General features: G+C 43.9%; 7 protein-coding genes and 3 non-coding genes across 31 annotated transcripts; 3 read left to right on the top strand and 7 right to left on the bottom strand.

The window, feature by feature from the left end:
- Positions 1-36,321: 36,321 nt before the first annotated feature.
- Positions 36,322-39,339, bottom strand: LOC110538230 (40S ribosomal protein S11). Its single transcript, XM_021624921.2, has 5 exons — positions 39,183-39,339; positions 38,189-38,329; positions 37,343-37,418; positions 36,933-37,062; positions 36,322-36,536 (listed from the first exon to the last, which is right to left on the bottom strand). Exons 1-5 carry the CDS (start codon positions 39,195-39,197, stop codon positions 36,413-36,415), a joined length of 486 nt encoding a protein of 161 aa, XP_021480596.1. The 5' UTR covers positions 39,198-39,339; the 3' UTR covers positions 36,322-36,412.
- On the bottom strand, positions 36,672-36,755 carry LOC118937918. Its single transcript, XR_005035327.1, has one exon. It is a non-coding gene; the product is annotated as a small nucleolar RNA SNORD35 (small nucleolar RNA).
- LOC118937915 lies at positions 37,972-38,053 on the bottom strand. Its single transcript, XR_005035324.1, has one exon. It is a non-coding gene; the product is annotated as a small nucleolar RNA SNORD35 (small nucleolar RNA).
- Positions 38,422-38,505, bottom strand: LOC118937916. The gene has a single exon (XR_005035325.1). It is a non-coding gene; the product is annotated as a small nucleolar RNA SNORD35 (small nucleolar RNA).
- Positions 39,340-39,349: 10 nt separating the features above from the next.
- On the top strand, positions 39,350-43,902 carry LOC110538228 (apoptosis regulator BAX). Of its 3 annotated transcripts, none has more exons than XM_021624919.2 (7): positions 39,433-39,560; positions 40,306-40,364; positions 41,190-41,238; positions 41,934-42,098; positions 42,219-42,354; positions 42,527-42,631; positions 42,760-43,902. In XM_021624919.2, exons 1-7 carry the CDS (start codon positions 39,481-39,483, stop codon positions 42,856-42,858), a joined length of 693 nt encoding a protein of 230 aa, XP_021480594.1. In that variant the 5' UTR covers positions 39,433-39,480; the 3' UTR covers positions 42,859-43,902. The 3 variants fall into 3 exon arrangements, with proteins under 3 accessions (XP_021480595.1, XP_021480594.1, XP_021480593.1); XM_021624918.2 differs by having other exon boundaries at positions 40,294-40,364; XM_021624920.2 differs by lacking the exon at positions 40,306-40,364 and having other exon boundaries at positions 39,350-39,560.
- A 437-nt stretch (positions 43,903-44,339) lies between these two features.
- On the bottom strand, positions 44,340-63,529 carry LOC110538227 (mitogen-activated protein kinase kinase kinase 14). 8 transcript variants are annotated; one of them, XM_021624915.2, is made up of 18 exons: positions 63,397-63,515; positions 58,565-58,608; positions 58,178-58,244; positions 52,197-52,464; positions 52,015-52,096; positions 51,605-51,839; positions 50,851-51,231; positions 50,607-50,741; positions 50,357-50,486; positions 48,324-48,452; positions 47,291-47,398; positions 47,032-47,192; positions 46,718-46,868; positions 46,215-46,547; positions 45,957-46,069; positions 45,649-45,790; positions 45,368-45,468; positions 44,340-45,219 (listed from the first exon to the last, which is right to left on the bottom strand). In XM_021624915.2, exons 4-18 carry the CDS (start codon positions 52,453-52,455, stop codon positions 45,055-45,057), a joined length of 2,625 nt encoding a protein of 874 aa, XP_021480590.2. In that variant the 5' UTR covers positions 52,456-52,464; positions 58,178-58,244; positions 58,565-58,608; positions 63,397-63,515; the 3' UTR covers positions 44,340-45,054. The 8 variants fall into 8 exon arrangements, with proteins under 8 accessions (XP_021480590.2, XP_021480589.2, XP_036794187.1 ...); XM_021624914.2 differs by lacking the exons at positions 58,178-58,244; positions 58,565-58,608 and having other exon boundaries at positions 63,397-63,529; XM_036938292.1 differs by lacking the exons at positions 58,178-58,244; positions 58,565-58,608 and having other exon boundaries at positions 52,197-52,461; positions 63,397-63,479.
- Positions 63,530-68,753: 5,224 nt separating this feature from the next.
- Positions 68,754-103,063, top strand: LOC110538223 (G patch domain-containing protein 8). Of its 9 annotated transcripts, XM_021624905.2 has the most exons (11): positions 68,839-68,900; positions 77,783-77,860; positions 78,975-79,010; positions 82,785-82,803; positions 85,232-85,304; positions 91,061-91,102; positions 94,387-94,454; positions 94,584-94,670; positions 96,650-96,793; positions 97,075-97,205; positions 97,775-103,063. In XM_021624905.2, the coding sequence occupies exons 7-11, from the start codon at positions 94,428-94,430 to the stop codon at positions 101,718-101,720; spliced, it is 4,335 nt and encodes a 1,444-aa protein (XP_021480580.2). In that variant the 5' UTR covers positions 68,839-68,900; positions 77,783-77,860; positions 78,975-79,010; positions 82,785-82,803; positions 85,232-85,304; positions 91,061-91,102; positions 94,387-94,427; the 3' UTR covers positions 101,721-103,063. The 9 variants fall into 9 exon arrangements, with proteins under 9 accessions (XP_021480570.2, XP_021480572.2, XP_021480573.2 ...); XM_021624897.2 differs by lacking the exon at positions 91,061-91,102 and having other exon boundaries at positions 68,837-68,900; XM_021624909.2 differs by lacking the exons at positions 68,839-68,900; positions 78,975-79,010 and adding an exon at positions 81,232-81,253 and having other exon boundaries at positions 77,802-77,860.
- An 855-nt stretch (positions 103,064-103,918) lies between these two features.
- LOC110538226 (Golgi SNAP receptor complex member 2) lies at positions 103,919-111,181 on the bottom strand. 3 transcript variants are annotated; one of them, XM_021624912.2, is made up of 7 exons: positions 110,958-111,181; positions 110,233-110,297; positions 107,838-107,946; positions 107,037-107,169; positions 106,708-106,848; positions 105,282-105,487; positions 103,919-105,183 (listed from the first exon to the last, which is right to left on the bottom strand). In XM_021624912.2, the coding sequence occupies exons 1-6, from the start codon at positions 110,984-110,986 to the stop codon at positions 105,326-105,328; spliced, it is 639 nt and encodes a 212-aa protein (XP_021480587.1). In that variant the 5' UTR covers positions 110,987-111,181; the 3' UTR covers positions 103,919-105,183; positions 105,282-105,325. The 3 variants fall into 3 exon arrangements, with proteins under 3 accessions (XP_021480587.1, XP_021480585.1, XP_036794183.1); XM_021624910.2 differs by having other exon boundaries at positions 103,919-105,487; XM_036938288.1 differs by lacking the exon at positions 110,958-111,181 and adding an exon at positions 110,460-110,531 and having other exon boundaries at positions 103,919-105,487.
- Positions 111,182-119,338: 8,157 nt separating this feature from the next.
- LOC110538222 (protein Wnt-9b) lies at positions 119,339-128,147 on the bottom strand. The gene is made up of 4 exons (XM_021624892.2): positions 127,952-128,147; positions 126,652-126,905; positions 125,544-125,809; positions 119,339-121,527 (listed from the first exon to the last, which is right to left on the bottom strand). The coding sequence occupies exons 1-4, from the start codon at positions 128,035-128,037 to the stop codon at positions 121,066-121,068; spliced, it is 1,068 nt and encodes a 355-aa protein (XP_021480567.1). The 5' UTR covers positions 128,038-128,147; the 3' UTR covers positions 119,339-121,065.
- Positions 128,148-130,261: 2,114 nt separating this feature from the next.
- Positions 130,262-139,663, top strand: LOC110538221 (ADP-ribosylation factor 2). 3 transcript variants are annotated; one of them, XM_021624891.2, is made up of 5 exons: positions 130,262-130,409; positions 134,585-134,742; positions 135,448-135,558; positions 135,690-135,814; positions 136,687-139,663. In XM_021624891.2, exons 2-5 carry the CDS (start codon positions 134,595-134,597, stop codon positions 136,846-136,848), a joined length of 546 nt encoding a protein of 181 aa, XP_021480566.1. In that variant the 5' UTR covers positions 130,262-130,409; positions 134,585-134,594; the 3' UTR covers positions 136,849-139,663. The 3 variants fall into 3 exon arrangements, with proteins under 3 accessions (XP_021480566.1, XP_036794179.1, XP_036794178.1); XM_036938284.1 differs by having other exon boundaries at positions 130,291-130,409; positions 134,590-134,742; XM_036938283.1 differs by lacking the exon at positions 130,262-130,409 and adding an exon at positions 130,426-130,676.
- Positions 139,664-142,494: the final 2,831 nt, after the last annotated feature.

The following is a 142,494-nucleotide window of genomic DNA, read 5'->3' as shown; positions in this document are numbered from 1 at the left end:
ATTTGGTACTCTGATCCACGCTATAAAGTATGAGTAAAAAGTTAGCATTTGAAACAGTGGCCAAGTAAACAAAACCAAAATATGGATTGCTGTCATACCTTGTCCATAGACAGCTCACAGGGTAAGGAAACCAATATGTCATTTTGCTGTCATACCTTGTCCATAGACAGCTCACAGGGTAAGGAAACCAATATATCATTTTGATATCATACCTTGTCCATAGACAGCTCACAGGGTAAGGAAACCAATATATAATTTTGCTATCATACCTTGTCCATAGACAGCTCACAGGGTAAGGAAACCAATGTGTAATTTTGTCATTTGGGTGAACTATCTCTTTAACCATAAAAGTGGCAACATAAAAACATCATCATTTTAAAAGCATTTTATTTGATCCTTCTAAAATGTTAGGACTTTGTCAAGGAAGTAGTTACCAACAAAACCCTCACAATTTGCTATGATTTCTGTGTAAATATGGAGGAATTAAATATAAGCTGAACAATTTGAGTCAATCGTGAACATTGTGTTAATAGCACCAAATTTGTCACAGAGATAGATTTATGGAGAGAGCGAAATCTAGCTATAGAGTAAATCTGACTCCGATAGCTAGATTTTTTTACATTGTCGTAGCCCACTGTCATTGCATTCAATAGCCCTCAGGCACCAACAGTACTCTGGCACCCCTTCTAAAGGAGATGTCTATGTAGTAGAGGTTCCACTAAACCCCTAGAGCCCTCAAATTCAAATATAGACCTTGAAGCCAGTTCCACTGCTTTTTTTCACTCTCTCCCTCTAATCAAGGACTGATTTATAACTGGGACACACTTATCAGGTAGAACAGAAAACCATCAGTAGTCTAGACCTCGTAGGGTAAGATTTTAATTCTCCTGCCCTAGAGGATAGACTGTATTTCTCAAGAGACACCTCGATTAAAATACTTCAACTTGTGCCCTATATTGGGCACTTTCTTTGTCAAATTATAGTACCCATAGTTTGCCACTATAACTGAAAAATACAAACGCATATTTACCCTTATAAATACAACATTTGTTCAATTTCTCTATACCATGTTGAGAATGTACCTAGGCAGGGTAGCCAAGTGGTTAGAGCGTTGGACTAGTAACTGAATGGTTGCAATTTCAAATCCCCGAGCTGACAAGGTACAAATCTGTCGTTCTGCCCCTGAACAGGCAGTTAACCCACAGTTCCTAGGCCGTCATTGTAAATAAGAATTTGTTCTTAACTGACTTGCCTGGTAAAATCAGATGAAGCAATTGAAACTGAGTTAAAAGTCAGATTATGGCACTGGTAGCCAAATCTCCAATAACAGCAGCCATCTTAGGTCATACCAGTAGGCCAGGCATGTGCACAGATAGGGCTCAACCAGTGCCTGAGAACCTGCCCTTGTGCACTCCTTTGAAAAAGCACCCTCTCAGCTCGGTGGATTTGAGTAATTTTATGAATTATTTAGTAATCCTATTTTGAGTCCCTTTGCGTTTTTTGTTTTATTTTTAATGTAACGAATTGCACATCAATCTAGCTAATTTCATGAGCTCTTCAATCTCAGAAAATACCCCCCACCCCGAGTGCACAGTCATCTGACCTGCATGCAGTGGTCATGCAGTGGTCATGCAGTGGTCATGCAAGTCCCTTTTTATTTTGGCACCTGTCGCTCCACACGTCTGTCCATGGCCCTGCAGTAGGCTATGTCAGATTAGCTCAATTGTCAATTACTCTTCCTCTGAGTATGACAGAAACACAACACTTTAAATTAATAACAGAAACATTTTCATTAGAAGTTGAAATGGATGAGATTGATCAAAATAACTGTTAAAAACATGAAAACCGGTCTATTTTTAAACATCAAATTGAACCATAAATGTGTGGGGTTTTTTTGAATACATTTTTGTTTTTGGGGAATTTCAACCATTAATTTGTCTTACAAAAGGTTACTGGATCGCAGACAGTGTCTGGAATGAGGGTGGCTGCGCTAGAGTGACAAGGGAGGATCTCGAGAGCAGTTGTTCTCACGGAAATGTCTATGAACTATTATGACCGGTCCAGCTCGACGAGGGGGCTAAAGGGGGCTTCTGCCCCTTCACTTCAAACTTTAGCAACCTCACTTTTAGTTTTATGTCCCTATATAATAGGCAGGGTGTGCTGCAGTGTGTGTGTATCACCTATCCTTAAAAAGCGTGGGGAAACGCTTCTCCTCTCTCATCTTTGTGGTAGGCTAAGTGAATAACGTGATACACCTCCGCCTGTAATATTTGATTTCGACTTTTAAGGGCGGGGTCAAGTTTATCATTGAAGCTGCTTCACATTTGGCTAGCTTGAACCAACTAATCTGCCACGATGGATATCAGAAGTTGGCTTCGTCAAAGTACCAAAACTAAGGAGAAGGAGAGCGATGAGCAACAGCATCAAACCGCCGAGGCCACCGCCAAGCCCAACAGCGATGATGCTGCCAAGCTCCAGCTATCTCTGTGTGCAGAGCTTACCCACCCTTCCACAAATGCCACAAATGCCACTCCATATGCTCTCCACTGTGTGTACAGACTCCTATGTGACACGGTACAGACCTGTGCCTCCTGAGAACACCACCTTCCCACCGGAGTCCAGACTCCTTGATTGGCCCAGTATGAGGCTGAGGCAAGTCTCTGAAACATGTTCACACCATCACTGTTCAGATCCCTCATCACTTCAAGAGGATGTACAGCCTGGGTCTCTACAATAACAGCTTTTACACTGATATTCAAAAGCTCAAACTTCAGGAGGACATTGAACTTAACATTGTCACTTCCATAAGGAATGCTCTTAGAGTGAATTATACTTGTATGCTATTCTCTTGAAGTGGGTAGTTTCTACTATTGCTTGTGTAAAAAACGTCAACAAGATAAAAAGCACTGGATCGATGCTTTGAAGTTAGTATCTACATCTTTTCAAGGGGTGTAATCAGGAGCTGTGTCCACCCAGGACCCCCAGCTGGTCCTGATATCAGAGCAGCCGCAGAGCAAGTCTGGCTTCCTCGACGGCAGGTAGCCTAGTGGATAGAGCGTTGGGCCAGTAACTGTAATGTTGCTAGATTGAATCCCTGAACTGACAAGGTAAAAATACATTTTCTGCCCCTGAACAAGGCAGTTGACCCACTGTTCCTAGGCCATCATCGTAAATTAGAATTTGTTCTTAACTGACTTGCCTAGTTAAATAAAAATACAATTCCTGTCCCCGGTATATTATATAGAGTGATCATAGTGTTCTCTTCCACAACTATAGAGCTGCACAGTCCATTTGCATAACTGTTCAGACTCCCACTGTTCTCCCCTCGTCCCTGCCCTACTTCCACTCTTTCAACTTAACTAACGCTTCCCATAACTTCCCCTTTGTCTATCCCCATGTTGTCCTGGGAACCACTGCTGATTGACAGGTTACACTGGGAGAGATCTAGTCTACCCTTCATAAGACTATAGGGTTATGGGGGAGGGGGAGGGACATAGGAAAATAGTGAGAACTTCAACTGTCTTTAGTTGCACAGTTCTAATTATGGATGCTAGGGGGGACACTGAGAGGCAAGTTTTGAATTTGTTTTGATTGTTTTCAATTGACATCCATGTTCCTGGGAGGGCTTTGTGTTTTGTATGATGTGCAATCTGAAGAGATGCAGGCTGGGGACCCAGTCTGCCTGCGTATTATGGTGGAAGAATGGAGCTCTGGGAACTGATACTGTATAAATGACCAGGCATGCCAATGTGTGAGAATCTCACGGGACTGACTGCTGAGCTGGCCTGGGAGAGATTCAGATGGGAAACTGCTGAGGTTAGACTCAGCTGAGGTTCGGTGTGGGTTATGTGGGTGAAATCTCTAAAAACACTAACACCCTTGCCTTTCTTGCCCTCACTGACTATGTTGATAGCTGCTTCATTGAGGAAACATTTGCTAACTGTGACTGTAATATGTGGTTGTTTCACCTATCTACCTTAAGATGAATGCACTAACTGTAAGTCCCTCTGGAAATTATTGTTTGCTGACTAATATGTAAATGTTAAATGAAATGGGAACAATTACAGATTCGATTAGTATCAACAACTTATCTGAGGTGGTTTCGGTTCAGACTAACCATGAAACTTGATGGGCTACTGAGGCCCCCCTCCCTGACTTCCCCCATCAACAGTTTCTCTTCGTTGAACCGTGTAACTTGTCTTCCTACCAGTCTCCTTCCGACCACAGGTTTTTTTTTTTTAAATCAGCCTTCGAGTCTCACACTTCAGAACGGACTGATACATGATCTGTTTGGAAATGACCAACTCTGTGTGAGCCCCTAACTTCCCTACCCTCAGGGGCCCAGGGGCTCCCAACAGGCAGAGGGGAGACACGGTCTACATCAACGGTGGCCCTGCCTGTAACGTGTGTGATGCCGAGGGCCTTCGCCCTGCCAGAGCTCTATCATTGTTTCCTTCATAATACAATTATCAACACAATCAGTGATATTATACTACATCTGTACTCTATTTAGAGCTTCACAGCTACTTTTAAAGCATCTCCACAGTGTCAGTTACACACTCGTCATTTTGGGAGTCTACTTAATTTTTCACTATACTCGGGCTTTAAAAAAATATTGTTAATTTCATACAAAAAACAGCAACACTCGCACTTGTCTTTTCCTACTAGCACTGCCTTTGCTGATAACTACTTTATCGAGGATAAATGTACTTGACTGTGATGAATGCACTAACTTGTAAATCACTATGGATAAGAGCATCTGCTAAATGACTAAATGTCAAGATTCATATTATTTCATTGTTTGTGTTTATCAAGCAGTTCCTGATTGATAACCTTCTGGCTTGTGCCTTGTAAGGTATTTTTATTTGATTTTACTAGGCAAGTCAGTTAAGAACAAATTCTTATTTACAATGACGCCTACCCCAGCCAAACCCTAACCCAGACAACGGCGGGCCAAATGTGCGCCGCCCTATGGGACTCCCAATCACGGCCGGATGTGATACAGCCTGGAATCAGGGTCTGTAGGGACGCCTCTAGCACTGAGATGCAGTGCCTTAGACTGCTGCGCCACTCGGGAGCCCAATCTGGAGAGTAGCATCCCTCTATCATGTCCTAGCTTTTAGCCAGGGTAAACAAAAGCAGAGACGCTGAGCAGAGAGCAGGGTTTAATGGATAGCACCATGGGAGGCCAGGGGAACTACCACCCGACAATGTAAAGCAGATGTGATTGTAAGGTTGTTAAACTACTTTACTGCCTTGTGAAAACCAGTGAGAGACGACACAAAGAGGACTAGCTAATTACTAAAGACTAACTGGTAATTGAACTGACATGGGATGCTAAGACTGCATTTCCTGTTGGAACCCACATAGAATTTATGTCAAGTTACTCCCATTTCTCCTTTTGTGATAAATGACACATACCACTTCTTGGCTCCTCCATTGGCAAATTGATATTTGTGATTGTTATACTAAACTGTGTTTATTCCACTGCCATCTTGAGATGCATAATTTACTGTAAGACATGCATATGGCTCAATACTGATTAGCCATTGTCCATTAATCATTCAAAAACCAAGGACCACATGTTAAAAAGGCTTACTGCAATCATGCTTGGCTGTCTGTATGACTGGGGTAGAGCCGGCCTGGCCACATGCTACATGTTGAGGATACAACCTGCTCGGCAGAAATGCCAGTCTGTCTCTCAGTCTGGAATATCAGCAGAGCAGAATGATAATGAGGTGTCCCCCACACACACACGTCTGCACTCAAGTGAACACACATACACCCACACACACACAAACACATACACCAAGCACATGTTTTACTATCCTTTTGGGGACCTACAATTTATTTCCATTCAAAATTCTATTTACCCTTTTCCATAACCCTAAACCTAATCCTAAATCTAACCCCTAATCCTAATCCCAATTCTAACGATAACCCTAATTGTAACCCAAAACCTAAACCTAACCCATAAGCCTAATATAACCTTTGTCCTCTTGGGGACCATGTTTTACTATCCCAGTGAGGATTTCTGATCCCCACAAGGATAGTAAGACCAAAAAAACACACAAACACAGAGAGACAGACACACACGCACAGCCTTCTGCTCCCCAGACTGTTCATCCTAGTCAGCTGAGGGAATCTTCTGCTCTATTTGCTGCTGAGGGAGGTTCATTCCTGGCACGGCTCCATTGAGGGAAAACAATAGCACCACCATGTCGCCATCACACAAGGCAGCAGTCTACCCCTTGTGGAGGGTCTAACAGAGCTGATCCTCTCATAATAAGTGGATTATCCTAGGCCTTGTTTAACTGTCAGCCTTTAATGAATACAACAGGGGCATATCTAAGTTTACTGACTTTGCTGATGACTACTTTATTGAAGACAAATCGACTTACTATGACTGTGATGTGTGATTGTCCCACCTAGCTATATTAAGATGAATGATCTAACTAAGTCTCTCTGGATAAGAGCTTCTTCTAAATGACTGAAATGTAAATGTACAATTTTGTTTAACTGTCAAATTGACTGAATGCAACAGGGGCTTATCTAAGTTTACCCTTTATAAATAACATAAAGACAAATATAAAAGTAACATATATGATTCAAATTATATGCAATATTCCTTTTATTAATTGAAAGTAGTAAATAGATTATGAATCGTTGTATTGTTTGTATTTTGTGCTTTTACATTTGGCTATGGTTCCGACTTATTACCTACGTGGTATTAGGAAAACATACTGCATATCTGACCCCTGTGGGGAATCAGACTTCTGCTAAGCCCTCATAGTAACCGTGGGAAACTGTAGGATTATTGCAAGTTACAAGCCTTTTGATTTCCCTCAGGGAGCATGAATGAGGACCAGGTTCGGTTAAGATCCTGGTGCAACTATATGGTCCATTATATGACTGGACAGAACGGATCAAATGACCTATAAGCAAAGATCCCATGGAGCAGGTCAGTCAAATGAGTAAAATAATAATTTCTCTAGAATAAACACTAATAACCACAGACTACCATCACAACAATGTTATAATATATACGTTTGTTATACCATGACATTGCACAATTGTCAACTAAGAATTCCTTGCAGGTAATTAGATGCAATGTATTGTGATGAAATAGTATGTGAGCCAGACTTGCAGCATTGCAAGGGGTGACAACAGTCCCAAAGCCAGATTAGATAGTGCTAGTTTATGGAGATGCCGGGTGTTTTTCTGAGAGCCCGTGTCTCTGGTAGGCTAGTCTGTAGAGTAGAAGAGCAGCAGGTGCTCCTCCCTGCCTATGCTCGTGTAGTAATCTCCTTCACAAGGCAGCGGCCCCCTCACCCCTCAGACTGCTCCATACGGGCGCCATGCTAATCACAGTCACAGCCCAGCCTGCCAGCCACACGGCCCAACACAGATGTGCCTGAGATCAGACTGAACAAAAACACCCCGGCCCAGGCCAGCCCAGAAGTCTGGGAATGGACTAGACTGTAAAGCCTGGGTTAGCCTGTGTTTAGCCTGTGTTTAGCTAACACCCCCTTAGCATGGATCATGGGGAGCAGGCTTTGCCTTCACTGGGATATAGGCCTACTGCATTCCTACCTCTGTATCTTCAAGTGTCAATCCCCCCACATTTTGGTTCTTCCTTTTTGACAGAACATTTAACTATATCGGCTTAAGTTTGTCAAAGTAAAATATCCCGTCAAACATTGTCATTTTCCCTTCAATGCATATTTCTTTCAAGGCACATCTGCCTGGGGACCAAGGAGAGAGCGAGAGATCATGGAGCATCTGTGCTCATATGACCTGATGATGTGGTGGGGAGGGTACGATCGCTAAAGCTCCCCACTAAGGCCTCATTAGTAAACACACACGCAACCACAGTAACCCACACACACCATCGCTTTTGTCCCCAAGACAAGTTGTGACCGAGACTGTAATCATGTAATCTCCCCACACTGAATCCATTGGTTCTGTTGGACACCCCCCAATATCGTTAACCTCCGCAGAGCCATTCACTGTGACCAGTGCCAGCCCCAATCGAGGCCACACTCGCTCACTGGGCCTTTCCCACAACCTCCAGGCACCTTGGAGGAAGTCATCCATGGCTAACTGTGCTCCTTAATCAAAGACTGAATGTAGAAGTTGTCCCGGAGGTTGGCTGCTGCAAGTGCGGCATTAAGCAAAGCACATGCTCTCCTTTCAGCAGGAAACAATGGCACCCATTGTCTTGGTGCAGAACTGTCCATTTTGATTTAGAGGGGCTCTTTCCAGCAGATAGACAATACAGAGGAGCTATATTTGTCCTCAATACACCAGTACACTATTGGACTTCACAACATGAGAAAATCAAAAGAGCTCTCTGTTTAAATGTTTTTATTTGTTATGTCAAATGACTCATATCCTTCTTTTTTAATGTTTGTATAGGGAACATTATGAATGACAATCTTTTTTTCTGGAAGAAATTGTCATTCAGAAGAACAAAAGTTATACTTGTCTAATATGCAGTAATGATGCTTTCTGAAGCTATCTGTAATAACCATATCAGCAGATTATTGACTGGTGTCTCACCTTATTGAAGGGGGTCCCTTTATTCAGTGTGTTGTTGTTGTGACAAGATGGATTCTACGAGAACTGATGTAACGGGCTCAAGTGAATGTCACAACAAGGGCTAACTGTGACAAATGGATGTGGGGGGAGACAGGACAGGATTCCGGCCTGGGTTTCCTCTCTGATAGCAGTAGGTCTACACTGTCTCTAGCAAGAGTGGAACGCTCAGGTTACCCTACAACAAAAGAAGAGAAGAAATGCTCACAGTTAAACACTCTTTTGAATTAGTCTTTAATCCAGACTAGCAAAGACATGCTTACAGAATGTGGGAGCCATGCCTTAAAATCAATTGAATATAAATGTTAACTTTCTACTGTTTTGCTAAAGCCTTATCTCATGTTGTTTGACCCATAACTTAAGTTGCTTTATTAATGGCACTAACCCATACACATAAATAAAGATGTTTTGTCCATTGTGTTCCCATCCTGGTACTGTCCTCGCCATTAATACATCTCTGCCATTCTCTGGTAAACATCCTGCAAAGCGATCTAACTGACCTATTACCACTGACATGTTCTTCTCTACAAAATGGCGCCGAAAGAAATGGCAGCAGTTTTACGGCTGCCCAACCAATTGTGCTATTATGTGGGTTTTTTTCATGTTATTTGTAACTTATTTTGTACATAATGATCCTGCAACCGTATCTTACGGCAAAAAAGACTGGAATATGTTCCGGAATTCTTCCGATGGCATTGAGGAGTACACCACATCAGTCACTGGCTTTATCAATAAGTGCATCGAGGACTTCGTCCCCACAGTGACTGTACGTACATACCCCAACCAGAAGCTATGGATTACAGGCAACATTCGCAGTGAGCTAAAGGGTAGAGCTACCGCTTTCAAGGTGCTTACAAGAAATCCTGCTATGCCCTGCGATGAACCATCAGGCAAAGCGTCAATACAGGGCTAAGATTGAATCATACTACACCGGCTCCGAAGCTCGTTTTATGTGGCAGGGCTTGCAAACTATTACAGACTACAAAGAGAAGCACAGCCGCGATCTGCCCAGTGACACGAGCCTTCCAGACAAGCTAAATCACTTCTATGCTCGCTTCGAGGCAAGCAACACTGAGGCATGCATGAGGGCATCAGCTGTTCCGGACGACTGTGTGATTACGCTCTCCGTAGCCGACGTGAGTAAGACCTTTAAACAGGTCAACATAAACAAGGCTGTGGGGCCAGACAGATTACCAGAATGTGTGCTCCGGGCATGTGCTGACAAACTGGCAGGTGTCTTCACTGACATTTTCAACATGTCCCTGATTGAGTCTGTAATACCAACATGTTTCAAGCAGACCACCATAGTCCCTGTGCCCAAGAACACAAAGGCAACCCGTAGCACTCAGCCATAAAGTGCTTTGAAAGGTTAGTAATGGCTCACATCAACACCATTATCCCAGAAACCCTAGAACCATTCAATTTGCATACCGCCCAAACAGATCCACAGATGATGCAATCTCTATTGTACTCCACATGGCCCTTTCCCACCTGGACAAAAGGAACACTTATGTGAGAATGCTATTCATTGACTACAGCTCAGCGTTCAACACCATAGTACCCTCAAAGCTCAACACTAAGCTAAGGATCCTGGGACTAAACACCTCCCTCTGCAACTGGATCCTGGACTTCCTGACGGGCCACCCCCAGGTGGTGAGTATAGGTAGCAACACATCTGCCACACTGATCCTCAACACGGGAGCTCCCCAGGGGTGCGTGCTCAGTCCCCTCCTGTACTCCCTGTTCACCCACGACTGCATGGCCAGGCACGACTCCAACACCATCATTAAGTTTGCAGACGACACAACAGTGGTAGGCCTGATCACCGACAACGACGAGACCGCCTATAGGGAGGAGGTCAGAGTCCTGGCCGGGTGGTGCCAGAAAAGCAACCTATCCCTCAACGTAACCAAGTCTAAGGAGATGATTTGTGGACTACAGGAAAAGGAGGACCAAGCACGCCCCCATTCTCATTGACGGGGCTGTAATGGAGCAGGTTGAGAGCAGAGGAAGGCCCTAAAAATTGTCAAGGACCCCAGCCACCCCAGTCATAGACTGTTCTCTCTACTACCGCATGGCAAGCGGTGCCGGAGTGCCAAGTCTAGGACAAAAAGGCTCCTCAACGGTTTTACCCCCAAGCCATAAGACTCATGAACAGGTAATCATATTGATACCCGGACTATTTGCATTGTTTGCCCCCCACCCAACCCCCCCAACCGCTCTTTTTACGCTGCTGCTACTCTCTGTTTATCATCTATGCATAGTCACTTTAACTATACATTCATGTACATCTTACCTCAGTTGGGCCAACCAACCAGTGCTCCCACACATTGGCTAACCGGGCTATCTGCATTGTGTCCCACCACCCGCCAACCCCTCTTTTACGCTACTTCTACTCTCTGTTCATCATATATACATAGTCACTTTAACCATATCTACATGTACTTCCTACCTCAATCAGCCTGACTAACCGGTGTCTGTATGTTGCCTCGCTACTTTTATAGCCTTGCTACTGTATATAGCCTGTCTTTTTACTGTTGTTTTATTTCTTTACCTACTTATTGTTCACCTAATACCTTTTTTTGCACTATTTGTTAGAGCCTGTAAGTTAGCATTTCACTGTAAGGTCTACTACACCTGTTGTATTCGGCACACGTGACAAATAAACTTTGATTTGATGGATGATGAGAGTCATTTTGTCTCAATGGGCATTTCATCATGAAGATATTTTGTCAAATGAACGGTCAAACTAGTGTCTTCTTTGTCGTATGAAAATAAATCTGAAAGTTGTAGCTGGGATTATGACCAGAGCTATTTCTATCTGATGTGTAGTGAAATATAAATAGCAATATTTGTTAACATGTTTGAGCGTAACCATGGACAATAGTAGTCCACATGATTGGATGTGTTTGGGAAAAACTTAAAGAAAAGTTTACAGTGCTGGACTGTTTCATGGTTTGGTTTTGTTTGGCCACTTTCCTGGTGGGACAGCTTGAAGCAACTGATTGCAACGGGCACTTATGAAAACAATGTCCCAGAACATTCGTTTCTTGACATCACTTTTCATCATGTTGTCAGTTAAATTAAATAAATATAGCATCAACCTGTCAAACCTTATCGCTTATTGTGTTTTTGTGTTTTTACAAATAAACCCCAGCCTCCAAACAACCAACTTTGGCTTTAAATGTATATATTTATGCTTTGTCAACACTTACAGTTGACATGTTTTTCTTGTTTAATGTTATCGCTGTCTATTGCGTAGTTTGGGTTTAGATACCCATGTCCTACGCCATAACGGTTGTCTTTGAAGTTGGGTTTAGATACCCATGTCCTACGCCATAACGGTTGTCTTTGAAGTTGGGTTTAGATACCCATGTCCTACGCCATAACGGTTGTCTTTGAAGTTGGGTTTAGATACCCATGTCCTACGCCAAAACGGTTGTCTTTGAAGTTGGGTTTAGATACCCATGTCCTACGCCATAACGGTTGTCTTTGAAGTTGGGTTTAGATACCCATGTCCTACGCCATAACGGTTGTCTTTGAAGTTGCTGACACGTTAACGCAAAATAAGGGGCAGCTTTTAGAGGGAGAACATAAAACTTGGTCAGACATGGTTTCTTTTCTCTACGTGATTATGCTCCGTATCAAACTGTTTAAGAGGAGCGTTTTAAAGGGAGCTTTGGGGCCTTAAGCTGTGGGGGGGGGGGGGGGGGGGGCTGAAGTGGTGGTTCTCCATTATTCTCTTTCACTGGGGGATGCCATTTTCATTGAAATGAAGGCAATCTATCAGGGGCCCGTATAGCTCTTTTCACAGCAGAATAAAGGGTGTGCTTTAGACAGACCTGTCCATGGGCTGCACAGACATGGGACACAACAGATGTGTTAAACACAGTGAACCCTCTGACAAGAGTTCAGAAGGGGGACTTCTGCGTCCTTTAAGAGGGGCAGCTTTATGCTAATTGCTGAATAGAGTTGCTCAAAGCTGGTTCATCTCTGATGCCTTTGGTGAGCACGTCTGAGGACTCCCATGACACAAAGCAAAGAGGAGCTGTCTCTTCCCTCCATTTTCAGGTTGTGAGGGTAAGTGAGGTTGTTGGAGCAAAGGCTTAGCATGAGCTTCTTCCTCAAAGTGAAATGCAATGATGCCGTATGATCCCAACATCACAACCCTAGTTTGAGGGGGGAAATAGATGTTTTGGTATACATTTCATTCAGTAAAAGTAGTGCACACCATACTGTCCTGTTTTTCCATCTATTAAATCTATAAACCTAGTATTGAATCTTAAAATCAATAGATTGGTAGCTGTTGTAGTCTGGTGACAGATACATTGTGTTGTCAGGATCACATGTTTTACTATGGTGCTACTTACAACCTGAAGCCATGTTAGTGCTGGGGCCTGGCCTGTCTCCTACTGTGTCAGAGACTCCCGTGGGAATAAAGGTTTAGCACTATCCATGTGGGACTGCAGCCTATTCCACAATGTCAATCAAACCACACAAAGCAACACTCCCTGCGTTGTGTCAATCGTTTCCTTCACTTGAAAAAGTATTTCTCATCTAAAAAAGTAAGTCATATCCCTAAACATGTTAGAGAAAACTATATTAGAGTTAGAGTTACTATATATATAACTCCTATATTTCATCTTCTACATTTAAATGTCCCTTCTTTGGCGCTGAAGTGGGAGGAGTGAAGGTCCCGGCAAGCAGCTTTAAACCCAGTAGTAAACAATGGGAGCTTGGCGTGGACAGCCCAAGGCAAGCCATCTGCCATGGAGAGAGTGGAGTCCCATTGTCAGTCATTGTGGAATGTGGGGCCAGATTGATGAGGTTGATTCCTTCAGGGTCCTCCGAGGCAGCAGACAGCACAGAGAGAACACCATGCACAGGGCACACCACAGAGCACCTCACAGGGAACACCACAGGGAACACCACAGGGCACACCACAAGGAGCACCCCCTGGCTTCCTCCCTCTCCCTCTCCCTGTCCATGTCCACACACACATCCACCAATCACAGGAGGATTCAGCAGCAGGGCTTTCTGTGTTCTGTAAATATAGAGGGAATGTGCTTTTTTAAGTCCATGTGAAGTTAGCCTACATAAAACCAAGGTTATCAGTGCTCTCAATGGTCATTTTTCACTTCAGTGGAACATTGTGGACATACCACAAGAGATTAATCAGATGCTTTGCGGTTTGTAAATGTAGTTTGTAATACCCATGGAAATGTAGCAATTTCTCAAAGTTGATAGATGAAAGTACTTTAAGAGAATTAATCCTCTTACATGTAGAATGGTTGAAACCATCACAAGTTTCAAAGTGAATTCCTTGCTATAAACCCTGTTAATGCCCGACAACAGATCTTTCCAGCAGTGCACAGTCATTCTCTGTGGAACATGGTTTTGATCTGTGTTTGTTTTTGTGAGTGACCTTTCTGGAACCTTAGTCGATAACAAAGAGTCTGGTTCCTCTCTAGGTTTCTTCCTAGGTTCCTGCCTTTCTAGGGAGTTTTTCCTAGCCACTGTGCTTCTACACCTGCATTGCTTGCTGTTTGGGGTTTTAGGCTGGGTTTCTGTATAGCACTTTGTGACATCTGCTGATGTAAAAAGGGCTTTAAAAATAAAATTGATTGATTGATTGAACAAATTGACATATGACTTTATTGGTTGATAATCCATAAGATTTTACATTGACTGTAAAAGGCACATTCAGGAACTAGAGAGAGGGTATGACTTTCTCCTGAACATTGGGAGAGAGGGAAACCCCAGGCCTTCCATTGGTTGACAAAAGGCTGGAGTCCTGCTGTGTTGTGGGTAATGTGTGCATGCCTTGGTCGGCAACCCCTGACCCTCTCAGCAGGTGTGTGTGGCCAGGCTTTATTGAGAGAGGTGCCCTCTCTGACCTTTCCTAGAGGGGGCGGATCTGTGGTGGGGGAGGAGGGGCCTGCACAGGACAGATGTTGTATGTGAAAACCTCCAGGGAAAGCGTGCCGTCATTAAAGGGGGGATGGCAGAACAATAAGACAGATCTCTGACACAAGCAGCCACACAACACACAAGCCCCCGGTTTCCATAGCAGCTTGTTGCTCTGGCAGCAGTACTATGACCCGTCTGTTCACTGTGACATAAATTATGCACTGGGATCCGGGAATCCAAAAAACTAAATATGCCTTTATTCCACTATTGCAATCATAAAACCATGTCTGTTCCAGTTAGAATCGCACAAAATGTATCTGCTTAGTGTCTCACTCAACGCCCTTGATACGGTCAAAACCCACAATGTTTTTGTAAATTGTGAAGTCAGTATGATGAACCAAATAACAACACTTCCCACAGAGCATTGTTGCAGCCATATGGTTTCATCATCTCTCTCACCATCTGTTTGCATGTGACTTCATGAATAGATCATGCCTGCACCACTCATTTCTATAAAACTAAAATGGAGGTTGCACGATATGGTTAACTGTGCCACAATTGTAGAGTAATTTCCATTATGTGGGATGATGAAAGAAGATTGGTTGCATTTGAACCGTCTCTGACAAACAAACAGATTTGTGTCCACTGGGCAGTCAGAGAGTCAGTGTTCTGCAGGGTCCTGGGCCCCTATTCATAAAGCGTCTAAGAGTAGGAGTGCTTATCTAGGATCAGTTAAGTCTTTTAGATCATCTGCTTATATGGACAAGGGGGGACCTGTTCCTAGGTCAGCTAAATTATGAGTACAGGCCCAGGTCCTATAGTTGTAACAGACTCCGTCTTGAATCCTGACCAACGCACGTGGACAGAGTGTCTGAGGAATGCACTGTGTCTGGGGACAATTCCAGCATGGAATTGCTAAAGCTTTAAAGCGGTGGGGTGTAGCAGACAGCACAGCTTGTTGTCCTGTCTGTTTACTGCGCTTGGGTCGTTTCCTTTGGGGAGGTGGCTGCTGCAGAGGAATGGGAGAGTCTGCCACTGTCTTTGATCAATCCACGGCCTAATCAGGTCATAGTACACAATAAATGAGCAGTAAACCAGTCACTTCAATAGCTTCAATCGCTGACAACTCTTTCCAATTGAGTAACAATGCACACAAGCACATTGCATCATTCCTGTAGTAAACCTTCATGGACAGGAGAGAGTCTCGGCAGCTAGTCAAGATCTAGTTTCTCCAGCCTGGCCACCATAAAATGATCTTGGAAGTCATAAATATTGGAAGTGACATGTTTTGTTTTTACCTTTATTTAACTAGGCAAGTCAGTTAACAAGAAATTCTTGTTTACAATGACGACCTACCCCGGCCAAATCCAGACAACGCTGGGCCAATTGTGCACCGCCCTATGGGACTCCCAATCACAGCCGGTTGTGATACAGCCTGGAATCAAACCAGGGTCTGTAGTGATGCCTCTAGCACTGAGATGCAGTGCCTTAGACCGCTGCGCCCCTCGGGAGCCCCAGATTGATGAGGGTGATTGGAATGGAAGGTGCGTGGAGGGTCATAAAACCAAAACAATACAATGATGAAAGATATGAAAGACATGGGGGATAATACATGGAGAAACTGTAGCTGTTCAGCACTCCCCAGTGAGTGACACAGGATGATTTTTCACTCAGACAAATCTGTGGGAAGACCTTGCATTGACTTTTCTCCGTGCTGACCTGTTTTTGTTGCGTTGAATTTACATTCAGAGAGCATTTTGAACTTAGTTCCTGGGAGGTTTTCACATGAAATGCTCAGGGGAAAACGGAGGGAGAACAGGCAACCTCTAAGAATAAATGGTAATCGGGCAGGAACCAAGGAGAGAAGTCTTAGGAAGCAGTTCTAAAAGGAAGCTGCTGTGAGTAGAAAACATTGCCTCACTGTGCTAGTGTGTTTTTTCTTTTTTGAACATGACCTTGTCTATAAAATATCTTTGTTCATTTTGCAAGGGGTCTCTGCTCTTCTCTGCCTCCAGGACAATGTTCGGAGGGTAAACGCTGGTGCCTTGTATGGGAGATGTCAGTCCAATGATGCATGACATTTGTATAACATTACTGGGTTCACAGCCTTGGGTCAAAAGTGAGGCCAGGCCTGAGGCCAGGCCTGAGGATAAATCGTGAACTTCAGCCATCAGAAAGAAAGCACAGGTCAAATAACCCTTAGATACACATCTTGGCTTTAGCTCGGCTATCAAGTCTGTGAACCGTTTTGCCCCAAAAGCCATGGTCATCATCTCCCATTGAGAGACACCAAAGAAAGCCCCTTCAGAACCTGTAGAGATGATGTACAGTTTGTACAATATGAGGTCTACCATTTGCTTCTTCTAATTGTAACCACTTCCTTTATTTACCTTATGGAATTTGTGTTGACAAAGTAATACTATTGCATGGAAGTGTTTTTTATGGGGGATGAAGATCTGTTATATTTTTGGGACAGATACATAATGTGGCCTGTTGAATGTATCAGATCTAGCCAAGTTTCAGGTGTAGTTATTTTGTGAGATTAGTAAATGATACAACACTGATTTACAATGTGATTTGTTGCATCTTTACTACATTTCCCAAAACACCACGCAGAGAACGTTCGCTAAAGTGCGTCGTTGAGGCATTTGGGTGTGGCAGGTAGCGTAGTGGTCAGAGCATTGGGACAGTAACCCGAAGGTTGCTGGAGCGAATCCCGAGCTGACAAGGTAAAAATCTGTCGTTCTGCCCCTGAACAAGGTAGTTAACCCGCTGTTCCGCGGTAGGCCGTCATTGTAAATAAGAATTTGTTCTTAGCTGACGTGCCTGGTTAAAAAATAAATAATTATGTGTCGATACTAATAGGATGGAAAGAAAGGCAGAGCTGCTCTCGGGTCAGCTTTCGCCATTAAAATCTTACCTTAACAATATAATTATTCCACAATACTGACGACGAATCAACTCCTAGAAAGATATTAGATCCTATGGCTGTAAATATGGAGACGACTTATTCTAATGCTTACCCTATAATATTGCACTAAATCAAGATTTGACACATCATTGTGCACATGTGAGGCTATACTTCAAGAAATATATTGAGGCCAAAAATGTGACAGTCGCCAAATAGATAAATAAAACCAAATTTAATGAACATGAAATTGATTTCAATGTAATTTAAATATACAGAAAGTATTCATACCCCTTGACTTATTCCACATTTTGTTGTGTTACAGCCTGAATTCAGAATGGAATAAATATAGTTTTTTTTCTCACACAATACCCCATAATGACAAAGTGAAAACATGTTACATTTCTTTGTGTGCAAATGTATTGAAAATGAAATACAGAATGATCTAATTTACATATGTTTGCACACCACTGAGTCAATACTTTGTAGACATCTTTGCCAGTGATTACAGCTGTCTTTCTTTCTGGGTAAGTCTTTAAGAGCTTTCATACCTGGATTATGAAACCTTTGCCAATTATTATTTTCGAAATTCTTCAAGCTCTGTCAATGTAGTTGTTGATCATTGCTAGATAACCATTTTCAGGTCTTGCCATAGATTTTCAAGTAGATTTAAGTCAAAACTGTAACTCGGCCACTCAGGAACATTCACTGTCTTCTTGGTAAGCAACTCTGTTGTAGACTTGTCCTTGTGTTTTAGGTTATTGTCCTGCTGGAAGGTGAATTCATCTCCAGGTTAATGGCAGCAGCAACTTACTCTGTAGCTCTGCTAGCTCTTTCCATATCATATATGTGCCACCACAAACACCTTATAGAAAATAGGCTAAAATATAAGGCACATTGCCACAAAGTTAAAAACAAACAGACTACATTGATGGCTTTTGCAAATAGAGCTGGGTTTCTTCACATTTAAATGAAGACTTTTAAAACAGGCGTCGTATCTGTTTTTTGTCAGACTTTCACATGTTTTCTACCACAACCACAATCCCTACAGCAGTTTCTGGTTCTCACCTCTGAGATATGATCTTCCTCACAGACAAACTGACAACAGTCTTTCCCAGGGTTTGTTTCCTACTGTGTCATTACAATACAGACTTAAGTATTACAATAGAGAGGAGCAACGTAGAGGTTATTCTTCATCGCTGTATTGCTAGGACAAACGGGTTCTAAAGCAACGGTTATTTTTGGAATCCAGCCCAGCAGCTCATTTTAAGACATCTTGCTCAATCATACTGGCGTAGTCCAGAACATGACTAGAGGTAGGAAAATATACTGAACAAAAATATAAACGCAACATATAAAGTGTTGGTCCCATGTCTTATGAGCTGAAATAAAAGATCCAAGACATTTTCCATATGCACAATAAGCGTATTTCTCTCAAATGTTGTGCACAAATTTGTTTACATCCCTGTTAGTGAGCATTTCTCCTTTGGCTAAGATACACCTGACAAGTGTAGCATTTCAATAAGCTGATTAAACAGCATGATCATTACACAGGTGCACCTTGTGCTGGGGACAATAAAAAGCCATTCTAAAATGGGCAGTTTTGTCACACAACACAATTCCACAGATGTCTCAAGTTGAGGGAGCTTGCAATTGGCATGCCAACTGCAGGAATGTCCACCATAGCTGTTGCCAGAGATCTGAATGTTGATCTCTCTACCATAAGCCGCCTCCAAATTCATTTTAGATAATTTGGCAGTACGTCCAACAGGCCTCACACCCGCAGACCACATGTAACCATGCCATGATAATGCACAGCCCTATGTTGCAAGGATCTGTACACAATTCCTGGAAGCTGAGAATGTTCCAGTTCCTCCATGGCCTGCATACTCACCATACATGTCACACATTGAGCACGTTTGGGATGCTCTGGATAGACTTGTAAGACAGTGTGTTCCAGTTCCCGCCAATATCCAGCAACTTCGCACAGCCATTTAAGAGGAGTGGGACAACATCCCACAGGCTACAATCAACAGCCTGATCAACTCTATGTAAAGGAGATGAGTCATGCTGCATGAGGCAAATGGTGGTCACACCAGATACTGACTGGTTTTCTGATCCACGCCCTAGCTTTTGTTTAAGATATCTGTGACCATCAGACACATATCTGTATTCCTAGTCATGTAAAATCCATAGATTAGGGCCTAAGGAATTTATTTCAATTCACAGATTTCCTTATATGAACTGTAACTCAGTAAAATCTTTTAAATGACTTTATGTTGCGTTTACATTTTTGTTCAGTGTAATTTCCAGTAGTTCAGAGTGACCAGCACCCTGGCTATGTTGAGGGACTTAAAACAAATTGAATGAGATTACATTGAAATAATTCATTGAGTGAGCACATGAGCTAGGGTGCTCAGTCAGTAGCAAGCCAGGAGCATTACGATCAATCCTAGTTTTGTGTTTTTCAGTTTGAGCCAAGTCAAACATGGAAACCTCATCATAGTGTGGGCAGAAGTTAGACCCGGGGAGGAGCCCTTCCTCTCAGCCAATCTCCTCCTGATTAGTGGGAATAAAGGGTCATCCTCCCCTGACATCCCTTTGTGTCTGTACCGAAAATCCTATCCACTGTTTCCCCTCGGGGATATGATGATCACTACTGTTGGCGGAACCATCGCTGGTCCAAGCCAAGGAATGTCTGATGTAGACCTGGCTCATCTTGGCAGGTCTGAGACCTGCTGTGAGACCATATGGACACGGTCACATCTGCAGGAAGACTCCTGATTATGATTAGACCTTTGTGGTCAGCATGGGTTCCTCTCTGTTCTTCTCCCATTTCCTCCTTACCGTGGGCACAGGCTTGCTTCATGTGTATCTCTGATATGTTTCCAATATGTTTGCAGCGTGTGCATTTTACAAAGAGTGACTGAGGCTAGGGCGTTCAAGTTGAGGCGGTGTCGACTTTGAGAGTCCTTGTCCTTTTATGTGTTCAGTAGTGTTTACTGTTTTCAATCTGTTATTTCCCACCATTGTCTGCTGTGAAGGCGTTTTCTGGAAAGCATCAAGATATTTGTTTATCATCTACTTTCACGCTTGCCTTGTCCAAAGAAGCTGCTGCTAAAGATGTTTGTTTAGGGGATCAGGGAATCTGTTTAGAAATATAGATTTGTTTAGAAGTGTTTAATGCTGGAGATGTATTTAGCAGCTGGGGGTGACCCTTTGTTATTGTAGACAGGATGAAAATAACTTCCCAGAGTGTCATTATTATCTGTTCAAATTCAGGAACATGGTTGTGTACATAGCATGCATCTTGAAGATACTGATGTACTGTATGCATGCAAACTGAGAAACACAACGCTGTCTGTATAACAGAAACAGTACAAACACTAACGCATGACAATCATATGAGGATAAGGGATAGTACACAGAATAGTCCAGAAGACGTTTGTTTACAACTTCAGTAAATCAGAAGTGAGCAAACATGAAATTTGGCTGATCTGGGATTTAATCCATTTAGCCTGTTGGTTTAAAATCTTCAAAGTGTTAAAGTGTTTGCTACTGGCACCGCCATGTTGTCTTCTGGATCTATGGTCTATTGTACACTGTTAATACCATCTTAGCAGGAGAGCCTTGGCTAATTATCCTGGTTTACCAGCTCTATGTGACATTATAAACTCAGCAAAAAATAAACGTCCTCTCACTGTCAACTGTGTTAATTTTCAGCAAACTTAACATGTGTAGATATGTGCATGAACATGAGATTCAACAACTGAGACATATACTGAACAAGTTCCACAGACATGTGACTAACAGAAATGGAATAATGTGTCCCTGAACAAAGGGGGGGGGGGGGGGGGGTCATCAGCTGCATTTGAGTACTGCAGTACATCTCCTCCTCATGAACTACACCAGATTTGCCAGTTCTTGCTGTGAGATGTTACCCCACTCTTCCAACAAGGCACCTGCAAGCTCCCAGACATTTCTGGGGGGAATGCCCTAGCTCTCACTCTCCAATCCAACAGGTCTCAGGCGTGCGCAATGGGATTGAGATCCGGGCTCTTCGCTGGCCATGGCAGAACACTGACATTCCTGTCTTGCAGGAATTCACACACAGGACAAGCAGTATGGCTGGGAGGAGGATGTCTTCCCTGTAACGGACAGCGTTGAGATTGCCTGCAATACCAACAAGCTCAGTCCGATGATGCTGTGACACACCGCCCCAGACCATGACGGACCCTCCACCTCCAAATCGATCCCGCTCCAGAGTACAGGCCTCGGTGTAACGCTCATTCCTTCGGGGATAAACGCAAATCTGACCATCACCCCTGGTGAGACAAAACCGCGACTCGTCAGTGAAGAGCACTTTTTGCCAGTCCTGTCTGGTCCAGCGACGGTGGGTTTGTACCCATAGGCGACGTTGTTGCCGATGATGTCTGGTGAGGACCTGCCTTACAACAGGCCTACAAGCCCTCAGTCCAGCCTCTCTCAGCCTATTGCGGACAGTCTGAGCACTGATGGAGGGATTGTGCGTTCCTGGTGTAACTCGGGCAGTTGTTGTTGCCATCCTGTATCTGCCCCGCAGGTGTGATGTTCGGATGTACCGATCCTGTGCAGGTGTTGTTACACGTGGTCTACCACTGCGAGGATGATCAGCTGTTCGTAATGTCTCCCTGTGGCGCTGTCTTAGGCATCTTACAGTACGGACATTGTCAATTTATTGCCCTGGCCGCATCTGCAGTCCTCATGCCTCCTTGCAGCATGCCTAAGGCACGTTCACGCAGATGAGCAGGGACCCTGGGCATCTTTCTTTTGGTATTTTTCAGAGTCAGTAGAAAGGCCTCTTTAGTGTCCTAAGTTTTCATAACTGTGACCTTAATTGCCTACTGTCTGTAAGCTGTTAGTGTCTTAACGACCGTTCCACAGGTGCATGTTCATTCATTGTTCATGGTTCATTGAACAAGCATGGGAAACAGTGTTTAAACCCTCTACAATGAAGATCTGTGAAGTTATTTGGATTTTCACAAATGATCTTTGAAAGACAGGGTCCTGAAAAAGGGACATTTATTTTTTTGCTGATTTTATGATAATACCTCTGATGACCAGAAGAATCTGTACAGTTACAGTATGTGACCAAAAACGATCATGAGTGGACCCAAACCAGGACCCATTACAACCAAACCTTACTCTTATATATGCATCCTCATAGAGAGAAAACAAGTCTTATTGAGAACAAAACTTTGTTTTAGATGAGTCTCTCACCATTAGGACAGTCCTGTCTATGTGTGTATCTGTGTGAGCGGGGACGAGGGAGTGGAATAACAGGCTAAATTGTGAGTAGGATGTGAGCACCCAACTTTGACCTCCCTCCCCACTGCTTCCTCTCCCAACTCCCTGGGTGGGACTTCCCCCCAGGCTGCTAGAAATCACACATATCTACTGTTCTCATGACCATTGTCTTCAATTATGCTTGCAATGCGTTCTCTCGCTCTCTGCCTGGCTAGTGTTTCTCTAGTTAGTAGTCTTAGGGACTGGGACTGAGAGATAACATTTATTGCCTTGTTGGCTGGAGTAGCAGGGAGAGAAATCTGTCAGTTTGTTTCAGTTGGGTTTCTGCCATGGGAGATATTAATCTGCTGTTTTTAAGCAGGAAATGAAAAAGAGTCCCTAAGACACATAAAAAGAGTGAAACAGTTCATGAATCCTCTGTCATAACAATAACACTGTGGCATGTCCCTGTTTTCTTTTATAACCTTCTCTTATTATGATCAGAGTGACAGAGGATTCGAGAGAGATCCGGCCTGGGTAAGAATGAAATGGTGCATTCGGGAAAAAAACGAATCATGAATAGATGTATAATAAATTGTGAAAAATACGTCAGCGTAGTCCAAGAACGTTGTGACATTTTCATACGTGTCACTGAATTTGACTTAGCTCATGTTGTCATAGCACATCATAAAGCATTCTGCATCGCACACAATATGTTGACAATACGTTTGGACGAGTGCAATTTTCCGTGCACCAGCGCGGCATTGAAAAGGACACATGGCTTGAATTTGTATCAGTGAATTGTTTGCCAGTGGAGAGGCCTAAAGCAGCTTTAAGCTTCACGAAGAAGAGGAGGCTTCTATCTGACGGAGCTCTATCTCTGTAGTATCAACCCCCCAGGAAGCGTGTGCACCAGTTCAACCATGGAGAGTTTACACTGCTGCTGAACAGATCAGTGTTTACGTTGGGGCCACCTCAGTAGGAAGCAGTGTAGCAGCAGTAGAAGCAGCGGTGGTGGGATCCGACTCCCTGTGTCATCAAATGAGTCACTTTTTCCATTTGATAAGTACAAAGCAAACAGTTTGATTCCGCTGTTTTTGGCGGTGCACAGGATGTGACTCTGCTCTAGAAGACATCAGAGAGTTGTTGAAATTCCAAAGGAATGTTATAATGGTTAATTGACTGGCTATGATGTGGGTTAGTAGTGTATGTATGTATGGAACAGATATGCTGGTTCCGTCATTTCCATGGAAAATGTGTGTTGGACCTCGGCTGCTGGTTGAGGATACATGGGGCCAAAGTGCTGATAACAGGATTGAGGTTTGGTTTCAAGCAGGTTTCCTCCCATAAAACACACACTCATCACTTTTACTGCTGGGACTGAGAGTCAGCGTAAAAAATTGCCCTCTTGCTTTACAATGAGCATAACTGAGTGCTGGATCAGGTCCAATACAGATGTTTTTATCTCAATATCAAAATCATTTTGGGGTAACAATTAAGCACCTTACTGTGATTGTTTTCAATTAAAATGGTCAAAAGGAAACAAAATCGCAATTTTTCAAGCAAAACATGTTGCTAGGACTGTCTGGGACTGGTCTGAGTGTAGAGGGGAAAACTGAAAACTAGCTGTTATTGGCAGAGAGGGTTGGAACTCTCTTTCTTTCTTATTGGTCTATTAACTAATTTACCGCCTGGGATGTCACAGGCAGGTCAAAAATCCATCCCACCAAAACAGGCTGAAATTTCAGGCAGTCTTTTCAAACAGCTCTTACACTAAAAGGGCATTTTCACAATTTCATAGTATTATTTCAACCTCATAGTGTGGAAATATATATAAAACACAGGAAAATCCCATTTTTGACAGCACTGGGACTTTAAAGCTATTTGGGAAACATTTCTGCATAGTGTGTAATGTATCTCCGTAACTATCATGATTGCCTCAAATCAGTTTATTTGGTGCCATACTCTAATATACTCTTCTTTGTATACAAGAAAGAGATGGAAATGTGTTAGCTCCCTGTCCCCTAGGGCATTAAAATACCCAGAAACCCCTCATTATACGTACTTTGAATTGCTGAGGGTCCAGAGATGCTATCTGTCTCCAGATAACAGGAGATACTGTGTGTTTTAACATAGCACAGAATGGGTGACTTGTTTGCTCTTTTGAGATTTTCAGTCATCTATTTCAAGCCTGTCACACCATATAGACTGATGAGAGATATGTTCTTCTGGCAACAAATACAGTAATATTGCACAGAGGCACAGAGGCTATCTGTTGCTGTCACTTTTCTGCCTCACCTGAGAATGACTTAACAGACAAACGTTTATGAAACCCCCCGTCTCTCTCAATTAGTGCCTGATCACAGCTCTCATTCCCGGCATGCAGGGATGTCACGGACTGGTGCCTCACCGCCACTGCAAATATCAGACCAGACATGGTGGTCAGCTGCAAACTCTTATACTTTTTTTTTTACCACATTACCATGGGAACTGCAAATCAATCTATTTTTTACCCAGCTACACCACAGTCCCCACTTATTGTGCTAGTATACATATCTGTAGAGTCATGTAGAACCTGGGAAGTGTTATTAAATGCTGAGCTGCAGCAGATTCCTGACCCTACCCCAGTGGAGCCATGATACAGTGTTCTCATTGAGCCTGGTCTGAAACAAGGTTAAGTAGAAAGCCCTTTTTCCCATTTCATGGTCACATGGTTCTTTTGTCACTATGATGGGATCACAACCTGAGGGTTCTCAGGGAGCACTTGGGTGTGCTGTCAGCATTTGATCTCTATTGTTCACTCTTTCCCTCTACAATTTGCTGAAGGAACAAGATACAGTTTCTTTCTCCTCTCCATAGAAAGTACCTCGTTTATGGACCTCCATTGAAACGTGACTTTTTGCCTCTTTGTACAATTCAGTTTCATCAATTGAGTTTGTTGAAAGACTCTCATAGATAGATTCCACTGGGAACACACTGGTTGAATCAACGTTGCTTCAATGTCATTTTAAAGAAATTACATTGAACCAATGTGGAATAGACGCTGAATCGTGGGATTGCTCATAAAAAAAACGAATCTAATCATATTTTCTATTCATGTTTATAAAGGTGGATGGTTAAAACATTAACTTCAGTGATTGTATTTGTTGGGGGTCTTGTTTGAAGGATTATAGTTTTTGTTGTAAACGAGAACAGTGTAATTGATGGACTAATGATCATAGGAGAGCGGTGGGAATGGGGACATTGGGACAGTCACTATCTGATCGAGATATGCTGGGGTCAGCATGGCGTCTTCTTATTAACATATTTTACTGATTGTATCTGGCCGACATATGACCATTTGTTTTGGCATCTTGGGAAAATGTCCTGGGTACTGGCATATCTTACTGTCATGGTAATGACACTGTATGCATTGTGTGCATTTTATTAAAAGGCATCAGTCAGCTGTTTCCTTCTAATTTATAGTTTGGTAAGAATACACAGATATCCTCTTGGGGCTATAGCCTTTTTGTTCTTGGGGAAACACTATTGTTATGTGGTTACTCTCTGCTATTCTTTCTTTCTCTCCTTTGTTAGGTTGCACTGTATTTACACTATATTTGTATTGTGTAACACATTAGGAACAAAAGACAGAACAAACTGCAATATCCACCCACTATATCTAGGATCACAGCCTGGTCTCATAGACTAGTCGTAAAATAGTAAATGTAAACCTGGGACACTCAAATTAGTATGATAGGTTACGTTTGGTATGGTTACATAAGACAGATGGTTACTTAAAGCAAAAACAAAAGTATGGTGGTTGGGGGTATAACAGGAATGTCAAGCAACCCAAAGTTTGCGAGTTCAAATCCCATCACAGACAATGTCCAGCAAACCAAAGGTTGCGAGTTTGAATCTCATCATGGACAACTTTAGCATTTTAGATAATTACCAACTTTTCAACGACTTACTACTTTTTAGCTACTTTGCAACTACTTAGCATGTTAACTAACCCTTCCCTAACCCTTTAACCATAATCCTAAACTTAACCCTAATCTTAACCATAACCCCTAACCTTAACTCCTAGCCTAGCTAGAATTCATAACATATCATACCTTTAGAAAATTCGTAACATATTGTACGTTTTGCAGATTCGTAACATATTGTACATTTTGCAAATGTTTACATATATTACGAATTGTGACTCGTAACATATTATGGGTGATGGACATCCACAAATTATTACATACCATACGAAATGTAACATATCATAGAGCGTTGGGCCAGTAACCGAAAGGCATTCAGTTGTACAACTGACAAAGTAGCCTCCTTTCCCCTAAATGGAGTGTCTCTAATTTACGTAAAGAATAATACCAAATGCTCTGAGACCAGGTTGAGCATCAGCAAAAACCTTACAAACAATCTCAAGTATCTACACTGACACCCAAAATTGGAATTCAACAGATTCCACTTAAAGCATAGTCTTTGGTAGCTGACCTCAAATAACAGCAGCAGCAGGAACAGCAGTATCTAGACTAGCTGTGTGCTGTGATAGGAAACGAGATATGCCACTGAGGTAAGATGGAGAGATTGGGCCTGTGTGCTGATTACTACCAGGTTCCCAGGGTCTTGTCTCTCTCTGGGGAGAGACTTGATCACAGCTTGGGTCTCCCCACTGTCATTACCGCCAGTGAGTGCCACAATAGGTCAGGGCGATGAGATAACATTGTGGGTGAGAAGCTCAACAGGGCATTATTAGGTATCCGGGTCCCAGAGTGTAGCATTGCTGCTGGCCTCAGGGGTTATGACTCACCATCTGCCACAGAGAATTCCTCCTGCTCAGAGCTCAAGCCAAGGGCCAATTCAACAGGGAAACAAAATGTTTGTGTTTTTTTTGGCTTTGGTTTGTCTAGTTTCTTTGTCTTTTTTTGTAAAAAGGAGAATGATAATGAATATGCATTCAAAAAGTTATATCTATAGTAGTGTCTGTTTATCATAGCCTTAGTGGCAGACTACATCCTAAGGAAAAACAGATTTGTAGCATTTCAGATGTATTCTGTCTATGTAGTCATTGGAGCTGACCTGTAGAACACAATGCATGAACAATGAAAATGGAACCTGTCCTTCTGCCAGTCAGATATGTGGCCCACATTATATGGGTTTTCAGATTCTCAAATTCCAGTAGGTTTACATGACCATCAGTCACTGAGAGCACACCCCAGGGATGCTCTGATGAAAGCCATGTTGGATGATTCACACACATGACCCCAGTCTGCTGACGCTGGGTACACCCTGTACCTTGATCTCTGACCCCGGTGCCTGTTTGATCTGAGACCCTGGTGTAAAATCAGAGGTGCCCATCACACCCACACATGCCAGCCATCCGTCCGGTCTGACAGGCAGACACGGCAGATCCTGGGAATATTGAATTAGGACCTGCTGCTTTGACTGGAAAGTAGGAGCCAGTTGTTAAGAGGATGAGGCTGGCCCCATGCCCCGTCTCTGATCAGCCAGCTTCAAGAGCAGCTGGTAACAGCTATCAGCTTTCACTGACAGACCAGGTGAAGTATAATCATTGTGCATTTCTATTAAATATCTCACTGCTCAAAACAAACTTGTAACTTTGTTTTGAGAGTAAATTTACCTAATTTGAAGTCCCTGCATTTTCATTTGCATTGATTTATAAATAAACCTTTACCATTGAATACAGAAATGAAAACTTTGATAAGTTTATGCTCACTTAATGGATGTAACTCAAGCCATTTCATAACCAAAACTCAGAGATTGATTTATGGTATGGATATTATATTTTGATGAAATGAGAGAAGGGTAAGCCCCATCTGCAAAACCCATTCAAATCAGTTAAGGAGCCGACCTCACACTTGTAAATGCACTGCTGTTGTTGGTACCAGACACCTCAAGACATGACCAGCACCTCTGACCTTTGCCTCAAGTATTCTGACATGCTAATGATCAGCACATCAACTACTTTCACTGGCACCAAACAACTTATATCAGCTCATGCTATATCATCTGCTTTTAAGGGGCGGCAGGTAACCTAGTGGTTAGAGCGTTGGGCCAGTAACCAAAAGGTTGCTAGATCGAATCACCAAGCTTGGAAAATCTGTTGTTTTGCCCCTGAATAAGGCAGTTAAGGCACTGTTCCTAGGCTGTCATTGTAAATATGAATTTGTTCTTAACTGACTTGCCTAGTTAAAATAAAGAAGTGTGTAAGATATGCATATGATCGTCTGTTATTCTATTGACACCCTTGTCTTTCAACAGGAAGTTGTTGGACACAAATGTAGTTGATTTGATCCAGGGACAGTGGATATCCTTGTGCACATCTGAAGGGCTGATGCGTTGTCCAGATGTGGTGTGTGACCCGGCGCTGACCCACAGTGCCCCAGAAGACCGCCCAAGCCTGGAAAATGTACTTGCCTTTGGAAACAGAAAAGCGTGCAGCTAGACATCAGCAAAGCAAATACTTGCTAATGATTTGAAACTTCTCAAGAGAATGACAAACATCAACAAAGATAAGAATGAAAACTGCATTAACATACATATCAGAAGTACAAATGTTCCAGTATGATTACATACACATGTTGAGAGTCCTCTACATCAACTCTTAACATTCACATAATCATACATAAGCCACCAGGGCATCATAGTAAGACAATATCCTCCTCCTACGTGCAACCTCAGAGTGCAGTACCTTGCCAGCTCTGTGTTGGTAACCCCAGTAGAGTAGAGGACTCAGCCCCTTCCCCACCCCCGCCTCTATGCTGGCTGCTGACAGAGGGCAGGGCGCCATCTGAGGGGCTGCTGATGCCAGGGTCCATGTTCCACTGTGTTACGGTATACAACCCCGCTCTGCTCCCATCTGCTCAAGTCATCGGGCCTCCTCCACCGCTGCTGGAAAAGAGTTTGTGTGCTGCTTGCTGACATGTCAAAACAAACCAAGATGAGGGCCCAGTGCAGAACCGTGACCCCTCCTGTCCTGCCCCCTGCCCAGACCCCTGCTGGGACACCATAAGGCCTGTGTTTAACTTTCAGACATGACCCTTACGGAGATGACCCTCTAGACTAACATCCCTGCTGCTGAATGGACAAGTAAGAAAACCTGTGTGTATGCTCAGTGACACTAGGTAAACATGTTAACCTGCAAGGCACTGGACTGTTAAGTGGTGGACAGTAAATGTTGTGGAGAGGAACGGAAGCCTGGCAATGCAGGGTAGTGATCTGCTGTAGTGCCATCCCGCTGGGAACAAACTGGTTGAATCAACAATGTTTCCACGTTATTTCAACAACAAAAATAAATGTGATGACGTTGAATCAATGGGGAAAACTGATTGGTTTTGCAAAAAGTCATCAATGTAAAGGAATTTCAGGGATTCCTGTACCTCCCCCCTAAATCCAATGGCACGGATAAAATGATTGTTGATTTCACATTGAATTTGCGCTCGCTGACAACTCAATAAAATCTATATCAAAACTAGATGTTCAAATGATGTCTGTGCCCAGTGCCATGCCACCATTTAGAGTAGCTCTCTCTCACCCCCCTGGCAGTCTAATCTGAACCTGCTACATGCCTGTAATTGATGGTCCATTCACTTCTAACCCTCTCAGTAGTGCTTAGCTGCACCTTTTGGGACCTTTTCCAGCTGGAAAGTGTTGAGCTCTTTAGCAGAGAAATTAGATGGACAGGGACAGGTTTGCCCTGGGCCCTCTTTCAACAATATACTCACCTGGAGAAATAGCTAGATTTTCCATCCGTGTGTTACATATAAATGATATCCACTCCATCAGGATGTTACATGGAAATGATCTCCACTCCATCAGGATGTTACATGGAAATGATCCCCACTTCTTCAGGATGTTACGTGGAAATGATCTCCACTCCTTCAAGATGTTACATAGAAATGACATCCACTCCATCAGGATGTTACATAGAAATGACATCCACTCCATCAGGATGTTACATAGAAATAACATCCACTCCATCAGGGTGTTAAATGGAAATGATCCCCACTGGAATGGGCTGTACTGTACAGTACCAGCAGGCAGACCATGCAGATGTTTGTTTAGTGGAGACTTACAGCCACATTACTCACAGCTCAAAAAGTGGCACATCTCATGAGTCAGGTTACCTAACTAATGATACAGTGAAGATTGAGACATGAAAGAAAATACAAATGAGATGATATTGTAGCGAGAGCAAATCATCTAGAGAGTTTGGCATCTTAATTGAACCTATACAAAATATTGAAAACTTACAAGAAGAATCATTCAGTCCCATTCTACCCACCGAAAACAGTTTCTGACTGAGAAGGAACCAAAAGACGAGAACAGTATAGAATATCTGCATCTTCTTCCTGTCTTTTTGCATTGTTAACATTTACTTTAGAGTTACATTTAAGTATATGGATCCCCCAGTGAGTCATTGATATTGAACTAACAGCTGCGGCAGGTGTGAGCGCAAGATGCACGTATCAACATGGACTAACAATGAGGCGTGCTCCATAACAGCTTTAACTGCCATGTAATAAATGAAACTGATATGCTTTGAACTGCTGCAAGTGGTTGCTTCTCAAGTTGTTACATAAGTTAATATTTCCTTGCCTGATTGCATTGTTGTGTGCGCCTAGGATAATGAAATCAGTCACTGGAGTTCCCCCTGTTTGCCAACGTTTTGGGCAGAAAACCTGCAATACAAAGTTAATGTACACAAAATCAGAAATGGGTAACTTCCCACGTCATTTCAATGAAATGACGTTGAACTAACGTGGGATAGACGTTGAATTGACATCTGTGCACCGTGGGCTACTGTACCCTGGTTCTATGTATTTTTATCCACTACAGAAACTAAATCAAGCTGTATTTATGAAAGAGATTTTAATTTAAAGCCTTATAAAGATGATATCATCAAATATTCAAGTATTCTTTCGCAAAACGCATTGCAAAGGTCAACAGCTATATCTATTTTATGAGGATAGAACAGTGGTGACACTGTTCCACACCTTAAAAACCTCCACATACCTTTGATCTCCTGTAATTTATGGACCTATCCTCATCAGACTGAGACCTGTGTTTATGATTCATAATAAAACCATCTCTATAAAGTCTATTTAGTTACAGAATCCTCCATCCTCCACAGAAAACTACAGGGGCTGATTTCCTTACTTGCAATTGATTGCCTTAGCAAATCACCAACTAACACCAAAACAATGGTGCGTAGTGACCATTTTAAAAATGAGGCTAACAACTATTTGTCAGTGATGTAGTGAGCTCCAATTTGAGGGTATTGTCATCCATATCGGGTGAACCGTTTAAAAATTACAGCACTTTTTTGGAGTCCCTTCTAATTAAAATATTAGAGAATATGTTTCTAAACACTTCTACATTCATGCGGATGTCACCACGACTATGGATAACCCTGAATGAATCGTGAATAATGAGAGGAATAAATATCATACCCCCCCCAAAAATGCTAACCTACTCTGTTAATGGTAATGTTGAGAGGTTCGCATGTCTTGGGGGTTTGATCTTTGAGCTTCTGTAACTTTCTCACTCATCGTTATTCACGATTCATTCAGGATTATCCGTAATCATGGTGACATCCAGAAACATATTCTATTCTTATTTACAATAAACTTTCTCAAAAATGATAAAATACATTATTTACCATCAATTTCTATTGGGCATAAAATAATCTGAAACACAACCAAAACCAACTGCAAATGCATCCAACAAGTTTGTATTGTCACAAGCTTGATGTAGTCATTTCGTGCTAGGAATATGGGACCAAACACTAAAGTTTTTAACTACTTTAATACACATATACAGTTGAAGTCAGACGTTTACATACACTTAGGTTGGAGTCTTTAAAACTTGTTTTTCAACCACTCTCCAAATTTCTTGTTCACAAACTATAGTGTTGGCAAGTCGGTTAGGACATCTACTTTGTGCATGACACAAGTCATTTTTCCAACAATTGTTTACAGACAGATTATTTCACTTATATTTCACTGTATCGCAATTCTAGTGAGTCAGAAGTTTACATGCACTAAGTTGACTGTTCCTTTAAACAGCTTGGAAAATTCCAGAAAATTATTTCATGACTTTTAGAATCTTCTGATAGGCTAATTGACATTATCTGAGTCAATTAGAGGTGTACCTGTGAATGTATTTCAAGGCCATACCTTCAAACCCAATGCCTCTTTGCTTGACATCATGGGAAATCAAAAGAAATCAGCCAAGACCTCAGGAAAAAAAAACTGTAGACCTCTACAAGTCTGGTTCATCCTTGGGAGCAATTTCCAAACGCCTGAAGGTACCACATTCATCTGTACAAACAATAGTACGCAAGTATAAACACCATGGGATCACGCAGCCATCATACCACTCAGGAAGGAGATGCGTTCTGTCTCCTAGAGATGAATGTGCTTCATTGTGAAAAGTGCAAATCAATCCCAGAACAACAACAAAGGACCTTCTGAAGATGCTGGAGAAAACAGGTACAAAAGTATCTATATCCACAGTAAAACGAGTCCTATATCAACATAACCTGAAAGGCCGCTCAGCAAGGAAGAAGCCACTGCGTCAAAACTGCCATAAAAAAGCCAGACTACGGTTTGCAACTGCACATGGGGACAAAGATCATACTTTTTGGAGAAATGTCCTCTGGTCTGATGAAACAAAAATAGAACTGTTTGGCCATAATGACCATTGATATGTTTGGAGGAAAAAGGGGAGGCTTGCAATCCAAAGAACACCATCCCAACCGTGAAGCACAGGTGTGACAGCATCATGTTGTGGGGGTGCTTTGCTGCGGGAGGGACTGGTCGACTTCACAAAATAGATGGCATCGTGAGGGAGGAAAATGTGGATATATTGAAGCAACATCTCAAGACATCAGTCAGGAAATTAAAGCTTGGTCACAAACGGGTCTTCCAAATGGACAATGACCCCAAGCATACTTCCAAAGTTGTGGCAAAATGGCTTAAGGACAACAAAGTCAAGGCATTGGAATGGCCATCACAAAGCCCTGACCTCAATCCTATAAAAAAAATTGTGGGCAGAACTGAAAAAGCTTGTGCGAGCAAGGAGGCCTACAAACCTGACTCCGTTACACCAGCTCTGCCAGGAGGAATGGGACTAAATTCACCCAACTTATTGTGGGAAGCTTGTGGAAGACTCCCCAAAACATTTGACCCAAGTTAAACAATTTAAAGGCAATGCTACCAAATATTAATTGAGTGTATGTAAACTTCTGACCCACTGGGAATGTGATCATTCTCTCTACTATTATTCTGACATTTCACATTCTTAAAATAAAGTGGTGATCCTAACTGACCTAAAACAGGGAATTTTTACAAGGATTAAATGTCAGGAATTGTGAAAAACGGAGTTTAAATGTATTTTGCTAAGGTGTATGTAAACTTCCGACTTCAACTGTAAGTTAATTTTTCAGAGTACTTTTGGTTCCCAAAAGGGTTGCAATTTCTACATGGTTCACCCAATATGGATTAAAGTAACCTTAAATTAAATCTGACAGTATGCATTTTAACCTCGTAGTCATTGTATCATTTCAAATCCACTTTTGGACCTCACTGTAAGTGACGCGGCAAGTTCCAGAGTAGCATTAAAAAGAACAAAACCAGATGCTCACTAAACAAACTCACTATATGATGATTCATCTCTCTTGCCTCCCCTCAGTATGGATTCATGAGCAGCTTGATCATTGAGGGGTCATGGTCAGGTCTCTCCTTCCTCTCCCTGGGGTGTCTGTGCGTGAGAGGAGCTATGGTCCACAGATCCCCTGGGGCCTATCCTAACCCCATTACACAGTCCCCTGTCTATGGAGGCCTACGGCGTGACGACCCCAGCGTTGGAGACCAGCCTTGCTGATGAAGTAATGCAGTTGACCCTGTAGTTATTTTTTTAGCCCAGTATTTAGAATGATTTCCATTGAACAGATGTGCCATAATCTTGGGAGTTGACAGAAACTCTACCTTGTTAGACATGTTTCATTTATTTATTTATGTTACTACCTTTCTTGAGAAGCTGTATTGTGTGCCAGGATTCTGCAGTCAGACAACAGTCTGGTAGAAGGTTTAGGGCTGGATTCAATTTGTATCGTGGAAGATCCGCGTTTACCATGAATGCAGTCTCTGCGAACGCGGGAACATTGCCTTTAAATTTACGTAGATCTTCCTCGATACGAATTGAATCCAGACCTTAATCCGTGACTAGGTCAAATAAGAGGTGGGCATAAGCAGTGGCCAAGGATCAGGGATTCTTTGGGATTGCAAGCTTCTTATGAATGCTGTCTAGCAAGGTCACTTATGGGTCTGGCTTCATCAGTGTGTCTACAATGTGAGAACATGCCCCACTCAACCCCCTGCCATAGCTGGACTCACGTCACCACCATACGGTCCACATTCGCATAGGCACTGGGAAAGCAGCAACCTCAACATCATTATGTAAATGCAGACACCAAGACCGTGGTAGACCCAGGCAGCAAAGTAGACAGAAGCTCAGCCTGAGGGAGGGGCTGAGGGGCTCTCTCTCTCTCATTCCCATGCAAAGACACTGAGGGGTTGGATATCAGAATCAAAGCCCCATATGCCTCAGCTGATGCACGCAGGCAATTTAGCATGTATTGCATATGTTCGGGTATGTTTTCTCCTGGATCTCAGAAGCCATTGGGCGTACAGACCTATAGCAAAACACCTAGGAAACAATGGAACAAACTGAAAAACAAGACAACCCTAGAATGAGTCCAACCAAGGACTTGTGTACATAATTTGTTTGGGTTCAAATGTATACGGTCTCGTGGGAGAAGTACTTCCATACCATCATTCAGACCAAATATAAAAACCTTACATTGCCAGTTTGAAAGGGAACATCCCCACTGGTATTTGTCAGTTGAAACATTTGATTTCTGAAAGCATTTATTTTTTATTCCATATTGTTTCTTTGTATTCACATTGGGAGTTTCAGTAGCATGCCACTGCAGATCTCTCCCATGACTTGGAAAATATGCTGTGTGGACCATGGGTGACAATCAACTTGCCTCAAACAGCCTCCACTGAATGTGGCACACTAAATGTGAATGAATTAAAGGATAAATATTAATATTACTTTGTCTATCGGATTTAAATAAGACGAGAATCATTTGTTTACTGTTATGGTACTAACAATACTTTATATCCTCTTTCTACACCCAGTCCCAGGATGGAAGCCAGTGTGCTATTACTTCAAATCTCATCAGTACATTTTGTTTTGATTTAAAAATTAGGTGTTTGTCACCCTCTGTTGGTTAAGCATAGGACAGGGCCACACACTTGAGTCTTGACAGATTTAGTTATCCACAAGGGGTCCCTATTGTGTATCCATCTTTGACCTTTGAGACCAAGGTATATAAATAATTATAAACTGGATGGGTCCAGTCTTGAATGCTGATTGCCTGAAAGCCGTGGTATAGGAGTCAGTTGATGGATGGACAACGGAGAGAATTGTCCGGCAGAACACACAATAAGTCAGACTCAGTTATTACGCAAAACAAAGCACTCCTTTTCAGTTAATTGGCAAAGGCTTCCCATTGAACTGTACAAACGTAATGATTTAACAAAAGACAAGCCAGAAGACCAAGATACAGAACATTTTCTTTATTTCAGATACTTCAGAGCAGGTCAGCCTAGAAAGCCTTCCTGCCAATTGGTCTCATCTCCTGCACATCCTAGATTAGAACTTCTGGAACTGCTTCTTGGCTCCAGCAGCCTTTGTGACCTTGAGGACGTTGAACCTGACTGTCTTGCTGAGGGGTCGGCACTCTCCGACGGTAACAATGTCTCCGACGGAGACGTCTCTGCAGGGAAAAGAGGGAATTACTGGAGCATAATCCGAAAGCGACCATGGCACTGCTTTCTAGGAATAACAGCAAGATAATGCAAGGGGAATTGAGAAACATGGAAACCACTGCCGTCTCATGTGATAGGTAGGCCAAACTGCATCAGTGTAGCCATTAGGCAGTGTCGTCAGCGCCACATGGGCTTGGAAGACCATCGTGAGAAAAACATCATTTGCAGCCAACATCAAATCTGATTTCATAGAACTTCAACTGTAGTGCAACAGTGAGTTACAGCCACCCTTGCAGTAGGAAAGGCACTAGCTAGGCACGATCAGCCAATTATTGGATACAGCCTGGCAAGAAAAAGACATGCAAAGAAGAGAGGTTGAAAAGACTCGACAGAAATCCTCTTACCTGAAGGCAGGTGAGAGATGGACAGACATGTTCTTGTGCCTCTTCTCAAAGCGGTTGTATTTGCGGATGTAATGCAGGTAGTCACGTCTGATGACGATGGTCCTCTGCATCTTCATCTTGGTCACCACGCCTGAAAAGGCAGAATCAGGTCAATGTGGTCAATCTTAGACTACATCTAAGCACTGATCTAGGGATAGGAGTAGACCATTGAATAGGGTGAGCATGGTTTTAGGGTCATTGCATCAGTAATGCCATAAGGCTTTGTCATATCCAGAAGGCTTGGAAGACCATCATGAGAAAACTATTTGTAGTTCAGTGAGAATGTGGTCATATAGGGCTCTAAATGCCAAAGATGACTGTTTTACATCCAAACCAAAAACAATGAACAGCAAGGAAATTTAAAGACTAACCGGAGAGGATACGACCACGGATGGAGACATTCCCAGTGAAGGGGCATTTCTTGTCAATGTAAGTACCATCGATAGCCTGTTGGGGGGAAAAAGGTTAGGTTCTCTAAAACAAACCCAACATACAATTACCCAAGTTACAGTTCATAATGAAATCAGACATTTTAATTAATTGGGGCATAATCTTTGGCTTTCACATGAATGGGCAGGGGAGCGGCCATAGACCCACCCACTGGGCTTTAGACAGAAATATTCCTGTTTCATGAGTTGTCATCAATTTTAGGGCAAAAGCTCTGGGGAACATTCCTGCAGTCAGCATGCCAATTGCACACTCCCTCAACTTGAGACATGTGGCAAAACTGAACATTTTAGAGGGGCCTTTTATTGTGCCATGTACATGGTGCTCCTGTGTAATGATCATAGTGTTTGAGCAGCTTCTTGATATGCCACAGGTGGATGGATCATATTGCCAAAGGAGATATCTTCACTAACAGGGATGTAAACAAACATTTTAGAAAAAAATATTTTTGTGCATACGGAACATTTCTGGGGCCTTTTATTTCTACTCATGAAACGTTGGAGCATAACCGTACATCTATGTTTTGTTCAGTATAGATGGCCAAAGCACTCCTATAACTGCATCAGTGTTGCCATTTGGCAGTGTCGTCAGAGCCTCAGGCTTGGAAGACCATCGTGAGAAAAACATCATTTGCAGCTTTAAAGAGCGGTTAACCATACAAGCTAATTGACACCTCAGACAAGGCTGTACTCAAAAAAACAATTAAATCATACTGCCCATAAGGAGCACAACTGTAGTTTTACGATAGTTTAGGTCGTTGGGTACATCACCTCTCTTGGGGTTTTGAAGCCTAGACCAACGCTCTTGTGGTAGCGTGGGAGCTTCTCCTTGGCCTCCTTGCCACCTTCACCAACCAGAACACGCTTCTTGTTCTGGAAGATGGTTGGCTGCTTCTGATAAGCCCTCTCGGTCTGTGGGGAAAAGACATAACCCCAAGTCAAAAAATAATCTATGCAGAGACTAACCCTTTGCTGCATCGTGGATCTGAAAAGACCCATCAAGCTATACTGCATCAGTGTTGCCGTTAGGCAGTGTCGTCAGAGCCTCACAGGCTAGGAAGACCATCGTGAGAAAAACATCATTTGCAGGTAAAAAAAAAAAGAGACGTGACTCCTGTGCATTAATGTTTACAAAATATTGTAAGTTAATTTAACAGAGAAGCAGATCAGAAAGGGTGCACTAGCCAGCTTTACACTATGAAGCTGGCCATTATGAAAGTTCAGAAAAGTTTGAGCTGGCTGCACTCAAAAGCAGAGCAAATTAACTAGGTAACTAAAACAATAGCCATAACATTTGGAATATACAAATTGAGAAAGTAGACCGCTGAGTTTGGCCAACGAAAGAGTGATCTGGCTAGTAAACCAGCCAAATTAGCGTAAAAACTAACCTGACGGCTATAGCTTTTTCAGTACGTTAAGACTGAGCTTCTCGCGCATACATTTATCTAGCAATGACATGTTTTAGCTATCAACTCTGCCATAAATCAGTAAACTTCGATTATCAACTACAGATTAAGCATACGCACAATGTTGTAAAGGCCTAGTTAGCAAACGACCTAGCTGGATCTCCGACAATGCGCTCCACAGCACAGGGCCTCGGAACGCGATAGTCGAAACAACTGCGGGACCAAACTACAGTGAAATACTTCAATCGCATGCTCTTCGCTTAACCAAAGCTATTTATTGTACGCTACGATGCCATGCTAGTTATTTTTTTGTTAAAAAGAAGCACATTCATTTCGCCACGTTGTTTTGCGGAACGTACTTGTGCATCCGCCATCTTTGCCAGCCGAGTCGTAAAGAGAACTAAGCATGCGCGCAACGGACAGAAGTCAGGAAGATCAGGATATGACGTTTAATAAAGGGCAAGGCAGAAGCGGAACCTTGGATTACATTTGTCAAAATATTTGTATTCATTGCTGATTAAACTTGCTATACTCTTAGTGTTTTGTAAATTGACTACTCGTAAATGTTATCGGCCCTCTGCGTTGCGTTCTTTACAAGCTGGCATTCATGAACGAGCAACACGAAGCCACTCCTCTGTTACTGTAAACATATGTCACATGACTGCAGGCGGAAGCAGACTCAAAGTAATATTAGTAACTTTACAAGATGGCTACGCCGTCGGGAGGAGGCGATTCAGGTAAGTGACATAACTATGTTAAATACAATCGATACGGAACTGTGGCACTGATATCGGAATTATCGTGAGCCGGAACTTAAAGTATTTGTCACAGTTTAGTTAACTTGTTAAATAATTGAGGTTTGTTACCGGTTGGACCCAGCCGCGTCGAGCTAGCCAGCTGGTTAACTAGCTAACATAACACCCAGCCATCCCATCTCTGAAACATGCCCATACACATAACTAGGTAGTTATCTATCTATCTATCTATCTATCTATCTATCTGGGAAAGCTACATTATAGTTAACTTGTTTTCTTTTCTCACCAAGCTAGCCTGTAAGCCTGTAACGTTATGTGCTAGTCTGTAATAAACAGTTAATTGGTATATACATAAACACCCCAAACATTCTGTTTTGTATTGGATATTCGGTTTTCACTCGTCAATAGCTATTGAACCAAGCATGCCATGACATGGAGTATTGTGACGTTTATTTCTGAATCAGAGGATGGAGAACAATCGACACCTTTTGTGTGTTAATCTTAGATCTTTTTGAAGATTGAAATCTGATAAGAAAATGAGAAATTCACACAAAAAAAACCTATGGATTGTTCTCCATCCTTCCCTGATTTAGAATATATTTTCATTGTCATGGCATGCTTGGTTCAAATAGCTATTGGCGAGAGAAGCGAATATCCTATATAAAACAACCTTTACCTTGGTACTGAACCATATACCTACCGGCTCTCTAAAAAGTCTTTTTAACAGTACTTTCCTGGGGATATTTTGTCTCAATGAAGATGAAGGACAAACCACACAGACAATCGGTATAGTAAGTTTAAATGTAATTTTATTCAACATTCTGGCAAGGAACATTGACAAGATTTTGCAGGCATTTGTTTCAAGCTGTTTATACCAATTAATAGTGTATTACAGACTGATTCGTCAGACTAGTATGTGGGTGCTAGCTAGCTGTGTTTAATATGCATGTTAGTGGGCGGGGGGGGGGGGGGGGGGGTATTTAAGATACTCTTTGAAGGGGTAGTGTTTCAGATGTTTTTGGGAAGATGGGCAGGGGGAAGCTGGTTCCACCATTGGGGTGCTAGGGCACAGAAGAGCTTGGACTGGGCTGATTGGGAGCTGCCCTCCTGTAGGGCTGGTAGGGGCAGGTGTGGCAGTCCAATGAGTCGTTGTACTTCATTCTTAATGGTTGTAATTCCAGAAACATCATTGGCAACTAACCTATCTGTAGTACATCTTGGGCCAGCCCAACTGTTACTAATGTCAGCTGAGAAGTCTACTTCTGAAAATGAGTCAGCTGGTGTTTTAACTTTAACGTTAATTCATGTCACACTGAACTGGTCATGAGACCTGCATACTTCAGTACCTACTTGTTCAAAAATATATTTTTGCGTCACATTTCAATCATGTTTAGACCATTACATAATATATTTATGACTCCCCAGTTTCGATATGACAGACACCCATACATTAGCCTGGCTGACGCTACCTACGTGACTCAGTCAGGAGGACTTCAAGAGTTCAGTGTTAGCCAGACTACCTAGACATAGGCATGGTCTTAAATTGCCTCTACCTGCTGTTGGTTTATGTTCTGGTAGTACTCTCACTACAGTGTTGCTTTGTGTTCTCAGGTAATGGAACTGATCAGGTACTAGAACTGGGAAAAAGATTACTGACAGAGTGAGTATACCTTCTTGTTTACTCCTGAATTTGATCTTTATTCTTTATTCACATTTCTCTGATTTAATCAGGCTGTAATACACTATTTAATTGGTACATATAGCCTGAAACATTGGAGTCCAAATCATAAATGTTCCTTTACAAGCCAGAATGTTGAATAACATTACATTTGAACTTTACACTACAGGTTGTCTGTGCGGTTTGTCCTTCAGCCACTTGAAATTTGAGACAAAATATCCTCATTAAAAAGCCTGTTTACCAGGCTTTTTACTGAGCCGGTAGGTATATGGTTCTGTTGGCTTGTATTTTTGTTGTGTATTTTCAATCTTCTGACGAATGGGACGTAAACACATGCACAATATGTAAACAATAGCCAAGCGTCAGCGAACCACAGATCAGACGTTGCTCGCATTCATCTGACCTACCAGCACTCTAAAAAGCCTGGTAAACAATACTTTCCTGTGGATATTTGTCTCAAATTTCGAGCGTCTGAAGGACAAACTGCACAGACAACCTGTAGAGTAAGTTTTTTTTTTAAATATTAAAAAAATTCAGCATTCTGGCTGAACATTTTATGAGATTTTGCACTCCAATGTTTCAGGCTGTATATACCAATTAATTTTGTTACACCCTGATTAATCAGACAAGGATCACATATACTAGCTGGTTGTTTACCGGTGACCCTCTCTTCGCAGTTTCATCTACGAGCGGGTTCGTCGCCATGCTGACAGCAGTACTCAGTTGTCAGTGTTACAGACCCAGTTGGGCGGGAGTGAGCTGTGTGACCCCAACCACAAGAAACTGGCCCAGTGCCTGCAGCAGATTGGAGATGAGCTGGATGGCAATACACAACTCCAAAGGTATCTTAAACCAAGGACTTAGAAAGGGACTCCAGCTCTTTGCTTGAATCGATATTCACTTTGAATTGACCTCTGGAGTTTGTGCAATACTCAGAGCATCTCTCTTGTTTTTCCATTCAGTATGATAAATGATACTGCACTCCAGCCCAGCCAGGAGGTTTTTATGAGAGTGGCCTGTGAGATCTTCTCTGATGGGAAGTTCAACTGGGGCAGGGTGGTGGCACTCTTCTACTTTGCCTGTCGGCTGGTCATCAAGGTGAGGGTTGTCAGTGGTTGTGTTTTATTTAGCTCTCCTCTCTCAATCAATCTCTTGCTCGCTTGTCCTCTGTTAGACAAAGGAAACGGGGCTCATCTCAGTCGGAATAGATTCACTGTTTTGAAAACTGCAACGCTTGGAATGGTACTGCATTTTATAATTCTCTCCTCAGGCTCTGTTGACCAAGGTCCCCGACATCATCAGAACCATTATCACCTGGGCCACAGACTACCTGCGAGATCATGTGATCAACTGGATTAGGGAGCAGGGTGGCTGGGTAAGGAATCAGTAGATGTGCTTTCCCCAAATTGATTTACAGGTTTCATACATGTTTTTTTATAAATGTGTTTTTGAATTTGTAGTTGTAGTGATGGTTGAAGACAATGGTCTCTTCCCAATTCTTAGGAGGGAATCCGTTCCTACTTTGGCACTCCCACCTGGCAGACCGTGGGGGTGTTCCTCGCTGGAGTTCTTACCACTGTGCTGGTCATCCGCAGGATGTGAGGGGGAGGAGAGCCTGAGAGAAGAAAGGACAAAGAGGGAGGGACATAAGACTGGGAGGAGAACTAGGTAGTAGAGACAGACCTGATGTGAGGGTAAATGGGAAGTGTTTCTGGGGAAGGAAAGGTGAGGAAAACTAGAGTTGGGAATGGAAAAACAGCTACGTTTGGACCTGATCAACCACTCCTCTTTCCTGCCCTCCATCCATGGCAAAGGATCAAGTCAGATTCAAAGTTCTTCTTACCTCTGTTCCCTACACCGCTGAAAATGTGAGCGGCTCTTGACCGCACATACAGGAGAGAAAGATGGAAAGAAATGTATAGAGACTCGGCCAGGGCACATCTTTGAATTAATTTATTTTTTATTTCTTACAAACAAACAAGTCGCTGCATGACATTTTGTTGCTTAAGTCTTATGACATGAACTGATGACATTAAATCACCCCCCTCAGGTTAGCCATGAGAACCTCCTATGCTTTCCTGCAGTGCTTTATTTCTGTTGGAATTCTCCCATTGAGTCTCTAATTTTTCCTATCTGATCATTCTCTCCAGCCATCTTCATTGTATCTCTTTGCTAGAGTATGCATTTTGGGGTGTGTGTCTGTGAGCATCTATGTGTGATCATAGGATCAACAGATGTTCCAGGTACGCGCGTGTGTGTGCGCACGCAATTCTACTGCACACACACACTGCACTGTCCTCCTCTCACAGATGTTTACCTCTCTCTCTCAGCATAGTGTTCAAAGTACTGTATTCTATGGTGGGCTATTTAAAAGTAGACTATACCATAATCCTTCACAATCAAATGCTCTTTTTATACACCTTGTTAATGTGTTAACAAATAAGGGAACTTTTTCTTATTTCTTTTAAGTTGTCAGTGCCTTTGTCCTTTTTTTAATTTCTACAATAAATTGCTTTGATATTGTTCAAATTTTTCACTTTTTCTATAAATCTTTTGTAAAACTCTTGTCCCCTGAAATTATCTTTTTGCAGTGACAGTTTGTTTTAGTAATATGAACCTAAAATAAAAACATTTTATGGATTGTGATCCTTCTTAAGCTGTGACATATTTGGGGAAAGATTGTGGGGTGTGAAAAATAGGATTTTAAAACTATTGCCTGCTTATACACAAATTCTTAACTGGAAGCATAAGAGTGTCTAATAGTAATGCAGTAGTTGGATTGAATCTTTCCTATTGATCAACAAATGGATATGAAATTCTCCAGAGTAGAGCTTTGATTTCATGACATGATGCCATGTTACTGTAAGGTACACAGGGTTGAGATGTTAACATCTTATTGGCTCAGTGCTGTTGTTGTGTGTGCTCTAGCTAAGTACAGAAAAGGGCTGTCATATTTGGACAGCTGTATAAAATTTTGCTAGGTCTACAGCACTGTTGGACTTTTCATACCGTACTTTGAGAAAAGGCAGTTGTAGCTTATTTACATTAACCATTGTCTCTAAAGAGAACACAAAGACCACGTGTGTCTGTGCTCCTGTAATTTACAGGGATATCCATTTATTAGAAACCCATGACATTTGTCCCTTTATGGGATCGGTGTCCCTATACCGGGACGATTGTTGCTGTGACTAGAATGACGTAAGTAACATTTCTAGGACATACATGTCTTACATGTGTAGAAAGCTTAAATTCTTGTTAATCTAACTGCACTGTCCAAGTTACAGCAGCTATTACAGTGAAAAAATACCATTTATTGTTTGAGTGCACAACAAACTTATCACACCACTTGGTTTGATACATTCACCCCTGAAGGTAAATAATGTACTTACATTCAGTAATATTGCTCTGAATTGTCATCCTGAGGGTCCCAGAGATAAAAATGTTTTGTTTGATAAAATCTATTTTTATATTCAAATGTAGGAACTGGGTTCTAAAGGTTGAAATTCTGTCGTTAATATTCTCCTACATTAATTTGACATTTCCACAAACTTCAAAGTGTTTCCTTTCAAATGGTATCAAGAATATGCATATCTTTGCTACAGGTCCTGAGCAACAGGCAGTTAGATATGGGTTGTCATTTTAGGCAAAAATTGAAAGAAAGGGTACGATCCTTAAGAAGATTATGCATAACACACAGTTTGATAAAAAGCAGGATAGACTGAGACAGGCGTACAGGAGTGAGTCTACAGTCCTGATGCTTGATGAGACTGCTACTGATGAATGGGGGGAGTTGATGGCTCAGTCACGAGTCTCCAGCACCCCCTCCTTGACCCTCCATCTCCAGGCCTGGCTGTAGTCAGGAGCAGGGACACAGCGGAGCAGGAGGCCAGAGTCCTGCACCTCCTCATCATGGGCCACTGGCTCCCGCTCCTGAGTCTCCATGGTGAACACCCTCTCAGAGATCTAGGGGGGAGAGAGACACACAGGTGTAAGACTTATTGTGGTGTAATGAAGGACTGTGTAGTCGCCTGTGAAAAGGGCAAGAGCATAAACATGAAAATATGATTGTGCATGACTTGTTGTCAGGGGTCTACCATGAGTCCTCACTCACCTGGTCGCTGATCCCCGTGGCAATGTGGCCCACCTTCACCCTACGTTTCTCTCGGATCCGGATGCTTTGCCCATTTACGTCCGTGATGCAGACGTCCACTCCTGAGCCAATCACAGTGCAGAGAAACAGCCAACATGAGTGCACTGCACATGCTTTCTCAGCATGAGTGATATCTCTATGGGAATGAGATCCTATCCAGTGGGAAACAATATGACATGATCCTCTTATCTAAACATCCTGAGCTGTAGCACCTTCCAGGGTCAGCTAACGATGTCACTCACCCTCAAAGCATCGGGGTGGAGACAAGTGGCTTTGGTGAACCAGCCAGTCCATACTGAGAATCTGTCCGTCCGGTTGGCTGTTGTAGGAGAACACGCCAGAGCTGAGGTCATCACCTGGGCTGATGGACCAACGGCCAGAGTCCTGTAGTCAGGGAGGAGGGAGACAGGGAAAATAGAGGGAGAACCGTGAATGGGTTGATAATGTGACCGAGAGATCCAGATATCAACCCACAGAAACACATTACACACCCTACAGCTGTTCATATTATCTAACATGTCAGGTATGGCAGGTTTGTATGGTGGGTTACCTTTCTGTCCCATAAGTCCCTGTTGGAGTAACAGTCACTGCTGCTCAGGCAGGACAGTAGTTGCTCCTGGGTTTCTGCTGAGTGCAGCTGAGACAGACTGGTCAGGTAGAACTCTGCAGACGAACAGAAGAGGAGCGGTAAGAACAGAGGAGTTAACTTGAGTTGATATAGACACACAGGGATATACATCAAGTAAAGTAAACTGAGATACACAGACTGACAGACAGCAAACAATCAGAATGTTGCAACAATCCTTACCTCTCTCCAGTTTGCGCAGTTCAAGCTCAGACACGTTGGAGGTGACGTCGGCCATCTTGGGATTTTGCCATTCATGGAGTTGTGTCAGTAGAGAGCGAGGTGAGTCTGGAGGTGAGGTTGTCTCCTCTGTGTCTGCCTCACTGCCTTCCTCCTCCTCATCATTGTTCAGCTCCCTGCTCCCTGGGTTCATGGATTCCAGCAATAGCTTATGGTTCTCCTCAGAGCAGGTGTCTCTGCTGAAGGGAGGCCAGGGCTGGCTAGACTGGCCGGGGCTGTCATCTATCTGTAGGGGCTCCTTATAGGACCCTCTGATGGGGCTTATGAGTCCTCCCACTAAAGACACACAGTAGGGTTGTTAGTCAGTTATAACAAAGTTATAACATCTAAGGACTGATCTAAAGGCAGTAGGTTTGTTAGCCAGTATTCAAATGAACATGGTTAACAGCCACAGTTTTCAACATCTAAGCACTGATCTAAAAACAGTGGCGGTGCTACACCCTCACCTTCTCTCAGAGCTCTGGCTGCTCTTCCCTTGAGCTCCGAGGCAGAGGCCCTCTTGGTTGGCTCCTTCTGTAGTCCCACCTTTATGACATCAGCAGTGAAGGGACTGCAATCGGGCGGGATCTCCCTCAGAGGCGGTGGTTCATTGGCTATCTGTAACCATAGCCACACGAACAATGAATCCACGACATGAAGAATCAATCCAATTGGAGGCCTAATATTGGCTCCGATTTTCTTTTTTTTTAAACATCAAAAGTTAAACATACTTGTCACATTCTCAAGTATGAAGACAGGGTGTTGTTGTGTTGAAGGATACCTTGAAGTACAGCGGGCGGGAGTAGTATCGTGTCCAGGGCTGGCAGCCATTGAGCATGTGCAGTAACATGCAGCAGCTGCTCCACACGTCTGCTTTGGCTCCGCGGGTTTCCCCTTTCACAATCTCTGGGGCCATGTGTGTCTCTGTCCCCTTCAGATCTGCTTCCACGCACATACACAGAGTATACATTCAGACATGACAACCAGGTCAAACACTTTATTTTTTTGTCTAGTGGGGTCTTGAGTTCATATTTTGCTACCTCCTTGGGTTGCACTTAGGCTCTGTCCACCAATGTCCATTCTCTCCGAGTGTCCAAAGTCACACAGAAAAGTTTCCCTCCCATCCTCTGACAGCAACACATTGTCCGCTGCAACACACACACACACACGCACACACACAGGAAGGCATGTTAATCTATGGCTATATACTGGATTTGGTTATTGTTGTTCTATAATCCTGGGATGAGACGGCCATATTTAGCAGCGCTGTAGCTATGCAGACGGGGCAAGGTTCTGGTAACCAGGGGGAAAAGAGAGTCAAATCCAAGTCATGTTGGCTATTAAGAAACAGCTGTTGGGGAAGGAATGAATCTGGGGCTTATAGCATAATAGACAGGCAGCAGGTGATTTGGCAAAACCTCCCTGTTGTATCTGTGACTGTGGTGTAGCTTATCTGACACCAGGTGGCATCTGAGCACTGAGCCATGTGGTTCCGACTGTCTATCCTTTGCTCTGTCGCTCTCTCTCTTCCTCGAGTTCTGTCTCTCCCTCTCTCTGGCTGGCGAGCGCTTGCGCCCTCTAAAGAGCAGCGGTGAGTCACGCTGTGGGAAATTCCCGGCTTGGCGCGTTCTCAGCCTGTGGTGCTCTGGTTTCACAACACAGGTGCTGGAGATCAAGACACGATCTGCGACTCTTGTGTTCCACATAACAACTGCAAAAACAGCCGAGAAAGAACTTACTCTCACCAAGGCAACATATTAAATAAAATATGAATAACCTGAACGTCTGCTTCTTCTATTCCTCTTTACATGTGTCAACTGTCAAGACACAAGTCTTTTAATTACTGTTTTAATAGCTGCCATAATCAAACACTGTAATCAAACACCGCAATCAAACATCGCAATCAAACACCGTAATCAAACACTGTAATCAAACCTAGTTTGAAAATGCCTAGTGTCATCACCAGAGTCAGTCTACATGCCCAGACATTTAGTTACTGTGTGTTTTATGGACCTTCTGGTGTATTTTTGTTCATAAGTCAGTCATTTTTCATTATCTCATGTCTCGGCCTACCCTTTATGTCCAGATGCAGCACTCGTCTCTTCAGCAGGTGTTCCAGCGCCTCAAGGACCTGACAGTGGTAGTGTAGGGCCAGGTCCTCAGGTAGCCGACCCCTCTCTTTAATTAGCTGACCCACAGAGCCTAGAAGCAGATAATAGAGAAGAGGACAGGAGGGGTCAGTGGGTGATGAAAAATCACCTCAAAATCATTGTGGTGATCTGAGGCATTCTTCGAGAAACTCTAACAGAGGCGTCTAGTAGTGATGCCCTGGTTGACTCATAAACCGGACGCGTTTAGGGTCATTAAATATTGTGTGGATGAAGGGCGGGTGGGTGGCTGGCGGGTTGAATAAATGGAAAACAATACCTTTAAAAATCCAGAAATGTGTCATTCCTGTGCAATTTATATCTATAGGCTACACTGAGGATGTTCTTTAATTATTTTAGGCTACCTGGCATTAGTGCATAAACCTAGGGGTCTAACTGTACTAGCGCCAAATAGCCTACATGCCAATAACCACATGCTTTTGGGAACGGGCAAAAAAAAGTTTACGTCGGCCTCCCAAGTGGTGCAGCGGTCTAAGACACTGCATCGTAGTGCTAGCTGTGTCACTAGAGATTCTGAGTTCTAGTCCAGGCTCTGTAGGAGCCGGCCGCGACCGGGAGACCCATGGGGTGACGCACAATTGGCCCAAGGTCGTCTGGGTTAGGGGAGGGCTTGGCTGGCAGGGATGTCCTTGTCCCATCGCACACTAGCGACTCCTGTGGCGGGCCGGGCGCAGTGCACACTGTCGCCAGGTGTACGGTGTTTCCTCTGACACATTGGTGCGGCTGGCTTCCAGGATTGGGTATTGTGGGCATTGTGTCAAGAAGCAGTGCGGCTTGGTTGGGTTGTGTTTCCGAGGACGCACGGCTCTCGACCTTCGCCTCTCCCAAGTCCGTACGTGAGTTGTAGCAATGAGACAAGACTGTAACTACCAATTGGATACCACGAAATAGGGGAGAAAAAAAGGGTAATTTGTAAAAAATAATAATAATAATTTTAAGGTTACGTCAATCCACGGAGGCAAAAATGAGTTTAATTCAACAAGAGAAAAGCTTTGAAATGTTGAATATAAAGGGAAAGGACGGCCAGAAAAGTAATGTTGGGAAAATATTTGGTGAAGTGGGAAATGTGTGATGATTGTGAGGCACTATACAAATTCAACAGTCACAAGACAGGGACTTCAAATAGGGAAGTTCAATGGAACTGTAGCCTACTGTTCAGATGGGTTACATGGAAACTGAAATCTGGACACTGACTGTAGGTCTATAACCTCACATAGCCTTAATATTAACTCCTGCAAAATTAAGGATTTCTTGCAGTAACATGATTCACCAAATGTAGGCAAAATTCTGACTCAGGAACAAGAGTGGAGAAATGTGATTTCTTTCTATCAGCATCTTGAGAGAATGCAAATGCTCAGTTAGTACCTCTACAGATGCTATCTATTTTATCAGCATCATAAAAGCTGATAGAATTTCAACCACATAAAATATTCCCCCTTTAATTATTTTTTGGTCCCTAAACGTCTTTGCTCCATGAAAGAAGATGACAGAGAAAAACTCTACCGATGTCAACTAGATTAAAGCATTCATTCTATTGATTCATGACAATCTGGTGAGCAGGGGTTAATATAGTCTTTGAGGGCAACATAAAATGACAGAAGAAAAGCTGCATCTATTTAATTATAGACAAGTTGACTAACAAATAGTCTACCAAAATGTTAGAAATTATAAGCAGAAACATATCTAAAATCAGGAGAAAATCTGCACCCCCCTGTCAAAAAATAATTCCACTGTCTTTTGACTATAGCCTACAGCATTTTTCTATGTTAGCGGGTTAGGGTCGGGCCTCAGATTGTCACTTTATCACATATAGTCTGGCGGTTGCGGATGGGTTATTAGCAATTGTGGGTGGGTGCAGGTGAACAAAAAGCTTGCCCGCGCATAACTAGCATCCAGGTCACTGCCTGAGATCGAGTTACAGTATAGTGTATAGCTCACCAGCTTTGAGGTCCATGAAGAGGACGACGTAGGGCCCCTCTCTGATCACTCCGAAGAGTTCCACCACGCGAGGAGACTTCAGGGCACTCCACGTACCCACTTCCTCACTACTAAAACTCTTCAGGAGAATCTGGGAGGAAGGAGAGGGACGAGAGTTCAATAGTTATCAATAGTGAGAGATAACACACAGATAATGTACACAGATAATGTACACAGAGAGTGTACACAGAGAGTGTAAGTGCTGTTGTACCTTTTTAGCGCAAAATCTGAAGTGTGTTCTGTTGTCTTGCACACTGTGCACTTCCCCGTATGACCCTGTGTTGATAGACTTGCAGAGGCTGTAGTCCTTCCCCTCCCTGTACTCATAATTCACAGGCTGAATATTCTAATAGGAAATAAGAGGGAACAATTGGCTGAGTGAATAAGGAGGAATCAGAAAAAGCCACAAGTAAACAACTGCATTTATCGACAACTACTGCAGTCTGGAAAGTTACCTTATTGAAGATCAGGCCCTCGTTGGTGTCAGTCTCTGAGACTTCTCCCTCCTTCTCCCAGACATGCCTTTCCACGTCTTTGCAGAAGGGACCTGCGTAGCATCGGTCCTCCTGACTGACACTGCCCCTGAGCCCTGCTAGGGCTAACGAACAGTCTCCCACACTGCTGAGAGGAGAGTCCGAGTCACTCTCCTGCCCATAGGTGGAGAGGTTGCAGGAGGGGCTAAACACCTGGGGGCCCCAGCATGGGTGGGAATGGCTGGGGCCCCTGTTGCAGTCCTGGAGGGGGTAAGGGGAGCGTCTTGTGTCATGCGCCTCTAAACTCGGGATACTGCTACTGTAGGAAGTGCTGATGTTACTTAATGGCTCTGAAGCGTCCTCCTAAAGGGGAGAAAGACAAACCAACCACCAGGTGATTAAAGGTGACTGTCTGCCAGGAAATAACTTTCACCTTCAGGTGATGATACTGACACTGACAACTATCTATGTGGGTGAGGCTTCAAGACTAGTATGGACACCTGAAAAGAAGCTTTGTCAGACAGTCAAGAGTTCTCTGAATCACTTCCTCCCGGTTGGAAGGCTAGTGTTTGTGCTAGGATGTTTGCTGATAGAAGCTCAAACACTATATGAGACCGTCTACGGTTCATACTACAGACTATGAATCATAAGAAAGGCACTTCAAGTTCAACTAGAGTTCAACGTCATCCATTTTGTGTCTGACGGTAGGATGTTACAGGGAGAGTGCTCATCTTACCTGGGTCTGGATCAGTTGAGGAGAACTGCCAGTCTGGGTCTCCTGCTCAGGGACACCAGAAGGTACTCTACGTCTCTGTCTCTGCTTCCCTGTCTCCCTCTGCTCCTCTTTCTTCTCCTTCCTCTTCTGATTCTTCCTTGGCTTCTTCCTGGGGGAGCAGTGGGCCCGGGAGCCTGGTTTGTCCTGGTTGGAGGCGGCGGTGGAACACGCCACATTGTTGTGCTCTGATGAGTCCCTGTGGAAGACAACAGCAATGCCTGTGTGAATGCAGTACTGTCACGAAAACCCAAACTGTAAGAAGACATTAGTGGTTTTACTAATGCTTTGTAGCTAAAGAAGAAAACCAAAGATTGAGATAGTTGGAAGGAGAGATAATGGAGTGTGTTATGGAGGGATACGTGAGGTCATACCGGTTGATTAAGCAGTTGGGGGACCCGACATAGGAGCGTTCGGAGCAGGAAGGGCTGAACTGCTGGGAGTCTTGGGTTTCACCTGGGGAAGCACAGACAGCAGGTGTTAGCTTGGTGCCATTCTCTCTCTCTCTGTAATTAATCCTATCAAAACTAGTATCGCCCGTCCTTAGTATACTCACATTCAGCCTGGGCTATGAACGAGTTCTTCTGATAGTTCAGTGGACCTGCTTCACCCACTTGTTCTGCTGTGCCCTGCGTTAGAACTTGAATTAGTCTGGGTTTTAAACAAGCCATGAAGTCCCCTTCGCTCTCCTTCCCCTCCTCGTCACTCGTCCTGTCGTCTGGGCTGGGGAGGCTTGGGTAAGACCCCTTCAGCTCTATTTGGGGTGACCCTGAGAATGGTCTGGTCGAGTTAAAGATCCTTTGATTCACCGCCATTCTCACCTGCTGGAAAAGGAAACAGAAAATGATGTCAATTCAGAATAAAACATGGTTTTATCCTGTTTACTGACTTCGCTGTTGGCTGGACTATTCAAAACGGTCCGTCCTTAAACAGCTCAGTGTACAGCACTTCATTTGAAGCACATCTCCACAACAACCAACTTGCTGATCTAAGCGATCCTCACACCTGTCCATTAGCAGAGAGCGGAGCAGAGCTTGTGACTGCTGGGACAGCGACTGGGTAATCAAAAACCCCAGTATAGCTTGTTAACTTCTGGACAGAGCCTCCCTCATGTCAATTGAACTTCGCACCTGCTAAGAATGGAATAATGTCCGGCTTTGTGTGGCAGTGAAACAAGTCAATCTAGTAATCGTTTATCTCTGCCTTGTAAATATTTTTTGTACTTTTTAACTCTGCATTGTTGGGAATGGGCTCATAAGTAAGTATTTCCCGGTAAAGACCACACCTGTTGTATTCGGTGCATGTGACCAATAAAATTTGATTTGAAACATATACATTTCTCAACATGGAGGAAGTGTATGCTTGACACAGAAACTTGATCGCAACTCCTTCTCTGCTGAAACTTCACGTTTTGCGGTGAGCGAATGAAACAGGAAACTCGATCACGGCCTTGTTTTGACAGTTACAACTGTGTAGTTAACACCAGGAAGTAGTTGTGTTGTAAACACTGCTACATGGCATGCTCAAGGAACAGAACTGCCTCAGTTCCACAGAATATCATGTGTGTGTGTGTGTGTGTGTGTGTCTGTGTGTGCATCAAGCATGGAGTATGTATTTCAAATGAAAACCCCTCTGATCTGAGCATGTTTAATTCAGTAGAGAAAGGCCAGAGAGGCTTTGGACCTAGGCCCGCTTAGTGAGCACTGTAAGCGGAGAGCTGTGGAGCTAGGGTTGCTGCATGTTGCATCAGTGTGCCAGCACTTCACAGGAGTTTATCTTTCCCCCTCACTTTTGATCTTCCCTTAGACAGGTGCCCTGTTCCCTTTATGACACGCCAAGCTCAGGTTGACTGCCAGGGTAAATGCTATGTAAATGTTTATACCCGGATATGCAAATATTGTTTGAAATCGCTTAGAACCTGTATATCCATTCAAATAAAACACTCCATGCACTGTTTCCTCCACTTTCCTGTCAATCTCTCATTCCCCTCCTCCACACACACTTTGTCTAACCCAGACTCTGATCAGGCACACCAGCTTCGTCATTCACTGATCATCACTTCCTGCTAAAGCAAGAGCTCCGCACACGTACCCCTCCTCCAAAACACAGCACCACACCCCAACTGAAATCAAGTGGGGTGGAAGTAAGAACAGGCCCTTTGACAAAGAACTGGACAGAAAAATAGACGCTGAGGAAGGAAACATAGACCTACCAACAGAGGCAGGTCCGAATTGCAGGTCTGCAGTCTCTTCTGGTTATCCGTTTTTCACTAAAAGTCAAATATTCTGCTAGTAAATACCCCTATCCTTCCAAATGATAACTCACGCTCTGTAATATAGGTCTCTTTCGACTCTCTCTCTCTCTCTCTCTCTCTACTTCACTCTGTGATCTTGCTGTGTATCTCGGTTGCTTGGTGTCGCTTGATCCCACTGGCCTACTGCCAACCGGGGTAGGAGCTGTGATTGGTTGATGGTGATTTACGGGAAATCCATCTCACTTCCCCACATCCCCCCTCCCTCTTTTCCCTGCAGCAGCAGGGCTGTCTTGCTCTTTCTGCACTTTCTCTTTCTCTCACTTATGCTCAGTGTCTTTCTGTCCCATTTTCACTCTCCCTAAATAATGGGAAAATTAGAGCACATTATTAAAAAGTGCACCCAACAGTGTCCAAATCTAACCTGTCTAACTCTTTAAATGTTCATTTGGGACCCAAAACAACAAACCCTGAAGATCTAATTCCCCAAAGCAAGGGGCCACGTGTTAGTTATGTACTAGACTATGTTATACTCTTTGGCCACACTTTAAGCCTCTCATTGTGCTGCGTTGGGGCTGCAGAAAGGGGTCAGGGTTCAGGGATATGCTCTTAAAACACACTCACGGTCTAATATCAAGCAAACGATGATGCATGAATAAGCCATTTGATCCCATCAGGCCAGAGTAGTCGCATCAATCATGTCCACAGGAACACCCTAGTTATGTTCTGCATATAGCGAAAGTTACAGTGGGGCAAAAAAGTATTTAGTCAGCCACCAATTGTGCAAGTTCTCCCACCTAAAAAGATGAGAGAGGCCTGTAATTTTCATCATAGGTACACTTCAACTATGACAGACAAAATGAGATTTTTTTTCTCCAGAAAATCACATTGTAGGATTTTGAATGAATTTATTTGCAAATTATGGTGGAAAATAAGTATTTGGTCAATAACAAAAGTTTATCTCAATACTTTGTTATATACCCTTTGTTGGCAATGACAGAGGTCAAACGTTTTCTGTAAGTCTTCACAAGGTTTTCACACACTGTTGCTGGTATTTTGGCCCATTCCTCCATGCAGATCTCCTCTAGAATAGTGATGTTTTGGGGCTGTTGCTGGGCAACACGGACTTTCAACTCCCTCCAAAGATTTTCTATGGGGTTGAGATCTGGAGACTGGCTAGGCCACTCCAGGACCTTGAAATGCTTCTTACGAAGCCTCTCCTTCGTTGCCCGGGCGGTTTGTTTGGGATCATTGTCATGCTGAAAGACCCAGCCACGTTTCATCTTTGATGCCCTTGCTGATGGAAGGTTTTCACTCAAAATCTCACGATACATGGCCCCATTCATTCTTTCCTTTACACGGATCAGTGGTCCTGGACCCGTTGCAGAAAAACAGCCCCAAAGCATGATGTTTCCACCCCCATGTGTCACAGTAGGTATGGTGTTCTTTGGATGCAACTCAGCATTCTTTGTCCTCTAAACACGACGAGTTGAGTTTTTACCAAAAAGTTCTACTTTGGTTTCATCTGACCATATGACATTCTCCCAATCTTCTTCTGGATCATCCAAATGCTCTCTAGCAAACTTCAGACGGGCCTGGACATGTACTGGCTTAAGCAGGGGGACACGTCTGGCACTGCAGGATTTGAGTCCCTGGCGGCGTAGTGTATTACTAATGGTAGGCTTTGTTACTTTGGTCCCAGCTCTCTGCAGGTCATTCACTAGGTCCCCCCGTGTGGTTCTGGGATTTTTGCTCACCGTTCTTGTGATCATTTTGACCCCACGGGGTGAGATCTTGCGTGGAGCCCCAGATCTAGGGAGATTATCAGTTGTTTTGTATGTCTTCCATTTCGTAATAATTACTCCCACAGTTGATTTCTTCAAACCAAGCTGCTTACCTATTGCAGATTAAGTCTTCCCAGCCTGGTGCAGGTCTACAATTTTGTTTCTGGTGTCCTTTGACAGCTCTTTGGTCTTGGCCATAGTGGAGTTTGGAGTGTGACTGTTTGAGGTTGTGGACAGGTGTCTTTTATACTGATAACAAGTTCAAACAGGTGCCATTAATACAGGTAACGAGTGGAGGACAGAGGAGCCTCTTAAAGAAGAAGTTACAGGTCTGTGAGAGCCAGAAATCCTGCTTGTTTGTAGGTGACCAAATACTAATTTTCCACCATAATTTGCAAATAAATTCATTAAATCCTACAATGTGATTTTCTGGAGAAAAAAAATTCTCATTTTGTCTGTCATAGTTGAAGTGTACCTATGATGAAAATTACAGGCCTCTCTCATCTTTTTAAGTGGGAGAACTTGCACAATTGGTGGCTGACTTTTGCCCCACTGTATGTGCTCCCATAAATCAATGATGCTGCTATCAAATCCCCTCTGTCTGTATAATCTATAATTTTTAGTTATGGGTGTTGAACTCCAGACCTTTAGCCCCTGCTGTTTTCCCTTGTTATAATCATTTTAATAAATAAAACAACATCAGATTGACTCGTGAGGATTACATGTTTGGGGAAAACCTCACTTCCTTTTTCGGTTTCCTCTTTTTTTTGAGAGGAACAACACATTACTCAGAACAGAGTCACTAAAGGGCAAGGAAACTCAGGGACCACATTTGGACATGTCAAACAGCCAACTCTTGTATCAAATCATAGCAGTGAGTGACAGCTTAAAGCATGTAGCCTACAGTATATGAACTTATCATCACCCTTGACTCTTGCTTTATTTTACTTGTGATCGCATTAAACAGAGCGAAGGTGATAATTTTCTGTCCTGGGATTAGCCTACATCCTCTGGCCTTGATGGGTCACTCACAAGTCATTTGCCCTCTTAAAAACCTCTTGAAGAGGTTAAACTATGAGAACTACAGGCTAATGATAGGTTGTAGAGCTGCACTCCACAGCCCAGAAAACCACTCTGACCATAGGGACCAGTCATTGTGATATATAAAGTAAGTCCTCCCCTAGCTGTACTCAGTATTTGGTAAACTGTGCAGATTCAGTTTTTTGTTTCTCTATGTTGTGTTATTACAGCAATGTAACAACTTTGTTATAACAATGTAGGCCCCTGTCTAACTGTCAATGTGACCATGTAACTGTGTTTGAGGACCTCTCGACTCCCTATCAAAAACACATGCATGAAAAACATGAGCATGATACTCAGTGAGCAGAGGGGTGGGGGACAGTTGGAATCTTGGTGGAGGAGTGAGAGAATGTGGGGGCAGAAAGGACAAGAACGGGAGGAGGGGTGGAAAGGGGATCCAAAAATGGTGGCTAGATTCTGGGGGAGTGAATGTAGACTGTAGAGGATACAACAAAGAAAGGAACAAATAGAGGAATGGCTGCAGATGGAACTGCTGAAAAGATTCAGGATGGATACACACAGACACACAATGACCACTGACTCATATACCGCCCACTCAGATTAGCAGAATACCAGAGGCTTGAGTAAGAACAGCCGAGGGCTCCATCTCCTGCAGGACCTGGATAATTTAACACACCAGTACGCCTCCGCCATTCCTGGATACCTGCCAGTACTTCTGGGCCCCCCAGTCCCTCACAGAGCACTGTTAAGAGGCATTCATTCATGGGAAACTCAAGAAACTCATGGGAATCCAAAATGAATGTCTCAATGAGTGAATAAGGCTGGGTATCAGAGGGGGTGAAGGCCTCTGTGCATAGAAACACATCCTTCACACGCCAGAAAGACAACACCTATTTACTCTGGTTCTGTCACGTCCTGACCATAGAAAACCTGTATTTTCTATGGTAGAGTAGGTCAGGGCGTGACTAGGTTTTTAAAAAAAAATCTAGTTTATATTTTCTATGTGGGGTTCTAGGTTTGATTTTCTATGTTGGTGATTTGTATAATTCCCAATTAGAGGCAGCTGGTTATCGTTGTCTCTAATTGGGGATCATACTTAAGTAGCATTTTTCCCGCCTGTGGGTTATGGGATATTGTTTATGTTTAGTTGCCTGTTAGCACTGAATTGTCGTCACGGTTCGTTTATTCTTTATTGTTTTGTATTTGCTTAAGTTTCACTTTATTCATTAAAATATGTGGAACTCTACGTACGCTGCGCCTTGGTCCGACCATCATTGTTTCGAACAACGTGACAGGTGCTAATAATGCATCAGACATTGATGCATTAGAAGGACATTGCTTCTCTTTGTCATTTCATCAGGTTCGCGTCTGGTCACTGAGTGGAAGACTTTAGCCCAGTGGTGTAGTGGGGGCTATATGCTGTATAACCACTATTATTTTCAGTGGGCGCAGTATACTCACTTTTTAATCTTCACTGATGCTGCTCTCTGTTTTGTTCCACGACCCCCACAAGTGTCACAGGACTCGTCTAAAGTTACCAGTTCAAAAAATGAATGGGTTAAATGTGTTAAAAAATATATTTAAAAAATAAGAAATCTGAGCTTTCTTCTATCTCAGATATAGGACAGACACTTCAAAACCTTATTCCTTAGGATACATTTTGACTGTCTGTTTTGCCATTTATGAACGTGTCATTGAATGCGTCTCTAAGGGCAAATTCTATATTTTATCAAATACTTTGCAAATATATATTTAATTTATACCTACAGGGTCCTTAAATCAAATAGCCAAATTATCCATGATCCAACAATTCCATATGTTAGGCAAGTATAACCCCCCCATACTGACCTTGTGCCATGATACCGACTTTGTGCCATCCCGTAATACCGGCACTAAAACACACAAGGGGAGCTATTTTCAATCAGAAGGTTATCAATGCTAACAAGCATATGTACAATCCCATAGCAAATGCTAGCTAAATGCTAACATGCAAACCTTTTACATAATTTATTTGGAGGACAGACATCCCAGGTCATACAGTTACACAAGTAACTCAAAAATGTTACTCACTGTTTGTTGCACGCAAAAAAAATGAATATTAGACAGCAAGCCTCTTGATCCAGGAGGGGATTATCTTGTTACCAAGAGGAGCTTGATTGCAAAAAGCTAACCGCTTACTACGGGCTCTACGCAGACGTGCGATTCGGGGGGTGTTGCAATATAATTTTTCGGCACAATAGGCTCCGGCATTTTACTTACTTTTTTTACTACCTGAAAATGAAGACACGCTGTATCACTCCTTCCGCAGTGGGGGCAGTGTTGTCGCTTGGCTCCTTGATCTGATCTATAGGAAATATAGGCTACTCTAGTCCTTGAACAGACGTCAAAGCTTGTTCTTTAACCAGGGGTCACGGTTACATTTTGTCTCAATTGCTTTATTTATTTTGTCTTGAAGACAATGTTAATTTGCTTTGACTCTAGTGTTCCATTTGTACATGTGCATTTGTGACTACCTCATGAAGCTGGTTGTACAACTGTGCATTTGTGACTAACTCATGAAGCTGGTTGAGAGAATGCCAAGTGTGTGCAAAGCTGTCATCAAGGCAAAGGGTGGCTACTTTGAAGAATCTCAAATATATTTTGATTTGTTTAACCTTTTTTTGGTTCCTACATGAGTCCATATGTGTTATTTTGTAGTTTTAACATCTTCACTATTATTCTACAATGTAGAAAATAAAACAACTTTGGAATGAGTAGGTGTGTCCAAACTTTTGATTGGTACTGTATATGGGGCAATTTAGCAATTAGGATTTGTTATCTGTAATAGTTATGATAAATGATTGATAAATATGTGGATATTTCTTTCCAGGGTAGGCCTTGTGTTACATTTCAGTACTCTAAAAAAAAACGCGAATAGATGTGAAAAATGTAAAATGCCTATCCTTGCATCAAAGTAACCTATTTTGCATCGATAACCAAATATAATCTCAGCGACTATTCAAACAGTTAAACCAAACAACAAGAATCAACCCAAAAAGGTATTTAGTTTAAAAGTAATAACTAGTTATTATTATGAAATGGTAGAACCTGCTGTAGTCAACTAGCTAGCCATGTGCTTTTTTTCTCCCAACATGATGATGGTCTATTTGTAGCTGATATGGGAGTGAATATACAAGCAGCATATCAAACTGGGATCATGTTTCAGGTTACATCGGCATGTATAAGAATATTTTCCAGGGCATATTTGCTTTATAATAAATCTGATTATTTCACAAAGGCTAGCGAGCTTGTTATGTTTTTAGCCAGGTTAAAGCCAGCTAGCCAGGCAGCCCAGGGCCAGGATTCCAGTCTTAAAACACGGTTTCGAAAAGGTTCCTCCAGTTTTGCTTCTGTACTGCAGTTTAACTGATGCCTGGCCCAGAAAGAGAATTTCCATAGATGGCCACATAGAGAAGTCAGATTAGAAAATTCCTAATGAGATACTTCAGTCATCACCTTTGTGCACAAATCATTAATTGCATTATTCAAATAATTGTAGTTGAGGCTTTTTCCATCACTCACAGCCAAAGATATTAAAATGTTATATTCATCCAATGTCTGCCATGTTTTTGGATGACGTGATGACGTCATGGCTGCTCCCTGTGCGTAAGAGATGTTGGCTGTATAAATCGGATGCAACCGAGGTATACATGGTCCATGAATCGGCGTATGTGAACATGAATAGATCTACATTGAAAACAACAGTTGGACATCTTGGATGCAGTCTCCAGTTCTTATTATATCTCAGTGGCTGCCAGCTAGCTACTACTAGCAAGGAAAGTCACAAAATGAAAAAACGTTGCTATCGCCCCCTTGTGAATGAGAGTGGGCCCGGCAAGGAAATCATATTACAAAAATATTTTCCCTACTCCAAAAATCCCACTCCACCCACGAAGATCAATGGAGTGAAGCTTGGTAGATAACTAGCTACTATGTCAGCTATCCAAATACACAACCTCAGAGCATTTAGCACATTTTAGACAGTTAACTTAATAGTTATATCTAGCTGCAAACATTTAGTTGTGAATTCAATACTGTAACTATGCTATTGTGTATGCTGCACAACAGTGAGTGACTCAAAAGGCAACATGTGACGGGACTACCAGTGAGCTTCATAATGTAAAATAATGTGAGAGGTGAAATGAAGAACGCAATCTGCTTTATTGCCTAGAGAATTGCCCAAGTTGACTGCAGGTGTTTATAAAAGTAGAATCAGCGATATAACGTATGTATATGCAGAAAGTAAACAGCATAGTGGATTAATTTCAACAACAACTTAGAGCGTTAAAGCGCGAGACTCAATTTCTCTGCTGTATTGGTATATACGGTATACTGCCAAAGCCTATATATTGCATACTGGAAGAGTGACAGCAGACCCTGTACAGACAACTGATAGAGAGAGGGTTGATAGGCCAATTGGCTTATCAAATTCAGCAACTTGTCCAAAAATAGCCTACAAGACTAAATTAAACTGCTAGCATGATAAACCCAAGTTTTGAGGGAGCGTGCAATTCTGACTGCAGCACTATCAACCAGAGCTGTTGCCAGATAATTGAATGTTAATTTCTCTACCATAAGCTGCCTCCAACATAATTTTAGAGAATTTTGCAGAATGTCCAACCAGCCTCATAACCGCAGACCACGTGTATGGCGTTGTGTGGGCGAGTAGTTTGCTGATGTCAACATTGGGAACAGATTGACAAATGGTGGCGTTATGGGCAGGCATAAACTACAGACAAAGAACACAATTGCATTTTATGTATGGCAATTTGAATGCGCAGAGATACCGTGAGGAGGTCCTGAGGACAATTGTTGTGCCATTCATTCGCCGCCATCACCTCATGTTTCAGCATGATAATGCACAGCCCAATGTCACAAGGATCTGTACACAATTCCTGGAAGCTGAAAATGTCCCAGTTCTTCCATTGCCTGCATACTCACCAGACATGTCACCCATTGAGCATGTTTGGGATGCTCTGGATCGACGTGTACGACAGCGTGTTCCAGTTCTGGACAATATCCAGCAACTTCGCACAGCCATTGAAGAGGAGTGAGACAACATTCCACAGCCCACAATCAGCAGCCTGATCAACTCTATGAGAAGGAGATGTGTCGTGCTGCATGAGGCAAATGGTGGTCACACCAGACACTGACTGGTTTTGTGTTCCAAACCCCTCCTTATGACAAACTGATGCATATCTGTATTCTCAGTCATGTGAAATCCATAGATTAGTGCCTAAGGAATTTATTTCAATTGACTATTTCCTTATATAAACTGTAACTCAGTAAAATCTTTGAAATTGTTGCATGTTGCGTTTATATTTTTGTTCAGTATACAATTCCGATGCTGTGTTTTAAAGTTTAAAAAAGTCAACAATCATGACTTTCCAACCGGTTTTTGAAACATATGTTGATATGTTAAAAATGTTAAAAGTTAAAAAATGATGTACTAATTGTATCACTAGCCACTTTAAACAATGCCACTTCATATAATGTTTACATACCCTACATTACTCATCTCATATGTATATACTGTACTCTATACCATCTACTGCATCTTGCCATCTTGGTGTAATGTATCACTAGCCACTTTAAACAATGCCACTTTTATATGTTTACATATCCTATATTACTCATCTCATATGTATATACTGTACTCTATACCATCCACTGCATGTTGCCTATGCCGTTCTATACCATCACTGATTCATATATTTTTTTTATGAACACATTCTTATTAATTATTTTACACTTGTGTGTATTAGGTAATTGTTGTGAAATTGTTAGGTTAGATTACTCGTTGGATATTACTGCATGGTCGGAACTAGAAGCACAAGCATTTCGCTACATTCGCATTAACATCTCCTAACCATGTGTTTGTGAAAAAATACAATTTGATTTGCCCGTTGTCTTTCATATCACCGAGAAAGAATCCTTCAAATAAAAAAAAATATACACTTACTGTAGCGTTTTGCACAGATCCACAAGCTGTGCAAGCCTCCAGTTGAGGAACTACACTTCCTCCCCAGTTACACTTACACACGTGTTCGGAGCGCATTATATAGCTAATTAACCCAGGTGGCCACCTATGTCTTCCATAAACAAGTGATGTATATTGGAGATATATTTGGGCGTGTGGGAACACTAACCCAATAAAGGTGTGTAGTAATTTAAACTTTTGTTTTATGAGAACAAAAGGTTATTTCTCTCTGATCTGGAAGACACGTTCCTTATGTTTCCAAAAAACGTTCTGCAAGCGATACGTGTTCATGTTTGCAGCAAGCGTTGGCTCCTCTTAACAAAGCACCCCGGTCAGAAGATACTATCGTCAACAGGCCGTGTACTGTAATGTAATATATGGCCATATCTACTGTAATAGCCTATGTGGCAACTTCGTGCATAACATCTACCTGGGTCATTTGTTATCTTAAATGTAACAACTAAGAAGTTATTAAGTAATTAACGTTAAGTCGTTAAATAAAAATTATCATTATGCTATGGTCGAGAAAAATGTTGACGCGACTTCACTTCACCTCCTTTTCCTCCGCCATTTCAAATGTACTTCAACCCATTTTCTAAGAAAGTTATTAATCTTGTGGACATATTCAATTATAATATCTTTATAGTTCATATTGACTTACCTTTGTTCAGGTCTGTTGTTTTTACAATTGATAAAAGGCGTCGGCTGTTTTCAGCATCTACACAGTTCGCTAAAAATGTCGTTGAAAATTGCGTCATCGGAGGGGTGTAGATCTGAAAATCGAAAGTACAAGATCGTTTTCGAAGTTAGGTTTGAATGTAGGAAGTGTGTGGTTCTTGTGTACAATTACTTTAGTAAACATCAAGGCTGCGTTTAAACAGGCAGCCCAAATCTGATATTTTTTTCCACTCGTATGTATTTTCTCACCAATCACATCTTTTCTAATCAGATTTTTTTCAAATGCGATCCGATTCAAAAAAATCTGAATTGGGCTGCCTGTCTAAACGTAGTCTAAATGTTTTCACAATGTAGGCACAACTTTTCTCAACTTAGTTATATCGAACCTGAAAGTAACCAAAAAAAGGTTAAACAAATCAAAATATAATTTATATTTGAGATTCTTCAAAGTTGCCACCCTTTGCCTTGATGACAGCTTTGCACACTCTTGGCATTCTCTCAACCAGCTTCAGGAGGTAGTCACCTGGAATGCATTTCAATTAATAGGTGTGCCTTGTTAAAAGTAAAATATGTTAGTTATTTCTTTCCTTCTTATTGCATTTGAGCCAATCAGTTGTGTTGTGCCAAGGTAGGGGTGGTATACAGAAGATAGCCCTATTTGGTAAAATACCAAGTCAATAATATGGCAAGAACAGCTCAAATAACCACAGAGAAATGACAGTCCATCATTACGTTAAGACATGAAGGTCAGTCAATGCAGAACATTTCAAGAACTTTGAAAGTTTCTTTAAGTGCAGTTGCAAAAACCATTAAGCACTATGATGAAACTGGCTTTCATGAGAACCACCACAGGAAAGGAAGACCCAGAGTTACCTCTGCTGCAGAGGATAAGTTCATTAGAGTTGCCAGCCTCAGAAATTGCAGCCCAAATAAATGCTTCACAGAGTTCAAGTAACAGACACAACTCAACATCAACTGCTCAGAGGATACTGTGAATCAGGCCTTCATGGTCAAATTGCTGCAAAGAAACCACTACTAAAGGACACCAATAATAAGAAGAGACTTGCTTGGGCCAAGAAACATGAGCAATGGACATTAGACCGGTGGAAATCTGTCCATTTGAGATTTTTGGTTCCAACCGCCGTGTCTTTGTGAGACGCAGAGTAGGTGAGCGGATGATCTGGTTTGCGTTGATTGGGACTATAATTTGTTTTTCAACAGGACAATGACCCAACACACCTCCAGGCTGTGTAAGAGCTATTTGACCAAGAAGTAGTGCTGCATCAGATGAACTGGCCTCCACAATCACCCTCAACCCAACTGAGGTGGTTTGGGATAAGTTGGACCGCAGAGTGAAGGAAAAGCAGCCAACAAGTGCTCAGCATGTGTGGGAATTCTTTCAAGACTGTTGGAAAAGCATTCCAGGTTAAACTGGTTGAGAGAATGCCAAGAATGTGCAAAGCTGTCATCAAGGCAAAGGGTTGCTACTTTGAAGAATCTCAAACATATTTTGATTTAACACTTTTTTTGTTACTACATGATAACATATGTCATTTCATAGTTTTGATTTCTTCACTATTATTCTACAATGTAGAAAATAGTAAAAATAAAGAAAAACCCTTGAATGAGTAGGTGTGTCCAAACTTTTGACTTGTACTGTACATATTTATAAATTTTTTGGCGGGTGGAATTTTCATTGTTGGACATAAAATACTGTAAAAAAAGTGATTTTCAATTAAGAAACCTGTTCTAAAGTATTTCCACACGTAACAGAGAGACACGATGTGATCATATACAAATGTAAAAAAGGTTTGAAATTATTATGTTTTAGTCAAACATATTTTGGGGGGCTTCTTGCAGTCAATTTGCAGTCTACAAATGATTTGTAGTTATGTTACGCCTCCCGACCATCCTCTCAAGAAAAAATCATCCCGAGGCTGAATCTAGTAGATGATCCCTGTCATATGCCTTGCCACCATGATACAGTTGAAATCGGAAGTTTACATACACCTTAGCCAAATACATTTCAACTCAGTTTTTCACAATTCCTGACATTTAATCCTAGTAAAAATTCCCTGTTTTAGGTCAGTTAGGATCACCACTTTATTTTAAGAATGTGAAATGTCAAAATAATAGTAGTGAGAATGATTTATTTCAGCTTTTATCTATTTAATCACATTCCCATTGGGTCAGAAGTTTACATACACTCAATAGCTATTTGGTAGCATTGCCTTTAAATTGTTTAACTTGGGTCAAATGTTTCAAGCAGCCTTGCACAAGCTTCCCACAATAAGTTGGGTGTATTTTGGCCCATTCCTGATGACAGAGCTGGTGTAACTGAGTCAGGTTTGTAGGCCTCCTTGCTCGCACACGCTATTTCAGTTCTGTCCACAAATTTTGTATAGGATTGAGGTCAGGGCTTTGTGATGGCCACTCCAATACCTTGACTTTGTTGTCCTTAAGCCATTTTGCCACAACTTTGGAAGTATGCTTGGGGTCATTGTCCATTTGGAAGACCAATTTGCAACCAAGCTATAACTTCCTGACTGATATCTGAGATGTTGCTTCAATATATCCACATAATTATCCTCTCTCATGATGTCATCTATTTTGTGAAGTGCACCAGTCCCTCCCATATCAAAGCACCCCACAACATGATGCTGCCACCCCTGTGTTTCACGGTTGGGATGGTGTTCCTCGGCTTGCAAGCCTCCCCCTTTTTCCTCCTAACATAACGACGGTCATTATGGCCAAACAGTTCTATATTTGTTTCATCAGACCAGAGGACATTTCTCCAAAAAGTATAATCTTTGTCCCCATGTGCAGTTGCAAACCGTAGTCTGGCTTTTTTTATGGCCGTTTTGGAGCAGTGGCTTCTTCCTTGCCGAGCTGCCTTTCAGGTTATGTTGATATAACACTCGTTTTACCATGGATATAGATAATTTTATACCTGTTTCCTCCAGCATCTTCAGAAGGTCCTTTGCTGTTGTTCTGGGATTGATTTACACTTGTCGCACCAAAGTACGTTCATCTCTAGGAGACAGAATGTGTCTCCTTCCTGAGCGGTATGACGGCTGCCTGGTCCCATGGTGTTTATACTAGCATACTATTGTTTGTACAGATGAACGTGGTACCTTCAGGCGTTTGGAAATTGCTCCCAAGGATGAACCAGACTTGTGGAGGTCTACAATTTTGGGCTGATTTCTTTGGATTTTCCCATGATGTCAAGCAAAGAGGCATTGAGTTTGAAGGTAGGCCTTGAAATACATCCACAGGTACACCTCCAATTGACTCAAATCATGTCAATTAGCCTATCAGAAGCTTCTAAAGCCATGAAATCATTTTATGGAATTTTCCAAGCTGTTTAAAGGCACAGTCAACTTTGTGTATGTAAGCTTCTGACCCACAGGAATTGTGATACAGTGAATTATAAGTGAAATAATCTGTTTGTAAACAATTGTTGGAAAAATGACTTGTGTCATGCACAGAGTAGATGTCCTAACCGACTTGCCAAAACTATAGTTTGTTAACAAGAAGTGGTTGACAAACAAGTTTTAATGACTCAAACCTAAGTGTATGTAAACTTCCGACTTCAACTGTATATAGGCCTAATGCCTTGATCACACCTACAGGTTCATTACAGAAAATGGTACGCAGCATCTGGATATGTGTCCAATAAAAGGTCAACATTCACCTTCTGCTACCATTTCTGTCAAGCCCACTACCATACAGTTTGATGCATATATTCGATAAATCCAACGACACAGAACGCACTGCAACGGCCTCTGCAAGGCAATGCTGCATGTCAACGCAGCGTTCTTTTGGAAATTAATGGCAAATTAAGCATTCCACTGGAAACAAATGTACTTCTGGTGTACCAAAATGCAATGATGCTAACGCATCGATCACACCAACAGCATCTTTGCATTTTGGTACACCAGAAACACATTAGTTTCCAGGGGAATGCTTCATTTGCCTTGCAGCATTGTGTTGGAGGCAGTTGCAGTGTGTGCTGTGTGGTGCATATGTTGGATTTATCAAACTTATGTGTCAAACTGTATGTGTATAATGCTTTGAACACACCGACAGCATCATTGCGCAAAACAGTATGCAGCATCATCTGGATATGTATGCAACGAAAGTTCAACATTCACCTTCTGCTACCATTTCTGTCAAACCGTCTATGCATACAGTTTAACACATAGATTTCAACTTATGCACCACACCAAACGCACTTCAACTGCCAATGCAATGCAATGCTGCAAGGCAAACGCAGCATTTAATTGGAAATGTATGTAATTCTGGTGTACCAGAATGCAAGAACCTTTGTTGCACACATATTCAGATGATGCTGTGTACCATTTTGCGCAAAAACATATTTTCTCTGCTTTTTTCTCTGTCTATGTTGAGGAGGTCAGAGACCTGGCAGAGTGGTGCCAGGACAACAACCTCTCCCTCAACAATGGCAAGACAAAGGAGTTGATCGTGGACTACAGGAAATGGAGGGCCGAACACGCCTCATTCACATCGATGGGGCTGTAGTGGAACAGGCCAAGAGCTTGAAGTTCCTCAGCGTCCACATCACTAAGGACCTATCATAGTCCAAACACAGTCGAAGAGGGCACGACAACGCCTCTTCTCCCTCAGGAGTCTGAAAAGATTTGACATGGGCCCTCAGATCCTCAAAAACGTATACAGCTGCACCACTGAGAGCATCTTGACTGTCTGCATCACCTCTCACTCACACATAACACGTACACACAACTATATGTACATATTTACCTCAATTTCCTCATACCCCTGCACATTGACTCGGTACTGGTACCCAATATATATATCCGAGCTTCTGTATCATTGGGTATTTATTCATCTTGTGGTGCTTTTTTTTGTAAGTATTTCACTGTTAGGCTACACCTGTTGTTTTTGAAGCATGTGACAATTAAATGCTGTTTGATATGTGTGGGCTTGGAGCTATTTAATGTATGGCCACGAGATGGCATGGGAACCTAGCTTAATTGTTATCCAGGTAGAGCTTGTGGAAATGCGTTGTCTCCCATTGAGCTGTAATAACATAGTAATAATGTAATGTATAGCTAGCTAGCTTACTGCTCTCTTTCGACAGCTGAAAGTAAAATAATAATATTTCTAATCTTACCAAGTGTACATGAGTGGGCATTTGTGTGGGGTATAAATGTAGTCTAAACTAAATGACCTAGATTGTCATATGAGGTTGGCCGTTGCTGGTTTAGGAACCAGCCAATATGCTTGGGCACGCTTAATAACAATAAGTTACACTGTTTTACAAATGTGCTACATTGTTTCAAAGTATACGTCAATCAAAGCATTTGCGAGTTACAATTGGACAGTTGCTTTGTTGGTAACTCAGTAGGCGTTTCCAAGTCCAGCGTTCAGAGAGACGAAAGAAGCTGCTGCGTACAGAAAATGGCTGACAGATTTTCTAGGTTCAACGAAGAACGTGATTTCCAGGTAATGTTAATCAAATATTTAGCAACTAAACACAATATAGTGTAAATAATATCAATATAATAATTGTGCACCTTAACACATTTTGAAACGAATCAGGAATCTGTAATAGGTTCAAAGGTATGCTAGCTAGGCTAGTTAGCAGCAACTTGATAGTCCAGTGTTCGACGAGTTGCATTGCTGTCGAGCTCGTCTTGGCCAGCGAGCAATGGATTGAACCCACAACTACCAATTCTTTAGCACGTGGTTAGTGGATACAAAATAATATTAGTAATTTTGACAAAGTGAACCGAGTGACCTTGGGGAAATAAGCTAACTACATCGAGCTAGCTAACATTAGTTGGCTGGCTAGCTGTCACATTGTTGGTGCTGACAATGACAACAATGACAATGTACATTTAACAGACGGTCTTATTCAGAGCCATTTCCAGTTAGTGCATTCATCTTAAATTAGCTTGCTAGGTGGGACAAACACATCACAGTCATAGTAACATTCCTCATTGTAGCTATTAGCAAAGTCAGAGCTCGTAAGTAGAAAACATGGGTTCTACTGTACTGTAGCCACCATCCATGGAACTACATACCCCCTACCTGGCTGTGCAACATTCGGGCGAGTTGAGAATAATATGTGTAATGTTAGCGCTAACTACATGTATCGTTTGCAGCTAGTTAGCTACTACGCCGCTTGTTGGTGAATCCTGCACCCACAATGTGTTCGCTTTTGTTAATTACTAGTAGGGTACATATAAGGTCAGCGGATTCCCTTCTCATTTGCTCGACATTGCTGGGTATGTGTTTTGCTTCTGTTCTGCTGATGTCAGATTTACCAGTTATGCCAACTAGTTCACGCATTTCTTGGCATGTTACATCTAATGGGCTACAAATGTAACTGTATTGTTGGCAGCACCACAACACTAACTATTAACCTCACCATATGTAATGAATGTATTCAGATTAGTTGGCTTATTGCTTAGCTTGTCTGAAACCCAAGACGGGATGGGGTTGGTGTCCTGTCCAGTTTCTGTCTGTGACTGACGTCACCCTTATAATCTGTTGGTCTTCCAGTGTGTAATTTCGGCCGCCGTTGCTAGTGAATACATAGAGTATTTAGAATAGAAAATGTCAGTGATTATGTTGTGGTCTTCAGCAATGTTCCCTAAAATGTTTTTAAGCTCTGAGCAAATTTCAGGTCTGCTGAGCGGAAACTTGAACTTTGTGAAAATTCTGTGCAATCCCGTACATGTTTACTGTGAACACTGAGGCTGTACCTGCTTTAAATTAAAAAATTTAACAGTGGCAATGTAGGCTACTATGGCTATTTGATCATAATGTAGGCCTACCAGAGTGGCCTACCATCAAAACAATGGCATCCCATAACATTTTTACATGGAAATAGCTGTTCTATCATTCAGCCTACAGTAGCAGCCAATGTCTGGGGTTCATTGTAGGCCTTAATTCCATGAGACTTTTGAAAATAGATATACAAGGCTTGACATTAACCTGTTTATCAACTTGTGCTTCAGACAAGGAGGTGACTGAAAATGTTGTTTGATCCAAGAAACCACTTTACAAAATACATTATTATTCCCATACCATTATTACAGATCATTAGACAAGTTATGCTACCCTCTGCCTATTGGCTACTTAGCTTATTCAAGCCTGTCTCAAAATACAATAGTGCCCCTTTAAGACATAAATGGCACAGATCCATATGTCAATGGTCTAATTGCATATAGGCCTACTGCAGCTCTGATTGTTTATGCTGCACCGGTCTGTGTAGAGTACGGGCGGAGTAGTGTGTGTTAATGCAATAGAATCCTACTCCGATGCATTCTGCCTACAACAAAATCTCTTGCATAGTTTGTTTTGGTATGTTGAATTGAAAGTGGCTATTGCATTGATTCAAACACATTTGCCACAGTAAAGGGAAATGTTGATAGTGTTAACAGGGAAAACTCTAGAACAGTGGTCACCAACCTTTTCTGAGACAAGATCACTTTGAGTCAAAATGCAACCTGAGATCTAACATGACTTAAAATTAAACCCTTGCGAAATTAACTGGTTAAAAACAGTACTGTAGCAATGAGGCTTGTGCCATAAGCTATAGGCCCAATACATTATCACCACATATTGGCTTTGCTTGAATTTCCCTGCCAGTGCATTGTTCTTGTTGGGGCCATTTTAAAAAGAATATATATAAAAAAATAGAGGTAGGCTACATGATCACATCGGTCGGTAATAGATTACTTGTCAAGCACAGATGAGTGAGCTTACATTTAAATAATTTGCTTTTTATTTTACTCTGCTGATGGTACCTGCAATCTGGTCAATCTCAGTGGAGGGAGAAAGAAGCAAACTGAGGGTCTGCCTCTCAACATCCCTCCGCTTTCCCTTTCCTCCACTGACCAAAAAGTGACACTGTCTACCAGCTGATAGCGCAACTTGAGTCACACCCCATTGTTTTTGCCTCATGCACAAATTCATGTTGTTACTCCTATGAACTGAGAAAGTGAAATATTCCTTGATATTAAAAAAGACCCAAACCGCTAATAACAACAACGCAAGCCCATAGATACATATTCCAACTCATTCATTACTGCTGCAGTACTTGTTGTAGCGCTGAGTGGAAATAGGAAAAACTTCATTTTATGGCTTAAAAGTGTTAAATACAACATGTTGATAGTGCTGAGTAAGAACTTGAACATGAACTCACTCATGAAAACGGCAGCTCTTTGCTGTATTCATTGATAGTTTCTCTCTAGTCATGGTTTTAAACATTTTGAAATCGTATAGTATCAACTTTGCTGTAGCTTTTTTTTATGCCTGCTACGTCTCTGCAGACATGGTCATCTGAGCCATCCGATTGGCCAGCGTTAGGCCTATAGTGCACTTGATTTGCTCTCTGGGCCCGTCGGGAAGGCAGAGTTTGTACTTTGACACATGAAATGGTTCAAAATGGCAACAGTTCACCTACCCGGTGCGCAGGGCAGCTGTATTGTACAGCCCGAGACAACAAAACAAAAATGAATAAGAACACAAGGCTTTATCGTTGGGTTTTTTTCAGAAATGTTTGGCGATCTACTAGGAATGCCTTGGAAATCGCGATCGACCTGTTGGTGACCACTGCTCTAGAAAGTTAAGTTCCAACTCGTGCTTCTCTCTGTGGGCAGATATTTCTGCATGCAGTCCTGGGGGAGCTGCATGCTCTGACTACTGCACGCATGCGCAGCTTAGAGGGAACATTGGTCTTCAGTCATGGTTGTCAAAGTAGCTAAGAGTTTGAGAGATTGGGACAAGTTGTGCTGCATTGTGTGCCACTGTCAAAAATGTGCACATCCTGTGCCAGTTTCTTATATTTTGGCATCCTACCACTGCAATGATCATGTTACATTGCGTCAAATTGGGATAACCTACATACCTTTCAAACTAATTCCCTTGGGTTAGCGCTGCCCAAAGTTCTGGTAAAAGATCTGCTTGCCTTCATGGCTGTGTTGTTTTACTTTACCCTACTTTAGTTGGTGTTGGCACTGGTCTGGGCTTATGCTTGTATTTGTGGTCAGCTGGAGCCGTCTACCCACAAGCAGCTTTGGTTGTCTGCTACTCACACTTGTCCTTGACCATAGGAAACGCTCAAACTCTTGTCAAATGTGTTGCTCTGTCACCACCCTATAGTAAAGTCCACTACTAGGCTATATAAAGCAGGGCCATAGATGTATTCTACCAGTTTATCGTACACTGCGTAGTGTTTTCTGTTCATTGAGTTCTCATTGTTAGAGAGTGAATGTTTCCAAAAGAGTCCTGCCACAGTCAGTAATGCTCGCTAGTTGCTAGGTCCCAATGTAATATAACTCTGCAAATATAAGGTGTCCGTGATACAGAACATGATTAAATGGTGGGCTTTGATATAGCCTACATTGACTTTTTTTTATTGACTGTGTCTGTGATGAATTATGTCTTGCCCTTCAGTCCTCCAATGAATGTCTGTGGCATACTTCCATCTCAAATACCTGCGGCCTATTTGGTGAATGAATGAATTTAGCTCAAGATGTTTCTTAAATATTCATGCCAACACTTCTCTTTTGCAGGGTGTGAGAGAAGGTAGAGTTTGGGGGGTTGTCGCCGCAGGTTACACTGCGCAATTGAATGTTGAACGTTTCCCATTAACTCTCCTAAATCTCCCTGCTCTGCTCTCACATGCCCTTGCAAGCAAATCTAACCGTCTGCAAAAATGACACATCAGTCATGCCCCTGTCTCATGCTTGTTATGAAAAGCTGTTTGTGGTTCATACTGATTTTCTTCTTGCGTTCCTGAACCCAGCAGAATTCTGCTCTCCTAATGAGGCTTAGAACATGTTATGCTAACTGCCCTGTTTTTATTCATTTTTGTTCTTTGAGGTGTTTTGATATTTATAAGCCTGTGATCAATTTAGTTTTTATTTAAGCCATGTCTAACTTGATACATTCCCTAAGTGTTTTTAGCAGCCCTTAAGTGAGATATTTTGACAAATGAGACTAGGGGCTTATTTTTCTAAGTGATGGCAGCACCTATTTTTGGACGGGAAGTTTTCTATTTGCTTTTGGGTGCTCTTTAACGCTGCCCTCACCCAAGACCTGATTGAATGATCCAAGCTAAAATACCAGATCAAGAATGCAGAACAAGGAAATTACAGGAGATTTCTATTTCCAAACTGTAGGTTACCTAGTGCTCAGCATGGTTGTCAGCTTCTCTGGACCAGAAACAGCACTTCAAGAATATTATTTTGTTTTAGTGTGGACAGCCACTGGCCACTCTCATGGTGTCTACAGATCTGTGTCTGTGGCTGGGCATCCTGTGCAGCTGCTGGGGGGTGGGGTTAGGACTAGGAGAGGCAGCACCAGCACACACGGTCTGTTGTGTGGCCTCAGAGCCCAGTGAAGACTGCCACAGACCAGCTGTTCCCAGCATGCAGTCTGCCAGCCAGAGGCCCAATCAAACACCACGCCTCCTCACACCACGCTACCTCCTGTGAGGAGCAGAAGACAGAGGCGTGAGGTCGGCCCAGCCTCACACAGCCAGAGCCAAACCAATCTGCTGCCGTGATACTGCTCCGTCTCAAACTGTCGCAGTCAGTGTTCACACTCTGCTGCCTTCATTCCCTCTGGAGCATTCTGTATTTCCACAATCTATTGTCTCTCCAAACACTCTGGGTTTTTAAGAATTTGTGAACTTTCTGCTGTCCTGGGTTCCATCATAGTGGGTTTCTCCTAGTTGTGCCCAGACACCCAGTCTGTTATTTTCTCCCACTACCTCAACACTACAACACTCTCCCTTGATGCAGTTGTTGGCTTGATTTCCCAGAAATAATGAGGGGTTTTAATTGTTCTTTTATGAATGTAGACAAGCTGTCTATCGTACCTCCAATACTCCCCTACCTGATCAGCTCTGTGGTGGTTGGATGATATGTGATACTGGGCTTATGGGCTTGAATGGTTCTGGGGAATACAGACCCCGGTGGGAAGTGTGGCACTTACCAATCTGCCTTCTCTGGTCGGAGCTCATTCCTCAGATGCTGCTGAGGCCAGCTTTTCCCCCTTTCATTAAAGAATATGAGGGGGAATTGGGGAGGTGGCTTGATGAGCAAGGACAATGAGACTGGGCATTCATGCCCCGAGTGACCCATGTTTGTCATGCAAAATCTGCAGCACTTGGGTTTTTGAGAGGAAAATGAAATGTTTCGTGTTTGATTTACAATGAAGCCGTCTGCACTTTTCAACGGCTTGATGACGTGATCAGGGTGCAGAGACGCCTCATCCAGGATTTGTGTGTCCCAGTGGGGACCTCAGAGCCCATGTATGGCTGCCTTACTGGCTCTTGCTGAGAGTGTTGTCTCTCTGGTGGGGAGCCCTAGGGCAGGCCATATGTTCCAGTGCGTGGAAGATGGGGTCTGCTTGTGAGTGTGGAAGCACAACTGTTCTTCTGAGTCATGTGGCTAAAAAGTTGCTCCATTGGATTGAAACTAAGAGTGAATTTATGATGCTTGTTAACTCTTGTTAGATGATGATGTATGTATGTTACGCTACTTAGTAGGGCTGGGAATTGACCTCCCGATATGACATTATCACAATACTTAGCCTATGTGCCGATACAATATGTATTGTGATTCTATATGTATTGCAATTTCAATTATTATATATATTTTTTATTGGAGTTTTAGTGCAGGTACAGCCAACTAGTGCAAAAATAATATTGCAATATTGTAGATGTATTGTCAAAAATAATATCAAAATATATGTAACTATCTCTAGTCCAGGATACCCAGTCGCTCAGTATTCGCCAGGTGTTTCTCTCCTGGTCTACACAAGAGCCTGCTGCCAAGCAACACTGCACTGCACATGGAACACCCAGAGATCCACTGACAGTCGGTCTAACTTCAGCCTGTGTACACAGACATTGTCTCATCCCACCCATCTCATAGAAAGCACATTGATTCAGACTAAATTGTCATTGGGGCTCAGGCATGTTGCATGTTATAACACTATGCAGAGCATACTGCTCTGTATTCAGAGCAGCCACCTAGTCTCTCTTATTTCATGTCTCTACCACCAGACTCGGTCTAAGCAGCAGACCTCCCTAATGTAGGGTCATTCGAGGTAAGCATCCATTTCAGTGTAGGCGGTGGTTGCGGAAACCCTCAGTTACAGGTTTAGATGGATGTTTATTTGTTTGTAATGCCACTATTTGTTTTGCTTTAGTGAGTGGTGAAATTAGACCAGAGACAGAGGGGAGATGAGAGAGGACCAGCAGGCAGCAGTGGGAAGATTGTTGCTGGAGCTGCAGCCGGTCACACATTTAGGCATTCTGATCACTTCAGAAAATCAAGAGTTGTGTGTCCCGAATGGTAAATAACCTCCTCCCTTCGCTCTAAGGAACTGCCTCTCCCTAATGGAATTCTCCAAAACAAACATGCTGATGCAGCTTGCCCTCCAACTGAAATAATGACCCGTTTTAATATGGGCCCGGACAGCGTTTTGAGGGTTGTTTGTACCCGTTTTAATATGGGCTCGGACAGCGTTTTGAGGGTTGTTTGTACCCGTTTTAATATGGGCTCGGACAGCGGTTTGAGGGTTGTTTGTACCCGTTTTAATATGGGCTCGGACAGCGGTTTGAGGGTTGTTTGTACCCGTTTTAATATGGGCTCGGACAGCGGTTTGAGGGTTGTTTGTACCCATTTTTAAATCGGTCAGGCTAGTGTCATCCTTGTATCTCATGTAAAGCTTTACTGTGGTATAAATCATGTTGTCTGGGTAGAAATAAGGGAACAGGTGATCCGTTTGAATTTAATCCTGGATTTGCACTGAAGGTTTGAGCTACAATACCGTGATCTATTGTAGTTAGGCTAGTATCTGTGTTCTTCAGTGGATCCCCCAGTTGTAAAGATGAAGCGGTAGTAGACTCAGTAGGTGGGTAGACAGTCACTGCTGCTGGCGGCCGCCTCTACAGACTTCAGAACGCATCAGAAGACATCCCGCAGGTTCTAACCCACTTCGGCTTGATGTTCTGTAATAAAAAGGTAATAGAAATGGCTCCTCCTCTGAGGTTCTGTGTTAAACTCCATAAGCCCCACAGGGCTCTACAGTGCTGCGATTTTACTCAAATATTTGTCATTGTGTTTCTACATCTTTCTGGGTGTGCCAACATTTTTTAACTTAGGCGCACACATGCTCCTGGTAACAAAAGGTCAGCTTATAGCCCTACCTCAGTCGTCTAAACCCATTTGATTAAGTCAGTACCGCAGCACGACCCAAGCCTTAAATATACTCAGAGCAAAGGGATATGGGGCTCCGGATCTCTGTATTATTGAACACACTGGAACAGTGGCTATCAGTCAGTCTAATTGAACACATTGAAAGAACATTGCCTTGTGTCTTCCAGTCATTCAGTCTCAGCAGGTTGAAGGTCAAAGAGGAATCGCATCTGCTTTCCAAGGTGACCTTCACGTGCCATTCTGCTGCCTCTGCTTTGAGGGGTAATGTGTCTTGTCTGGGAACAGAGACTGTATAGAACACCCACCGTCTGGAAGGAGTGCACGCTCATTACTCGTCTCGTGATGTCGTCCTCAGGTCAAGGACCCTGTCTCATACAAATGGGATGCATCGTTTTTGCATCCTGCTGCCCTGAAAAATACAAATAATTCAATTAATTCTAGCTCTCCAATTTGTTCCCCCTCATTGCAGACAGTGAAGTGAAATGGGTTAGATCTCTGCACTGACCTCATGGCATTTGAAATGTTGTGGTGATCTAGCTACACACACACACTCTAGCCTATTATTCTGTACCACTGTAACCGGCTTAACCACTCAGGGTGAACGTTAGGTTTCCATCTGTCTTGTAAGATATGGTGCTCTTCAACTGTCAAACTTAGGCAGTGAAGAACCTTATCTCAATAGTGTGTGTGCGTGCATTAATATGTGTCTTTGGTAGGCATCTATATGTGTTTTAACATGTCCATTTCATCCCCTTTTGATTGTGTGTGGTTTCTGTGTGGTTTTGAAATGTTTTAGCCTCTTGGGAGGTGAAATGGTTTCACTTCCATTAAGAGAACACAGAAACAGGAGTTTCTCTTTTGCAGACTGTTCCATTTTCCTTTGGTTGTTGTTCCCTCTGGCTTTTCACTGCTGTCTCTCTCTCGCGCGCTGTCTCTCTCTCTCTCGCGCGCTGTCTCTCTCTCTCTCGCGCGCTGTCTCTCTCTCTCTCGCGCGCTGTCTCTCTCTCTCTCGCGCGCTGTCTCTCTCTCTCTCGCGCGCTGTCTCTCTCTCTCTCGCGCGCTGTCTCGCGCTGTCTCTCTGTCTCTTTGTGTGTTAGCTGTCTGGTGTCTAACCCTCTGTCCCCATGTCTTCTCTCCTAGGGGGGAAATCACTTTGACCAGTATGAAGAGGGCCAGTTGGAGCTGGAGCAGGCGTCCCTGGACAAGCCCATAGAATCGGTAAGGCCGCATCCTTCACCCCTGCACCCTTTAGGACAAGCCCAACTTGAAACTGTGTGTGTGAGAGAATGGATGATTGGTCCAGAGAGAGAGGAATAAGAGCCTTGCCCCCTTCCTTCACCCTGTACTGCCTGTGTGATACACGTCCAGTGTTCCCTTGACAACCCATTCTCCCTACCCAATCAGTAGAATCACTGTATACCCCCTCCCTTCCCAAGCCCTCTGCTTCCTGTGCCATTTCCTGTGTGATAGCTCTTAGCTGGATGAACAGGATTATTTTTTCATTATTATTCATGATTATATTTGACTTTAATTGTAGATCTTAACTCTGAATATGCATCTGTCTTTTTTAGCCCGTTTTCAGTCATCCAGGCACTAGTTCACCGGATTGTTAGAGTGGAGTGGACAAGGCACTGTTACCAGTCTATAGTTTAAATACCTTCCAATCACTCTGTTAAAAGGGCAGTGTACAGTAAAATGGTGTTTGTGTATGTCCTCTAGGGAAGCGAGAGGTCCATGAGTTTAGTAGTGGAAGATTGCTAATCCCTGTTTGCCTCCCTTGCCCTCGGTGCTAAATTACACCGTGGCTATTTAGCAATAAAGGCCATTTGTACAAACCTCTCTAGCCCCCTCTACAACACGCACACACACACTCTCCCATAGTTAATTGTGGCTTGCTAGTACCCTAGCCACTGAAACACTATCATGAGATGGATATACTCATGAGGGGTCCTGTTGATGAATAAAATCAAATCTAATACTCTCTGGGCTAACAAGATTGGAAGCGTAGCACACAATTGCATACTCGCATACATGTTCACAACACACACACACACTGGGGTGGGTGGGGGGGGGGGGGGGGGGGGGTACAGGGGAATCAGATGTGGTCTGATTGTTCTGCTCTGACCTGATTTGGTAAAGGAAAGGGACTCAGTGCCTTATCCACTCCACATCAAGAGAAGAGAAAAGGTGTAGGCTTGGAGATGGAAGTGTATGTTTAGTATTTGTGTGTGTGGAGTTTGTGTACTCTGTGTTTGTGTGTATATAGGACCGTTATCTCAGAACATTACAGTATTGTACACAACTTGGGGTGTTCGACATTTCTCTCCTGCAGCGAATTGGCCCCTATTAGCTAAGCAGCAATGACCCGGTTTGTATTTGCACGCTCTGCTTTCCTACTCCCATCTTTTTAGGGTTTCCTTGTAACGCTTCTCTTACTGTCTCTGTATCACTCTTTCTGTCTTCACATCGCTCTGTCTTTCTGCTCTCTCTCAATCCATCTCCTCTCTGTTCCTTTCATGCACCTATGTTCAAACAATTCTTTCTCTCTCTCTACGACACAGTGATTCGGTGTACAGTACCCTCTGTCATTCTGTGCTGGCATGGTGCTTGTGCAACTGGGACTGCATTTTTCGCTGACGAGGCACATGGATAATATCGCAGGCAGCTCTTTTCTCTCACTCCCCCTTCCATCTCTCCCTCCCCCTTTCTCTCCGTGTCTCTCTCTGAAGCACCACGGAGAGCAGGCCTGAACTCCACTCTTGTCTCCACAACCTCTATCCCCTCTCCTCCTCAGGGCATAGTGGATGTCCTCTGACTGCAACTATTGATCTGATTCTGAGCATCTCAAGGCACAGCAGAACAGTATCTTAGCCCAGCTGCATTGAGAGTTCATGGCGAGAGTTCCAGCTACATTGATAAATAAAGCTTTACTTACAAGTAGGTACGAGGAGGGTTTTTAGGCTTTTGTTTTAAACTATATACAGCCAGTCTACATCGAAACGCCACACACCCACACAACTATACCTCTAGACGTTGAGAGCTAGCCTTAAGCATGTAGCTGTAACAGCCAAATTATGCAGCCAGGCACTCTGGTGTAAATAATCCTGTGTCTGTTCTGTTGTGAGGCACATAGACAGCAGCAGTAACAACAGCGGTAACAGCAAGGTCAGTCTGTCCTTCTCCTAGCTCTGTTGTTATCCTGCTGCTCTGAAAGCATTACTAAGCCATGCTAAAAAGGCTTCCTTTATGAAATGTGAGGGATAAACTCCTGTCTGGCCCTGACCATTTCACCATAGGTCTTCATATGACTCATATATAGACCCTGATGGGTTGTCATGGTGGGCGGATTGACCAAACTAAGCTGAGCCACGTAGCACCAACCCACACACTGGCTCAGGAGCCCACTGTGGGTGGGCGGTAGAGAGGAGTGGAGAGGAGAGCAGGAGAGGTGGCCTGCCTACCTGGGTAAAGTGGCTCTGTTGCTCCTGCGCTATTGTCTATGGAGGGGTGCTGAGAGCCGGGCTGTAGCACTACAGCTCCTGACACACGTGGAGAGAGAGAGGACTGTCACTACAACCACAGACGCATGCGCTCACATAATGCGTATTACACACACACACACACACACACACACACACAACTTTTTTTTAATTTCAGTGAAATTGCAGTTGATCAGCTTTGAAAGTTCACAGTTCCACTTAGGTTTGTCTGATTTTCAAAAGGCTGTAACACACTCACCAACATCAGCTGCCCCCCCCCCCACACACACACACACACACACACTCACACTCCAGCAGCAGTGTCATGGCTCTGGGATGACGGGGGCAGTGACAGTTGTCAGCGTGTCTCACGTCACGGAGCTGGCTGTGTGTGCAGCTCCCGCACCTCTCTGTGCCCCTCCCCTGCCACCCGTGTGTGTGTTCTGATCTGTAGGCAGCTAGAGGTCTGTGGTACTTTACTGGGATCCGTTTTCTCTCTGTCTTTCCCCTCTGTTCTCTCGCTCTTTCTCTAACAATGTTTTTTTGCATTGCATGTGTTAACTTGGTATCATTCGGTACTAGCTCTCTCACATTCTGTCCTAATCACAACACCTTTTCACCTCCCCTCTCCCATTTCTCCAATGTCCCCTACCCCTGTTCCCTCCTCCAAATCCCTGGCCCTGAGAGAGAGATCCAGTGGGCAGCCTCAGACACACACGTTCACACACGTTCACACACACAAGAGCAAACTCAATTTAAAAAACACCTGTGCACAAACTGTGCTGGCCTCGAACTTAAGAGAGAAGATTGATTTCACACCGTGCCATTTCACATGATGCTTTCCGGCCTTTTACCTTTGGCTACTGAGACACTGCACCAAGTCAGGGTCTGCTACATCACAGCACCACTGGCAACAATATTCAGTTAGAATCAAACCTCAGTCAGATTAGAAGGAAACGCACATGCCCAGGGATGTATGACAGGTCAAAGGTCATACAGTACACTCTCATGGTGCAGTACGACTGCAGTAACACACTGACCCCCTGCCCACCCTCAGTATGTTATCACGGGTGCTAACAGCTATTTGGTGTCTCTCTGCTCTGGGTCCAGGTGCTGACATCATCAACATGAGGTGGGTCTGACAGACTGTGACGATGTACCAACTGCTTAAAGGCTATGTTGTTGTTCACATCCATGTATCAACAGAGCTGTAGGTGTCTTTGCAATGATCAACCTTGTATAGGTGTTTTTTCACTGCCACCCACACGCGCAACAACATTGCTTGCCCACACACACACACACACACACACACACACACACACACAGAGCCTAGAGGAACACACAATTATACGCAGACTACTGTGCTGTTGCTCAGGCACCAGCTGTGTCTTTTCTCTGCTCTGTGATGTGTTAGTGTTACACTCCCACCACCTCCCAGCCTTCATTTGGGAAAATGAACCCCTGGAAGATTACCAAGGGAAAGGTCATCTGCCGTCAGTCACTCGTCCCCTTTACAACCCTGACCCCGCCTAGGGCTCCATCTCTATTTAGCACCAGCTCCAACACTGCAGGAGGCAGACTGACGAGGTCAGTTAGATGTTTTTAAGGTCATTGATTGTAATGGATCCAATGATCCTGACCAAGTCTGTCCACCGGTTAAGTCACAACTCCTCAAGGTCAACTGAACAGACCCAAGGTTAGGTAACAACTGCTCTCCAATATGGTGGTTCTAAGAGTGCAGGGCCTTGGTTGGAAGGTGTCTGTTCTATTTGGCCTGAGTCCCTTGAGGCCCATGCAGGGGCTGTTGTTTCCATTTAGTCACACCTATCTGAGCCTCAGCAGGGAGGAATGTGAGCGTGCAAGGCAGACAGACAGAGCGCCAAGGACAGCGGAGCTGGAAATAGAGCTTTACAAGGAAGAGGAGAGCTGCCCCCCTGCTCTGTCCAACAGACCCGGCTCCACAAGACTCCTGTAAAAACACACATTCCACAGGGGGACACTCACTCATACAGAGATAATCATATTAAATATGACCCAAGTTTTGGTTGATCTTTTTTTGGACATTCATTTCTGGTTAAGTGGATTAGCGTGCTGTCTGTTCTGTGGGTTAAGGCCTAAGACACTGATGGTGCAGTAATCCCTATTAAAAACCTCCCATATAACGCAAGGGGCTTCTGAACCCCAGTGTGAGGCTCACACACAGCCAGCTTCTACTACACACAGAAAATTACACCGTCAGCATCACTAGGTTTGAAGACGCACACAGGTTCCTGGTATGGTGCCCCCTGTATACCTCTTCCTTCCTTTACCCCCATCTATTTGGTTTTTACCCTCCCTCCACCTCCCCCTCCCATGCACTGTGTCAGTGACAGCACAATGCACATTACCCTCCCTACCAACACTCGGTGTGGATTTCTCTTGTTTGGATAACATTTTCTTTTTATTTCTCCTATATTAACAGTAATCATTAAATCAGTGAGTTTATTGACCTGCCTAGTTACCACATTTCTGTTTTGTGTACAGTGTTTTATAAATTTTTTTTAGGGCAAAATAAAGATTTTAGCTCTTTTAATAAGAAAAAGCTCTAAAACAAATTGCAGTTGAAAGCGTTAGTGACTGGCCGGTTTCTTACATTGTGTCACGTGTGACTGTTCTTTTGACAGCCCAGTATTTTAAAGCCAGGTTCGTATGGAAATGCCTTCACTCCACTTGCACTGCTGTTGGAACTCGCCGTCGTTGCTTTTCATCGTCCGTCTGTCTGTGTTCTTCTTCATTTAGTGCATTCATTCAACTGTTGTTCAGCACACAGCCTGCGCCTCATCTCCGCCCTCACACTCTGCTCAGTCCATTCTGATTGGCTCATCGATCAGTCTCAGCCATTTTGGACTGAAGTTTCTCCCCATCACCAGCCCCACCTGGTTTTCCTCATTCTAATTTACAGACGCAGCTAGAGTTATTATGGGGGAGGGTTACAGACTATTGGCTTACATTTGATTTCCCCCACTACCACCCCTGAGAGGTGCTATTAGATCAACTACTACTCTGCTCAGCCAGTGCTTGTCTTTCAGTGTGGGTTGTTGCAGGCAGCTACAGCGGTTAGAACTAAAAGCATCCCCAGTATCTCTTTGTCAATGAGAGCAGGGAGGAGCCCACTGCAGCACCATCTGCAGTGCAGAGCGACGAGGCTGCAGAGGATCATGGGAATTGTAGTCCTCCAGCCCCTCTTTTATTTATGTCTGCTTTGACTTGATGTGTCTAGCAACCAGCATGAACATGTTTATATGGTGACACCATGCTAGGTGATGTATATCCCCAGTTATTATAAGTACACATGCGATCCCTCTCTCTAGCATATCTGACACAGATACAGCTCATATATCCCCCATTCCCAGGCTCTGTTCTACTGGGTGTTCCTGTCTGGAATTAGACAAGGAGAAAAAAACACCAACCAAACAGAGCAAGGAAGTGGTGCAGTTCAACTTTTCCCTGGGGTAAGGTAGGAAAACAAATATTTGGGTATTTTATCAGCAAGGCTCTACAACAAATCCTGTATATGAGGGAGATTGTCGGTGGCTTTGGAGGGGAGTTGCCATTTCAACAATATTTTATGTGACACACTTAAAACAAACCAATTAGGTAATGATATTTTTGTTAACGATAAGCAAGCGGGGAGCGTTTACTTAGTTATACAGAGGGAGGGGGGGGTACTAGTTTGGGTTGAAATACCACAGGGACTCGATAAAATTGATTAAAATCCATCTGTGACAAAGGCAGATGGGCGGAGATGCAGCATGTTCTGTGTGTGACAACCACTACCCCTTCCACATGCACTAACCCATACTTCCCCACCCCACCACCACCCTTACATCTCCATCCACTTCCACTGCCCTCTCTCTGTCAAGACAATCTACTATGACCCTGTCCAACCATCACCTCTGTGCTTGAGCCCATCTCAGACTAACACCATTGGTCCGTAGGCCTTCTGTTGACCCTGCCCTTCTGTATATGCATCATCATATACAGTCCAGTACTAACACCGTCTCTTTTTGTTCAACTCTAACAAAAAGATGCATGCTGTTTTACTGTTTGGTTTCAATCCCTCCCACTTGGTTTTCTGTTTGAAATTTGACATCTACTCTCTTTGTGATTATAAATATCCTTTTTTGGGGGTTGGTTTGTATGTTTTTGGTAGATTGCAGCACCCTGGTGAATGGTAGTAGAAAAGCTTGGAATAGTTATAATCACAACTGAAATGCAACTTTCTTTTTACAATTTGAAAATGTATTTTTTAAATCTCATTGTTTCTGTTTTCTTTGTGCTTGATGATGTGCTGTAGCTTGTGGTGGTGCGACAGTCTTGCTTTTCACTTTGTTTTTACTGCCGACCCATAGCGTTATAAGTCTCAGTCACTCACCTGATGTCTTCCTCTCTCCTACACAGTCATACACACTCTCAACCCTGGGCCTTGTAATGGTAACCCAAGGCCCTCCTAGCACTTTCTCGCTCTCTCTTTCTTTCCCCCTCTCTCGCTGTATTTCTCTCGTGACGGCTGCATTTTTTCCGTGGCGCTACCCTCTGTCTTGGTTATGGAATCACAACAAGCTTGGAGGTTCTGGTCCTCTTTCTGTTAACGCAAGATTTCCATACCTCGTTTTTGTTCCATTTGTCTGTGTGCGATAGATCTCGCTCTATAGCGGTTCATATATGTATACGCGTGTGATACATATATTACCGTCTCCTTTCTCCTCTTCCTCCCTCCCCTTCAAACCTCCCAGACAGCTGATATTCTCTGTTACAACAACGAGTAGAACATGGGACGCTTCATCCCCAGTTTGTAAGCTTTAGAGGTTTTAATCAGTTCCTGTTAGGGTAGGCTCCTTCTCTACCCCTCGGTGTGGCCATAAGGATGTTAGTTCAGAGACTACACACTCCCTCCCTCCCCTCCCTTCTCACCTCCCCCCAGTGCTGGAAGACACTGATGTCACATGGTGTAGGAGGTGGTGATGATTTGGTAGTAGTCCTGTATGTGTTTGTGACCCGTGCCCACGGGAAAAGCTTTTCTTATTATTGGAATGTTTTTGGTCTTTTTCTCCTCTGTTCTGTCTGCCAGGATAACATTGGGCACCGGCTGCTTCAGAAACATGGCTGGAAGCTGGGGCAAGGACTGGGCAAAACCATGCAGGGTAAGAAGACACTCACCTCTCTCTCTTTCTCTCTCTCTCTCTATACTCCTTTCTCAAATGTGTGCTAATACCGTCTCTTCTCCTCTCAGTACTCCTCCTCTTTGCCTCACCTTTCTCCAGGTTTTATTTTGTACTTTTTTTTCTTTTCAACTGTTTCCTTTCTATTTTCTGTACTTTTTCTGATCTCTGTCTTCCTCTTATGGTAGATGGCAAGGATCAGAGTATTTAGTGCATGACCCGGTACAGTTGTCCCTGTCGGTCTTGCCCTGGTCTTCGCCAGAACTAGGTGTAGAAAGGATAGCGTAATGCACCCTGGGACAGGATGGGCGGGGCAGAGGGAGAAGGAGGAGGAGGAGGGGGGTGGTGTTTGTTCTTTGCGCCACTGCTGTTCCCTTCCCATGATGCATTTAGCCTAGAGCAGATTTGACTAAAGTGGGCCAGTTAATTTAAAAAAAAATAATAATTCAAGGGGATGAAGAATGCATGCCCACCCCACACACACTCGCACTGATGCTCACAAGCTCCCTTGAGACACACTGCCCTCAGCCAATGGGAGCTGCTGTTCATTCTCCTCCAAAAAAGACAGTCTGATGGTGGAATGCCTGTGTGTACCCTGCTTGGTTCCACTGAAGTGTGTAGCAGACAGAGTCCAGGTCTGATTCTCAGATGTTCCACTGATCAAGAGTCAAGTTAGTTTGCCTTTGAACACCTGTGTCATGTTTGGAATTTCACCTCCGTTTCTAGAATGTCTGGGCTTCATAGCTGTGGGGATTAGTACAGTGATACAAGTCGCTGTAGGGTTGGATATGTGCTCGTAGACGATTGCAAAGTTACTGTAACTGATGTGGTCTGTATCTAGCTATGTATAATATAATCATATATATATATATATATAATCACCTATGCCTCCCCAGTACTCAGTCAAAGTAATTCAGTCAATATGTTGGTTAGATTTAAAAACGGTTAATCTCACTCCCTCCATTTCTGTTATTGATCTCTCCCTGTTAACTGGCACTTTATTTATATTAATTTAAAGCTAATCTGGTTGGGTTACTTTAGGGGTTACACTGGTTTTCTGTTATTTCAGGGTTTCTATGGTAATTCACTATTAACTTATTTGAATGAATTGTATTGATGCATATTGTGTGCACTGATTGACCACAGCTCATGTCAGATGGTGTTTTTAGTTGGCTGGCAAGGGTTTGAGCATAAAGGCCTCTGAGTTTAGTAGTGACAGACAAGACTGTACAGCCAATGCACTCAGTGTCTGTCTCTGCAGTTCCTCCTCTCTTTGACCTTTGTCCAGGTGAACTTTCATTAGGCAGCCCAAACACGTGTTTGCATGTTATCTGTCTGCGCTTCTGTGCTAGTACAAGCTTTCATGTCTGTGTCTGTGTGTAGGACTGTCTTGGTCTGAAAACAGCCTTCAGAATATCATGCAGCAGCAACACTCGGTGCAGGATGCAGAGCTGTTGGCTGTGGTCCATGCTGTTTTTCCTCTATAGGCAGGGATTGGCAGGCCAGCATAGGCTGGCTGGAGAGAGCTGTGTTTGTGTGGGTGGGGCTTAGGCCACCTCAACCTCTTTAGTTCAGCTCAGCTCACAGCCTCATTTGCTTGGTCCTAGTGGTGCAGCGCCCTGGCTTCTCTACACTCAACTCCTGCCTGCTATGCTACATTCTCTTCCCTCGCTCACTCAGTATCTGCCCCTCCCCTCTCTCATGCTCGCACCCGTCCTCTTTCTCTCCATCTCACGTCTCCCCGGCTCTCCCTCTCCTTCCCCTCTCTCTATAAGCGGGTAATGAATAGCAAGTCTCTACGCTGACCTTTTTTACAAGGAGCACGTGTGCGCCTAAGTTGTAAAAATGTAAGTGCACGCGAATACATTTTGGAGCACAATGCAAAATATTTTGGGTTATTAAGCTAGAATCGTACATTTTTCTAGGCGCACTGGTGCCTCGAAATGAAAGTTCCAGGTCGCACAACAACATTTTTAGGTGCCTATGCGAGTAAAATGGTCGCACTGTAGAGCCCTATGTACTGTTTTCCTTCAGCTTTGAATGATGTCATAGTTGGCAGGCTGGTTGGTCCATGTCGTCTATTGAGAATTGGTTTAGAGTGGGTGTGTCTACTTCATGGGGCTGAGTCCAGGGTCTGAGTCCAGGGGAAGTAACCTCTTCTTAACCTCTTCATCCAACCCCTTTCACTCTCATTTGTTTCCGCCCAGAGCTAGCTACACAACCCAGACCCGTCTTTCACCCAGCCTTTTCTCATCCCTCCATCGTTCCTCTCTCTCGCCCTGTTCCCTTAGTCACACCAGCCTTTCCCTACCCACCCAGCAGGAAGCATCTGGGCTGCATTACAACACGCTAATGGGAAACGTCCCAGTCTGCTCATTCTCTATCTCCTAACACACTGTCTTGTTTTCAACCAGGACACAGTGCCTGGATGCCTTCTCCCTCTCAAAACCGTACACTACTGGGTCCTCTTGCTCAGTCTGACACCCTGAGCAGGTGATTGTAACATTGTGTCGAATGCTACATTTGCATCTTAATGTCTTACTAAGTGGATAAATAGGCCCGTGTTAGAGAACCTTGTTTTTATACTTGCTTTTAGAGGAGGATGCCGTTACAATGCTGCTTATGCAACTGTAGACTGCCAGCCTCCCTGCAGTAGTAGCCTCTGGTGCAACATGAGGATCTACACTGAGTTAAGACATGCGTCAGTCAGGTCAGCTGGCTATTTGTTTTAAAGGAGGCGAGTAGTGTACGTAGCGCAGGGCACACTGCATTCTGTTATTGTCTGCTTTTCTGTCTGTAGTGTTTAGCCATGGCTCATCTAGCTGGGGATCTGTCCCACCCTCCCATTTGGCAGCACTGTGCTAAACACAACAGTCACACAGAGTAATGCCACACACACAGCAGCCACGGTAAATGTAATACCCACAACGCTCTCGTATGCTGAGAAGCTTTTTGAAGAGGTTTTTACACTTGTGTCAACGACTCATCATCTCTGGCCTTGAAGAGGACACAGCCGTTGCGTGGCGTCTTGCTTGCTGCTGATGGTCTCGACTCTGTCCCATGAGGAATGGTGGATTGAGGCTCATGCCAGGGGCTGGTTGCAAGGAGGTTGGCAGGAGTTCCTGGTATTTCTGCGCTCTCTCCTCTCCTCTCTGCTCATGGACATGTAGGGCTTTCAATCCACTTCTCTGTTACCAGCTAGCAGCCAGAGGCCCTACAGTCCAGGACCTCCTACAGGACACATTAGGAACTACCTGTCTGTGAGTGTGTGAAAGCACTGCGGCAACCCATGACTCTGATGCATTGATAACAGGATTGAGACAGACAGACAGGACAGGGTGTTTTGTTTTTAAATATGCATTTTAAAAATGGACCTGCTGTCTGTCAGTAATCTAGCGAATAAAGGGGGTTGTATTTGTGTGTTTTGAGGTGATAATCTGTAAACGTTTCCGGCTTATGACCTAAGCGGCAGGTAGCCATTTTGGTTAAGAGCGTTAGGCCAGTAACTGAAAGGTTTCCGTTTCGAATCCCTGAGCCGACTATCTGTGCCCTTGAGCAAGGCAGTTAACCCCAATTGCTCCTGTAATTTGCTCTGGATAAGAGCGTCTGCTAAATGACTCTGTCAAATATTTAAATTGGTTGAGTGTAGCTCTTGTGTTGCTGTTTGCATGGTGTCAGTACAGTGTGGTTATGTAAGCAGTGGCCTCTGCTCTGTGGGTAGATGAGTCTTGTTTGTGGCAATTAGCCTGCCTGCATGTCCAATTGTTGTTTATATGAATGGTCCTGTGTCTGAACCCGACAAAATATGGTCATCTACTTTACTCCGGAGTGGACTTATAACACAATCACCGTATCACGCCATCACATCACTATAGAATGAATCTGTGGGATCATATTCTAATAAAAATACAGGATTATACTCGTTCTCTCCCCTCCTGTCAGAACAGAAGCATTTTTGACTTGATAGCAATGTTTCCCCTGTGCTTTGAGTTTTCACTGTATTGACTCTGTTCTTATTTCTTCTTTTGTTCTTTTTGCCCCTTTTTTAGGTAAGGTTTGTTGGATTCCCTCTGTATGTGTGCGTATAAGTGTGTGTGTTTCTCCCACTCTCTACAATTTACCTCAATGTAACACCCCCCCTTTACAACGTAGGCTAATACTGGCCTCTCTCGGCTTCCTCTTGTCTTTATAAACCACTAAACTATTATTTCACTTTTCACAATCTGCTCACAAGTACCTACAGTGCTTTGATTCCAAGTACGAAAAACCCAACCGAAATCCAATTAAAATCAAGGTAGATCCTAGTAACCAAAGATTGCATCACATCCTGTAGAATCACCAGCTCCAAGTCTCTTTAGATTTGTGTTTTTCCCTTTGAGTGTCTGTGGCTGCCATGGTTGGGGGTTCTGATTGGCTGTGACCACGGCTCAGTCTTTTGAATGGCTTGCAGAGTAGCCCCCTTTTCCCCCACCTGCCTGTATTTACCTTCAAACCTGTGGAGTGAGTGTGTACTGTATGTATGCGAGCGGTTGTCATGTGGGACTGAGACGTGTGAATTTGTGTGTGTCAGTCACGGACGGGGGCCCTAGGGAAAACTTACAGGGAGAACCTCACTCCCCCCTCCTGCACCCAAAATGTGTCTGCCCCTCCCTCCCATGTCCACCAATGTCACACACACCCATCACCCCTCTCCCTTTGGCCTTCCCCCCCGCACAGCATGTCTGTCCCAGAGGTTCTACCCTGCCTGCCTCGACTGTGTCAGTCATCTGGGGATTTAAGCAGTGCTCTGTATAGGCTACCGTGCTACACTCAAAGTACCCTTCATATGCTCCATGGAGTACTTAAAATTCAACTCTAAATAGTCATTTGACTGTTATTTTCCTGTTGTTGCACACTTAGTGCTAGACCAAGTCTCCTTAGCACTGCTCAAAGCCCTGTGGCCCACTTTTTCAGGTACCTTTCTGTCTATGTTCACCATCCTGGGGGTAAGCATGTCCCAAACTGAGCTTGCTGACAGTGGGACAGTGAGGGGATTTGGGGGAATCTAGGCTTACCAGGCTGACAAGACAAACATCTGTCTGTGAGGCTGACAGAGGGGAGAATGGTGGCTGTGTGTCGAGTGGTGTTCTGTTGTCAGGGGCAGCTGATTGGTTGCATGCTCGTATCAAATGAGGCATGGTAATTCCTCTTTATTCTAGCAGATGCGATAGATATTTTAACACACTACATTTAAAGCATGATCTGTAGGACAGCCGGACAGGGAACCTCGCCCTGTTCCAAGTGGATCTGTCCTCAGATTCAGCTGTTTAAACAATCATCCCCTACCCTGAAGAACAGAGTCCAACTCAACTCCCCCAGAGCGCTTATCTGATGGGGATGTTATCGAAGCCAGCTGCTGGCTCTAGCTCTCAGTCTTTGGGGTAGGGTGAAGGAAAAGTGAGGGGTCCTGTGGGTTACTTACCACAGATATAGGCGTACAGGAGAGAGGAACAGGGGGTCCAGGCACCCATGGGATATTGGGGTAGAAAGACCCAGGACTGGGATGGTGGGTGAGAGAGTGTGGTGGTGAGAGGAGATCCCTGTAAGCACCCAGAGGGCCAAGAGTGAAGAGAGGAGAGGAGGGCTTTTAACCCCCCCACCCCCGACCCCTCCCTTCCAACTCCCATCCCCACCCCATCCGCCCTTCTCTATGTGCCTCGAATCTTCCTGCTTAACCAATTGGTGTTTCTTTTTTACAGCGATTTGATCCTGCCCATGTTGTGCTGATGGTAAACTTAGTGGTAAATGTTATTTTTCCCCCCGATTGAATTGTTTTTATTTTGTTTTGTTTTTTTCCCTCTCATTTCTTTCATTTGTTGTTTTCCCGTCATCAGAGCACCAATGCTACATAGGCTTTCAATTCTCTATCAGTATTAGTACTCATTCTGCTGCTTGTATATTATCATATATACATCTACATTACTCTTAGAAACATTCTCATTTTGTTTTCAGTTATTTTTTAAATATTTTTTTTTTTACCTTGTGATTCACACTGTCATTTAGATGCACACTTTTTTGTCCGGTGCCTTTGTTGTCCACTGGAATGGGTAATGCTGAAGGTATTGTCACTGTGTTTTTAAAGATGGTTATAGTTGGGGACATCTTCTGTAATTGTAAAAAAAAAAAAAAATCGTATTTCATGAAGATTAGGTGCCTGGATTGTGACTCCTCCCCCGTGTTCTCAGTGAACTGGTCCATTGGTGGAGAGCTTTACTGCAGTGGCCTGTCTGTCTGTCTCTGGGCTGGTCTCAAGCAGTCCCTCTTGTGGTTGGACTGCTTAATATTCACTCTAATAGTCTAGGTCCATCAAGCTCTACTCTGGACCTTGACGCTAGTTCCACTGTGTTTTCATTGTTCCCCTCTAATTAGGGACTGATTTTAGACCTGGGTGCAATTAATTATCAGGTAGAACAGAAAACCAGCAGGCTCCGGATCGCCTAGGGTGAAAGGCGCTGCATTGTCATTTGGACGTCTGGATTGACTGTGCAGCATTTATGGTGAAACGGCCTCTGCAGAAGTCAGGGCGTTGATACTTCTTGCGCTTCAGGGAGCAGCGCAGAGCTGTTGTCAAGGATGTGAGTTTGTGTTTTATACAGGACCTCCCACCTACTGTCAACCAATCAGGTCAACGCGGAGCTATACGGAGCCCTCCACATTGTTACAAAATTTGAGGGGCGCACGGCGATGTGGTACGAAGCTCAATTTGGCAATTGTGTCACACCCCGCCATACGGTGCCGCGACCACATTTTCAGGTCATAAATTGTCTGAAAGAGTTAGTATGAGACCATGCCTTAATGTGTCCAACCGGCAGACAGACACTGTAGTGGGGTTTGGAGTCCAGACAGGCCCTTATTTGATCCACATACGGCTATAATTTAAGAATTAGGATTATACCATTGGGCTGTGACCATAACAATGATACAAGAACAATTCAGAGAACAATAACAATTCAGAGAACAGACAGATGTTAACAGAGAGGATTCAAATTAAATTTGGGTTGGTTTTTTTCCCCCCATGGGCTAGGAATTAATTAGTCTCACATCTGTATTCTGGCACTAATGAATACATTTGGTATGTAAGCCTATGCTGCTGCCCTGTTATGCCAATGCTGATTATCACGCTGGCTTCCATTGCAATAGAAGACTGTAGTCACTGTGTTATCACTAGCCCCTTTTAATATGTCTGGTTTTATGCGATCAGACCGCTGATGTCGTTACTGCCCTACATTATTAGTTATCACATGATTTAAGATGCAAACCAAACCTGCTCTTTTAGTTTCAGAATGAGACTACAGTCTATTCTCCTCACTAGTGAGGTAGAGGGGCATGTGGATTAGAATTAAGCAATAAGGCACGAGGGGGTGTAGTATATGGCAAAAATACCGCGGCTAAGGGCTGTTCTTAGTTACGACGCAACACAGAGTTCCTAGATACAGCTGTTAGCCGTGGTATGTTATCCATATACCACAAACCCCCAAGGTGCCTTATTGCTATTATAAACTGGTTGCCAATGTATTTAGAACAGTAAAAATAAATATTTTGTTATACCCGTGGTATAAGGTCTGATAACCACGGCTTTCAGCCAATCAGCATTCAGGGCTCGAACCACCCAGTTTATAATCGCTAATAGGTTGTGCTATGTGGAAATAATAGTTAGTCATTATTTGTTTCCGATTGTGGATTTGTTAATTCCTAGCCCTGTTAACTAAAGACAAGCATCTTTAAAATGTTAATAATAGCTCTTGCCCAAGGGTATAAACTGAGTCTAAAATCGACCAAGAGGATAATAACGTAATCTTGAGTAAGGAGAGAGAAAAAAAACTGAAACCAAACTGAAGTGCTGATTGGACTCTTATCTGATTTACTGTGAATCTGGCTGCCAACCAACAGCCACTGCTGCAGCAGACTAGTCCAAATTCTGTTTTGTGCCTTTTTTGTTTTGAGAACCCCTGTCTGTCCAACCCCACCCCATACCCTATTTTCTCAGGTAAGTATCCCCTCCCCTGCAATGTCACCATGGCGATTCCTGGCCTGTGACGTCACTCCGCTGTAGTTCAGTGCTTGTCCTTTATTTACTCTCTCTCTCTGCTTCGTTTGGCTGATTATGAGTGGATTAAGCAATTACGTGTCAAATCTCCAACATAGTTTTGATATTTTTCTGTTTCATTCTGTTTTCTGGTTGTTTTTGGTTGGTTCATTTATTTTTCTAAAGTTAATTTCCTTCTGATCTAGCTCTTTTCACAGCTTACGTAACATGGCTTAAGTAGACTGAGGGAAAGCGGGGGAGAGCCTGTTAGGCCAGGGCCATGATGAGAGGCCTGGGGTAGAGGGGGAGCTGAGGCTGGGTCTCCTATGGGACAGTACAGGGGGTTGTGGGGTCAGTCACTGGGCTGTTCAGAGCTGGGTGATGGGGAGGCTGTACTATGTTGTCGCAGTGGTGTTCTGCTCAGTAATCTGTAGCAGCTGCGTCAGCCAGCCCCTCTGGCAGTATTGTCCTTGGTAAACTTGGCGTTCTTGTTGAACAGGACTGCTGTACTGGAGGAGGGAGGGGAGAGAGAGGCTACGCTCAGTAGTAGAGACTGGAGGGAGACACAGAGAGACTGCGACAGATACAGGCTTAAACCCTGTCCTTGCCTCTCCGTTTTTGTCCAGCATACTTTATCCCTCCATTTCCTTTTCCTCTCCCCTCCCTTATCCAAATGGACGTCTCTGAACTGCTCATATGGCCTCTGCTGGTTACCTCTTAGAACTAGGATCAGTGCAGCAATTTGGATGCGTCTTTCTAGAAAGAGAACCCAGCTGAGAAGTAGTCAGGGTACTTAAGCTGTGCTGTGCCTGGTGGCTATGGTAAGCTGTGAGAATGGCTGGTGTTTGGTTCACTGTAGCTTTTCTGGTCTCTTTGCACTTCAAGGCAATATTCTCTAACCCCAGAACCCTGTGCTCTAAAAGCAGGCTGTCCCTGAGCTGTCCCCTCGTCCCAGTGTCAGAGCCTCACCTCCCCCTCTCTCTGTCTCTCTCCCCCCAGGACGCACCGACCCTGTGCCCATCATCCTTAAATATGATGTCATGGGGATGGGACGCATGGAGATGGAGGTAAGACACAGTCAGTGGCTCGCAAAATATCCATGTTCTACATTTTGTATTCTAAAATGGGTCTGTGTATTTGTGAGTTTTATTTTAGTTTGTTCTTAGCGAGTTTGTTAACTTACATATTGTGTGTAGTTGGATGTTGCCGAAGATGCTACAGAGAAGAGGAAAGTGCTGGAGGTGGAGAAGGAAGTCACAGAGGAATTACAGCAGAAATACAAGGTGAGACTCTTCTTACTAGCCAACTCAATCCAGCCATACATACGCCTCTCTTCTCAAGGTCCTCGTTTCAACAATCTCTCATTAGCATTTGTTCCTTCGCTTCAAGGTGACCCCGTTTCCTGCATTTGCATACCTTCTTGTTTTTCTCCTGTGCCAGTGACTCATAGCCTTGTCTTGTTAGGATTCTGCTGCCGTTCTGTGTGTCGGTGCAGTAAAATCGGCCTTGGAGAATCATAGAGCTTCTCCTGTTCCTCATCTCCCACTCCCATGCGCTTCTTTCTAGTGGAGAAAATTGGATGACTTCATGTGAGGAGTTGCTGTCTGTGCTGGTGTGAGATTCTTAATATATGAGACAGACAGACAGACAGACGGATGCTCAGTCAATGGAGCTACTGGAATGCTCATACTGTCATGCATGTGCCAAATAATTTATTTTAGCGTGTTACCGGTATATCTGCAGAAATGACATATGCAGTGCATTTGGAAAGTATTCAGACCCCTTGGCTTTTTCCTCATTTTGTTACTTTATTCTAAAATAGATTTTTTGTTTTTTATGTCCCTCATAATCTACCCCTTAACGACAATCAAAAACATGTTTTTAGAAATGTTTGCAAATTCAGAAAAAAATGTAACAATTTATTTCAAACCCTTTTTTTGAAGCACCTTTGGCAGCGTTTACAGCCTCGAGTCTTCTTGGGTATGACGCTTCAAACTTGGCACACCTGTATTTGGGGAGTTTATCCCATTCTTCTCTGCAGATCCTCTCAAGCTCTGTCAGGTTGAATTGCTCCACAGCTATTTTCAGGTCTCCAGAGATGCTCTGGCTGGGCCAATCAAGGACAACCTGACAGACTTGTCCCGAAGCCACTCCTGCATTGACTTGGTTGTGTGCTTCGGGTCACTGTCTTGTAGGAGCAGGTCTCCAGAAACTTATTTCTGCACCTCGATCCCTCCTGCTGCTGTAAAACGTCCCCACAGATTGATGCTGCCAGGCTTCCTCCAGATGTGACAATTGGCTTTCAGGCCAGATGTTCAATCTTGGTTTCATCAGACCAGAGAATCTTGTACAACTAAACACATTCAACTGAAATGTGTCTCCCACATTTAACCCAATGTGTCGACATCCACGTCTTCGGCGCCTGGGGAACAGTGGGTTAAGCTGCCTTGTTCAGGGCAGAACAACAGAATTTTACCTTGTCAGCTTGGGGATTCGATCCAGCTACCTTTCGGTTACTGGCCCAACACTCTAACCACTAGGCTATATATTGACTCTAGGAAGAGTCTTGGTGGTTTCAAACTTCTTCCATTTAAGAATGATGGAGGACACTGTTTTTCTAAGGGATCGTTTTTTGGTACCATTCCCCAGATCTGTGCCTCGACACAATCCTGTCTCGGAGCTCTATGGACAATTCCTTTGACATCATGCACTGTCAACTGTGGGACCTTTTATATAGTTTTCCAAATCATGTCCAATCAATTGAATTTACCACAGGTAGACTCCAATCAAGTTGTAGAAACATCTCAAGGATGTTGTAAATAAGATATTTCTGTTTTTAATTATTGTGTAAAAATAAAACTGTTTTCGCTTTGTCATTATGGGGAATTGTGTGTAGATTGAGGGGGAAACAATTATTTTATCCATTTTAGAATAAGGCTGTAATGTAATAAAATTTGGAAAAGGGGAAGAGGTCTGAATACTTTCCGAATGCCCTGTATAAACAACAACCTGCGAGCACAATCCTTGTACACTTCAATTTGTTACCTTGTGATTTCTTTCAGTTATTGAACTTTTTAACCTCCATGATAAACAACCATAGCATTTCCTGTGGATTACTCAACCAGTACCAAGCCCTATGATAGGATAATACAGACCAGATTATACTGGCTCTGATCTTATTTCATCTTTTCATCTCTAATCTGTATCAATGTCACTCACATCTCCTGTCTCCACCCCCTGCCCTCCTTGACCCCAACAACAGGACCAGGTGGAAAAGGAGAAGGCCATCGCCAAAGCCCTGGAAGACCTGCGGGCCAACTTTTACTGTGAGCTGTGTGAGAAACAGTACCAGAAGCACCAAGAGTTTGACAACCACATCAACTCGTACGACCACGCTCATAAGCAGGTGAGGAGTACCTCCGCTGACCCCCACGCTGCTACAGCCCTCCACACACTGGTATTCCTGTCACCGTGTACACAAGCTTAGAGAAACCGAGCCTTAAATCCCAGACCCTCCAGAAACAAGTGTAAGGAGCCTGTCTCGGTGGAGAGGGCTTTGCAGATGTGAAATGGTTTTGTTGAATGGTGTTGCTGCACCATTGCCCTTAATGTAGATGCAGAAATCCTTAGCTGTTTTCTTTCTCTCCCTCATCCCTCTTCTTCTCCATCTGACCCGTGCTGCTGCAGAGGCTTAAGGAGCTGAAGCAGAGGGAGTTCGCGAGAAACGTGTCATCACGCTCCCGGAAGGGTGGGAAGAAGCAGGAGAAGATGCTACGCAGGCTGCATGAGCTGGCTGAGCAGAGGAAACAGCAGAACCGGTGAGCACATGCTACAGTATATACTGCAGACTCAACCGCCCTCTACTGGCTGAAGTGGAGGCTGTAACCCAATAATGAATAATATCACATTTGATTTTATTGGTCACATACACGTGATTAGGTTAGCAGATGTTATTGCGGGTGTAGCGAAATGCTTGTGCTCCGACAGTGCAGTAATATCTAGCAAATGACACAACGTATACCCAATACACACACATCTTAGTAGGAATGAATTAAGACCATATACATATGGATGAGCGATGTCAGAGCGGAACAGACTAAGATACCATAGAATACAGTATATACATATGAGTAATGCCAAATATGTAAACATTATTAAAGTTCCATTCCTTAAAGTGGCCAGTGATTCCTAGTCAATGCCTATAGGCTGCAGCCTCTAATGTGCCTGTGATGGCTGTTTAACAGTCTAATAGCTGTGTGGCAGCTTTCTATCAGTGCAGGAATGCAGATGTATATGCAAAGAAAAATTATTATAAAAAATGTGTTCTGGATAAAACACAACACATTAAACAGTTTACTTTAATATGTTCTTTATTGTTGTGTTTCAGTACCCCGGGAAGTGGTCCCATGTTCAAACCCACCACCGTGGCAGTAGACGGGGAGAAGGGTGAAGAGGGGAGTGCTGTAACCCCTGAGTATGTCCCCCCTGCAGACACTGCCATGGAGGGCTTGTCAGGGGAGGAGAAGAGCAGTGGGGGTCAGGCCTCCCCCAAACCAGCCCCCACTGTCAGCTTCTCCCTGGGGAAGAGCAGCTCATCCCCGGCCGGGGCCTCCAAGGTCAGCGTGTCCTTCTCCTTCGCCAAGAAACCCCCGGTGAAGCTGGAGACGGTCGCAGCAGTGTTCGCTAAACTCCATCAGGATGACGAGGAGGAGGGGGGTGGACAGGAGGAGGGAGGGGAGAAGGCCGCGGGACAGGAGGAGACCTCCGGCTGCAGCACCGAGAGCCCCAAGGGAGGAGGAGGGGGGAATGGAACAGCAGGGCCAGAAGAGGAGGAGGAGCAGCAGGAGGAGCAACTACATCAAGAACAACCAGAGGAAGAGGATGATGGCGCATCCCTAGCCTCCACTCTCAACAAGCTGAAGATGATGATGAAGAAGGAAGAAGGCTGGGCCGGCCAGGAGCCTGAGTACTACCACTACATCCCACCAACTCACTGCAGAGTCAAACCCCGCTTCCAGTTCCTGGTGTTCATGAAGGCCACAGACCAGTGTGAGATCAGGGAGCAAGAAGAAGAAGATGAAGGAGAGAAGGAAGACAAGTTGGTAGCAGAGGTTTCTGAGCAGACACAGCCAAAAGCTACTGAGTGCAAATCAGAGGAGCCAGAGAGAACTCCTGCAGCTCCAGTCACAGAGCCCAGTCCTACTCCCACAGTCACAGAGCCCACTCCTACTCCCACATCACCTAAACTGAAGACTGAAGAGGTCTCTGCCAGCTTCACAGACCCTCCTCCCACAAGGGCCCCCACGCTAGAACCAGACAACAAGCAGGAGGCCCCACTCCCAGTCCCAGAGCCCAACTTGGGCCCCAAAATCCCCACCGGTCCCTTCTTCCTGGTCCTGAGCAAAGACGAGAGCACCACTCTGCAGTGGCCCTCGGAGCTGCTGGATTTTACCAAGGCTCAGCCCGCCCTCTCTTACAGCTGCAACCCCCTGTACTTCGACTTCAAACTGTCCCGCAACAAAGGGGGACGAGCAGCCAAGTCCTCCAAGCCCGCTGGTGAAGGAGCTGAGAAAAAAACCAATCCTGAGGCAGCTGCTGCAGTCAATGAGGGGAATGCTGCTGCCACCACCACCACCACCACCCCTGGGCCCAGCACTGACAACACTGGTAAGGAGCAGCCCTCCATAAAAACAGAGGGTTCCCAAGGGGAGACTGAGGAGCAAAAGCTACAGAGTAGCACAAGCGGAGCCAAGAAGAAGAAAAAGAAGAAAAAGAAGAAGCATAAGAAATCTGGGAAAGGCTCCAAGCGCAAAGAAAAAGAGAAGGGAGCCATAGTGGACGGGGACGCGGAAACTGAGATCCTAGGAGAGAAAACCAAAAAGAAGAAAAAACACAAACGAAAGAAGAGCAAAAACAAAGGTGAGGAGGGGGAAGAAGGAGGTGGTGGTGATAAGGAAAAGCCTAAAGAGGATAAAGCAGTAGCCGCAACGGTTTCTAGTGCTCCCCCAGCACCAGCACCAGCACCAACAGGAACGGAACCTGGGAAGAGGAAACGACCAGCCAAAGAAGCACTTCAGAAGTCCGGGGCAGAGGAAGGTGGGGCAGGGAAAGGTTCTGACGAGGCCAAGCCCTCTGAGGAGCACAACGGCACCAAGCGTCTGAAGACAGACCCCAGCGCCCCACCCAGCGCTTCCTGCTCCTCCTCGGCCCAGAAGAGCCCCGGGCCAGGCAGACCACCCAGCAGTGAGAGTGAGGAGGAAGGAGGTGGAGGCTCTGCTTCCCGATCCAGCCGCCGTAGGTCCACGCCCCGGGAGGGGCGCCGACACCAGAGCGAGGACTCCGGCCGCTCCCGAAGCCACTCGTCACGTCGGGGAGACGGGCGAGGGAGCAGCCGGCGGCGGCACCGCGGCCAGGCCTCCCGTAGCCAGTCAGACTCCAGCAGCTCAGAGCGCTCTTCGAGCGCCTACAGCCGGCGCAGCCGCAGCTACTCAGACAGTTACAGTGACGACAGTGACGGGGGGCGCCACCGGAGACACTCTAAACGCTCCTCTGACTCCGAGTACGATCGACGGGGAAGCAGCGGGCGGCGGCGCTCCAGAAGACGTCACTACTCGTCCTCGTCCTCGGAGGACTCTCGCTCCCGCTCACGCAGCCACAGCCGCAGGAAGAGGCACCAGCGGCGGCACCGGAGCAGCTCCCGGAGCTCTAGCAGCAGGAGCCGCAGCAGCAGCGCCAGGTCATGGAGACGCAGCTACAGCCGCAGTCACAGCTCAGCCAGCCGCTCCTCCAGCTCCACCAAGGGCTCCCCTCACCGGGGTCGGGGAGGCCGGGGGGGCCACAGGGGCCGGGCAGACAGCGCCACACGGCGTCGAGACTTCAACCGCTCCTGCATCTACCGCTCCCAGTCCCCCCGCTCTGCCTCATCACGAGCCCCAAACCGCAACAGCAGCTCCCAGAGCCAGAGGGCAGGGGGGTCCCGGGGAGAAGGAGGAGGAGACCAGAGGAACTCTTCCTCACACTTCACCGCCCGCCAGCTTCTGGATAAGATCCAGTCCAGGAAGGGATCTGATGTCCCAACCACAGGGACCAAGACTGGCGCCAAGATCAAGGACCCACCATCGGGCTACTTTGGGCCCAAACTGCCTCCAGCTCTGGGCAATAAGTCCATGCTGCCCCTGTTCGGTAAGCTGCAGGCAGGGAAGAAATTCCCTGCGATCCCCCTGACCCGGCCCGATGGTGGAGAGAAGTCATCAGCAGGGAAAGGTTCAGATGCTGGGGCAGAGGTCATCCTGATGGAGCCCATCCGGGAGTTCCCCCCACCGCCTCCCCCTCAACCAGCTCATAAGAAAGTGGAGGAGACGGTAGTAGTAGTTCAGGAGGCCCGCCACCTCACCCTGGACACAAGGGTTCTTCATGAGCCCCGGCCGCTGTTCCATCAGGAGCCCTCCATGCTGATGCCCCCATACCAGGGCGAGCCGGGACAGGACCCCTCCCAGAACCCCATGATGGAGCCCCTCATGCCCGACATGCAGCAGCAGCCTCCCCCCATGCACGCCTACCCCAACTACCCCCCGCCCAGCCTGGAGGAAGAGGACATGGGCATGGAGGCAGAGGAGGACGGTCTGGCCCCGCTGGAGAGCCAGCCCATCACCTTCACCCCAGAGGAGATGGAGAAGTACGGCAAGCTGCAGCAGGCTGCCCAGCAGCACATCCAGCAGCAGCTCCTGGCCAAGCACATCAAGACCTTCCCCTCAGCCGCAGCAGCACAGGCTGCAGCGAACATGGCTGCAGCAGCGAACCATCTGCAGCCGGCACCCCCTCCCCCCCAGCAGCAGATGATCCAGATCCACCAGCCTGCTGTGTCTGCAGCCTCGGCTACCTCCCTCACCACAGTACAACACCTCATCCAGCAGCACCATGCTGCTCAGGCTGCAGCCATGGGCATCCACCCACACGGACCCCACCCACACCCCCAGTTAGCCCAGGTCCACCACATCCCCCAGCACCACCTCACCCCCATCTCCCTGTCTCACCTGGGACACTCTCTAGGCCACACTCTGGGCCACCAGTTGGGAGTGGGACACGCTGGACTGATCCCTGCCCACCACACGGCCTTCCTCTCTGGCCAGCCCATACACATTATCCCAGCCTCAGCACTTCATCACCACAGCCCCTTAGCCCTCCACCACATACCACACTCATCCCTCTACCCAACGCTGTTCGCCCCCCGGCACACTAACGCCGCTGCGGCAGCCGCACTGCAGCTCCACCCCTTCCTGCACCCCATTTTCTCAGGGCAGGACCTCCAGCACCCCCCTAACCACGGCTCCTGAGAAAGACCTTCACTAGAGCCATGTGTCCACATCAGAGGAGGGTGTTTTGGCCAGAGCAGGCCTGGTTAAACATCTGAGTAAACATGGAGAGAGGGAGGTGTAGTGGCAGCAGGTGATTATGAGAATATCATCAAAATGGCCACCATTAGACCAATGGCCAGACAGAGGTGCTGTGATATGCTGCCTGTGCAGAGGTAAACAACAGACATTTACTGTGGGCTCTTTGAATGGACCCCTCCTAACAGTTGACTGACATTCACCCTGAGGTTTCTGGACAGGGTGGAGGAGGGTTTGAGGCAACCTCAAATCTAAGACGGCAGTTTGTTTTGAATGGGAACCCAGTTTAAAAAAAAAGAAAAAATAGAATCAGAAACCTCTGGAGTATTTTTTTTGTCCCACAGTTTATAACTGATTGTTGCTGTCATTGTTCTTCTTTGTTTTTACAGCCAAAGAGACGCAGTGGCTGAAGCCATAAGCAGGATGGTGTTGTGGGAAAGGAAAGGGGAGATGGGGACAAGAGGGGGTTTAGGGTGACATCCATGACTGGAAACAGCCTTGACTTTGTAATGTAATCTGGTGGCTCTAGTCTACTGCCTGAATTCTGTTGTCATTAATATCTAATGTTCTCACATGACTACTTGCTCTATTCATGACCCGTAATATTCACCAACAATTTGTAATACGGTATAGTGTACATAGATCACTGAGCAATGTGAAGTATCCCTCTAATATGATGGGCATATAAGGGATGTTCTTTATTACTGACTAATGAAATGTTACCCATAAGGAAATTAAAATGGTCACTGGTGGGGGAACACCGATAAGAGGTTGGGCAAAGCTCATGTTTTATTGGAGGTACTGTGGGGGGGGGGGGGGGGGGTCACACCCTCTTAGTGCTGTAGGGTTAAAGGTCATGTTGTTCCAAGTGGTAGTGGTTGTATTTCGAAATGACTTGCACTGAAATCTGTACATCAAGATGCTGCTTTCGCATCATGTAACAAATGTATGATTGTAGTATACTGCAATAATTGTATTTTTTTTGTTTCTAAATTATTTTCCAAAATGCTCCTCAAAATGTTTTTCCTCTTGTGTAATTTTTGCTCAATGTAAATAAAATTGCTGTAGTTAACCCCAATAACATTCTAGAGGTTTGTTGCTACTGTAAAAAAAAAAATAATAATAACTGAAGGAACGAAGATGGACAAGAATACTTTATCAAGACATTTTCTGAACTATTATCCTGTATGGGAAGGATTGGGTGACGGGACTGCCCTGTAAGAGGCAGCCATGGTATGTCTTTTTTAAATATGATGCGTCAGCAAATAAAGAGTTTTGAGTTGCTACATGTCTGTCTGTCGTAACTATGTTTAGCTGGTGAAGAGTGAAGTAGTGGTATGAGTAAGGGTTGTGAGCAATACATAGGGAAAAAGTCCAGTTTGGGTACTTCCAGTATGGTACGTTATAGTAACAGATACCAGCACAAACATGCATTCGTTACTTACTGTGGCAAACGGCTCCTGAAACTGCAATGAAAATGAATTTCTCATTCTCAGCACAAGCTTCTTGAGATGTCTGCATGTTGCATGCAGCCCTTTTTAGACTAGAGGACAAGTCTAGAGGATTTTCCATCTGTTTTGACTCTTCTGAAGGTTATGGATTGCTGAGCTGTCACTAGATGGCGCCAGAGCTCAGTAAGTTTTATGTAGCCTCACTTACAGCTAGCTGTTCATCAAGACCAGGAGTCAGACTGTCTAATTTCAGCGTAAAACTTTTAATCCATAGTTTATCTACCTGCTGCAACATTACATGCTTATTGCTCACCCAGGATTGTATTTGAAGTAAATGGATTGTATGAAAATATGCACTCGGGACTGTGTGGTTTTGAATAAGCGTGTCTGCTAAATTACTAACATGTCAGATGTGATGGTAGGGGTTCCTGTGCACACTCCGGATAGGTCCCCTCAAGTACTAAAGTCTTGAAAGTAATTTGATTTCAAACAGTGGAAGGAAAACCCTCTTAGCTTGACTGTTGTAAATTTAAACTCCATATTGTATGACAGGATCTGACATTTTAAGCAAGATAATTATTTAAACTATGGGGTATGCTTTATATCCATTGTTAGTTTTGACCCATACCGAATTTAATTGCTAGATTACATGGAATATAATGTACACTTCAGAGACAGATTTAAGACCAGTTGTTTTTAAAATGTTTAATTTTTGATCTTCAGAGAATTACAATTTGAACCTTGGTTGCACTAACATAGTGAGACTAGGGCCAAGCAAATGTCCAGACAATTTACATTTTGAAAGTGTGACGACAATACACCTTGTATAGATAGTTTCTCAAAACACGACAAGCAGAATATTTCATCACTTTTGTGTTTTTGTTCTTACTAAATCGGTCTGTAGCTTGTGCACAGGTCCCGGTCCCTCCCTCCCTGGGCTACATACATGTATTGGTTCATCTGACATAAGTATTCTCCAGGCAGTGTCATTCGGATGTGTGATGAGGTGCAACATCAGCTTTTCATCCATTTCCAGATAACTTTTTTTTCTGTCCATTTTGGGAAAAAGAGCAAACAGCCAAATAATGCTTCAAATAGATGGTGAAGATGGAAGCACCCACAAGGCAATGGAGAACTCATTATAGGGGAGACGAAGGCAAGGAAATGGACCTTGAAGGAGAATTCGTTTGAAATAAGGTAGAGAACATTTCATGACTGGCTATCTCACCCACCTACGGCTTCACACACAGGCCGTCAGGTGGATGACCGCCGAGATGAGTGGCAGGTGTCAGCGAGCTGGAGTTATGGATGCAAGGTTCCACGTTGTTCAGTTTGAAGTCAAATTAAAGTATAGACACTGAGTGCAAAAACATTAAGGACGCCTGCTCTTTCCATAACAGGCTGACCAGGTGAAAGCTATGATCCCTTATTGATGTCACTTGTTAAATCCACTTCAATCAGTATAAATGGAGGATATGGATAAAAAATTAAAAAATGTAAGCCTTGAGACATGGATTGTATATGTGTGCCACTCTGAATGGGCAAGACAAAAGAGTGCCTTTGAACAGGGTATGCTAGTAGGTGCCAGGCGCACTGGTTAGTGTCAAGAACTGCAACGCTGTTTATTACGCTCATCAGCTTCCCGTGTGTGTCACTAATGGTCCACCGTCCAAGGGACATCCAGCCAACTTGACAACTGTGGGAGGCATTGGAATCAACATGGGCCAGCATCCCTGTGGACCGCTTTCAATACCTTGCAGAGTCCATGCCCAGATGAATTGAGGCTGTTCTGAGGGCAAAAGGTGCAACTCACATTAGGAAGGCATCCTTAATGTGTTGTACACTCAGTGTATGTGTCTTGCTTAACACCCATTTACCTGGTGCAAACAAAGAGTGGTTGAAATAGAAGTGGGTGACAAAAACCCATGGAAATTAAAAGACGGATAATTCCTCGCCTTCCGATCGGAAAACAATACTTTCAAGGAGCTCTCTGATTAGAAGACGAGCCTAATTTATCACCGTTCACGTATCTTATGGGCTTATTGTGCAAAAATGTCCAAGACCAACGCAAAACTGTGGTTGCAGACGCGGTCATGGTCAGCCCAGGTACTTGACCACCAGGAACATGACCACACAGGTGAGCAGCATCCCTCCAATCATGATGAACTTATCCTGGGTGGCCCTCTTCTCGATCAGCCTCATCACCGTGTTGGACAGACCCAGCATGTTGGCCACATCCAGCATCTTCTTGTGGGTCCCCTGGATTTAGGGAAGACCGAGGAGAGAAAAGACATCAAACATTAGCTGCTGAAGTTCCATTGATTGTGCTGTTGTTTCCTGAAGAACAAGCTGAAGTTAGTTATTAATGGGTATTCTGCTTCATTGCTGTTTGTGGGAATACTGTATACACAGTCGTATCATAACCTGCATTTAGCCTGGTCATGACAAAGCTCTATTCAACTGATTAGGGAGAGGCTGTCTGAGGAACCACACCCAGCCATTCTGTCCTCCCGGTCTGTCCCTCAGCTGTTTCTCACGGCCAGCCCATCTGATCACCAGACGCCCTGATAACAGGAGGCCTACAGCAGCCTCCACCAGGAACACCATCTCTTCTCCTCCCTGGAAATATGTACTTAGCCTGCTGCTGACGACCAGCACCACACACTTCTACTACACATAGTGATCGTTACAGAGGACAGAAACCGGGGGTTTGTTTTGGAATACTGATTCCTCTCTCTGGGATACCGTCGACAGGGACCTGCCCTGCCGTGTCACGGTCAGTGTTCCTTGGCAAAGTGTCAACAACAAAAAAAAACAGATCCTCAAAAAGTTCTACAGCTGCACCATTGAGAGCATCTTGACTTGCTGCATCACCGCTTGGTATGGCAACTGCTTGGCATCCACTACGAAGGGTAGTGCGTATGGCCCAGCACATCACTGGGGCCGAGCTCCCTGCCATCCAGGACCTCTATTCCAGGCGGTGTCAGAGGAAGGCCCTAAAAATTGTCAAAGACTCCAGCCCCCCAAGTGATAGACTTATTTCTCCTACCGCACGGCAAGCGGTACCGATGCACCAAGTCTGGAACCAACAGGACCCTGAACAGCTTCTACCACCAAGCCATAAGAATGCTAAATAGTTAACCAAATAGCTACCAGGACTATCAGCATTTTGCACTCTTTCGACTCATCACATACGCTGCTGCTAGTGCTTATTATCTATCCTGTAGCCTCATCACTTTACCCCTACCTATATGTACATATCTACCTCAATTACATCGTACCCCTGCACATCAACTCAGTACTGGTACCCCGTGTATATAGCCAAGTTATCGTTACTCATTGTGTATTCATTCTCTGTATATTTTCTCGCTCTGCATTGTTGGGAAAGGCCCATATGTAAGCATTTCACTGTTCGTCTACACCTGCGGTTTACGAAGCATGTGACAAATGAAATGTGATTTGTAAGGGGAAACACACACCTTGAGCGTGCCCCTCTGGTCCCGGAGTCCGGTGAGGATGCTGCTGCCGCTGCCCAGGAGGTCGTCCATGCCTCGGTGTGCGTTGTTCAGGTTGGAGTTTAACTGCAACGTCTCGTCTATGGGGATGGAGGTGTCTGAATCCTGTAGGGGACAATACCGGTAACATCTCAACAATGTTCCCCTAATAAATGTGTTTAGGTTTAATTGCCCATGTTACACCAGTTGTGGTGTGTCAAGCAGAGTTAGTATGCATGTTTTAGGTTATCATTACATGACTGCAGACATTACTGTAGTGCTACTTGGGAGATGAGTGGGCCACTACTACTGACGTTGGTGGTGAAGGTACGACTCATGAGCTCCTCCCTCTCTCGGTCCTGGGTCTCTCGTGAGTAGCGACGGTGCTGGAAGTTCCTCAGTGCCGTCTGGAGGTGCTGAACATCATACTTCAGCTGGTCTACCCGCCTGCGGAGGGGACACAGACAGAGACCACATTCTTCTTACCCCCCCAGCCGAATAATGGCAGAGGAAATTTCAGAGGGTAGAAATGGCAGCCTTTGCCTCCAGCTCCATCCAGCATTCCAGGACTGTGGTTCAGTCACTCCTTCTTCACTAACTCATGACATCTCCCTTGGTATGCACTGTATGGATGTCTTCTAGCTCTCAATAAAAGCTTTCTATCATCATCACTAAGATAAGTCAACATGCCTGCCTTCTTCCCAATCTGACTTCTCCTCTTCTCCACCTGGCTGAAACACCTGAGGGCCTGTCTCCCTCCACCCCTCTCTCCTCCTGAGCATCACCTGCTCGTGGCTCAGCCCTGCGGCCCAAGCGTACTGTAGCTGTCCTGAGATCAGAGGAGAGCTGTGGGACGGGGCGCAGCAGTTTGTCCCTTGGGGCCTGTTTACCCGGCTCTGAAGTGACGCCTTGCCCAACACGGCAGGAATGCCGGTGATGACGGGGCTTCCGAGGGAATGTTTTCACAGAGCCGCGTCGCCACAGGGGATGAGAAACACACTGCCTGTTTCATCTAGCTTGCGACCTCGTCCCAATCCCACCCATCTTTATGAAACATTCATCGCCATGCCATCTCTGGTGTATTTGGGTCACCGATGCAGTTTATGAGTACTCACAGTTTGGCGTTCTGACGCCGGTTTGTCGGTTCTTTGCTAGCCAGGATTTCCAGACGTTCCAAATGGCTGAAGATCTGGTCGATTCTGGCCTGCAGCTCGTTCTCCAACACTGGAGAGCACACACACAATTAAACACACCCTGAACAGTTGTTTCACTCCCAAAATAGGCCAATCTTATTCAAAATAAAATGTTAAAGTTACTTTCATTCTAACAAATCAGACAAGACAGATGATGTCAGTGGTTTGTCACACTGTAGTTAGTTTCCCCATTCCATGCTACCATGGAATACAGCCCCACGGTTTCAGGTGAATCCAAGAGAGGGATGAAAGCAAATGTGTTATTTCCTCAAACTTCGCAGAGGAAGTTAATCCACATTGAAACAAAGGGCCTTGTACATGATCTCTTCATGAAGACAAATCAGCCACTGATTCTTATTTGAAGTCAGATATCTATCGTTACACCCGTTTCATTCTCAGACTGCTGAGATTCTAGATAGCGTTTGATTCCAAGGTGACAGCAGCACTAGGCTTGTGGGAAGCTTTTATCTGCCCTTTAAAAGGACTAGCACCATCTTGTCCCCAGCCCTCTCCCGTCCTGACTGAGTGACTCCTCGCTCGGACGCCTGCTGCTTCCTTCCACCCTCTAACATGCGAGATGATGTCATTGTCACGACTGGGCGGCCGACTGGCTGCCACCATTATCTTTAGAGAAGACTTCCCAGTCGTCCCTCTTCCCAGTCGCCACCCCTATGCTTCCTGCCCTGGCACCAGCCTGGCTCACAGAACATTGCCCGCCCTGCCCACCGCCCAAAACAATCAGTAGGGAGGGCACAGCTTGGCTCAAAGGGCTGCACAACACTGGAGAAGGGGAAAATATGTAAATACTGCCTAGTTGTAAATTCCAAATTTATAATTAACAAAAATATAAAAACGCAACAATTTTAAATATTTTACTGAGTTACAGTTCATAAGGAAATCAGTGAAATTAAATAAATTCATTAGGCCCTCATCTATGGATTTCACATGACTGGGAATACAGATATGCATTTGTTGGTCACAGATACCGTAAAAAAAAAGGTAGGGGCCTGGATCATAAAACCAGTCAATATCTGGCCACCATTTTCTTAATGCAGCGCGAATAAAGAGTTGATCAGGCTGTTGATTGTGGTCCCACTTCTCTTCAATGACTGTGAGAAGTTGCTGGATATTGGCTGGAATGCGCTGTCGTACACATCGATCCAGAGCATCCCAAACATGCTCAATGGGTGACGTGTCTGCTGAGTATGCAGGCCATGGAAGAACTGGGACATTTTCAGCTTCCAGGAAATGTGAACAGATCCTTGCGGCATGGGGTTGTGCATTATCATGCTGAAACATGAAGTGATGGCGGCGGATGAATGGCACAATGGGCCTCGGGAACTCGTCACAGTATCTCTGTGCATTCAAATTGCCATCAATAAAATGCAATTGTGCTCGTTGTCCGTAGCTTATGCCTTACAACGTTGACATCAACAAACCGCTCGCAAACACAACGCAAACACACTGTCTGCAATCTGCCCAGTACAGCTGAAACCAGGATTAATCCGTGAAGAGCACACTTCTCCAGCATGCCAGTGGCCATAGAAGGTGAGCATTTGCCCACTGAAGTCGGTTACAACGCAGATCTGCAGTCAGGTCAAGACCCTGGTGAGAGCGACGAGCACGCAGATGAGCTTCCCTGATACGGTTTCTGACAGCTTGTGCAGAAATTCTGCAGTTGTGCAAACCCACAGTTTCATCAGCTGTCTGGGTGGCTGGGCTCAGACAATCCCGCAGGTGAAGAAGCCAGATGTGAAGGTCCTGGGCTGGCCTGGTTACATGTGGTCTGTGGTTGTGAGGCCAGTTGGACGTACTGCCAAATTCTGTAAACGACGTTGGAGGCAGCTTATTGTAGAGAAATAAACATTCAATTGGCATTAGCTCTGTTGGACAGTCCTGCAGTCAGCATGCCAATTGCACGCTCCCTCAAAACTTGAGACTTCTGTGGCCTTGTGTGACAAAACTGCACATTTTAGAGTAACCTTTTTTTGACCCCAGAACAAGGTGCACCTGTGTAATGATCACGCTGTTTAATCAGCTTCTTGATATGCCACATCTGTCGGGTGGATGGATTATCTTGGCAAAGGAAAAATGCTCACTAACAGGGATGTAAACACATTTTTGAGAAATAAGCTTTTTGTGCATATGGAACATTTCTGGGATATTTCATTTCAGCTCATGAAACATTTGACCAACACTTTACATGTTGCATTTCTATTTTTGTACAATGTAGATACGATGGATGGTGGAACAAAGGTTGACACTTGCAACATTAATTGAATGCAGAAGATCCATTATTTAGAAAGAGTAAACTCACAGTGGACAGACTGACGATCTGTGTTCTCCAGGCGTCCCATGAGCGACTGCACCTCCTGTATTTGCCTGATCAAAGAGGACAGAGAGTAAAGATATATAATTATTCCTAGGCTACCGTAAATATTAAGCAGAGGTCTATATGGAAGCTCTATGGAAACGTAATGTTAGATAAAGGTCTATTGAATAGACAAGGAACTATACAATGGCATGTGGCAATGTAATACACACGCTAGATACGTAAACTCCAGACAGTGAATTAATGGTGCTTTCAAGACTACTAGGAACTCGGGTTTGGGGGGCGAAACAAGGTAAAATCATGACGTCAGTGATCTTTAGGTCAGAAAGTCGGAACTCTAAAAATATGAGTTTCCGACTTGGATGACTGTTCAAAACGATGTTTCCAAGTCAGAGCTAGTTTTTTTTTACGAGTTCCTATTAGTTTTGAATTCACTTTAGTCAAATATTTCTGAGTTCCCAGTTGGTTTGAACGCGGCGTACCGTTACAGTAGTGATAGTTTAATATTGTTGGTCATCGATCTATGGCTATCTATTAGCTGGTTGGCTAGCTAATAGATCATGACCACTAATGGAAGGGGTTAGTTAAAACTATCTTTGTCATGAAATGTTATTAGCTAGCCAGCTAGTTACAGTAACGCGGTATATCGTAAGGCAATTGAGCTACGTTAGCTGTCTTAATTTTTTTTGAAAGAGAACAGAAACACTCACTTATTTGTTTGATGGTACAATGTTTCCATTTTCCTTTATGTTTCAAGACACAATCCACACAAAAATACCCTCGGTTTATAGAGGAATACCTTTATCCGGTTTTATTGTGAAACTGAAAACAAGTGGATTTTTGTGCAAAGCACACGTCATCAGTTGAGAAGATTTGTGTACGGAAATGGAATAACGGAAGCTCCACCGAGTGATTAAAGCCAAAGAACTGCTGCAGCGACACTACGAGGCAGGTACAGGTAGTTCGACAGCTCCAATCAAACAATGTAGAAGCGGAAATTTAGGAAAATCCTAAATAAAATGATTTAAAGTTAGTGTAATTTAAACCATATTCATGTTTTCTCTCTTACCTTTCACCACCAAAATATGGAATGATAATAGCCTACATTTATGAAGTGAAAGTGAGCTTTCTAGATTTGAGTGATGCTTTTAAATCATGTATCTATTTTGGTTAATTTGATCTGTGAAGGTGAACGGAAAGGCACTGGAGCAACGAACCGCCCTTGCTGTCTCTGCCTGGCCGGTTCCCCTCTCTCCACTGGGATTCTCTGCCTCTAATCCTATTACAGAGGCTGAGTCACTGGTTTACTGGTGCTCTTCCATGCCATCCCTAGGAGGGGTGTGCCACTTGAGTGGGTTGAGTCACTGACGTGATCTTCCTGTCCGGGTTGGCGTCCCCCCTTGGGTTGACCCGTGGGGGAGATATTCGTGGGCTATACTCGGCCTTGTCTCAGGATGGTAAATTGGTGGTTGAAGATATCCCTCTAGTGGTGTGGGGGGCTGTGCTTTGGCAAAGTGTGTGGGGTTATATCCTGCCTGTTTGGCCCTGTCCAGGGGTATTTTCAGATGGGGCCACAGTGTCTCCCGACCCCTCCTGTCTCAACCTCCAGTATTTATGCTGCAGTAGTTTATGTGTCGAGGGGTTAGGGTCAGTCTGTTATATCTGCAGTAATTCTCCTGTCTTATCCGGTGTCCTGTGTGAATTTAAGTATGCTCTCTCCAATTCTCTCTCTTTTTCTCTTTTTCGCTCTTTCTCTCTTTCTTTCTTTTGTTCTTTCTCTCTCTGGGAAGACCTGAACCCTTGGACCATGCCTCAGGACTACCTGGCCTGATGACTCCTTACTGTCCCCAGTCCACCTGGTTGTGCTGCTGCTCCAGTTTCAACTGTTCTGCCTGCGGCTATGGAACCCTGACCTGTTCACCGGACGTGCTACCATGTCCCAGACCTGCTGTTTTCAACTCTCTAGAGACAGCAGGAGCGGTAGAGATACTCTGAAAAGCCAACTGACATTTACTCCTGAGGTGCTGACCTGTTGCACCCTCGACAACCACTGTGATTATTATTATTTGACCCTGCTGGTCATGTATGAACATTTGAACATCTTGGCCATGTTCTGTAATAATCTCTACCTGACACAGCCTGAAGAGGACTGGCCACCCCTTATAGCCTTCCTCTCTAGGTTTCTTCCAATGTTCTGGCCTTTCTAGGGAGTTTTTCCTAGCCACTGTGCTTCTACACCTGTTTTGCTTGCTGTTTGGGGTTTTAGGCTGGGTTTCTGTACAGTACTTTGTGACATCAGCTGATGTAACAAGGGCTTTATAAATACATTTGATTGATTGATATTCTCAGCTTTTTACATGTCATATATCTTACCTTTAATCTGAATCACAGACAGTGTTCTTTCTGTTCCCACAAAAAACATCCTCTCCCCACAATCCAATCAGGGCTCATCTGTTGACGGGGAGACGCATGTAACTGGAAAGACTTAATGAGAAGACGTCTCCAGGCAAAGTTTTGTCAGCTCACCCTGGCTTTGTCTAATTATCCCTTTTTCCACAGATTGGTGTCGGAATACACCTGTCTGTCCATCCTGGATTCCCTCCTCTGCCCGCGGATACAGACAGACCAACAATAATGATATCAAACTTTCCACGGACAGATGAGATTGGGAGAAGTCACAAATGGCGGCACCCAGGATGAATGAGGATGAGGTAAAGTGTCAGATGGTTTGTTAAGCTGCCCATCAAATTCTCTCTCCCTTTCAATGAGTGTGTGAAACAGACGTGGTTTGATTTCTCAGAATTATGCTGCTACTGAGTGGTGTCCCCCCCCCCCCCTGAGATGTTAACAATGGATCCTTAGTGATCCAGAAGAGAGAATCATCCTGGGGCTATCCCTGGCACCCCTACAAAACCACACCTCACATCAGCTCTCTCTCTCTCTCCCACGCTCCATCAGCCTACGACTGGGGATGCATGAGGGTATGAGCAGAGCAGCCAAACAAGTGCAGGTGTTCCATTGACAGATACTATATGTTCAGGGAAATTGGCTCTTATTGTCTCTATAATGTGTTATTGTTTACCCCACATAGCACAACCGACCTATCATGAGAGAGATGGTTTGCTGAGCCTGTTGGTTGATGGTTGACACTTGTCTCTCCAGGCTACTTGCTTCTCAACAGAGGCCTGTTTTAACCCACCCCCACATGTCAAAAAAACATGATTCATGTTCAAGCCACTTCTTGCTCTTGCTGCTCACCATTTTCGGTTGTCATAACACCTCCCCAGTGCAGTGGTGGGATATGTTAGGATTTAACATGTAGCTCAGACAAGTAGAGAAGGAGAGGAAGGGCCCCTACGAGCCCTTTGGCAGATTATGTGAGGCGTATTTGCCTCCCTTCTGAGGTCGTAGGGTCCTCACTGTTTGTCCTCTATCTTTCAGCCCTGGAGAAAGGAGGAGCTGAGTTTACCGGTCCCCCCCCCCCCCCCCCACACACACACACACCTGAGCACCACAGGCAGATACTGACACCTAGACTCCAGGTGTGGAGCATGCTCGCTTCACTCTGATTGACCAAGTCATCATCATGTGTCCATTTCAACCCCGCTCCTGCTAAACTCCCCTATTCTGTTACATTCAGGTACATCAGTCACTGGACCCACCTATAGGGAAAGAGACAAAGAAGAACTGTGTAGGTAGGGTTGAATTAGGGTTTGTTGTTGAGGTTATCAGGATAGGTCTAGTGTGAAGATGGATGGTGGAGATGTTTAGCCCTGTGTGTGTGGCATCTTTTCTGAACCACCAGTAAGACACCCTATTTTCTGATGCCAGCGCTGGATCCCTGGGGCCGTCAAAAGCAGTTTCCTGGAACTAGAGAGGATTTTGAGCCGGATCAGTCTCCCTCTCCTGGCTAGACACCATGGCAGCAGCACTGTTGTTAGGTGGAGGAACTCACCCGTCCCACTGAATGAGTCCCCTATGCCTTTGTTTTAAACATAAAGGGAAAATGATATGTTATTAAATCACTTATATTTAATGCACTGAACGATCCTTCTCAGGCAAAATAATACATTATAACTCTACAATCATAGCCCCGGAGAGACAAAATGAAGAGCCCAATTATGACGAGCTAAATTGCTTCAGGGCAACGATGTTTGGATACCAGTCATTTTTTGGAAGGCAACTGATCTTCTCATTCTCCTGAGGGAAATTATCAGTTTGTCTTTGAAGCCGTGATGAAAGGTTGAATGAAAGCAGATGAGTACCTGTCAAAAAAGAGAGGGAGAATTCATAAGGTCTCTGTGTCTATGTGGACCAAGGAGAGAGGTTCGACCTGCATTTGTTTCTGCTCTTTGGCTGTAATGGAGCACAGCAGTGTGTAGAGGTGAGAGGGGTGAGAGGGGCGCGCCCACCCAGAGATAGGAGGTGGTGAAATGACTGCCCTGAAGATACTGGTGAGTCTCTCATTCTCACTCTCCCCTTCTCTCTCCTTCTCTCGCCCCCCTCTACCTGCTGCCTTTCTGGCCTGAGAGAGCACAGGGAGCGTGGATCATGCAGCTGTCAGCCTCACACACACACACACACACACAGCCCTGTGGCCATACCACCTAGGAGTGGTGACACCTAGACCCCGGAGCATGTGCTGTCTCAGTGAGGATGAGAGATCATGTCCACCCCCATGACTGGATGACATGATGTCTCGCTGCACTCTGCTCTCTTCACCGGGCTCCTCACTGGGCTTCCCCTGCCTTCCAGTAGCATTACACAGTGACAGCTTCCTATCCACAGTCATGCACAAGGGTTTAATCACACTCTCATCATCAAGTCATATGTGTCAATGAGTCTTAAAATGTGGTTTTGAGGAAGTCAAAAGAAAAGATAGATGATAGATTGATGAATACTTTAATTGTGATACTGAAATGAATGAATTGGGGAATTGGTTTCGAACTAACACTTATGTGTCCACATATTTGATTATTATCCAATAATTTAGAGGTTTGATTTTACAGATATAGGATCTTAATTTGATCACTCTTTTGTTGCTAAGAATTTTCCCACACAGCAGGAAATGCAAATTTATAGTTTATTCAAGGTTAAAAAAGTATTCTAAAGTTTGTATTTTCCACTTTAAAATGTCAGACTTGATTTGCCCTAACAAAAAATGTATCAACCCTTACAAAAAATGTCCATTAATTAAAATCCACATAATAATTCACATGTCCTGTTGCTGCAGGATTATTTTCCTGCTGTAGCAAACTGGTTCATATAAAGATCCTACATCTGTACAAAAGGTCATCTTTCAACAACAACAAAAAATCTTAGTTTTACAATCAAATAGAATTTCAGGTGATACCACATGAATGTAAATATCCCATACAGTATGAATAAACATATGAGTTCATAGCAGCACCAGATGTAATGTGTTGAGAACACAGAGCTCTGGACCTTATCTCTATTTTCCTGTTCTGGACTTTGTTGATCTGGGAAAACTTTGTTTGTGCTTGTAATGGAGGTCAGGCCTACACTGCTGTGTGTGTGTGTGTGTGTGTGTGTGTGTGTGTGTGTGTGTGTGTGTCAAATTTGATTTGTCACATGCATCGAATACAACAGGTGTAGACTTAACTGTGAAATGCTTTCTTACAACGATGCAAAGTTGAAAAATAGTAACACAAGAAGAATGAAATACACAAGAATGGAGATATATACGGGGAGTACCAGTACCAGATCAATGTGCAGAGGTATTTGAGGTAGATATGTACATGAAGGCAGGGTAAAGTGACTAGGCATCCAGATATCAGATTATATATTATAATAAGAGTAAAATAAAGAACAGAGTAGCAGCAGCATATGATTAGTGTAAAAATGTGTGTGGTTATGTCGGTATGCGCGTGTATGTGAATGTGTATGGGTTTTGTGTGAGAGTCAGTGTAGTGTGTGTGTGTGTATTGTGCTTCTTTGTATTTGTGTGTGCACATCATGGAGCTGAGAGAAAGTGGGAGACAGGGAGAGTCAGATAGGGACGTATAAGGGGGCTTATTGTGGTCTCCTATCACCTTAGCTGCAGAGCAAACAGCTGTGTTGGTGCTTCAGGTGTTCCTCCACTGCAGCCATGGGGCTCATGGGAACAGCCTCCCCCACCAGTTTCCCAGCCCTCAGCAGCCCTCAGACATGAAGGAAGGGATTGCCAAGAGTTTACAAATGTAGGATCTTAATTTGTGCAAGTTTGCTCCAGCAGGAAAATAATCCTGCAGCAACAGGAAATTTGGATTATAATTAATGGACATTTTTTGTAGGGGTTGATGCATTTTTTGTTCGGGCAAATCAAGTCTGACATTTTTTAAGTGGAAATTACAAACTTTCAAAGAAAGTTAAACCTTGAATGCACTACACATTTGCATTTCCTGCTGTGAAGGAAAATTCTCAGCAACAAAACGTTGAGGAGGGGGTTGGGGGGCGAACACCGGCTGAGGGGATGGCTGGCATCTTCGGTGTGTGAAATGAATTCACTAAAGCAGTTGTCACCTGTCCTGCATCATATCTACTGTCTCTTTAAGTTTCTCTCCTCTGTGTACTTGTCTCTGAGGCCTTGGCTCGGTCTCCGATGCACCACATGGTCTCTCTCGGGGTGCTACTTCAACCCTGCACGGGAAGCTGCACTGTCTGAGACATGACCGTGTCAGAAAACAGTGTCAGAAAACTCAGAGTTATACAAAACACAAACACAGCATAGTAGGACTTTCATGAGTTCTACCTGTAGAACCTTCAGTAGAGCTCACTTTTGCCTCAAAGGTCATCAGTAAAATGCCCATGTCTCCTCTGCTGACACCCATGCTACAGCACAAGTTACCCTAACACCTATTTATATCCAGAATCATCAACAGACTCCCAGTCAACCACCAGTAATAACTCCCCATCCAGCCACCTATACTTCAGTGGTAGGCCCCTCCATAGAGGTACGCACTCAGCCCTGTCATGGCTCTAGGCATTGTATGTTCTTGTTGTGGGTTGAGCAATTGCATTAGTCATTTCACATTCCAAATTCCTACCCCATGCCGTATTCCCCAACCCTCTCTCTCTCTCTCCCTCTCTCCTTCACCCAATCCATCGCTCTGTTCATCCCTTCATCACTTCCATTTTGCCAGGGCTGGGGAGGGTGTGGCCTGGTTTGGTGGTTTGGGAATACATACTGATGCTATCCTGCAGTACCCTCTCCTTAGAGAAGGAAATGTGACAGAGACTAGACTTTTGACCCGAGGGTTCAAATTATAGGAGGGGACCTTGCTATATGAATGTATGTATCCTGGAGCAAGGTACCTAGCTACCTAACCCGCTACACTCCAGTTAACATCTGTTGTACTTGTACAAATAAGTAATATATAAACCTGAAAGTTATGTATGTTGCTATGGATAAGGGCATTCGCTAAGCAACGCAAATGTATCATACAAATGCATGCATCAAAATGTCCAGGCTCAGAGCTCAATTCATCTTCATCCATCAGAGCATGACACATTTCCACAGCCCAGCCCAGCATGGTCACCACCCACTGAACCCGGCCAACAGAGACACAAGGCGGATAGTGTTACTGCCACCGTCACCCTACATTGTGTATGTCATTCACGCCTCTGTTGTGTTTCAGGATGACAGTGAAGAGTTTGAGCACATCCAGCCTTCCTGGCCACCCTCACACACCCGCACATGAACACTGGGACTATAAACACACACGCACACCACTCTCATTATGCTAACCACAGGTGCACACACACACACATATGCAAAAACAATTATCTTCCCTCACCTTTCAGTCTGCACATAGAAACACAATCACACACACATGTATGTTACCACCCCATCTGAAGCTCCCCAGACTCCCAACTCTGAGCTGCCTCAGTCCTGTCCTTGGGGGCTTGTGCGTGAGAAGATAGCAGTGGACTCAGCAACCCCCTCCACTCAGGGCATTGGGGGAAATGAAGGCTTTAGGAGTTCATTATAAAACAACAACAGCAGCAGCAGGAGATCAGCCTCCTGGGCTCCAAACGATCCCCCCCCGTCTCATCCTTCCATCGACTTCTCTCTGTTTATGTTTCTCTCCATATCTCTCTTTCTCCCCTCGTCCGGCTCGCAAGTCAACGACACATCCTTCCGTCTTGTCCTTGCGTTCCCGTCCTTTCTCTCCCACTCTCTCTCCCTCTTCACCCCCCTCTTATTTTATGTAATAAGGGTAAATATTGATAAACAGTCATTAGGTGGGGTCCTATATGAGCCAGCAGTCTGCTCGTGTCAACCTGTGACCTGTTGGATGTTTTAATAGAGCAGAGCTCATTATGTTGGAGCAGAGAAGGCTCATGTCTAATCACTGTGATCAGAGATAAACATCAAAAGCTCCAGGTCACAACACACTGTAAATGTAGCAATATCTCAAACAATAAGCCTCTGTGTGATTTGGTTCTCAGTGGAGAGCCTTCTCTCACAGGTATGAATATTTCATTTCTAATCATCAGTGTTACATATGACCTTTTGCCCTTTGAGGGGCGCACTGTATATTGAGGTCAAAGGGAGAAAAAAACATTCTGTAGACAACATTCTTCTGCATCATCATCTTTGACATCATCATCATTATTGTTGTCATCATGGCTGGCCTGTTGTGCCAGAGGCAGAACACCTGTATGTGTGCGTGCTGCTCTCCTCCCCCTGCATGTGTTGGGCAGTTGGTGGTTGAGAGTGATGCACTGAGACCACAGTCCTTTCAGATGAAAAGGAGGGCAGGGCAGCACAATCAGGAAGTGGTTTTGCTGGAGAGAGACTGCTCGTGTGTGGAGCTCAAGGCAGGTGTATGGCCGTGGCTTTTGTGACTGTGATTCTGTGATTGGTGTGTGTGTGTGTGCGTGCGTGTGTGCGTGCGTGCGTGCGTGCGTGTGTGTGTGAGAGACATACAGAGATAGGGAAAGGGAGACAGAAATTGATCAGGATGAAAGAAAGAGAAGTTACTGCCACAAAGCTCCCATTCTTTCATTTTAAGACAAGAAAGTAACATATAGAAACAGGAAACAAGCATGATCATTACTTATAGTAACTATTAAATGGAGACAAATATTTTTTTTTACAAATGTATATGTTGATTTATTTTAATTGCTTTTAAATAAGAATATACAGTATGTCACAATGTAAATAATATTGATACAGTATACAGCTATGACCAAGTTTAAAGGAATTGTACATTGATCTAAAAGTTTGACTTTAGTTTCATGACAGACACAAGGAAGTATTTGCAAGGCAAATAAATCATTATGATAATTGCCCAAAGACCTGATGAGGTAGAGATATATACGATTCCACTGTCTAATATGCTTTGAGCCTGATATGAGTTATATCCATGTACATAACTCTGTATCTCTGCATAAACAAGAAAATAAACACTGGCACAGGGAACTGAAACGATTGTAAAATATTGGAAACATAAATGGGTGCCTAAAAGCCCTAGGGGCAGATATGGACCTTCAACCCTAACCCACGGACAGACACAGAGGTCTGGCATGGAGAGCTGGAGGAATGGCGGAGTCAAATACGGCTATTTTCTCTGATTGGTAATTGAGAAAACAAGCAGCATGATTGGGCCATTTCAAAGACATTAGAGAACAAAGATGTGCCTGAATTAGACTGTAGAGAAAACTGTTTGATTTGGTCAGGGGAACACACTTGAAAGTACAGCACAGTGCGTGCAGACATGCCCACTTATAAATAAAAAATAGAGCAAAGTTCTTTACAGTGTGAGCAAGAGAAGAACTTTGCATAACCGTTTTTATGTACAGTGTTTGGAGTTTCCCTTAGTTTGAGTGCAATTTCCTTAGAATTTTTCCTTTACTGTATTAACAATGTCAAACATGTAGTATTATCATAGACATTCTCACAAGAGACAACAGGTCTACTTTACCACACAATAACCCTATGACTGCATTTAGTCATAAATTACATACTAACTAGCTATGATTATAGGCAACCGGCACTAACATTCCATGTTCAGACATCCAGTGATTCAATGGGACTTTTTAAGGTGTGTGGTGGATATCAGTATTAACCCAGATACATTTCTCACCTTAAAGCAAAGGAGTAAAGTACTATACATAACATGGCCAACATAAGTGCTTCATTTTTCTATTGAATGAACCCTTAGACTGCTCTCACAGCAAATAAAGAGACCAGCAAACAGCAAATGAGACAGCCAGGCAGACGGAGACAGAAGTCAAGAGGCTCTAGATTCCTTTTTGGCATTTTCTGGCGCTTTGGAAATGCTCTAAATCTTGATATAAGCACTACAGCATAGTAGCAGTTAGACAAACTGACTAAGGAACAGACCGACAAGAGGACAGGACCAATGGAACTGTCAGCGCTCCCACGGAGATGATGTTGCCAAATAATGATGGCGACCTACTGTTCATTCCAGTACCTTGTGAAGAGCCCATTCCCTGCCCATAACTGTCCAGCAAGGCAACCCTCTCTCCCTCTCACTTACGGTCTGTGATGTCAGTGCATTCAGTAAGAGCAAAGCAGAAAGTGGTCTTGATACTGCCTCATCTGAGGAGACAGCGCATGTTCGATTCCAACAAGTGGCAAACTACCAACAACATTATGACCTTGTTCCATTCCCATGCTTCCCAAAACAGTTATCAGTTCAGAACAGGCAGGTAAGGGTATGTTTAAAAGTCAAACCCTTCAATTTATCAAGAGTAATGTCTGAGTGGTTCTAGCCCTGCCATTTTGAATGTTCTCTCAGTGTGTTGCCGTTTTCCTCTCCCCATCTTTTTCTCTCTCTCTCCCCCTTTTCAGGTATTTTTGCAGGTGTACACTTCCTCCTCCCTGACACAGGTCTGGCACTCTACATGGCAGCACCAGCGCACCTGACAGTGGCAGGAGAGGGTGGTGAGGTGCATGGCCGTGTTGTAGCCGCGCCCGCAGCAAAGGCTCTGGCAGCTGGTGTCCTTGGCACAGGAGCGTCCGGCCGTGCCGGGAGAGTAGCGTGACGGCCTGCAGAAGCTGGGGGAGTCCTCCAGGAACACCAGGTCAGTGGACCGGTGGCTCTGGCCGTGGCGACGCGCCCCCGCCAGCTCCGTCTCCCCGGTGGCCTCGTTGGTAACACTCAGCACACGCACGGCCGTGTCGTAGCGGAACTTGAGCAGCTGCCCGGTGTCGTGGAACGGGGACAGCTGCTTCCAGCAGGTCCGCACGGCACAGGAACCGGAGACGCCGTGACACTTACAGGTAGTCTTCAGGCCACTCTTCACTGCCTGAAAAGGAAGGAGGGGGGAAAGGAGGGTGATGAGGAGGGAGGGGAAGAGAGTGAGATGTCAGTTTATTCAGTCTGATTCATTAGCTGGGCTCTTATCATTGGTGCCTATCGTTGGTGCCGAGCTTCAATGCCATACAACACTCCTTCCATGGCCTCCAACTGCTTTTAAATGCTAGTAAAATTAAGTGCATGCTCTTCAACCGATTGCTGCCCGCACCCTCCTTCCCGACTAGCATTGCTACTCTGGACGGTTCTGACTTAGAATATGTGGACAACTACAAATACCTTAGGTGTCTGGTTAGACTGTAAACTCTCCTTCCAGACTCACATTAAGCATCTCCAATCCAAAATGAAATCTAGAATTGGCTTCCTATTTTCCTTGACTTAAGCGATGTCATTTACAAGATAGCCTCCGACACTCTACTCAGCAAACTGGAAACCATCCGTTTTGTCACCAAAGCCCCATATACAGTGGGGCAAAAAAAGTATTTAGTCAGCCACCAATTGTGCAAGTTCTCCCATTGGAGAACTTAAATACACTTAAAAAGATGACAGAGGCCTGTAATTTTCATCATAGGTACACTTCAACTATGACAGACAAAATGAGAAAAAAAATCCAGAAAATCACATTGTAGGATTTTTAATGAATTTATTTGCAAATTATGGTGGAAAATAGATCTCACCCCGTGGGGTCAAAATGATCACAAGAACAGTGAGCAAAAATCCCAGAACCACACAGGGGGACCTAGTGAATGACCTGCAGAGAGCTGGGACCAAAGTAACAAAGCCTACCATCAGTAACACACTATGCCGCCAGGGACTCAAATCCTGCAGTGCCAGACATGTCCCCCTGCTTAAGCCAGTACATGTCCAGGCCCGTCTGAAGTTTGCTAGAGAGCATTTGGATGATCCAGAAGAAGATTGGGAGAATGTCATATGGTCAGATGAAAGCAAAATATAACTTTTTGGTAAAAACTCAACTCGTCGTGTTTAGAGGACAAAGAATGCTGAGTTGCATCCACAGAACACCATACCTACTGTGAAGCATGGTGGTGGAAACATCATGCTTTGGGGCTGTTTTTCTGCAAAGGGACCAGGACGACTGATCCGTATAAAGGAAAGAATGAATGGGGCCATGTATCGTGAGATTTTGAGTGAAAACCTCCTTCCATCAGCAAGGGCATTGAAGATGAAACGTGGCTGGGTCTTTCAGCATGGCAATGATCCCAAACAAACCGCCCGGGCAACGAAGGAGTGGCTTCGTAAGAAGCATTTCAAGGTCCTGGAGTGGCCTAGCCAGTCTCCAGATCTCAACCCCATAGAAAATCTTTGGAGGGAGTTGAAAGTCCGTGTTGCCCAGCAACAGCCCCAAAACATCACTGCTCTAGAGGAGATCTGCATGGAGGAATGGGCCAAAATACCAGCAATAGTGTGTGAAAACCTTGTGAAGACTTACAGAAAACGTTTGACCTCTGTCATTGCCAACAAAGGGTATATAACAAAGTATTGAGATAAACTTTTGTTATTGACCAAATACTTATTTTCCACCATAATTTGCAAATAAATTCATTGAAAATCCTACAATGTGATTTTCTGGATTTCTTTTCCTAATTTTGTCTGTCATAGTTGAAGTGCACCTATGATGAAAATTACAGGCCTCTCATCTTTTTAAGTGTATTTAAGTTCTCCAATTTCCACAATTGGTGGCTGACTAAATACTTTTTTGCCCCACTGTACTACCCACCACTGTGACCTGTATGCTCTCGTTGGCTGGCCCTCACTACATATTCGTCCCCAAACCCACTGGCTCCAGGTCATCTATAAGTCTTTGCTAGGTAAAGCACCGCCTTATCTCAGCTCACTGGTCACCATAACAACACCCACCCGTAGCACGTGCACCAGCAGGTATATTTCACTGGTCATCCCCAAAGCCAACACTTCCTTTGGCCACCTTTCCTTCCAGTTCTCTGCTGCCAATGACTGGAACGAATTGCAAAAATCACTGAAGCTGGAGTCTTATATCTCCCTCTCTAACTTTAAGCATCAGCTGTCAGAGCAGCTTACCGATCACTGTACCTGTACACAGCCCATCTGTAAATAGCACACCCAACTACCTCATCCCCATATTGTTACTTATCCTCTTGCTCTTTTGCACCCCAGTATCTCTACTTGCACATCATCATCTGCACATCTATCACTCCAGTGTTAATGCTAAATTGTTATTATTTAGCCTCTATGGCCTATTTATTGCCTTTACCTCCCTACTCTTCCACATTTGCACACAATGTACATAGATTTTTATATTGTGTTATTGACTGTTTGTTTGTTTGTGTAACTCTGTGTTGTTGTTTTTGTCGCACTGCTTTGCTTTATCTTGGCCCGGTCGCAGTTGTAAATGAGAACTTGTTCTCAACTGGACTACCTGGTTAAATAAAGTTTTTTTTATATATAAATAAATACATCTGGACAGTTTCCTGCAGGGTGGGTTGGTGGGGCGGGGGTCAGATGGTATGGGGCTAGTCATCATTTAGTTTAACTCAGTATGAACGGTTGAGATGATGGATTAGGGAGACTGTTCGGCATGCAGTATTTCATTCACCTGGCGTCTCGCATTTAGACAGCGCCTGCGGATTCGTTTTTTCAATGTGTTGAAACTAGCTCTTTCTCACTGCTTCTCTCCTCTCTTTCTCCTATGAAGCCTGGGGCATTAGAGACAGGCATCACAGACAGACAGCAGAATCTTTCCACCTTGTTCTTTGTGTGTGTGTGCGTGTGTGTGTGTGTGTGTGTGTGTGCACGGAAAACGATCATAAGAGTTTAAAAAGCTTAAATAGTTAGAGAGTTTGGGTTAGAAGGCCAAAGGATGGTGTCCTGCCTTCGTTCAAAAGTTCACTGAGCTTGGTGGTGGTGGGGTGGGGGTACCAGCGCTGAGGCACTCAGCCAGAGAGACTCTAACTGGGTGGGGGCCAGAGATAGGTCATGCGGCATGGGGGTCATCCTTACGGGGAGGGGGAGACCCAGGGGCTACTTCAGGGTTGAAGAGTTCTGCCGAGTTCCGCCCTACACAGGTATGAACCCCTCAGGGGCATCTCAGAACATTACTGAGGGATGAGGGTTAGAGGGGGGGTGTTGTGAAAAAACAACCACCTCCGGGTCTCTACTGAGCCAGATAGGTGGAAGGTGAGGAAAACACCACACTCAATAAAGATAAGATAAGATAGACTACTTCAGTTCATCCTGTTGTTTTTATCTCTCCCTCGCTCTCTCTCCCTCTCGTCTCTGAAGGGCCTGCTGCCTCAGTTTGAAAGGTAAAGGGGAAGAGCCTTGGGGCTGGCTGTTTCTAAGCTACACAGAAATACACACATAGTGTTACCGTATGAACATTGTGGATTTATGGAGAAGAGCACAGTTCAGCGCCATACAGTAAGTGGAAAAAATGCTTGCTCGTATATTAAAAGAGGCAACAGTTATAATTGTTCTCTCTGACGGGAAACCTTTAATTTTCTGTGGGCCCGCACAGCAAGCTTTATCATGCCTGCCTTGGAACACCTGGCTACAGGGATCTGACAGCAGTCTGTCTCCTCTCCTATCCCTGGTACTTGCTGCCTCCCTCAGCCTCAACCAGCCCAGGCCCAGTAGCTATCTATCCACCAGGGCTACAGGAAGGGAGACACCATGCAGGGGGAGTGGACTTCTGGCACTGGATGAGATATATGGGCAAGGAGTCAGTACGAGACCTGGTAAAGTCACACAGTCCCTGCTGCCTCTGTTTGAAGAGTGCATTGTATGGTAAGCAGTGTTGGGGTTGTCTTTTGCTGGTAGGTCTAAAATTGAGCTGTTATTGGCTGATATGTTTATGATGCTTGGGAGGAAACTAATCACTACTGGCATAGGCTTACACCTTTCTCTTTTGAAAAAATGTACTTATGCCACAATAGTGTCACTCACAAATGCTTAATGGGCTTCTTGTTGTTTTGCTTGAGTTTATGCACATGTCAACACTCACTCACTCACCCGGATTCCAACGTTAATGTTGTGGGAGTCGATCTGCGCCCTCAGGTCTTTGCTGACCCTCTTCTGGCCCAAGAATTTCTTGAGAAATTTGGTGCTGTATTTCAAGTTGTCACCGCAGACACCCCACTGCCATGCCTCGCGATGCTGTATTCCTGGGGAGTCATCGCACGTGCACCTCTCCATTCGGCCTGAGCTGCAAGCTTTTGCTAGTGCGTGGGACAATGCCGCTGAAGACACCGCAAGAAGAAAGGCCGTCTCCTTGAAGCCTGGAATAGACAAATGACATCAACAATTAATAATAGTCTACAATAAAAAAAATGTAAATGTTGTTTACTCCACGTAAATTGGCTAGGCCCAGACATGCAAAGTCTAGACTATCATCCAAGCTCACGAGATACATATTTTGGTTACATTCTACTCCCATGTTTCTACTCCAGTGTTCCATTTAAAGAGTTGTGTCATGATTCGTCTGCTGACTGTTCCCGGTGGTTTGGTTTCGCACTTATTTGCTTAGCCCAGAGACATCGCTATGATGTATTTTAATCCAATTAACTCTTATTTTGACTAGGAAGGATTTTTCCCCCCCAGATGAAAGTGAGTAATCACGCCGCCCTTTTCCTCTGGTAACTGGGCGGGTTTCCGAGATATAAATAACCACTGGGCCCTCGTAGGCCCCGCCGCACCGGGCTTTTTGGCTCTTCAGCCCTTAATTAACTCCATGCTGACCTGTTCATGGCTCTTCGTGCTGATAGCATAAGCATGCTCTAAAATGATTTTATAAGGGGTGGAGTTTTTTGTTGTTGTAGGCTATAGACTAGAGTTTAGCCTGGCTCATTATTTTGAGATCACTCACCTACCCCCACAACAGTCAATTTATCAATTCAATATACTTACATTTTCAATCGATTGCATTGTTGCACTTGAGAAATCCTTTGCACCATGAAGTAGTAATTTGAACCTTACGATATTCACAACACAACATCAGTCTAAGCTATTAGGCCTGTTTACTTGCTTCCCATGATGCGTCCCTCCAGATGGAAATATTTCCCTAATATCTCTCTGTGTGTAAATACATGGAACTCTGTGAATTGATGACATATTATTGCACCTCTTTTCAGAAGACTTCCGCGGCCGTCCAAGCTACAGTTCCAGCGCTCGTTCCGGAATTGATAGCGGCACTCCAAGAGGCTGAGGCGCACTGATTCACGCAGCGTCTCCGCCAAACCCGGCTCACGGCGACACAGTCGTTTCTGCCTACGGGCCAGTGTCATCTGCTCGCATTGTTTTAGGTGAGCTTTTCCCGTTGGGGGTTCATTGGAGAACGGGGCAGGCAAAAAGACCAAGGGCTCTCGGCCTGTCAGCCTTTCAAAGGAGACAAATGTATACATTCAGTGCGATATAGTTATCACTGACGTTACCAAATTCAAAAGGAAAATGTCATATAAATAATCTTATCAAGAAAATATAAACCTATAAACCTATAATACCTATAAATAATACCCAACGTTCTGGTGTTCCTGGGAATAAAGAAAACATGTTGTTCCAGAGTCATTTCTATAACATGTGTCCATAACAATTACATTTTGTTTATAGAGCCATAGCCTATAAATAGAAACAATTAGGTATCGTTTTTGCTGACTACAAGCTTTTAACAACACACTATACATAGGTATACGCGCAATTAAGTATAAACGTCATATCAAAATGTCTAAATTTGCTTCCAAAGTAAAATTACGCACATATCGGCCTATATTTGACTTCGTCTGTCCTACCCACATGTGCCTAATAAAACCACATAATAATGTTAAAAAGGAAACTGAGTGTAGGATTCTAATTTTAAAATAAAATATTAAAACAAATCTGTTTATGCATGAAATTCGCTCCCTCATACAAATTTCGACTATTGCCAAAAAGTGAGAGAATTGAGGTAGTGCCAAACTCGAGAGGTGAGAAACCATTCACACTCTCAGCAAGTCATATATCATACAAAGGATATCTTAAATATTCAAATATTCTGCTCTGAGACGTATTTGGCAAATTCATAATTATCAATAATATTATTACAATTTGTAGAGGTGTCATAAGGATGTAGGCCTATTTGAAAAATTGTCACACAGCCTTGGAAACTAGCCTACTTTGTTTACTTTTAGATAGCAGAAAAATGCAATCATAAGTAATCTCTGTGGACTTGAACATCCAAACAAGTCAACATTTACAGTCCTACATTATGGTTTCGTGCGTAATTGCGCACGATAGTCATGGAACGCTGGGCTTCCATCATATAGGCAGGCAATGTACGTCGCATCACATGCATTATTTCCTACAGACATCGATCTGCTGTATATGTTAGAAGTAAGGAAAAGACCATAAATCTTCAGAGACAAAACAGTAAAAGAGTTGTGGCTGACCCAAAATATGCTGCAGTGTGCGAGAGGAGGATACAGAGCTCAATGAGTCGCAGTAGGCAGGCAGTCCTTGGGAGCCTAGAGCACATGATGACGGGTCGACGCTGCTCTTCATCTCGCTGATTCTGCACTGGGAAAGTCTGTGCCGTCTGGCAGGCTCACCTCCTAAGTGGCCCACACAAACTTCGGTCCACTGCGGCAGGCGCGGTCCCAAGGGAGGCAAGGCCTCTGGGGAGCGCATCATCGTGCCACACGCCCATTGGACTCCCTTGTCGTCCCGCCCCAACCATGGAAACGCCCCCCACTTAGATGGCAGTGACAGGTAGCAAATCTACCTGGCTGTGATGAGCATTCGTCTGGGTTTTGTCATTATTGTGCCACATATTCAAACTTGCTGGTGCATTTTCATTCTACCCACTGACAGATCTACTGTGCCATGTTTATGGGGGATACACCAGTGGCAAGTGTATGGGCATATACCAGAATAACTATAGGCTATAGGATGTGGCTGACTATAACCAAGTGTGCTCCTTTAATAAGTTCTGTAGCTGCCTGAGAAGGTAGACATAGCCTACAAATACAAAGATGTAGATACACTTGTTATTGCAAAAATGGATCTTGGATTATAGGTATAGGATTACATAGGCATCTATTAAGCAATACATACTTTTATACAGTTGAATCTCCACCATTGCTTGCTGACTATTTTCCATTGCCAGCAAAGACTCGCTGATGGTCTGTCTCCTTCTTGATAACTCTATTTTAATTTTGGTCATAATGGTTACAAACCACCAAGGCTCCAATCTAATTTTCTCTACATAACAGTGTTTTTTTCTTTGATTCTTACTTACTGTTTCATAGCAGCAAGGAACAACCTCTATAAATACGTTTTTGTACTCAAACGAATTACATCTTTATTTTGTAATATATTTATGCTCATGTGGGCGCTTGACCAAACACCTGCAAGGAGAAGGAACACATTGTGGGATAGACAGCCCTAGACAACACACAAACTAATAACAAGTGGCATGCCCACTGCCTAGTCACGGTGAATAAGTAATTACTGTACAACAACACATACAGACAAACATCAACAATAAGCTTTTATTTGAATGTAATGCATCTCAAGGCTTATACCCCCTAATTAAATGATATTCTGTGCTTCATGACACCTGTAGATATAGCTGCCTACCACCCATGATGTCTCAGTCCATAGACCATTTTCATATAAAATCCCTTTTATTCACTTCATGTCCAACAGCAACAACAACAACTCTGGTTTACAATCACCATGTGGATGAATGGGTAATCAAAGATCTAGCTGTCTGCTCAGTGTGACACCTGCATAACTGAGGGAACCGGACAACCACCTGAATTAGCTAACTAACCATGAGCACAAACACAAGAAAGGTGGACAAACTTCCAACTGATGATATTGCACTCACATAGGCATATGTCTATAATTTCAGAGTGGTTGATTTATGGAAAGGAAGCACGAAACGGAAACTATTGGCTTGGATTTATTGGGACATTATGACTGCAGCATGGAGACGGCCCCATCTAGTGGATGTAATATGAACAACACACACTGTGAGCCTTTAACGATGACCCCAACAACCTTGATGAACGCTTGAACCCTGATGCACCTTGAACTTCGCAACCCACTTCTCCCCTCTGCCCACCTCCAGGGGCCCCCCAACTCCAGTTTACCTACATGTTGGCCCTATAGACCGAGCTGTCATTGTAGACCTTGCATGTTAGTGTTGGCCATAGAGATCCCATTAAATTACTTAATTTGTATTATAATTCCTATTTCTATGGTGTTGGCTCTGACTCTTTCAGGCTGTTTAACTAAAATATGAATGACAGAAACAGGCTGGAATTCTTTGATCAGAAATGTAAATTGTAGGCTGTTGCTTATTGATTGAGATGATGATCTCTATGACATTATGGGTAAGTGGCCTAGCTATAAGGCATATAAGGCAGAACTTGCTTGCCATATCCAACATAAGTCTATACACACCCATGGTCCTGTATTTTCCGGACGTTTTTTTCTTCTGGATTGAACCATTGCAACCGGTTTGTTTTGTTTTCTATCCTCCCCAATGATGATGGGTTGGGCCAGTGGCAAATTTCGGTTTCCATTGAAGTCGGAAATATGGGGCGGGGAAGAGGCGGGGATGCTTGATCCTACGGGAAGCTTGACTGGTCTTTCAGTTTGTAGGGCAAACTGGAGGAGGGCCTTCTGTAAATCTCCGCCCTCAACATTAAATGTTGTTTCATCGATTGGCCCGCAGCAGCAGGGTACGTTTTTGTAACTTGCATGGATAACATGATTGGTGACGATCTTACGATGTGCAACGTCCATGACGCGGCTTTCTTGACACTTGTGAAAGACGCCATTTTGTTGTTAGCGGTGAATAGGAGCGTAAAAGAAAGATCGAGAAACCGCCACTAAAAGGTAAAACATGTATACAACGTAGCAATATAATATATGTAATTCGTAGTATTTTTTTATTTTCAGGATCTGGAATGCAAACGATTGCTTATTTGCTTTCGGGTTGAACGCAAGCTTTGACAACGAATCCCCCTGCGTAGACTCAAACCAAACGAGGATCATCTGCCGTCAATAGCTAGTTAACGTTAGCTAGCTCGCCCGGCATTATATTCTCACGACCTGTAAAAGTCGTGAGAACATTATTCCGCTAATTTTACTGAAATTGTGTTAGTAAGTATTCGCTGGTCATTGTGATTGGACATTCAGCTTCCTCCTATTTGGAGGCATTATGTCGAGCCGCTTCGCAAAATTGACGTTAGCTAGCTAGCTACGCCTATTTTCTGACTGCGTAACGTTAATTTACGTGGACTGAGATTTGAGTCGTCCGCGGCTTAACTAGCTAACCAACGTTAAACACCTCTCTAAATGAATGTAGTTAACCAGCATGTGGGTTAAACGGTAAGGTGACTTGGTGGTCTCTACGGCCTTCTAGCTGGGTAACTAAACTGTGCCGGGAAGCTTTACCTAGCGTAACTGTTGGTATTGGATGGTTAGATTTGGTTTTGGAAACTGTTGTCAGTCTTCAAACTGAACCCGTCACACATGGTTAGTCACTAGCTAGTGTTACAAATTAATGTAGCTAACTAGCTAAACCCTTATGTTAGGCCCAAATCATTTTAATGGACATACAACTGAAGCAAAATAGTGTGTGAGATGCATGCAAAGCTATACACATCTTTGTGTTATTTATGACTGACACCCATGTCTCTGTCTTCCATACATTTCCATTTTCAAACAGTTCTCCAGGAATCTGGCAGATTTTCATACTTTGTTCAGGTCCTGATGAGGGGCTGATCAAACAACCGGTGGAGCAGGTTAACCCCAGCATACCTAACTTTCCCTTATGGAAAAACATTGCTAGACTTAAAAGAAAAATGTCCACTATTTGCCTGTCCAACCAGAAAGTGAGCCCCCTTGATGCCCCTAGTGTTCCCTCAATATTAATGTGTGTACTGCATGTAGTAGGCTGTACATCACATGTTCCACCCCCTTGTCATTTGGCATGTCAATTATTAATCCACATGGGCTCTTTTGACATTTTTATGAGCATCTCTTGGTAACTGGCACCTCTTTTAGAACCCCTTAACACTGACTGCCAATGCACCCCAAAAAACTCCACCTCAGGCAGCCTATATCACATGCATACTGTGATAAATTCACTTAACTACTCTCTGATGACTTGCTGCTGGCCTCCCATACCCCTCCCCTGTTATTCCTGTTTCCTCAGAGGAGGATGCATTCAGAGCACTTCCTCTTTGCTTTAGTTGAGGAACAGGGTGGACAATCCTGATTCAAATGAGCTGCCATTGTTGTGATGTCATTAGAAATCTGCAAGCTATGAGCTTTTCTAGTTCTGGAACTCCCCTCTGTGGAATGCCTGTTGGCTAGAGCTAGATTCGTTGTCACATTCTGAATCCTGGAAGGCACTTTGTGAAACTGACAACTCCCTGTGTTCATGATGTTAGAACTCAAATCACACCCCTCCTAGCTTTTGTTTGCCTACGGTTATTGTGTAGTTTATTTCAGAAGTGCCAAGGCGTGTGTCATATTTAAATGGCTTCAGCATGTTTTCACCAAAGAACACCTTTATGAATTATGTTCATTTGTATACCATTTGCAACACAATTGTCTTGAAGGAGTGTAATAATACTGTGTTGGTGTTATCCTATGCTATCATTTGTAGCCATGTGTTAGTTGGAGGGATTTGCTCAAGGTCATAGTGTTCCATTATTTTAAAGTCATTCCTGTCCTTTGGAGAAAGACCTGAGTGTTCAATAGCCTATTTGCCCTGACAGGATCATTGTTTCCCTGTCTCTCTCCTGGTTAATTCAGCAGTGTGTCTCTGCTTACAGGTGTGTTGTTACCTCTCCCATATCCAGCCTCTAGTACTCTGGTTCTTCTGAGCGCTGACCTATATTCGCCACATCACTGGCCTCATTGTGTGCTTTTACTTGAGCTCAGACTGCATGCTCTTCGTTTCACCTACAACACTTGTATGGGTCTTTTATAATGCGGTCCCATTGTCCCCTACTCTTGTCCAGTTTGTATTAAGACCGCTAACTTGTCTCAAATATGAATCTGTTTTTGTCATGGTGTTTAGATACACTATTTTTCTGATGTAGTGAGCCTGTTTCATCATAAGCCGTGTCTTAAATCACATGATTCTGCAATGTGCTTGGCAATATACTGAATAACAGGAAGGATTGTTATTGCAATGAATTTGCCTAATTCAAAATGTAAGTTAACAATTGATACATTTGTGGGTCATTCCATGAAAGAGTGCCCTTCGATATTTTAAGTAGAAATTGTGTACCAATATTGGATTTTAAAAGGCTGTTTTAAATGTGGTGCCCTTTAATATTATAGACAACATGGACAATTCAATCAATCTGCTAAAGTGCCAAAATGCAGCATTTTGACGTCCCTCTGTCAACTCGCACTTCTATGAAGATTTTAACCCACTTAATCCCTAAACTTCTCCAAGGTTCAGCATCATTGTAAAACCCTAGTCAGTTTGTTGCTAGACAGTTATTTCTGAAGATGATTATTTATGTGATTCATTTAAGTATGTATGTATGTCAACCCTGTTATGTGAACTGAACTCTCGTTTTAATATGGTGACACTGTCTTTTAAAACATTGAACATCTAATAGTAATATCTTAGAGTAAAAGCAGATGAGCTGATTCTACTCTTTTTGTCAATTTTGTGGTGCAAAACTGAGTGGGTCGAGCATTACATGTCAACCCTGTTACCCATAGACTAGAAATGTTGTAACAATGTATTTTTTTTGTGTGAAGCTTGCATTCAATTGCCCCTCCCGGTTGAACAAATGTTTCTGTGACAGTTTCCCTGTCACAAGTGGATAGTATTATATATATATATTTTTTATTAAACCATTATTTAACTAGGTAAGTCAGTTAAGAACTAATTATAATATTCAATGATGGCCTAGGAACAGTGGGTTAACTGCCTTGTTCAGGGTCAGAACGACAGATTTTTACCTTTTGAGCTCGGGGATTCGATCTTTCTTGCAACCTGTCCAACGCTCTAACCACTAGGCTGCCTGCCGCCCCAAATTTTATGGTTGATGTCAGAAGAAATCATCAACCCTGTTACTTTATTTTGCACGTAATAGGCACTATTAAAACTCTTGAGGGAGGATTTTTATTTTTTCATTAAATTGAAATTAGGTGAAAGTTACACTTCTCAAAAGACACCAAATTGATGGAAAGACCCGTGTACATTTAGAAACACATTTCAACAGTGAGAAAGTTAAGTTTAAAAAACATGAATTAGTTATGGTGTTGTGTTAGACATGTATGTAGGCTTCTATTTGGGACTGACTAGGCTATTACATTCTAATCGTTGTGGCTGCTGTTACAGAGCCTGTTTGTGTTCTTGCCTGGTGGGTGTTGGGCAATACGTGTTCAGGTGATGCTATGTTGTAACCAGCCTCTACCCCTGGATCGTGTCTCTGGTCAGTGCTCTGCCAGTCATGTGATCCACTTCTCTGCTCCTGGCTATGAGTAAACAGTTGCCTGCCAGTCAGAACAACACCGACCTGCAGCCCCATCAGCCAAGTCCTGCTCGTGTGTGGTGTGAGACCCAGAGGCGCTGCTGTGAGGGCCCATTGTTAAGACGCAAAATAAACACAGACAGTGACTGAATGCTTTTCTCAGCACTTTTTCTCCCGCTCATGAATTTAATCTCTGTGGTTGCCCTTTATCAGCGATAAGGAAGTTTAGCCTGACATTATTACCCTCACAGGTCAAAAATCTTAATGAAACTACCAAGGATGGGTACCTTCTATATACATTTATAAATTGATTCATAAAAAATGTATTTTTTTACACCGATCCGACACCACCCACATTGTATGCGGGAGCAGTGCAGAATATTTCAACGTTTTCATGTTAATGAATCTTTTCATCCACACTGCTCACATACGTCAGCGAGCTTTTGTGTTACCGAACACGTGAACACACACACACACGGCCGGTTTAGCCTGGTGTTAGGCATAATGAATGTTTTACGACTACTAGCTTAACCATTTTGGGTTCTGTCTCCCTTCCTCCAGATTAGCCAAGATGGGGAACATGTTTGCAGGCCTGTTTAAGAATCTCTTTGGTAAAAAAGAGATGCGGATTCTGATGGTGGGGCTGGATGCTGCCGGCAAGACCACCATCCTGTACAAGCTCAAACTGGGAGAGATCGTCACCACAATCCCTACCATCGGTGAGTAGCTTAGCCTTATCCCTTTTACTCCTTGTCATCACACACCCCCTCACCTAGGTACAAACCCCTCCTGAAATGCTCCCCAATATTCCTCCAATAACTTGCTCCATGTGATTTTCATGAGATCTAGGCTCCTGTTTGTTTAGTTGTAGGGGAGTGGAAATGAATGTCCCCATCTCATCCGAACCCTGATCACTGCCCACATGCCCAGAGTAGCTGCCGTGAGCTGCCCTCAGGCTCTGAAGCAATGAGTGGGCCCCTGTTAAGGCCAACAGTCTGCCTGTACATGGATTTCATTAGGAGACGTGGGTCGGGCACTGTGTAGCCTACCTACATCAGCTGCAGAGCTCCCGCAGGCAGGCAACGTCCTGCAGTGTGGCTGTTGTCATAGGGATTAAGTGACTTTTAAATATAGGAATGAATGGAGCTTTACAGCCCCCCCTGAAATAAATGTTGCGTTATAGGAATGTAACACAAGGCTGATGGCATTTCATATTCCAGTAGATGTTCATTCACTTTTTGTATTTTATTAAAATATACATTTTAATTTGCAGCTACATTCGGGCAAAGACATTTCATACAGACATTTGTGTTAAGGGAGTGACTTAGCTTGCCTGTTTGGGATTGCTGATATGTCATCTCACACAGCCTCTTAGAATGTTAGTGTCTTAGATTGCTGATGTAACTGATCTTTCTCGCTCTCAGGTTTTAACGTTGAGACGGTAGAATACAAGAACATCAGCTTCACAGTGTGGGATGTGGGCGGTCAGGACAAGATCAGGCCTCTGTGGCGGCACTACTTCCAGAACACCCAAGGTGAGTGGACACTATCACCAGAACCCCCTCAGCACCATCTCAAAGTCAGAAACAGTGAAGTTGAGACTGTCCCGGGTAAATGTTCATATTTTCCTCACCCTCCATCCTTTCTCTCCCTCTGCTACTCTCAGGTCTGATCTTTGTGGTGGACAGTAACGATAGGGAGAGAGTGAACGAGGCGCGGGAGGAGCTGACAAGGATGCTGGCTGAGGACGAGCTGAGAGACGCTGTGCTGCTTGTGTTCGCTAACAAACAGGTGAACTGACTAACTGGGGAGAGACACTAGTGCGTCAGGAAAACAGTAGGTATTTTTACCTGCTACCCTGGACATGTAATTTTAGCTTGACGCGTAAAGAGTAGGCCACTTAAATCAAGTGTTCTCGGCGTGAGCGGTGCGTGAAATTCTTTCAAATGGAATCAGAGTGAAATTTTACACTGAGCAGAGCAAAACTAACAAACAGGTGATCTTTTTTCCACTAATTTGGTCTTTTGACCAGATCAGATATTTTGCCAGTAATTGGGAAAAAGATCATTTGGGCTGCCTGTGTTAACGCAGCCCAAGGCTTCACCAGTAAACTGCATCTGTAATTGGTAGTACAGTATTGTTATTCATATGGTTTGCAGATACTAGTAGTTCAACTCAAGGTCATACAATTGACTCCCTCTATACTAAGTAGAGGTCAACCGATTATGATTTTTCAACGCCAATACTGATTATTGGAGGACCAAAAAAAGCCAATAGTGATTAATCAGATTTTGACATTTTCTTTGTCGCTCTCTCTCTCTCGTGTGTGTGTGTAAAAATTTGCTAAGAGCTCCTTGCAAATGCAGTAAGGTACTCTTTGAATGAATGCCTACGAGCCTGCTGCTGCCACCTACCACCTCTCAGTCAGACTGCTATATCAAATCATAGACTTAATTATAATATAATAAACACAAAAATATGAACCTTTGGTCATTAATACTGTCAAATCCGTAAACTATCATTTTGAAAACAAAATGTTTATTCTTTCAGTGAAATACGGAATCGTTCCGTAAATTGGTCAACCTCTAATACTAAGATGGCTTGTGAAGGTCTGTTGCAGACGCATGTATTCCTGGGTTAACCCTTTTCTCTCCACTCTTCAGGACCTCCCCAACGCTATGAACGCAGCGGAGATCACAGACAAGCTGGGCCTGCACTCCCTGCGCCAGCGTAACTGGTACATCCAGGCCACCTGCGCTACCAGTGGGGACGGGCTCTACGAGGGCCTCGACTGGCTCTCCAACCAGCTAAAGAACGCAAAATGATCCACCATTCCGCCGTCTGTCTGCGTCTTTGTCTGCGCAGTGTGTTATGGGCGACAGCGCTGGTCCCAGCCCCTCTCTCCTCCCGTCTCTCTCACTCCATCCCCTCCAACCATTGGGGCTTTGACCAGTGATACCCCACATACGCGTGTGTGTGAGAGTGCAAGTGTTTGTGTGGATCTTAATGTGTATGTATGTGTGGGTGCATGTGTGTGAGCCGGGAGTGGGAGCAGCCCTGCTGTGCCTTCAACAGTCTCACTCACCCATGGAAATGACAGCATGGCTAACTCTAGCGCCCCCCCATCCCTCCCCTCCTGACCCACCGTCAGTGGCTCCTAAGACACCCTGGTTTTCACAAGGCAAAGAAAGACCCAGGATGCTAAGTCTTATGTGTAATCTGCAAAATGAATAAAGTTTATAGATTAAAAAAACAACTTTGATTTTCCATCCACTAGTATTGCGATCTGTCAGACACTCTTGTTAAACTGTTGGTTTGAGACCCCATACCATGAAATACATCTCAATGTAACCTGTATCAGGTTGGAAAAAAGACAAATAAAAATAGCTTTTCCATCCTAGATCCTTCTTTGCATTCTTTGGAAAATCATGTTGTTCTAGTATGCCCAACCGTATTGTTCTGGCTGTCTTGGGAACACTAGCTAATCAATTATTAGCTAGCTTTCAGTCTCTGTCCTAACCCTCAAATCTCCATTGAAGCACAACAAATGAGTGATCTCACACAGCCACTCGCCCACTCGTTTTTGTTGTTGAGCGAAGCCGCCTTAGCCTGAATGATGACGGTGGTGCTTGAGAAGACCTGCAGGACTTTAGGGTCAGCTGTTTGGTAGGCATTACTGACTGAAATGAGTTGTTACTATTGTTTTTGATTTATTAGAATGTAGCAAGACATGTCTTGTCTGGAAATAAGTTGTTCCAAAAGGTAACCGTGGTAACCAGCTGCTGACCCTGCTGCCCTCTAGGATCACAAGTGATGGCCTCTTTATCACGCTGCATCTTTATTGGTGGCTAACATCAAGTGATATGTTCCTTTCACAGGGCCTTGTGAGATCATTGATAATGTTTTGATTGAGTGAACAATCCTTACCGCCGGGTATGGAAAACGCAATAAACTGTGTTGTCTAGTACTACACTATACTACCTATGCTAGGCAGAGGGTCAGTGTAGTTGAGTGTAGCTAGCTACAGCTCTGTGAGTACATTGGGTGAGTGTACATGGGATTAGTTGGGTGTTTTCAGCACCGTTCCTGTCCACTGGAACAGCGAGGCCTTTTGAGAGTTGCTCCCACTCTGGCTTTCTCCTCATTACATTTTCTGTTGTCTACTTTTTTCCTTTTTATTATTTTATTTACATTTGTTCTTTTTTGTACAGATGACCTGGTTCCCTTGGTCTAGCATGAGCTGAGGAGCCAGGTGTGCAGTATTTCAATCAAAATGCTTTAAGATTCTTTGGGTTTGACTTATGAAGGGCTGGTTGTGTTTGGGTTAGCTTTTAGGATGTTTGCTGCAGAGTTGGGCTTTCCTGCAGGGCATGGGGTGGGCCTGATGGGTCACTTCCAGCAGATGAGGTTGGTGGGAGGAGCTGTAGGAGGATGGGCTCATTGTAATGACTGGAATGACATAATTGTCAAATGTGGTTCCGATATGTTTGATACCGTTCCATTGATTCCATTCCAGACATTACATTAAGCCCCTCCTTTAGGTCCTTCCTTCAGCCGCCACGGACTTTCAGCTGCACTAACACGGCACTCTTCTCCAATTCCTCATAGTGCTGTGTTGTTATCAAGCTCTCATGGCATTCAATGCGTTACGCTTCAGCCTACAATCCAAACTCTGAATTGTTAACACACACCCTATGCGGGGCTATCTAGGTTGTTTGCTCTATATGTGTCGTCAGGGTTAGTTATCCCGGTTCTTCTGCACAGGTAGAGTCACATATTCCCCTTTGCTCCATGTGAAACATGACCAGCTTACAGTATAATACAATAGTACTGTAACTAGACCATGGAAGGTTGCCTCATCAACCTCTTTACAACAAGCAGCGGGGGGAAAGCTTGAGCTTTCTGCTCACCTCAGCAGTGCTCTCAGTGACAACTCTCTCCCATCAGCATCGCCATAGCAACTACACCAGCAGACAGTCACCATGTGCAATTTAAGCCGCGGCTGTTCTTCACATCAACACACAGCTTCAAAATGTATACCATAACTGACAAAATGGTTTTCTGTACATCCCATGTATTCCAAAGGCTACTGCGAATGTAGTTGAGAAACCCTTAGTACACTGTACTGTACACACCCCCTGCTGATTGAAGATGACCCTAAGGCCCCAGCCCCACACTGACCTCTTGAGGGTAGGACTGACCTTTACCCTTGTATCTGTGTACAACTGGACAATTAGATCTCTTTTTTTCTGTTATGAATTGTTCCAGAAAATGGTTTCAACAAATGAATAACTCTAATCTAATTTTTGGCCTTTTCTTTTGTAATGATATTGTAGAGTTTAGTGCTGAAAGAAAACCCATTGAATTGAATGATGAGCGTCACTTCCGGCATATGGCAGGTAATTAAAGTGTATATGAACTTCTGGATGAACATTTATTTTAACTTGACAGTTTCATTTAGCTACCCTTGTTCAGATGTGAAGCTTTCATTTTCAGATCATTTTCTGTACAAATGACACAAGGTGTGTGTGCATATGTATTTTCTTTTAATTAAGGATTTCCCTTTGTTTTTAGCTTTTTTTTTAACCCATCTTGTAACATCTGAGAAATGCACTATAATAAAGAGATCTCTATTACAAATCTCTTGTAAATTTATTTCATGAAAGTATAAAATAGATGCTAAGTTACTGAAACACTGGGCTAAAATAGGCTTAGATACTGAAACACTGGGTTAAAATAGGCTTAGATACTGAAACACTGGGCTAAAATAGGCTTAGATACTGAAACACTGGGTTAAAATAGGCTTAGATACTGAAACACTGGGTTAAAATAGGCTTAGATACTGAAACACTGGGCTAAAATAGGCTTAGATACTGAAACACTGGGTTAAAATAGGCTTAGATACTGAAACACTGGGTTAAAATAGGCTTAGATACTGAAACACTGGGTTAAAATAGACTTAGATACTGAAACACTGGGCTAAAATAGGCTTAGATACTGAAACACTGGGTTAAAATAGACTTAGATACTGAAACACTGGGCTAAAATAGGCTTAGATACTGAAACACTGGGTTAAAATAGGCTTAGATACTGAAACACTGGGTTAAAATAGGCTTAGATACTGAAACACTGGGCTAAAATAGGCTTAGATACTGAAACACTGGGTTAAAATAGGCTTAGATACTGAAACACTGGGCTAAAATAGGCTTAGATACTGAAACACTGGGTTAAAATAGGCTTAGATACTGAAACACTGGGCTAAAATAGGCTTAGATACTGAAACACTGGGTTAAAATAGGCTTAGATACTGAAACACTGGGCTAAAATAGGCTTAGATACTGAAACACTGGGTTAAAATAGGCTTAGATACTGAAACACTGGGTTAAAATAGGCTTAAAATAGGCTTAGATACTAAAATCCTAGATCCTAGGGTCATGCACTACTCAAAACATATTTAGAACTTTTATTCAAAAACATGAAATACTGTTAAATACCGACATCCCGTCAAAAATCTGAAAAACATTGTGATATGATATTTTGGCTATGTTGCCCACCCCTTAATGTGGTTATTCAGGAACAAGTGTAATGATCTCTGGAATTCCCCTGTTGAATCAATGATATGTGGCATGTAAACTTTGTATCGGTTGCCCCGAAATCAAAAAATGATGCTTTCAAGGAATGCTCAGTGTACTTTTACCGACTTCTGTCATCGTTTGGAATACCCAGGTGATCTATCGCAATATCATTTCTCAATATCCTCAGACCAGGCTGGGATTGAGTTTTAAGCTTGTCTTTCATTACAAGTCAATATCCCAGAGAATGTCCCTGTGTGGAGCTTAGAACAAGCCCTTAAATATAGTTGATGGGACCATATCCCATTTTCAGTTATATGTTATGAAGGGGTCTATACGGTTTAGATGAAGCTCATGCAGACTGTTCATTATCCTCTTTGTTTGGGTTCCCAAAATTCTACAAAGGATTCAAGGAATCAGGTCGAGGTATCTGTATTCGATTTAGATTTTTACATGCCCAATGTTTTTCATTCTGATAAGAAAGCTTTGTTTTCTTTCCTTCATCTCATAAAAAAATGAGGATATAAAATTGAAAAGGAGTCTTAGGGAATGTTCCTCATATTTCACCATATGAAGTGAACTTTATTGGAACCCTCTTGAAGAATAGTGACAATATCAAATGGAACCAGTGACAATGGAGAGTGATCTCCCCTTGTTTCGCCCTACATCTTGGCTGTCTGATGTACAGGTCATGTGACATATTGAGGTCAGAGTGATGGACTAGAGTCTTAACCCCATGCCAACTGAAACTTGTCCCCTTGGAAACGTGCCTATCTCACCTGTCATGCATGTAGCAATTTTCACCGTTTTCAAGTACCTGCCATTGAGATTGAAAACAAGGGGATGTTGATCACAAAGGAGAGACGGCATGTTCTTTCCCTTTGTGAGGTGACAGCCACTCAGCAGCAGGAGAGGGCTTGATCACACATACTATACTGCATACTATTTTTGCTCTCATAAAAAATCATATGCATATCCATATGAAATGGATTTATATCAGTATGCACCTAATGAAGACCATCTGGCAGTGGTGCAGCATGTATGGCTTTGTTACTGTCACTGCCTCAGTCAGAGTCATATCACCATGCAGATATAGTAGCTACAGTGTATTGGAATACCCCATAATCCTCTCTTCCTCCTCCAGACCAAATTTCCATGATTGCTTTTAGTGTACCATCAGGAACTAAATTAAATCATTTGTGTTGATGGACTAATCAGGATGATTTAATTTGTCTCTTTGATGTTTGTTGGGGTATTAATGCTCTGTGTATAGCTGGGTAGGGGGTCTGGGAAAGGAAGGGCATTATATTAACATTAGCAGGCACCTGGCTCAATTCTCTCAACAGAAGTGGCTGTCATGATTCTAATGACGACACCTGAGAAGTCTCTCCAAAGGAGATGGGCCCTGGATGGTTCAGTATGGCCCTTCCCAAACTCCTCAAGAGGTTAACTGGGAAAGCTGTTCTGACAGCGAGAGAGAGAAAGAGGATAGAGAGAGACCCCCTATCCCCCAGATGCCCACTTTAATCAATTTTTTTTAAACTAGGCAAGTCAGTTAAGAACAAATTCTTATTTACAATGACGCCTACCCCAGCCAAACCCTAACCTCTGGAAGACGCTGGGCCAATAGTGCACCGCCCTATGGGACTCCCAATCACGGCCGGTTGTGATACAGCCTGGAATCAAACCAGGGTCTATAGTGACGCCTCTAGCACTGAGATGCAGTGCCTTAGACCGCTGCGCCACTCGAAAGCCCAAGATATATCTCTAGCACATTCTCCATATTTCTCTGCCATGAAAAATCTCCCATGATTGGGAATCCTCTTTTTGCCCTCATCCAGATTGAAATTGGATTGGTTGTCAGGTTTTAGGGGGAAATACATTTTAATTAGAGATGAC

Source organism: Oncorhynchus mykiss, chromosome 12, assembly GCF_013265735.2.
Source record: "Oncorhynchus mykiss isolate Arlee chromosome 12, USDA_OmykA_1.1, whole genome shotgun sequence".
Lineage (NCBI taxonomy): Eukaryota > Metazoa > Chordata > Actinopteri > Salmoniformes > Salmonidae > Oncorhynchus > Oncorhynchus mykiss.
This window is presented reverse-complemented; position numbering and strand designations above follow the sequence as displayed.

Coding starts and splice junctions, on each gene's coding strand:
- LOC110538230 (XM_021624921.2), bottom strand. Junction 37,063..37,342: donor CCGTGGTCGTATCCTCTCCG/GTTAGTCTTTAA, acceptor CTGCCTTTTCAG/GCGTGGTGACCAAGATGAAG. Junction 36,537..36,932: donor CATCTCTCACCTGCCTTCAG/GTAAGAGGATTT, acceptor TTTTCCCTGCAG/AGACGTCTCCGTCGGAGACA.
- LOC110538221 (XM_021624891.2), top strand. CDS start 134,595: ATGGGGAACATGTTTGCAGGCCTGTTTAAGAATCTCTTTGGTAAAAAA. Junction 135,559..135,689: donor CTACTTCCAGAACACCCAAG/GTGAGTGGACAC, acceptor TGCTACTCTCAG/GTCTGATCTTTGTGGTGGAC. Junction 135,815..136,686: donor TTGTGTTCGCTAACAAACAG/GTGAACTGACTA, acceptor TCCACTCTTCAG/GACCTCCCCAACGCTATGAA.
- LOC110538228 (XM_021624918.2), top strand. CDS start 39,481: ATGACTGCAGGCGGAAGCAGACTCAAAGTAATATTAGTAACTTTACAA. Junction 41,239..41,933: donor GGAAAAAGATTACTGACAGA/GTGAGTATACCT, acceptor CTCTCTTCGCAG/TTTCATCTACGAGCGGGTTC. Junction 42,632..42,759: donor TTAGGGAGCAGGGTGGCTGG/GTAAGGAATCAG, acceptor CCCAATTCTTAG/GAGGGAATCCGTTCCTACTT.
- LOC110538227 (XM_036938289.1), bottom strand. CDS start 62,813: ATGCGCTCCGAACACGTGTGTAAGTGTAACTGGGGAGGAAGTGTAGTT. Junction 46,070..46,214: donor ACTGCGCAAACTGGAGAGAG/GTAAGGATTGTT, acceptor GTTCGTCTGCAG/AGTTCTACCTGACCAGTCTG. Junction 45,220..45,367: donor CCACGGGGATCAGCGACCAG/GTGAGTGAGGAC, acceptor TCTCCCCCCTAG/ATCTCTGAGAGGGTGTTCAC.
- LOC110538226 (XM_021624910.2), bottom strand. CDS start 110,986: ATGGAAACATTGTACCATCAAACAAATAA. Junction 107,947..110,232: donor AGATCGTCAGTCTGTCCACT/GTGAGTTTACTC, acceptor TGTGCTCTCCAG/TGTTGGAGAACGAGCTGCAG. Junction 105,488..106,707: donor ACCAGAGGGGCACGCTCAAG/GTGTGTGTTTCC, acceptor CCCTAAATCCAG/GGGACCCACAAGAAGATGCT.
- LOC110538222 (XM_021624892.2), bottom strand. CDS start 128,037: ATGTGCTCTAGGCTCCCAAGGACTGCCTGCCTACTGCGACTCATTGAG. Junction 126,906..127,951: donor CACACTGCAGCATATTTTGG/GTCAGCCACAAC, acceptor CTCCTTTGAAAG/GCTGACAGGCCGAGAGCCCT. Junction 125,810..126,651: donor CGGAAGTCTTCTGAAAAGAG/GTGCAATAATAT, acceptor TGTCTATTCCAG/GCTTCAAGGAGACGGCCTTT.
- LOC110538223 (XM_036938286.1), top strand. CDS start 85,028: ATGTTAGTTCAGAGACTACACACTCCCTCCCTCCCCTCCCTTCTCACC. Junction 96,794..97,074: donor ACGACCACGCTCATAAGCAG/GTGAGGAGTACC, acceptor GTGCTGCTGCAG/AGGCTTAAGGAGCTGAAGCA. Junction 97,206..97,774: donor CAGAGGAAACAGCAGAACCG/GTGAGCACATGC, acceptor GTTGTGTTTCAG/TACCCCGGGAAGTGGTCCCA.